Raw genomic sequence first — 125041 nt, 5'->3', positions numbered from 1 at the left:
GACAGTCTGCTCAATGGTAAATGACAACTGAGAATCGATTTTTGTCAACTATAACCGGAAAATGTCAATTTACGGTATTATGAATGTCTACAGATTTGACAATTGAATAAGAATGTCTTGCATATAGAGTAAGTTTGCCTATTTGTTATAACTACAGAAGTCAAATTGCAATAATCTTAATGGATAGTCTTTCAAATCAAAATCTGGAAAATTCATATTGAGTAAATAATTGAAAGTCGATAGGCACTTTTGAAGAAGATAACTTGCAAAAGCCCTATATGTTTGGCATTAGTGTCATAAGTTCTAGTTCTATTTGCTAGCGCAAGTTATAATAAAATTTTCAATTCTCTTGTAAACCACTGCATTATTTTATAAAAACAATTTTTCCAAATAAGAGCTTTATATTGACATGATCGATATGATTGATGTGATCGTCAGACTTATGACCTTTTGGGATATTTTCTCATTATGAGGTTTTAGAACTAATTTGCGTGTTTTAGAAAACATTCTAATGATTGCTTTACGGTTTTGTCATATCTCTTTCCTACGTTTGTATATTAGATTATTTTACAAACTCTGCATACATAGATATGTATGTATATATATATATATGTAAATGATTACGTTAAAAGTACAGACACAAAAATATTTAAAAAAATGAAATACGAAAAAAACAAAAAATTCTTTAAAAAAATTTCTAAATAGAAAAAAAAATTGGAAAACTAAAAATCGATATGAAGTTTTTTCTTGTCTATATGTATTATAATACCGTATATATAACGTGTTATATACCAGAATATAAAGTATATGTAAGGCAGGAGAAGAAAAAAGAGGACATATTGTAACATTTAATAAAACGTTAGTATATTTTTTTGCGTTTCTTTAGCATAAATAAAGAAATTTATTATATTTATTTAAGCTAAATAAGTGAAAGTCGTTTATATACCTCATTTCATATATATATATATATATATATATATATATATATATATATAAATAACGAAATACCTTATATAATATACAGAGGGCACTTATACATAAGTATTAAAAGCATTATGACATGGGTAACGAAATGGAAAAATTTTTATTTTTATAATTTCTGTATATGTCAGAATAATGTCATAATGTTTACAAAAAAAATGTATATTTAATTAGGACAATGTAACTAAGAGGTCTGTATATATATATATATATATATATTTACATAGCAGTGCATTGTATATATACAATATCGTACCTTTGAATGAAAATTGCCACATGCAAGCAACTACTATATTAAAAATTTATATTTGTATAAGATTTTAAAGTTCAAAGCTATTATTTTTACGATATTTTAAGAAAGTTGCTGTTTTTTACGAAAATTTTTAGAAACGATATCTTATGAAAATTAGAGACAAAGAATGGAATTATTCAAAATAAGTCATTGTGTTCTCTTTTTATAATTATAGTTTTCATTTAAATTATAAACTAATATATAAAATTTTTTATAAAAAGTTTTATCGTAAAATTACCAATATTATTGAAAATCGTAAATATTATCGTAAAATCACATATGATATCGTAAAATTATTCCGAATAGTTGGTTAAGATTTTAAGAAGACGGAAATTGTTCGTTTGTTGTATTTTTATATTTTTCTTTCAATCTTATGTCTTATACGTATGCGATACTCTAGCTCGATCAACATATTAAGCAATATAATTTCATCAATTTTTAAGTAGTTTTTGTCTCCTGCAATTAGTTAATTAAAATACAGGACTTACGAACGAATCGTAACAAATTAAAGTTCATCCCCGAATTCTTTGTGTAAAATTAAAGTTAATATTTAAAATTATTCTATATTGACCCAAAATAATAATAAAATTGAAAAATCTATATAACAGATTTAGGATTTATTTATTTACATCATTAAACTCAAATTCTTGTATAAATTCAATTTAATTAAGTACCAATTTATAAATATATGCAATATAAATATAAAAAAAATAATAATAGAAAACAATTACACCAATAAAATTCTATTTATTTTTATTAAATTAAAATACGAATTATTTTGGATCGTATAAAAACATTATTGTAATTATCAAAGTAATTATTATTAAACCGAATTTCAGAATGTTCTTAAATTTACACTATATATATAAAAGTCATATATATCTATATATATAATTATATAATTTTATGTATTAAAAAGCATTTCTATACATTAACCTAGATTATAGAGGAAGAAAACAAAACATGTTAATAGGCAATAAAATAATTAATTAAATTAATTTCAATTTGGCTATTTAACACACACAATCAATAATTTATGAATATTGTGTATATATTTACATATATGCAGTACATAATAACAAATTACTGTATATATTATATTTATATAAATCGAAAACTTAAAAATTTTTCCAAAAAAAAAATCCAAATTTCTAAATCTTGTCAGACGATTCCTTAGTACAAGCATTTAGAATAGCAACAAAAAATAATCTTCCTCATTTATAGATAAAATCGGGAAAGGGAAAGAGAAAATAATATTAGTATTAAAAAAACGTGCAAATATAAGTTGATTTTGGGTAATATACGCGTTATTATGTGCGGTAATTCATCCCGTAGTCCATAGTAATATTGAAAATCTCGAACGATCTTAAGTAATTGGGATTTTCCCTATTATAGAAATTCGATCCAATATACAACCTTAAATTTAAGCTGTAAAACTAATAAATTACAAAAATATTTTTATAATACAAATTTATAATATATATATATATATATATAAATTATTGTGCGAATATTACAGATTTTATATTTTATTTTACAAATAATCATAATTAATAAATGAAAAAATGATAATCTTCTAATTAAAATATTCTATACTAAGTATATTTCATTAATATAGTCTTGATATAAATTTAATAAATTTGTATGTTAACACACATATCTGATATATATACATAACTTTAACAAAAATACGAAATATTATTGATTATTTTATTAATATATCAGTTTACAAATTCTATTTTATATATGTATGTCTAAATATACAAAAGATGAACTACATATAAATAACGTAAGATTAATTTTTCATTTAATATCATAAAAATGAAAAATGAATTTTTAATAATTTTAGTTTTTCGTGTTAGATTCTTAAAATAATATTCTTAATATTATATATATATCACATTCATTGGAAATTTTAAATTAAATATATGTATAGATTTCAATAAAAAAAATTCAAAAGAAAACCTACATATATACCAAGAAGGAAGTATGGTACAAAAATAGATTTTTTTTTCGAAATTCATTAAATTCAGCCATAATTTCTATAATACAAAAAGTAACTTAATTTAATATGCTTATAATGTATGTATATATACATATACATATATTATATATATCATATAATATATGTATATATATTACATATATATACATATATTATATAGTTTATATATATATATATGTATATATATAAATATATATATATATATATATTCATATGTAAATTTAAATTAAAATCGAAAATACTGAAATTATAATTAAACCCATTTAAAAGGTTTCATTACTAGTAATTCATTTTTTTTAAATTTATAGAGAAAAAAAAAATTTCGCTTCATCCAGTTATTCTTCGAAATTCACTGAAATTAGCAAATTAATTAGCAAAGACTCATATATTATTCTATAAATACATATTATATGTGTCTTTGCTAATAGTAATAAATTTTTTTTTCATTTAATTTCTCTTGTTTAATATGAAATTCGTTCGGATTCGAATGTTCGAAATTATTCACTCGGATTAAATAATATCGTATATATATGGGGAAAATTAAATTTTATAATATATGAAAGATTTAAAAATTATTATTAAAATTCTAGCACGGAATTTGTTTTTTTGTTTCCATATCTTTGCTTTTTCAATAGAACAAAATAAATTTTTTTAATTTTTCAATTATTTTTTCATATAAATTTCTCGTTGGCCTCACTTGAGTCTTATTTGTTTGTCTATTATAGGATTTGTAGAGATTTTTCTTACATTTACATTGAAATACGGAACTGTTAAATTTTTTTTATTATTTTTTTTTTTAATTTATTACAAAATTTAGCATTTTATTTAAAAATATTATTTGAATAAAATTTATAAATTTATAAAAAAAGTTTAATTAATAAAAAAAATAATTTTTTTTTTTTGTCTTTAATCTCTTTCTCTTTTAAACTTACCTTCGCCATTATCCAATTTGTGAATTAATCCTTTATTTTTTTCTCTTGAATTGTTGTTGTTCCTTTCTTTATTTTTCGACGGTTGTATTAATTTTTTTTGGTTGTTTTTTAAATATTATTAAAATAAAATATTTAAATTTTAAAAATTAAGGAAGGCAAAAAAAAATTTTTTTTTCGTATTTTCAAATTCACAAATTTAACTTTTTTTTTTTTTTAATTTCTATGTTTAATTAATTAATTTTTTTTCTCGATTTTAAGGTAAGTAGTACAACACTTTTAATATTGTGGGAATCGAAGAAATGAAATTATTTTTTTTTTTTGGTTTTCAATTCTTTAAGGATAATGAAAAATGAACCATGACAAAAAAACATGAAAATTTATTTTTAATATCCTTTTTTAGCCAGGTTTTTTGTTTTCCTTGTCGTTGTTTTTGTTTTCTTATTTTGTTCTAAGAAAATTTTTATCGAAATTTTAATATCGTTTCAATCGTATGATTTTTATTATTATAAATATTTTTTTTTTTGCTTCGTTTTTCTTAATTATCTAGTTTTTCATTCGTTTATTATAAGCTTCTGCTCGCACTTCCCTACTCTATCAATTTTCAAGATATTCTTTTTAAAATGTCGTGGCAATATTAAAAGGAATAATGAAAAAAAGAAATTAAGAAATATGAATTAAATTAAAATTATTAAAAACAAACTGAAGAAGTTAAGGAATTTAAAGATTTTTATTGAAGTGAGGAAGTATAAAATGTGAGTCTCATATACAATTTTCTTTTATAATATTAAAAATAATTTTATTAAAATTTCTCGTTTATTATTTTTTATTATTTTATTTAAAAATTAAATTAATATTTTATATTTAAACTAAATAATCGATAATGAAATGAAAATTTCATATAAAATATTTTTAATATTTTAATTTTACTCTTAATTTATTTTTTTTTTTATTTTATTATAATTCCACATATTTTCACATATTTTTATTTTCTTTTACAATTTGTTGAATATTCAATTGAATACTTTTAATAATTTTATAAATTATGTAGTTTTTTTTTAAAATTAATTAAAATTATTCAAAATTAATTATTTAATTTTGAATAATTCAAATTTTTAAAATATTTATTAAATTTAATTAAATAAAAATTAATTACAAATTTAAGAAATAGGTGAAATAATAAAAATAATTTTGTTAAAATAAAATTATTAAAGAAAATAAAATATTATTAGAAATAGTAAAAAAAAATTTAAATATATATATATATATATATATATGTATGTATAGGAACGCATAAAATAAATTTCTTCCTCCTATTATCCTTAATAATAATTTTTCATTCAATAAATTTATATTCTTCTGAAATTTTTACTTTTATTATATATTGTTATTATTTTTTATATTTCTTTATATATATTTAAAAATATATATATATATAGACGTAATATATATATGTATATATGTATGTATAAGCTAAATTCTAAAACATATATATATATATATATATATATATATATATATTATAATATTCAATTAAATATATAAAAATGTAAATATATAGAACGCGCACCGACTATAATTTATCAAAGAACTCAATATATATATATATAACAATGTATATTCATAATTGTATACGGTATATATATATATATATATATATATAATGTTATATGTACATATTTATGATTATTAATTTATTATAATTATTTTATTAATATTTTTAAAATTTAATAATTTGTTTTTTTTTTTCATATTTTCAATAAAATAATTTTAATTTGGTAATAAATTTCTTTTTTAATAAATATATATTTTAAAATATTTTATTATTAATTTTTTTTTAATTATTATTTTTATTTTCATATAAGTTTTAATTAAATGATGTTTTATTATACATATATTGTACATAATATTTATTATATTAAATGTACACATACTCTCTTTCCCTTATATTATATAATATAAATGTATATATGCCTATATATATACATATATAATGTAAATAATATAATTAGCTATAATATTATTTTGCAAACAAACAAAAAAAAAAATTCCGAATAACGGTACCTTCTACTTTCATCAAATTCCGATACTCAACTAAAAAATATATTATAAGAAATTTGACAACAAAAAAGTAAAAGAAGAAAAAAGGAAAAAGTTAAACGAAACCGAAATGCAAGAAATAAAAAACAAAATTATACTTAAAAAAAGAATTCGATTTGAGAGGATTTCATTTTTATAAGCGCTAGCGCATAACCATACCAGCCACCGCACCGCACCTTTTCTGTACATTTTTCTATAATATTATAAGCAAAAGAGAGAAACAAACAATAATCATGACAAAGGAATAAAAACCGTATATAATAAAAATATAAAGGAAAGGAAAAAGGAAAAAAGGAATGAAAAATTTAAACGGTACTTTTTTTTATCGTTTTTTTTTTTTTCTTTTTGTATAACAAAACAGGAAACAATTTTATTTTGACTTATTTTTTTTTTGTTGTTGAATTTATTTTGTTTTCGTTTTTTTTTTATCGATATAATTTGAAATTTTACTTTGTGCGTGATTCATGGAGAAAAACAGAAACGATAAATGAAAATTTTTGAAAGGGAAGCTTTTAAAACGGTAAAATAATGAGCTTTTTCTTTATTGAATCTTAGGAAAAAAATTTTCCCTTGTTCTTTTCACTTTACTGAAATTTGGTGAAAATTTAGAATTCATCCTTTTTTCCGGAACAATATTTCTTATTAGAAGATTTTCAAAAAATTTTTATAAAACTGATTATTTTTTTTGAGCTCAATGTAAAACTTATCAAATAAGAATTATTTCCTGCAAAATAAAGAGTAGGAAGGTATACTGGTTGAAGTAGAATTTGACCCAAAGAGCAAAATATTTTAATTACCAATATGAGAATGAAATTTTCAGTTCCAGAATGATATTTTATGAAAGTATATAAGAGATAACTAAAGTTGTAGTTTCTGTGCGAATAAAAATGGTACCTTTTCAATTTTACAATTTTATTTTAAAGTTTTTTACATAAATGTTAGCTCTTTCGTAGTATATTCAACTAAATAATAGTTTTTACAGGAAATGCTAGAATAAGATGTACATTGGTTTATAAGCTCCTTTTGTTTTGTATTTTTATTTATTTACTTAGATATTTTAAGATATATATATATATATATATATTAATAAATAAGAACTTGGCTAATGAAATTTTTTATTCCATTTATTTTCATTTTCCATTTTAACTACTTAATATAGCTATTTTTCAACAATTTATTTATAGTATGATGGTGAACAAATTTTTTTGTGAAAATATACATTTATTTATAATTAATTTTTTATTTAACGAATTGGAGCCCATTGATGAAGAACATCGGCGAATTTTTTTCTTTCTAAAATAAAAAATACATATTATATATTAAATAATTTCATGCAAACCATAATATTCATCAGTTAAATTGAAACATCAATTGAGTTAATAGAATATTATTTCAAAATTTTATAATTTCTAAAATGAAATTTAATTGGAAATTTCAGATTTCATATCGAAAATGTTAATAATTTTGAATAATAACATTCAATCACTTCAAATGATGCTTCTTACAGAATACGGGTGTATATTTTTTGATAATGTTAAAATATAATAAAATTACCGGGAGTTGGAAAATCTTCTGGATGTAATTGAACATAATGGCGTAATACAGCATCTCTTTCTGCTAGATAATCATTTCTTTTACCATCAAAATATTTTCCTAGAAGACCTCCAATCAGAGCAAAACTAACATGCCGTTGTATACCTTCATATAACAATAATAAATGTTAATAGTTATTGATTACATACATACATACATTTATGTATAAGAGGTTAATGTTACGTCATAATTTACCTGAGAATACTGGTACTCTTAAAGCAAAATTCATATAGCATGCAGCACCAAATCTTAAAATTAAATTGGTTTTTTTTTTTATTATATATTATTCAGTTTTTTTGTTATATTTGAAAATAAAAAAGTAAATAATAAGAAATATTGCTTACCCCATAGCAAGACCCAACATAGGATTCCATTTATCGTTCAAAAATGTTGGAATTCTATCATTTTTATTCTCGAGTAGTTCGAGTGGTGAAGTCATTTTGCTAATATTTTATGCTAAAATTTCAAATTTAATCAATATTATAAATAATTAAAATTTATTAAATTTGTTTAACCTGCAAATGAAAATAACGAAAGAATGAAAACAGATGACTTTGACATTTGACGTTTTGTACATATAAAATAGAGTGAGTAATAAAAACGATGCTTTGAAAAAAGCAAAAATATTGCGCGATCTACCGTTGAGTAGCGAAACCATAAAATTAAAATCTTGTTTTAATTTTCAAATATTAAAAATACGAAATTTATTTTGAAATTAATGAGAAAGTATTTCCAAGAAAAAGAATTTACGCGCAATAATAAAAATATTAATATGTAAAAAATCAAACAAGATATATTTTTATTTTCAAACTATTCCATTTATTTGTAATTCTTTAAAGTAAAATTTCATTTTGAATAAAACATAGGCACACAATCGACACTTTGCAACAAAATTTAAAAAAAAAAAAAACAAATTTGCATTTTTTATTTTTCAATATTACATTTATATTTTATCAGTAGAGTACTTAATTATTATATAATATTATTATATAATAATTTATGTTTGTTACCGTAAATAGAAACTCTTCTTTCTTTTATTTAAATAAGGCATATGCATTTTGTTATTTAATTTTTCGTTTAAAAAAGTCTGCTTTTTGTTTTTTGATATTCAAATAATATCAAACTGCAAAAATTTTTTAAAAAATTGCACTTAACAATTTTTTATTTTTTAGCTAAAATAAGGCATTATTTCTTATATTTTTTTTACACCTTTTTATTTAATAATTTTAAAATAAAGGCATTTTTGTATATTTAAGGCATCAAATGTTTTTAAAATTAAAAAAATTTATAAAAAGCAACACTCAATATTTTGTAACGATTGAGTTTTTAGTTTTGTTTTTCGTTTTTCTTATTATATTACAGTTACAATAAGGATATTTGAACTTACGTCTGCACAATAATTTTCAGGAAGCTTTGTAATATTATTATGAAATCAAAAATCTTAAAATCATGTATAAACCCTAACAGTTGTAGGCTACTATAGCATAATATAATTAAAATTTTTCGTTTCATTTCATAGTCTTATTTTACATGTGTGCAACAAAAATAATATCCTTTCTTCTCATTTGAAATATACAACAATCGACAAATATCCTTTTTGTTTTTATCTTTTAAAATTTTAAATTACAATATCAATTAAGTTTTAAATAGTATTCACTCATATTAATTCTAAATATATATATATATATGTATGTATATAATGTATATATTCATTTTTTAAATAGTTTTTAAATAATTTTTTATATTCAAATTTTTAACCGAATGTGTACATTTTTTTTTACAATATTTATAATATACCAAATATTTTATTTTTTCAGGTAAAGTTTTCATCAATAAATTGTAGTTATTATGTAATAACTTACGGTTTTTTTCTTAATTTGCAATAGTTTTACCTATTGTTTTAATAAAATTTTCTTATACAAGTAAATTATTTATTTTTATACATAAATTATTTAAATGTTCAAATGTAAAAAGGATTTCAATAAAAGAACTTCTAAAATATTAGTAGTTGCCAGATTAATTCAAAATGCCAGTAAAAGGACTCGGGTAATTTTCAAAATATTATTCGATAATATATATTAAATAATTAATTATTTGATTTTCGTATTCGAAAAGATGGTAAGGTAGTATCAATCAATTTGTATGGTCTCTACTTATACATTTCTGAATTGAAAATCGAATTACATAGTAAGGTCCGGGTTCTTAAAGTTAGAACTGCAAAGTTTCAAAGCTTTATGTAAAAATTAAATGAGCTTTTAAAGATTTGCAGTTCTTACTTTAAGACAGCATTTTCAGAAATTTCCAAAATTACGAATTCATTAAAATGTTAATGTGAATCCGCTTTATAAAATATGGTCTCATTAATACCATATTGAATTGTCGCAGGAAAATCGACCATATTTCTACTATTTATTAATATTAGGAAAACTTAATATAGAATTTTATATATTTATTATTTTATTTGAAAATTTTTGACTTTGTTTTATGATTATTTGGTCAATTAATTTTGTATTTTAAGAAAATTGAATATTTTAAATTTTATTGAAATTGTCATGGAATTAGGAAAACAGAACGTATTAATTAAACACCCTCATTCATTCTAATTATGGAACACATAACTTATTGTTTTTTAAATTATTTGTGAAAAAAAAAAATCCGAATTTTCATATCCCAATCTAAATCCACTATAAAATAATATCAAAAACAAAAAAAAAACAAATAATTAAAATAAAACAAAATTTTTTTATAATTTTTCTTTGAAATTTTTGTAAATTTTTTAAAATTTTCAAAATATATTCATACATGGCAAAAAAAAAATAATAATAATAATAATAATGTTAAAAATTAAAAATGTACAATAAGAAAGTAAAAGAATTTTTTTTTATTTTGTTTTCTAACTTAAAAATCCTTAAAAATTAATGAAAAATTAATTGTGTATAATTATAATAAAAAGTCAACTATTAAATTTTGTCTAAATAAAACTCATAAAAATAAATTCATTATTCAAAATTCAATTTATTAAAAAAAAAAAAAAAAAAAAAAGAGAATTAAAATATTTAATTAAAGCAGTAACTCAAATTTTAAAAATTATATTTAATATAAAATGTAATTATATTTTTATAACAAAAATAATTAAAAACAAAAAAGGTAAATGGAAGAACATAAAATTATTATTTTTTTTTTTTTTTAATTATTAATATTAATGGGAAGATTTTGTTTTCTCCTTTTTTTAAATGGGAAGCTTAACTTTGTAGAAAGTTGGTATACAATTAAATTTATTATAAATTTTTTTTTTAAACAAAATTAAGAGAAAAAATATAATAATAGAAAATATTGTAATTTTGTTTTGTATATAAACTTAGTAAAACATAAAATCACTAAGAAGTAATTATTAAATCTAGGAAAAAAAAATTTAAAACAAATAAAAATCCCTGAGCTTCATTATTTCTTTTTGATTTTTTTTATGATTTTGTCTACTTAAGAGTTAGGAATTTCTTCTTTTTTTTTTTGAATCGATGTCTTAAAATTATATTTTTTGTTTATTTTTTTTCTTTTAGTATATTTTTTTAGTTTTATAGCTGGGGCAAGGCACAGGTTATTTAAAAATAGATTTTCTTTCTTTTTTATACAACATACAAATAAAATTTTAATTAAAATATAAAGTGTCCCTTTATTTTCATCGTTTAGAGATTTTGACCATTAATACCAATTACTGGCATTAGTTCTAATATAATTTGTAATATAATGAATTAAATAATTTTCTAATTTGGAATTGAAAAATTATAATAAAATTTTCGTATTATAAGAGTATTCATTATTTAATTTTTATTGTATTTATATAATAAATAATAATTAAATTACAAATATTGAAAAAATGTGGTATAAAAAAACTAAGAAAACGGAAAATAAAATTTTGAAAATTTAAATTTTATTTTGTTATTAATTACGAATATAGTATAAAAATAAATTATAAGTGGAAATAATTGAATAACATCAAATAAAAATTATTAAACTTGGTCCGTTTGAAACTATTATAATATTCAAATAATATATTTTTTTGGAGAGCTCATATATTTTAATAATTAAATACATTTATAGTTCATAAACATTTTTAAAATTACTAGATTTAGTTGTTAAGAATTCTTTTATAATATTAAACTTAAAAATTTAATTTTCAAGAATAGAATATAAATGTGACTGAGCTTTAAACTAATTCAAAATGTCTTTTTATAGTTTTTAGATTTCATTAATTTCATTGAAGTTTTATATAAATAATATGTACATAATTTAATAGTAAAAAAAAAAAATTATTAATAAAAATCGAAAGTATTAGAATAATCTTACAGAACTATTTTACCACCTTTCTTCAATATCGTTAATTTAATAGAACAATTATAGGGATTATTTTTATTGTACTATTAAGTTAATAATATAATTTTAAAACAAAAATATTATTGACTTATTTAATAAATAAATTGATATTATATTATTTTTTATATTTATTAAGTTAATTTTAATAATAATCTGCTTGAGACATGAAAAAAGAAAAATATTATGATTGTTAAAGTCATTACTCTTTTTAAGTTTCAATTGAAATGAATACTCTTTATAAAAACTAAAAAAAAAAAAACAATTAAATAAAAATTACCTATTTTTTAGTTGTTTTTTCTTCGAACCATAAATTTTGAATAAGTCTTATTTTTCTATTTTTATATTATTTGTCGTTTTTACTGAATTTAAGGATAATTTTAAATGAATTAAATTTTTTCTTAAATAAAAATTTTTTAGTAATTTTTCATTTTATTTGCATTTATAGAAATGTATAAGCAATATTTTGTAATTTAATTCTGGAACATAATAATTGAGTCTTAAAATCAAAATAAATTGTTTTATTGTTTAAAACGCAATAAATATATTATGTTTATTATTTAATATATATTTAAAATCAAAAAAAATTAAATATAATTTTATAGCATTTTGTTATATAACATAAATGAAAAAAAAAAAATAAATTGAAATTTAATGGTTATTACAATTGTTGAGTAAATTATTTAGTTATGATTTGATTATAAAATATAATCAACATTTTTTATTTAAAGAAAAAAAAAATAAATAGGAAAAATTATATTAGGAAGATTTAATTTTCTTTTTCAATATTTACTTTATTTTTGCATTTTTCAATTTAGATAAATTAATTACTTATTTAAATAATTAATTTTAATATTAATTTTTGATTTTTTTTTATTGTTTTCCACTATAAATTTTTCTGTCGTACAATGCTATAATTTTTCTTATATTTTATGTATTCACTTATTTTTTTTTTATTTTGGTGATTACATTTTGTCAAATTAAATTTATTATTAATATTATTATCAAATTATGTTTACTTGCTTAAAACTAAACGTTAATCTCTAAAACATTCTAATTTTAATTAATATAAATTATTTGCATATGATTTGAAAGAAAAATTTGATTTTAAAATGTATATTTTTCAAAATGGGACATTAGTAAAAGAGACAAAATGAATTTATTAATACAATTTTTGAAAACAGTATTTTTTTTTACAAATTCTGTAAAATTCGTCATATTAGTAGTTTGCAATTAGGAGATTAGTAGTTTCGTTTCCACGCTAGTTCATTTCTTGCATGGTATACAAGAGATAACAAGGAAAAGACGGTAACTTGTCATATTTATAAATTTTGAAGGGAAGCTTTTATTGTGTGGTAAGTGGTTTAATTAATTCTACATTTAAATTTTTTAAATTAAATTAATTGTAAAAATTTAAAATGATTAATTTTTAACGTTTAGTTAGAACAATGTAAACATAATTTAAATATCATTTAAATTAATAACTTCTTTTCCAAAACAAAAAAAGATTTTATATTTATTCTGTGAAACTTAAAATTATTTATTTTCAGTATTTATATTAATCATCATGTTTATTTTATTTTTTTTTTTTGACTTTTTCTTTTGCTTTTTCAATTAATCCTTATTTTATATTTTATTTTGACATCTTATTTTTCTAAAAATTTTATAATCTTTTTTTATATTTGTTTTTTTTTTTTTCTTTTTATAATCTTTAATTTATTTTATTTATTTATTTAATTTTTTTTTCTCCCTTTTTCATTTAATTCTTAAGAGTTTTAAAATTTTTTTTTTTAATTTATATTTATTTTATATATTTATATATAGATATATATATATTTATATAATATATTTGTATATATACATGTATATATTATATATTATTTTAAGATACTGAACTTATAGCATTATGTGGTGAACCCATTTGAGTTAAAACTTTATCTAACCATTGTAATGGACCATGTAAATGAATTTCTATCCAACATGGTGTTGATGTTACATCCTGCCGATGATATTCAGCTCCCCATCCTTTAACAAAACTCATACGAATTGTGCACATTTTTGTTAATTCATAAACAGCTTCAAAACCATGATTAACTGATTGTGATAATAATTGAGCAAATTCTTGATTATTAAATATTTTTAATGAACATCCAGGAGGAATTTTACATACGGTACTTGGATGAAAACCATGATGATGATTACAATTACGAGATTGTACAAATATTGCTGAATCTGATAAACATTCAGCATAAACTTCACCAGCAACATAATATAAATGAACACCTTAAATATAAAAAAAGAGAAATTTAAAATTTTATTATTATTATTATTGAAAATAAGTAAAAATAAAAGAAATAAATTTCATGAAATATGAAATATTTTCTTAAATTTTTGCTAAAATTTACATAATTATATTTTTTTATTTTTTTTTCGTAATTTTAAACAATAGAGGTGATTTAAAAAATCATGTGGACTGTAGCGCCGCATAGTAAAATGATAAGATTTTTATTATCTTTGTATTTTATTAAGCTTAATTACAGATTATTATTTTTTTTTTGTTAATGAAAGGAAAACGTTTCAAAGTCTACACATAAAATGTAGAAAATTAAAAAAAAAAAATTGCAACACTTGAAATTATCTAGGCAACACTTTTAATATTTGCTTCTCATTGTTTAATCCAAAATAAATAAAACAAAAGCATATTAATTGTGTAAACAATTTTGTTGGAATTTTACTTTTGTCTTCAAATTATTTCAAGTAGACTATACAATAGTATATACGTGTGTGCTTATTATATGTTTACATTTGAATTGATAACAAGAGATAGTTTGAAACATTGTATCTTGGGACAACACGGGTATCTTCTTACGACATTTTTGATTAATTTTTACGTAGATGAAAGCCTAGAATTTCGTTTATTTATTTATTTGTTTGTATATTTGTATACGATGGACTTTATCTTAAAAATAATTGTTTTCTTGTTTTGTTTTTATCAATTTACGTAAATCTAGTATGTGTGTGTACAGGCAATAGGGGTTGTGTATTTTGTGTTTTCTTAATAATTGTATAATGTTTTCATTTCTATAGAATTTTAAATTGACGTCACATCATATTTGAACAGACATTAATGCGCTGTTTTTTTGTGTTTTTCGAATTTTTTATCATTTTTTTTTTCACTTATTTGAGCTAATATCATTCATGTATGTTTGTTAGAGTTCTGTTAATAGGTGGTTATAGTTTTGTATATCGTAACTGAGTCATTGTATGTTTTTCTAAGATAAGGGAAATTATTGACGTCGATATGATTTTTACCATAGAAAAAAATATTTTTTTTTTTATCTACTTATTATTTAGTATATTTGTTATCTATACAGTTAAGTAAATTTTTAAATAATTAGGTCACAATATTTTATAATTATTGAAAAAAATATTTGAATCGTAAGAAAATTTTATGGGGTATTTAATTTGTTCTTTCTATTTCTTGTAATTCAATTATAAATTTCATATTTGCATTTAAACAAATGATTTTATTTTTCAAATTTACCTTTGCCAATATGCCGTCTTGTATTTTCAATCGTACTATTTCGATTTACATTACTTAATTGTCCCAAACAGAAACGATCTGAATTATTTGATGGATTCGTAAAACCATCAACAATAACTGAATTATTACTGCAATGGAATACTTCACCAACACGACAATTTAATTCATAATATGCAATACTAGCCCAAAATAATGGTTCTGAATAACTAACTTGAGCTACCTCACCCATTTGTCCAACATCCATTTGACTTGCATCTGGTGGATTACCATTACCTGTTTGATTATTAGCATTACCATCTTCAGATGGACTATATGCTGGTGGTGGTGTTTCAGCTAAACTACCATATGGTGATGTTGGATTTGAACTAACAACTGAACCAGGACTACCAATACCAGATGATGTCATTGCACCAGGACTATTTGGTGATAAATGTGAATTAAAACCAGCTGTTGAATAGCTAACATTATGTGGCATATTTGGTTCTGATATTTGATTAAATTGTAATAATGAATGACCAGGAGCAAATTCTGAATGACGTGGAACTAAAACTGGTGGTAAAACTGGACTTTCAACACGTTTATAATGGTAGGGATTTATGCAAACTTCTTTTTGTTTTGAACTAAATGGAAATTGACATGTATCCAATGGCTTTAGTTCATGATGTGATTGTAAATCTGGCCATCTCCATACACGACAATATATAACATGAGGTAAACCTTTACGATGAGATACCTAAAAAAAAAATTCATAATATTATTTTAAGTTTTAATATTGAACAAAATAATATTTATATAATATTTACTTGTAAACGACCATCTAATGATCGTGGAATTGTAACACATTTTGATGGTTGACCAGGACAAGATAATGCACGTTCTAATTCTTCTATTGCACCTTTACGCTTTTTCAATTTTTTCACCAAACTATCAACGGCTTTTTCTGCCCATTTTTCTTCTTCATCACCCTGTTTCCATCCGAGTAATTTTTTTACAGCTGGACTTGTAAATGAAAATAATGTACCAAGTGTTGACATTGTGCTTGTACTTGATGATTCAACGTCATCTGTATCCATTTTATGAAAATTTTGTGAATGAAGGTGATTTGTTGTGGGATGTGATGAGGGAGGATTTACCCTAAATTTATGGGATTGTGGTGGGTAATCTGTAATTAAAAATTTTATTTTATTTGAAAATTGAATTAAAATTACTTTTATTTTTAAATTTGTTATTTACAATAAAAAACATTTAAATAACAGTGGACAAACTATAAAAAGTATGTAATAAAGAATTAATAACTAAAACAAAAATTATGTTATAAACGATTTTTTGGAATAACAATCACAGTTTTAATACTAGAGGACAATTTAAAAAAATTTTTAATTTAGAACAAATTGGGGTGTAAAAACCATATTAATAACCATTGTTAAAATTCATACTTTTGAAACTTGATTCACCATCTATTATACCTACATATAATTCATAGTCTTTTTAAAAACTGTATGACCCTGGTTAATTAAATTTGCGTTTGTGGAGGCAAAGCACTTCCACTTAACATGTGGATTTTCAATCACTAATTGCGCATTCGTTAAAATCAATATGAGAAGAGAGAGAAAGAAATTCTTTATGAATTTTAATGTGACATTTTTACGTTCCCTCTTCTCTTGCAATAATTTCCTTTTAAGTTTTTGATATTTTCTAATTACTTCCGAATAGATATTTCAGTATATTATAACAGAATATGGCATATAATAAAATTTTATACTTATATATGCGTATATAGAAATATATTTAAATAGTAAGCAATTGAATTTTATAAAAAATGCTTTTATTTTTATTTTTTCTTATCATTTATATTCAAATCACGATAAGATTGAAATTCTTGTTTTAAAAATTCTCCTCATTTAATTCATTTTTCTCTTACCATTCTTTATTTATAAGAATTTTATTATCTCTTCTCTTCTAATTTTTAATTTTTATAGTGCATGTTCAACCATTGTAAAATTTTACATGTTAATGAAATTTTGTAAAAGAATGTGAAGAGTTACCATCGAACAACAAAGTTCAAACACAATATCATGAAAAGGTAAATAATAAGAAAGAAAAAAGAAAAAAGGCAGAAAGTTGTTAAATACGAGTACGATGTAATCGTTATCAGTTTAAAATATTCCCAAACGACCACATGATTAAAATTTTAATTTTTTTTAAATTTTTTTTTTTTTTAATATTTAGCTTTTTATATCAGAATTTTTTGTGATCCGAGTCAATATTTTAACTTGACTTCTTTTTCTGTTTTTGTATTAAAAAAATGTTTGAGTGGTTAGCAAAATTATGAGAAAGGAATAACTTAAGTTACATATTTTATACAATGGTGTCTTGCTTGAAAGAACTAGTCGGTTTAGGATATTGAGTACCTAAGAATACTTAAAGTAGAAATATGAAAATATATACGTACAAAAAAAAAGTTACCAGATAGAATATCTGAGATCCAAGACCACCCGTTTTTTTTAATTTCAATTTAAATTCCGAAAATTCGACTTTGAAATGTAATCGGTAAGTTAATTTTGAAAAAAAAATTGATATGCCGATTACAGAATTCAAACTTACCGAATACTGGATGTAAATTTTATTTTTAGCTTTAAATAATTAAAATTTTTTATTTTTCCTTGGAATGTTTGAAAAATATTGCTGATAATTAAAATACACTAGACTAGCCCATTGAAATTGGGAATAAATTAATTACGAAGAGCTTTATAAAAAAAGTATGGATGGTTTATACTATGTCCAAGCAAGTAAATCAAGAATAAATTTATAATTTTTGATTTCAAAATTGAAAGTTCATTAGAGCTCAATTTTGCTTCTTCTAATTTTAGATATAAATAATAAAACTTATAAACGTATTACTTAATTATTATAAACATAAATTATTACCCATTTACTGACAAATGAGCAACAATACACACAAGCTTATAAATAAAACATTTTATTAAAAGATTTTATGACATTAATCATTATAATAAAAAATAAAATTTTTTGTTTTTGAATTTAATACTTCATTAATTTTATATAAGTAAGTGCATCAAGAATAATGCAACACAAACTAAATAACGTGTACTACGTTAAAGACAATTCTAAATGCTTGTGGAGACTTTTTATATATATACTTGTATACATTTGTATACAACAATGATAACAATAAATTAAACGTATAATATGAATGATGAATGAAAACGCATTATAATAGATTCAATGGGCATTTATTATATTTTTATATAATAAATAAAAATATAATTTCATCACAATATAAATCCTAAAACTATGTAGACATCATAGGACAACATTTATTTTTTGATAACTTTATTATTGTAATTTTTTTTCAACAATATTTTAAAAATTAACCCATTTGTAGTCACAATGATTAAAAGTCTAATCAATACTTATAGAATGCGTCATTTTGAATTAATGGCGTATTGCTGATATCGTAATTCTTTTGTAAATTGAAGTTTTTGTGATTTCCATAAAAATTGTTGTAATATGAACATTCTTATAAAAAATTAAAATTATTATATTAATGAATTCAAAATTTTATAAAATTTTTTACTCGTATGTGTATTATGTCATTGTGTATTATTAAATAATCGGTGGTAAGCAAAGTGTTAAAAAATATATTTATGTATGAAAATGTAAGTTTTAATTTGTTTTCGTTTTATTTTCTTTGCGTTTTTTAGTTGTTCACTTGTTATAAAATTAATAAATGTCGATTTTATAACAATTTTAAATTTATTAGTCTAAAAGTATTAAGAATTTTTATTTATTGCTTATATTAGAATTTTGAAATTATTTAATGCATTTTACAATTTATAAGAAATAAATATTATGTGAAATACAATTATGTGCGTATGTATGTATATTATAATCGTTGAAAGGTTTTAGCTCGTATTATTCCAATAATATAAGTAATAATTAGAAATTTTATATGACAGTGATGACAAATACAATAATAACATAGTTTGGAGAAATTTTAGCTAGATTAAAATGACGTTTAATAAATTGTGGTTGATTTAGAGATTTTCACAACTAACAAGCAAGACGAAGAAGACAATACAGAATGCGAGTATTAAATTAGTCCTAAACGTATAGATTGCCACGGCAAGACATAATTTCTCCATTTTATCAATTACTGACATTGCTATTAAAAATAAAAGAGTAAATGGCAAATGAATTCATAGATCACTTTCAAAATAAGCTATCCAATTACAATCGCAAACAAGCATGGATAGATCGAATTACATTCGTAAGAATGGAATCGAAGTTAAAAGAGAAATATTTCATATTTTTTACATAACGATAAATAGAGAGAGAGGGAGAGAAGCGAGAAAACGAACATTATTTCGACATATTGGTGGCGAGAGAATTCAAATGTCACTCAATATAAGGGTTATTATATTAATAAATATAAAAACAAAATAATAAATAAAAATAATAATTAATAATTACACATTTTAAAATCATCAGTTGAATTTAAATTAATATTAAATTCATTCCACATTTGTATAAAAGTTTTCTTGAATTTCTTCTTCTTATTTATAATTTATCAATATAAAAATTACATGAGCAAAAAATATTGAAGAAATGTCAAATAAAATTATGTAATTTTACTTTTTATAAATGTCAAATTTTGACTCTTTTTTTTCTTTAAAATCATCAAATCCAATAAACACAATATAAATTAAAACACTATTAAAAAAGAAAACACAACATTTAAAAAAAATTAATTTTTACAATTATAACTGAGTTAGGTACTACACTTTAATCCTTCTGCTCTAAGGTACATAACATATAAAAAGAGAGGATTACATTTATTTTCTTTTTTTTTTCTATTTTGTTCTTAATTTCTTCTTCTTGATTATATTATTATACTTAACATTTATAACACAAGAATAATAATAATATTGTATTATAGAAAATTGTGTATTATGCAGTGTTTAAGTATGATTAAGTATTAAGAGATTAGATCAAGTATTATTTTGTTAATACAAGCAATACACACACACACACAAGCTCAAATAACGGATAATTTTTAAGCTATGTATAACACTTAATTTAATTTTTTCTTTATTTTATTTTCCTTTTTTTTGCTTTATTTATAAAATTTTTATTATACTATTTTATTTTGGAGGCATGAACACAATATTATTATATTTTTGTATATTTTCATATGTGTGCGTACATATATATATTCAATTATAAGTATTTATTTTTTATCACTTATAAGAAATTTATAATAATCTTTTTTAAACACACACAAACTATATATTAATCAGTTTAAGAAAAGTGTTATACTTTAATAGTTTTTCGCTTTTAAAAATTTATTATTGAAATTTTTTATTTTATGCTTATTTTGGGCAGAATTTTCAAAATCTAGCAAAATTGACTAAACTAAATTAGTGTTTACAAATTCAATTTGATTTGATCAAATTTTAGTGCTCGCTATTTTTAATAGTTGTCAAAAAATTTGTTGGAAAATAAAACAAAATTTTATTTTTTCATACGATTTAGTTTGATCGGGTTGGTTATTTACAAATCAAATTGGTTTCAAATTTTAATCGTTTCAAACTTAATCGTAGAATTTTGCTTGATTTGTAAATTTGTCTTAATTTTATTTCTTTTACATTTTACATATGGAAGTCTGCGTTTTTGTCATCAATTTTATAATTTTTTTTTATTTTTGTACATATGCATTTAAGATGATCTATACTTCTATACAACAATAATTGACATATGTCAATATTATAATATAAAAGTTATACAAACACAAAGGTACTAAATATGAAAAACTAAAGAAATTTTTTTATCAAAGAAAATTTGAAAAAAAATTATAAAAACCACAAAAAAAAATTGTATGTAAAACAACCAATTTTACAAGCTTGTTCTATTCCTGTAAATTAATTAAAATTCACACCCCCAAAACATAAAAATAATGGAAAATATATAAAAACATTGCAGCAATAACAAAAAAAAAAGAAAATTTTCAAAAAGTTGTTTTTAATATGAACATGGAAAACAAGAAAATATAAAAAATAAAATGAAAATTAAAAGAGGTTAGGTTAAAAATTTTAATAAAAACAATAATAATAAAACAAAAACAAAAAATGCAAGTAAAGTTTTAAGCCAGTAAAACTTGTATAAGAATAAAAAAAACAACAAAAATAAAGCCAATTAAAAATTGACTTTTTCATTATTCTTAAATCGATTGGATTTTAACTTGGTTTTATTATGCATACATACATATTTAAAAAAAAAAAACAAAAACAAAATAATAATAAAAAATTAAAAAAAAAATTGCACAAGTAAATTAGTTTTTTTTTAATGCAACAGTAACACCAACCCATATGTCTTTTAAATTATGCATATACATAATTGCATATACATGGCATTAATTATTTGCATATACATGGGTATAAATTTTGTACATATACAAACATTTTAATTATATTTGGGAATTTCCATGAAAAATGCAAATATGTAATTAAAAATAATTACTTGAATTTTTTTTAGTTTGAACCAAAATTGAAAATACCTACTATTTTTCAAATTGTTAATAAAATTTATAAAAGAATAAAATGCCAGTTTTAAATAAAATATGTAGGAGATTAGAAATGAAATTTGAAAGATTTTTGTTTCAATTCCCTAAAAGGGAATTGTTATTTCTCATTTCATTCTGATATGAGTAGAAGAGGTACATCGCTCATTTGCTGCTACATAACTTCGTATATTTGAGAGAATTTTCGCTCGCATCTTCGCATATTTGAGAATAACATATTTGAGAAAAAAACAAATTCCAGTTTGAACAATTTTCGAACTAGAGGGCTAAGGGGGTGTTTTTATTTAAAAATGAAATGTTTTAAGCACTTAGGAATCGTATTGTTGGAGTTATGTCACTGTTTCAGCAAAATGTTAATTATATGTAATTTAAATTATTAAAAAAAAAAAAAACAATTGTGCAAGGGAGGTCGAACTTAAAACAACAATATTACAAAAAAATGTGAAAATTTTCATAGAATTTCCCAAATATTTTCCAATTTGTTTAGATTTGTAGATTGTATATGTTCATGTATATACAAATGTAATTCATGTATTGTGTATACAAAATTATAAGTTTGACATTTTTTTCAAAGTAAATTTTGTAAAATGTATAGCAAGCACAAGATTGTATATGTTGAAGTGAAAAGAAAATGTAACAAGCACAAAGTTCGGTTTTTTTCGGATTTTTTTAATTTTTCAATTTTTTATTTTAAAACTTTATTTTGAAGTAGAAACTACTTTATTATTTTTGCCTTCTTATTTTCATTATAATACTCAAATGTACATATGTACTTGTATGTATATACCTATTGCATGGGTAAACAAGTGCAAATATATTTTTATGTACAATATTTTTTGTATTACTGTACCTATGTACAGACTCAATTATGTTGTTCTTATACAAAATATTTAAATATTTTTCAAATAATTTATAAGCTTTATTTTGTATGCACTTTTCTTATAATGCAAATTATGCATATGGATATGTATATCTAATCCGTATGTATATATGTATGTACAGGGTATTAATTATATTTGTGGGTAATACTAAACAAAAAAAAAAACACATGTTTTTTTCACAATTATTTACACTTCTTTTTTTTTCTTTCTTCACTTTGCTGCTTTTATATTTTTTCTTTTTATAATAATTTTCTGTATATATGTATATTTCACTAAAAATAATTAAAAATACTAGTTATATTTTATATAGGTACTCGTATATATTTTTTATATTTTTCTTAACTTTTTTTTAATTGCTATTTTCTGATATTATTCAAGTATAAAATATGCCTTAAGGATTATAGCACTATATTTATAACAATTATTCAATTTATGTTGTGATTAAAAATTGATATGAATAATATACGTATATATAACATACATATATGATAAGTGATATACAAAATAATTGTTATACATATGATGTAAAGTGTAGTACAGTTTTAAATTAAGAATTAAGAACAAAATTGTAATATTAATAATAGTATACTTTTGCTGTATAACAAAATCATTAATATCAAAATTGTTATAATATTTAAAAAAAAAAAAATAGAAGATTTATGATAATTAAACAATAATCTATTAAAGAAAATTTAACATAGACAATATTAAATATAAAAAAAAAACACAATAATTTTTAAAGAAAAAACAACCGTTGCCTTTGAATGGCAAGAACAATCTATTTTTATTTTTATAAGAAGAAATCAAAATATGAAAAATGAAGTATAAAAAATCAAAATTATAATAATAAAAAAAAAAAAGAGTAAAAATAAATCAAAATGCATTCTATATGTGCTCAGTGTTCACCGCACCACATTGCTTTAAAGTGTGTATTTTTGATTTTCTTTTTTCCCCTTATTTTTTTTTTTTTTTGTTGTTAATATTATTTACCACAAGGCCCTCCTCAATCAAAAGAAAAGAAGTGAGTATAATAACAAAAAAAAAAAAAAGAAAAGAAAATCAAAAAGACTAGCCAAGACTAGACTTGGCTAGATCAACAAGCAATATTAATATACATAGCAGTATACCGCACATACGTATATATACACAATAAATAATTTTTTTGTATATACAGTGATTCAATTGATATTATGTGCGTAATTAGCTATACATATTTTAAAATTTATATTAATTGCCGCAAATATTAACACGCAAGAATTTTATTTCTGTATTAAGAGAATATTCTACTATTTTAATTTTCATTTCATTCAGCTATTAAAATTCATAGCTATTAAATGCTTAAAGATTAAATATTGAGATTCGAAAATTTTGTATTAAAGTACTAAAAATTTAATTCAGTCGAAAGTGTAGTTTGCAATTTATTCGCTTAATCCGAAAAATTAATTCATTATATAAAAAATTATTAATAACCTAAATATGCTATTTTATAAAATTATAAAATATTACAATAAAAAATTTGCAATTCAAGAGAAATGATAATCAACTAATTCATCAAGTGAAGCTTTCAATTATAAGTACATATACGCAAAAATATGATTGCAAATAAAAATATTGAATTGAAAGTCTCACTGTATATACATAAACACAGATTTTCGTGTACGCATATACATAGAACTAAAAAAATTTTAATCATTCTCAAAGCAAAAAAAAATTTAACTACAACTCACACATTAAAAAAAAATTAAATTAAAAATTAAAAGCAAGAAATAAAAGTAATCTTACTTTATCAATTTAGAATGACATTTAAATAAAATATATTTTATTAAATTAAAATATTGAACTTAAATAAAATACGATTTTGTGATATATAATTTCGTCCTTCTTTATAATCAAGAGATTAACAACTAAATTAAATAAGTAATTATGAATTAATAAAAAGAATATTAAATATATACAAAAAATTTTAAATGAATAGATTAAGAACTCACAGATTTAATTTGTGTCATAATGATCACTAAAAAAAGAGTCCCAGTTATTGCAGTTTACAAAAATTGCAATATATTTAAAAATTTATAAGATATTTCAATTTTTAATTTATATACAAAAATTTAATTTGAAATCAAATAAAAAATAAATTAACAAAATTGCATATTTTAAGGCGTGTTCAATTGTAGTTCACAAAACCATATTCGAATTTTTTATGATTTTGTATATAAAATAAGATTTATTATAGCTATATGCAATATTGTTATACAAAATATGCTATATAAAATATTTTTATTGCTGTTAATTAAATACGCTAAAATTATGGTTGGTTTTATACAAGTTCCCATATTTATGAACTTTACATATAATTTGGTTTAAGAATTCTAATTTTAATGAAAAAAATAACTTAAATCCTACATGATCATAGCTAAAAAATAAAAAAAAAATATTAAGTAAATTAAATTTTATATGAGGTAATAAAACTCATTACAACTATTATATTCTATTATATTCTATATATTATGTACAATGTATAGCGTATATATAAATATATATGTGCATATATTTGCAAACTGTATATACAATGTTGATGTAAGAAAGAAAACTAAGCGCATAAATAAATCACTATTTGCCCATATACTCAAATAACAAAAAACACATTTAACAAGCATTGCCTCTCTATCAACAGATTTGATTTTATAGGGATTATGAGAAAAATAAATAACACCAGAGATAAATAAAAAAAAAACATAACAACAATACAATAGAGGGGAAAATACTAATAAAATATGGCGGCAGGTCAGTTTTTTTTTTATAAATATTTAATTATGTTTCATTTTATTTTTAAAATAATTTGTTTTATTTTAAATTTTTAATCATAATAAATTAATATATCAAATAATTAAAATTTATTAATCTTAAAAAGTATAATTATTAATTAATACAATTAGAAACAGAATTACCAATTACAATTTTAAAAAAAAATGCAGAAGAGGGGAAAAGAAAGAGAGAGGATTTCATATTAAAAGAAAAAGAACCTTTTATAGAGAGAAATTCTTTTATTACCTAAACCTGAATTGTTATTATGTATTCTCTGCTGTACATATTTAGAATTTTAATTTTAAATGAATTAAACAAAACAGGAAGGACATTTTTTTTCTTCTGCTGTTTTTTTTTTTTATTAAATGAAGGAAATTATTTTTATTTTGACTTAATTCGTAATTTATTATTAATTATGACAGATAGAGAGATAGCGGCACATTAATAAAAATAAAACATACTTAGAATTTACGAGAGAAAGTAAACAAAACAAAAAAAAACAACAACGGAAATGATCAAAAATGCCTAGGTAGGTAGGTACATACATTATGTGTACATACATACATATGTAATATAATGTAAAATAATTATTATGATTAAAGAAAATTAAATTTAATTATGGAGGAATTTTTATTTTTAATTTGAAAAAAAAAATTATGAATATATTAAATAATAATTGAAATTTCATCAAGTGTTGACAATATAATAAATGCGTTGGTTTGGTATTGGACAATGCATAATTTAAATAATTAATAAAGAATTTTATTTTACTTGTTCTTTAATAATAATTACTTAATTCATATGCATACACATATGTATGTAAGAATTGTAAAAAACTTTCCAAATCTATGTTACTCATTAGTTATAAATTATAATACTTATATATGAATATGTATGTATAAACATATGAATAATTACTTTGTAAAATGAAGGGGTCACTTAAAACTTAACATTATATATGTATGTATCTATAAATATACATATAGGTAGTGTTATATTCAGTAGTATTTATTAATACTTATTTTTTTTTTAATTAAAATAATGAAATTTTATAAAATATTTTAACACCTTAACTTCATTATTGTCCGGCGTTGGTGAACTCCAGGCGGAGGTTTCTTGGGTCCCACTTTTTTGAGCGGGCTACGGACCTAGCGAATGTAAATGCTAGGAATCTTGGCCGGTTTCTGAGGAACTCGGGCTGGTTCTAGTAAGGGAGAGAGAGGGGATCGAACGGCATCACAACGGGCCTTAGTGGCCTAGGTGTACCCTTTGGGGGGCCGTGCAACATAACCTAACCTAACTTCATTATTAAAATATAACTGCGTGACATTATTATTGAAAATATATTCCTGTTAACATTTTAATAAGAAAATTCAAAATACTGAAACGAGAAACTGCAATTTTAGGAAAGATGTTTGATCATACACGTTCGATTCAAACCATATAAGAAAAATATCCAAACTATCTATATTTTATAACAGAATTTATTATATGAAAACCTGTGACATGTTAATAACATTTATTTTCAAATAAATATATAGATATTATTTTAATATACTCGTATTTTCAGGTTAAAATAAAATATTGAAGTTGAAACACTTAAAACGCATATTGGTATTATGAGTATATCATATACTTTTTTTCGTTTTGGAGGTAGGCTTTCAAATAATTTTGTTTCGGTTTCTTTCGATAAATTTTATACAAGTGTATCGGCATTTTCAATAGTAGAAAATACGATATACTTGTAAAAATATTTCATTCATTTGGCATACAACATCACAACACCATGAACAAGGCAAATAATTTTGAAATATATTCAAATTAATTGTAACAAGTAATTTTTATATTAAAATTGTTTTTTGTATTGTGCAACATTGTATGATATGAAAAATATTTCAAATTTTATTTTTATTTGACCTCAGAACACATACATACAAACATATGTAATTTGGTATAATTTTATTGATATTTAAAACATTTGTAAAAAAAAATTTTTAAATAATTTTCATCATACCAAATGTAAATTAAGTAAAATTCAATCAGTCATAAATTCAATAAAATCATTTTGATTTTATTTTTGATTTGGTATTATAATTTTATGTTTTTATTAAATAATTTATTGTTATTTTTAAATTTATACGAAAAAAAACGTCTATTTATATGAGAAATTTTGAAAAGTTTCTATCTTATTTCATTTAATCTAGTATTAAAGCAAAATAAGAACCATTTTATCATTTGTATATATGAGAAATAATATTTTATAAAAGAATATAAAAACAATAATGTAAAATAATTGAAAAAATATGAAAGTGATGGAAAAATAACATTTAAAAATATTAAAATGAAAGTGAGCCAGTATAGATCCCAAATTTATATGTATAGTAGTAGTAGTAGTAAGAGAGGGGCCCCATCCGGACATTCACGTGAAGCTCATACACCAGGCAAAAAAAAAAGGCCCATTGGCAACACCCTCACCAGTATGCTGAGATGAGCCCTCATACATCTTCGTTCTCTGCTCGTCTCTTCTAGATCAATTTATTTTGGTCACCCTATACGTGTGAGAGTGACCAGAGTAATGTGATCTAGTATAATATGGTCCAGAATAATGTGACACATGACCTCGCTCTTCCTTTTAGTCTCCTTACCTATAATGCCACCAGGAACGTCCCCAGCAGCAGACATACCGACCCGTCTACAAGGTCAGTACCTTTTTATAATTTCTTCATTATTTTAGATCAACAAGAAAATAATTCAATTACTTTCATATTTCATTAAAAAAAATATATCTTACAATTTTGAAAATAGCAACCGAAGACAGATATAAATGATTCATTCCTACATAATATGACTGCAATTTTTCATTAAACTTACCATCACCGATTAAAATCTCTTTAAATATGAAAAAAGAAAGTAAAAAAAAATTGAGAAAAATTTCCCATTTTTAATACTGCAATTATTGATAATAATCAAGAAAAAAAAATATCATTATAAATAAAATCAAAAATACTGATATGTAATTGATAATCAATTACTTTTAATGTTCACTTCATTAATATTGTTATAACAGCAATCGTGATATTAATACTACTGCAAAAAAAAATCAATGTACCTACTAACTACTGCTATCACACAAAAATAGAATTGCACCTAATAAAAGAATGATATGAAAACCTGCATATATGTAGATGGTATCAAAAGTTTAAAACATAACATTAAATGTTGTAATGGAAGAGGTAATATCTAATGATTATTATTATGAGAGTATATTTGAAATATTTCATTTCCTTTTTATATCACATACATAAATCATACATATATTTAAATACATATCATATATACTTTGAAATAGAACGAAACAACCTGATCTTCATGTAGGTATTTTTCAATAAAATGACATAAAATGTTGTATGATGGGATATTTTCTTGTATATATTACACTTATAAACTTGACTAAAATATACATGTATATACATAGGTATACATAATATCAATATTATACCAAATTACTAACTTGGTATGAGATACTTCTATTTTTTTTTAATTTATTTTTGTTCACTTTACAATTTCAAAAATCGCCGCTTCTATATAAAACCTTGTCTAATCTACTTACATGATAATGAAAAAAAAAACAAGAGAGAAAACAAAAAAAAAATATATAAAAAGAGTAAATTGTTTCGTATTTCTCTTTTAATCGATTTTAATGTTCATCTTCATCGTATCGTAAAACTAGTAATACATTTTCAATTACAATTTTACATTCTTGTTAATTTTATCTTCAAGTGTTTATCATGCAAGTTAAAAAAAAAAAGATCTACAAATTTAAGACAAAATAAACACATATAAAGATTAATTGAAAAAATATCGCGTGTAATTGCACATAAACTGCATAAAATAATTAAAATAATAAAAAAATTATTCTCTTGTAAAGTCATCAATTAGGCAAAATGTTAAACAGCGTATTAGTGAGATCAGCAAATTAATAACAGCAAAATGTTTAAATTCTAAAAAAAAAATGAAATAATTTTGCCAATAAGCAAATTTTAATTATTAGCTCAAATATACTGAAGAATTGAATAAAAATGAGAAAATTCCTAATGTCACAACTTACAATCACACGACAGTGACAGAAATTTTATTCATTAGGAAAGCGTAATGATGGGTTATTTAGTAGGATATTAATTTACAATTTGGAGATCATACAAGAAATTAGTTTTTCTCTCCCTCTCTTTGTAACATGGTATGGTAAAGAGTATGGTATGGTAAATAAGCAAAAAGGAAATTTTTTCAAAATTTTAACAGTAAAATTAATTGTTATTACTGGAGTAGCGCTTATAACTTTTGATAAAACTTCAGAGCATAATTTAGTCGATAAAGCGAAATTATAAATTTACGAACACAAACGAAAGAAATACGAACAAATTAATGAAGTAATTCAATCAATTTCTGTATCGGTTATTAAAAAAATAATTATTAATATTAAGGTAGAATATTATAAAATAAAAAATTGTTTTAAATTTAAATGTTCTACAATTTTTTTTATAACTATATTTAACTAGACTATTTTCATATTTCTATAAATTTATATAATTATTTTGGAGAGTTAAGATAAAATAATATTCTTGAAAAAATTAAAAAGGAGCAAAGTAATAAACAAAGTTGATGAACAAAGCAACATGAAAACAACTAAGAAATTTTAAAGTAATACCTACATATAAAGCGAGTAAAATAAAGTAATAACTATATTAACATAATAACAATAACAATAAAAATAATGAATACATATTATTAAATACGAGTAAAGTATTAAAAAGAGTAAAAAAAAAATAAAGAAAAGAAAAAAATCAAGAAAAAATTAAACAAGACCAGTAGCAAGAATAATAATAGTTTAATAACAATACGGTGATATTTAACGCGCATACAAGAAGGTATCAAACTGTGCGCGAGTAAATTGAAAAGAAAAACTTTATATAAATAATAAAAAAGAAATTCAACTGAACACAAAAACGAGGGAAGAAAAATAAGAAAATAGAATATTGAAAAATAGAAAGAAAAGAAGAAAAATATTACAGTAGTAATGGCGACTTCCCATATTCAACAAAAAAAAATAAGAAGAAGAACATTACTATAATAGTAAGTTATGCTGCAACAGTAGTAATAATAGTAAATATTATGTTTGTTATACATTTATGTGTTCACCTATGGAAATATCATAAGATATGGTGAATAAAAAAGATAATTTTATCACGTTCAATGTTAACAAAAAAGTGGTAAGCAAAGAAAATTTTATTATGTTAAAACAAAAAGCAAGAGGATAAACGATTGAAACGAAAAGGATTGATTCTTCTACTCTTTTAAACTTGTTTTCCTCTCCTTATTATTAAGATGATTATTAGCTTCTGTTATAATAATACTTGTAATACAATGTAATAGAATAACTAGTATACTATACGATATACTAACATTTCAAACTCAATAGTAAAATGTTATTATAACAAAAGAAAAAGGAAATAACGAAAATTATACAGTTTGTATACAAATTGTGGTCAAAAGATAGTTAAAAAAAAATGATGAAAAACAGAAATAATCACAAGATTTTATACAAGATTAAAAAATATTATTTTATTTTATATTCTGTTGCTACATAACTAAATCACTTATAATCAATTTTATGATTATTGTGAATAGGTTTTTTTTTTTTATGTAAATTCGCATGGTTTTGTGTTTTTATTGTAGATCAAAGTTTGACATTAAATAACAGTGTACTATATGTAGTACAATTGCCTGTGTGAAAATATATGCATGTATTTCATGTTTAAAAGTGAAATATGAAATTGGGATATTGGAACAATTTTTGGGAGATAGAGAGAATATTGTTTTCCTGTTTTATTTGAGAGATATATGTATGCATAAGTACTTATTATTGTTGGGAAATTTTTTAAAATGTATTTTACATTTGATTTTAAATATATAATAGAAAATAATATGAAGCTGTATTAATATATATAATATACTATAATATATATAGAATATATACTATAATATATATATAGAATATATACTATTATATATATATATAGAATATATACTATAATATACATAGAATATATACTATAATATATATATAGAATATATACTATAATATATATATAGAATATATACTATTATATATATATAATATATACTATAATATATATATAGAATATATACTATTATATATATATAAAATATATACTATAATATATATATAGAATATATACTATAATATATATAGAATATATACTATAATATATATAGAATATATACTATTATATATATATAGAATATATACTATAATATATATATAGAATATATACTATTATATATATATAAAATATATACTATAATATATATATAGAATATATACTATAATATATATAGAATATATACTATTATATATATATAGAATATATACTATAATATATATAGAATATATACTATTATATATATATAGAATATATACTATAATATATATATAGAATATATACTATTATATATATATAGAATATATACTATAATATATATAGAATATATACTATAATATATATATAGAATATATACTATAATATATATATAGAATATATACTATAATATACATATAGAATATATACTATTATATATATATAGAATATATACTATAATATATATAGAATATATATGAAAATATATGAGTAGCCAAGCAAGAGGAAAAATGTGTGGATGAGCATAATTATAATTATTTATATATAAGTTATATATATGTATTTAATTATTTATATTTAAAAGTAATAATTACAGAGCAACATAATAGAAAATTGAAAGATATATACATATAAATAATTAAATTTTCTATGTATATCTACAGAAATTTATAAGTATACATTTATATACATAAATAGAACACTTTTCTTAAAAAGAAATAAATTCGGCTCAATGACAGTAGGTATATCGTATAGCTACATGTTGTAAAATTCAATATATGAAACTATTTTCCACATAATTACATACATATACCCAGATGTACTTATTGTGTTTGTGAAAATATTCAAGAAATCAATAATATTTACGAATATAATAACATAATTGTATCCACATAAATAAATACATACTTATATATATCACTTAATAATAATATTTATGCGTAGATCAAAAATACAATATTATGTTATCTATTTCTTATAACGACGACTGGAGTTAGTTAAAAATACATACATACATATGTATATATATATAAAAACAAAAATGCAAGAAAATTTGCAATATACCATTAATTTTTATAAATTTTATAGTTCTATAATCGATTTTAGATTTAATAATTTAAACCTCCTGTGGTTGTTTGCAATTTATATATAAATGAATATATAATAGTATAGGTATATGTATAAGAGATAGTAGTATAACAATTTTATTTTATTAAAGAAAAAATATTGCACTTAAAAATATTGCAGACAACAAACTCTATTGGGAATTTAAAGTAACAAGAAAAAAATAAATTCTCTACATATTAGTATGTATACTTATGTTATCAGAGTAAGAGTAAATTACCTACATTTTATATTTATAATATTTTACATTTTATACATATTTTTACACATATCTACTTAAAAGTATAAAAAATTATGTTGACGTTTTATGATTTGATAATTATGTTTTACTATTTTATGTTATGACATTTTGTATACATAATTAAAAAAGAGTTAATTTAATGATTATTATGAAAAAAAAAAATTAGTAAATATTTTATGAAAAGCACGAAAAAACTCTTTTTTTTTTTTTAGCCCGCACCCAAGCCGGTGGTATACTGTCTGTTTTTAATAATTTTTGACGCGTCTGACTAGACTTTTTCAAGGAATTTAATTAAAAAATTTTAAATTGATTTGTCTATAAAGCCCCGTTAATATTATACATATGTACTTAAAATTACAAATATGTACATTGTACATACATAAGTATGTAGACACATAGCGAATATAAGACAAAATATTGATATTAAATATCAAAGATAAAAAGTGCGCATTAAATATCTTTTACTATTCTAAATATTAAGTATTCATATAACAGTTAGAAGGACTAGATTTTAAATGAAATAGTTGAACTGTATATCAGTAAGTAAGTTTGTATATGGTAGCTTGTTTTATACTTTGTTTCTATTTTTGGATTACTGTTAAAATTGTTAAACATTTAACAACAATTGATGTAGACGTACATATGTTACGCACAGAATATAACGATGTACATGTGTAGGTATTTAGTATTAAATTTGAATAATTTTTGTAAAAATAATTATAATACATAATGAAATACTCCATTTAGATTTAGAGGTAAAAAAATATAATAATGCGTACATAGAAAATTAAATATAAGTATATAGAAAGAAGTGTACCGCTTCTTATAACATGTTTTTCTGTTTTTATACAATTTACAGTTTAAAGTAGTTGTGACTGTAGTCTATATAGGACATATAACGGTACATAAGCTGTGGCTATAATACAAAGTATACCTATATGTGCATTAAGTTTTAAAAGAATTTAATTTGTAAAAAACTTATTAAAAAAATAAAAAAAAAAATTAAAAATTCTAGTTTTCTGGCTTGACCATAATGTAATTTATGTATATCGAAGCTATGAAGCTATTTTCTGACATAATTTTAAAAGTTACGAGTACTACACCACCCAATTCTTCACTCAATGCTCACCTTAAATTTTCTGAGTAAATAAAATATAATTTTAAATATACTCACAATATAGTACTTTAACTTTATTTTTTGCTTTTTTTCTCAAATTATCGGCTGAACGTCTTCACTTTCAATAACAAAGTAAAAAAATTTTGTATATACGATATACATTTTAGAAAAAAACGGGATATGCAATACCGAATAATTATTCGGTTCACTCGAAAATTACATTATACAAATATTATGATAGTTACTCATTTTCTTCTCACTTTCCGACATTCCGATAACGAGATAGACGATCAGACCTTAAATGTAAAATGCGGCTCATTAAAATTAGTTGTTCGCTGGAGCAGACTTCTACTGTATTTATTTTTAGCAATATGAGTGGTTTAAAAATAACTTTTAATTCTTATTCGTCCCGTTATTACAAAGAAATAAAAAATATAATATAAAAATAAAAAATTTTTAAGATAATCTAATTTCAATGAAAACTAAGTTGAAAGAACCCTTTTATTTTAATTTTTATATTGAAAAATATTGTTCTTTATATTAATATTAATATATATACTATACGATACGATATAAAAATGCAAGTAAATACTCATTAAAACTAATAAAAAATTCAAAACTTATAATTATTAAAATTATATATTCAATAATAGAATAGTAGAAAAATGTGTATAATTCTGGAGTGAAACGCGAAATATTTGAAATAATCATAGAATTTTTTGCTAAAATTTAAATATCTTATCTTAAAAAATCTATATAACGTAATTGTACACATAATGTACATGCTTAGCTTAAGTAATAATAACAGTAGAGTTACTGTACGTTAAGTTCGTTGTTAGTACTATATTTGATTAGTGTTTGTATTTTTATTAGTTCGAAACCCTTTGGAAATTTTTAAAATTTTATTCTATTCACTTTTAATACCTACATTTTTAATGTTTTGTTGATTAAAATTCAAATAATGCTTTGAAAATCATTAAATAGATTTGCATATATTTAAATTTATTTTATTTATTTTTCATTTCTTCTCATTTTTATACTTTAACATAATAATCAACTTTAATTTTATATAAAAGTGAACTTGAGTTTTTTTTTTTTTAATTTTCCTCTAAGTATATTGTAAAATTGTAAAAGCAAACCATAATAATTGTATATAAAAGGTCTGTAATTAAATTTTGTACAAAAAAAATTATTATACGTATAATATGTACGTACATAATAAGTTTCGTGCAAAAATCGGAATTTCTTTTAAGCATGTAAATATGTAGAACTATTGTAATTTGAATATTTTAAACAGTAGTAGTAGAAATTAGAATATTATTGCAAAAAAACACAAAATAAAATCAAATGGTCACCCTTTTAATTTGTTTATGACAGAATAGAATGAGTAAAAAAAAAAATCTTACTGTCGTGCAAAACGTTTTTGTTTTTCATCAATTTCTCATTCTCCAAAAAAAATTTCCTCTCCAAAAAATACTACGTACATATGTAAAGTACATTTGTATTTCTTTCAGTAACAATGTAGAATAGGTATAGGAAAGAAATATTAAGCTGAATTCTGTTAGGGAAATTTTAAATTTGTATCAAAAATGATTTTTACTTTTTCAAGAAAATATTGTTGGAGAAATAAAGGTGTTAAAAGGGGTAAATATGATGAAAATCTTAACAATTTTTTGGAAATTTTTGAAAAGTAAATGTGACAACACCCATATAACATACAATATAAATTATTATCCTCTCTTTTTCAGTGTCAACATAGGCAGAATGTGTACTGTGCAGCGTAAATATCAACTCTATAGTGTTAAATAAAAACAGTTTTATAAGTTTCATTTTTAAATATGTCTAACGTATTCGTAGAATCAAAACAGTACCCAGCTTTCTATCTAATAATTTAAGAAATTTTAAAGATTTTCTTTTTGTTTTTGCTTTAAATTTCAAAAATTTTATACATAGAATTTAAATTACAACTAGATAGGCAATTATATAACAACTACAACATATTGAAAATATTGACATTTTAATAAAATTTGTATATGTACATAAATTAACGTAACAAAAACGTAACGTAAGAAAAGAAAAAAAGAAACACAATTATGATTGACTATGACTATTCATGACCACCGTGCATTACTCTTCTTTTCTTCATATTTATTCTTTATTTAATTCTTTGTTTCATTCTAATTATTGTTGTTTAGTCTATTATTGGAAATTGAAACATGAAAGCATTGTATAAGAAAAATTCTTGTTTGTTTTGTTCTTTTCTCTATATAGCTTTATATTTATTGGTCTTGAACATATTTTTTACTCTACATGGTGAAAAAAAAAAACTAAAGAACATTTCGCGTATAGTTAAAAAACAAAAGAAAATAGAAAATAGAAAAATTAAAAAACAGTTAAAGGCGCCTTTATCTTTCTTTAGAAATCACCATTAAATTCCATTTTATAATACGCACGCATTTCTCCATTAATTATTATTTTCATCAGATGCACAATTATTATTTTCGGTTTGGTTATACATATTGTATGTATGTATAGTAAGAATGTGACTTGTAATATGTGCATGTATGTGCATTGCATATACAAGTTGATTATATAATAAGCGTTTATTAAGCAAATATCATAATTGAATAAGATTTTTGAGGGAATTCCAGAAAAATATCCAAGTACTCGTACATATTACACTATAAGTTAGATAAAAATAAGAGATTGGAATTAAGAATACAAGGAATCATAAAAATTATTTTGGATTTGGTTTGATTCGAAAATAGAATAAGAGAGAAAATTGATCTTAGATATTTAAAATAAATATTTATTTTTAATATATTAATTATTTGGAATTTTAACTTTGTGAAATGGTTCTACATAATTTATCTACACTAAAGTAGAATAACATATCGTGCTTATAATTTAATTACATTTTATATAAATTAATTTTCAACGTTACCAAAGTGTGGTGAAGTTGAATAAATGTTATTCTTTTGCTGTCCGTCGTTGTTGTATTTTAAACATAGAGGTAAAGTAAGTAAGTAAGTAAGAGAGGGGGGCTCCACCCGTACACTCGCGCAAAGCCCATGCACTAGGCCAACAGAAAAGGCCCATCGGCAACCCCCAAAAAAGCATAGAGGTAACTGATAGTGTTAATAAACAAAGTTTTTGTTTTACAGAAATGGTTATGGTAGACAGGTAGATCATACTCGTCTGTTCCAAAGTGTACCTATTTTTAATAGTTTTTAAGTTCTGTAAAATTTTTTTTTATTCAATCACAAGTCTCAACTTTATTTCGAGAACATATCAAGAACCTTAAGCATGTATAACATATAACATCAAATTCAAAGGATAGCCATACATGTACGTATATGTATATGTAAGTACATAATTGCATATAATTTTTAAATATTTGCAATTTCGAAAACATGAGTACTCTAGTACATAAGAATTGCGCGTTTCTTTCGTTTTTTTTCTATTATTTATTCTAGTATTTTTTATTTTAGTTCTCTGGTGGTCTGTTGTTGCATGGCGTTAACTTTTAAATAATTTAAAATTCCCGTTTCATTTCAATACCTTTTTTTTCCTTTTAATTTTTTACTCGTGCCCATAATAAGAAAATCCCCTTTTAAAGTAAATAAAAATAACTCATGGGGATTAAGATTTCTAGGAAATATGATTGAAAAATAAGAAAGAAACAAAAAACAAAAATGAATTTTCAGTTTTATTAAAATATTTTTAATATTTGCGATTTTCTATTTACTTATATAAATTTATTAAAATTCAAAACCATATAGAATTCAAAATTTAAGTTTAATAACCAACTTACACTTGCATACCTTATATATTAACTTACAAACATGTTTATTATCGTACACACTCTAGAATTACAAATCCAATAAAGGCTAATTTTATTATGCAATTAAATAACCTGTGGGACTTTTATGTATCTCAAAGGATTTTCATTTTTACTTTTTAATTGCAATTAGTATAATACTAGAATATACATACATTATATTATGTAAATATATGAAAATATTAAATTGTAGATGCATACATATATGTATATGTAAAACAAGATATGTACATAATATGTATTTTAAAAATAGGGTTTATAGGTACTACGGGAGCGCTCGAAAAAACCCAATAACCCCCAAAATTGAAATTTTTTCAATTTGCATGATTTGGCCCTGAATATTAAAGGGCTAGTTTAATTTTGTTTCAAGCCTTAAAAATTTTATATATATTATTAAAATTGACTCGGAATTGTCGAATTTTGGCAAATTTCGGCAAATTTACATTTAATTTTAAATAATTGTATGCGATTATTAAAATTTTTTTTTACCAAAATAAAAATATGCATTAGAAAAGAAAATGTATTTTTGATTTTTTATTGGTTTGAACCTTTACTTGTTATTTGTGTTGTCAACAAGCAATATGTATAGTACATTGAATATCAATGGTTTGAGTCTAAAATTAATTCATGTTCTAATAATTTAATTAAATATTTATTTTAAATTTAAGTAACAATAAAACTGGTCACGCGGGACAGAGCAAATATGGCGGAGTCTTGAGAAAACCGGATGGCTTAGATAGGCCACATGTAATCGTACGCTCAATGACGGCCTGGTGATCACAGGGTAAGGTGTCGAAAAATGGTCCATTTATAATAGTTATGGGTGCTATTGACCTGCTGGTGCAACGACCACTTCAACCAACCAAGTAATTATAAAATGGAATTTGAAATATTCAACATTTTTAGTTCAACAATTTAAAACTGGTAACTGATAATTATATGCGTTACTGAAAATTGTTATATACGCACTCTTTAAACTCCAATTATTTACAAGTTCTCCTAGCAATTAAATATAAGTATTATATTAAAGAATAATTTATTATTATTAAAATTAAATCTACAAAATTTAATGAAATGCAGTTGAATAGTGCTAACGCATAATTTTTCCAACGAAATTCTATAAAATTATAGTAATACAAGCAATATTTAAGAGACACTCAATAATATTGGTAATTTTTATTTCATAATAATATGTATAATTTTAATTTTAATTAATCTTAATTTTAATAATTAAAAAAAAATAAATAAAAATTTAAATATGTGTATGTAGTAAGTATAAAATTATAAAGTGGCAACAATGTTATAATAGTTCAGTATAGTAATATAATATGTTGAATTCTGTGGTGTCAAGAAAAAATTTACAATATCGAAAAAAATTTATTTTCAAGTTAATTGAATTCAACGTTTGAATTTAATTTCTAAAAGAAGGTGAAACACATGTTTTAAGTTTTTGCCCAGTAATTTTGGAGTCAAGTGAAAATACATCAATAAAATTTGAGCAGGTTAAATAAAAAATCAATAAGAAAGCTTAATTTAAGTTGATCTTCTATTTAAACTTAGTTTTGCAAAATTTAATTAAACTATAAATTTCGTAGCCAATTAAATAAATAAGTAGATTAACAAAATTTCGGTATATGTATATTATGTAAAATACCCTACATATGAATAGAAATTCGAATTTATAATGAAAAATAGAAAAATTACCAAATCCAAGTTATACGGGTTTTTCCAGTAACCACAGGCTTTGAAATTAAAATATTTTTACTGTTTTGTTTTAAATATATTAAAAATAATTCTCTATTAATTGTTATTAAAGAGAAAGTAAGAACAAGACAATTTTTATCGCGTTGCAACCTTTAATTATAACATAAAATTATAATGGAACAACTTTATTTATTACTAGAACAATAAATATAGAGTGCTACTACCTATGTATCAAATTATCATATTTTCTGTTTTATCAATTATATTTCCATATACTTACATAAATTATATATGAAATTTAAAAATTGAATGGCTACCACAAATAATGTACAAAATAATTTCAAAAGTTTCGTCAACGACAACCTTGAAGATAATTAAATTTAATGCCATGTATATACGTAATATGCGATTAGGAATGTTTTAAATATTAGAAATTACTAATTTACTTGCGATTATAATTAGAAATTTGTAATGAAAATCAATTGAATTCTACGAAATTCTAAGTCTAGAAATTTAATTAAAGTGTTAATTAAATATTAGAAATAATATAAAATGTCGATATGAAGGAATTAATTATTAATTTATTGCAATTTAAATACTTTCACCTGCTGCCTACAATTAGACAAATAATATAATAATGGTATATAGAAAATATATTGAAAGTAGCAATTTTAAGTAGACAAATTTCTCTAAGGACGAAAACTTACAATTAATTTAAATGTGGTTTTTTGTTTTTGTAAATTCTTCTATAATTTGAATCGATTCTATTTAATATTTACTTTAAATAAGTCTATGTCTCTGGTATTCAATTAATTACATGTTACAGTTAAAATAAATTATCAAATAATTATATACTTATTTTTGATTAAAGTTTTTAAATTTATATTAATGCAATTTTATTTTTCTAGGAGAGTGGAGTCTTTGTGGCAATTCGATATTAGTATAGAATACTTAAGTTTCTCATACAAAACTTCTATGAAAACAAGTCAGTTTTAAATAAGTAATCATATCACTTTGAAACAGAGTCGATGGATTTCGCTTTTCGTTTCTCTAACTATTTTCTTCTTCTTCCAGATACCTGGTCTATTATCTGCTCATGGTTCCCTGATTGTATAGTATAAAAAACAAATGTCTAAAATCTGAATGGCCGGAATTTCTTGAAATGTTATAATCTTTGTGCAATGAGTCACGCAACTCAATAAATACCCCCTCCTATTCTCTGCCCAATAGTATAAATCTCACAGAATCGTCGTTTTTAAAATATTTATGTACTTGTATTCTTCCATTTCTTCAATTTATTACAAATCTTCAAATGAATTTAAAATTACAAAATAGTTTTTACAGCCTTACAAGAATTGAAATTGTTAACTTAACATATAAATTGAAAACTTCTTCATATTTGATTATAATACAAAAGTTCTTATTGTCTTGCTGAAAATTCATATAGAATTGCAAAATATATATGTAGGAGTAAAACAGAAACAGAAGCATTTAATTTAAAAATTTCCTAAATCTTGATTTTTGCATTAGGAATATGCAAGCTTGCTAAAATTATCACATATTTTATATTGATACTACTGCGAAAACCATTTTTTATGAATTATCAAAAATAATCAAAATTAAAATATATAGATCACAATAATATGATATTTTTTTTAGCAATAAATTTCGTAAGTATATTGAAATTTTATGCAATATTGATTTGATTTTTATTAATCGAATAATTGAGATTTTATTTAGAGCGCATACAATCATTACTATTATTATTATTGCACATTAAAATTAGTTCAATATTTATGTGAATATACAAATAATGTAATGCATATGTGTACGTGTGTAAATATAAATACATAGGTATTATTTAGATAATAATAATAATTTAATTTTAGATTTATGTTCATTTTAAAAATTTTACAGTATTGTTCAAAATTAAATAAATTGTGAAGAAACTAAGTATAATAGTTCAAATTTTAAAAGTGTAGTTATAAATAAAGACTTTACATAAAAATATTCGTTCATTATAGTAGGGGTAAATTTTAGAGAAAAATTATTCTGATATTTCACCAACTAAGCGAAATCTGTTTCAAGACAGTAATTCCGGGAGTATCAATATTACTTACTACTCAACCTTTGATGCAAGACGCAATACACAATAAGAGTAAAGCAATATGTAAATTAAATTATAAATTATAAAAGCATTTTACTTTTGATTTTCTCTATTAATCACAACATATTTTTGCATATATCACGGTATCATTTAAATTCTAGCAAATACTGTTAACAACAGTTAACTTAAAAAAAAAAATCGTAATAACAATAAGTAAGTTATGCCAAATTAAAATCGTAAAATTAAAATATTATTTTAATTTGATTTTGCCTGTTGAGTTCGTTTGCTCACTTAGGTGTTATACATGTATATAAATAACACCTATGAGTCAGTTGACTTTCGGTATATTGTGTAAGCATCAACTAACGTACCAATAAGCAGCAGTTCAAAATATTTCTTGTGACGGAACGTAGTATTATGATCGCTAAAGAACATATTATTAAAATAGTTTTTGTAATAGAATTTATACCATAATTATTTATACAGATGTCTCTGTAGTCGATTTTTGTAATTAACGGAAGGAATATTATCATTTTCATTTATTATACAAAATTTTTATTATCAGAAATTGTGCTTCTTTACAAGCCTCATTATTTATGGTTTAATCTAAAAGCATACATATTTATATGTATATATTTATTTATATTTATATTTAAAGAGAACAATTGTATTTTGTGTGACAGTTTATTTTTTATAAATGTATAAGAAATAATGGTATTAACTTCACATTAACAAAAACTATTTAATTTTTTTCACTTTTGGTTCCGATATTTCTTTGTCTTCGGCTTGGATATCTAAAGTTCAAAAATATATATAAGTTATACAAAAATATTATTCAATTCAAATAAGTTTGGAACAAAATTAAAAATATATTTATTATATATACATATATTTATTATATATACATATATTTATTATATATACATGATTTGTGTGTATATATATCTGAGACTTTTAATAATAAATAATTCAGAATATCCCAACCAATATAATAAAATGTTTATTTAAGAAAAAGAAAAATTATAGCAAAGCTTTTCTTAAGATTATAAGTTTTAAATAGTGAAAAGCCATACATTACAGAGGAGACGCCTACTCTAAAAAAAAAAAAACCAAAATTAAACAAAATAGCAAGAGAAATAGAATAATCCAGCTGTAAGGAATTGAATTTGAATCTGGTTTAAAAAAAATTATAATAGTAATAATAACAGTAAAGGTAATAATCAAACTGGCATCATAATTTAAAATCAAATTGTAAAGTAAAAAAAAAATTACTTTTTTCTTATTTCTCAAGTTGGAAAATTATTAACTTATTAAAAATGTTTGTAAATACACAAAAAAAAAAAAAATTAAATAGGAAAACGTAGCCTTCGCTTATTTTATTGCTCTATATAAGGTTAACAAGTTTTTTTTTCTACTCTTTTTCTACTCTTTTAATTTGATTATTCATTTTAATAAAAAAAATTATGAAGTAAATTTTAAATTTCCATAAATTTTCATAAACTCTAACATATCTATGTATGTATGTATAACAGATATGTGGAGCAGTTCTTTCCTACTTTAAAAAAAATTTTTATTGAAATTTTACAGTTGTAATTTTAATGGGTACTTACACGTGCACGTAATTTTTATATTATTTAATTCATTCACAAAATAAACTTTTTTTGTTGTAATTATATCCGAAAAATGAGTCATAAGCATCTTAATCCCATAAGAAAGAAATTGAAATCGGGGTAATTGTAGAAGAATAGGCTTATTCATTAACGCAGTATATATCGTAACATGGCAGTGATAACTGCTCTACATTTTATGTATATAAACAAAATGTTGGAGAATTTTGGCAATCATCGAAATTATTATGAGTAATGCCTATATTTTAAAATTATTACCAAAATTCCTTAATAAATTGTTTAAAAATAGGAAATCTGAATAGAAATCATTAAGAAAAACAGACTGACATTTCTTTTTGACATAAAATTTGCTACCCTTATTGGTTTGATGTTTTAAGTTATTTTTTGTTTAGAATTGTTCCCACATCTACAATTCATGTTTGTTAATTTTATATTAATTCCTAAATAATTAAAAAAAAATGTGTGATTTAATATTGTATAGACACCAAAAATAACAAAAAAACAAAAATTGTATACTGTTTATGTTATAAAAAGAAAACTGTTCATTTATTTAAGGTGGTAACACTATAATTAAGTAAAATTATCTTGAAATAAAATAAAAAATAAATTTTAGTAACAATAATAATATTTTTATCTCTTTTCTATTATTACTGTTACGCATCTATATATATATATAAATGTACCCATATATATATATACATTCATTCAATTTCAGTGAAAAATGAATGCAGTTTTAGAGGGAGGCTTTTAAGATAATGTTGATATTTTGACTTTTAATGACGTTTATAAAACGAAAATGAATCAAAAATAAAAGTGTAGAATACAATTACACATTCAAACACATACATACAATTGTATGAATAAGTTAAAAGAAATGATCCAGATTTAATTTTGATTCTTCTATGATTTATAATAATGTAATTTTCATAATAAATTATGAAATTATTAAAGATTATTTCTTTTAGATAACATTTAATTTATATTTGCAATTTTTAAAATGGAAAATGTGAAAAAAGAAAAAAAAAAATTATTTTTTTTTTTTTTCAAATACATATGAATTTTTTTAATTTTATTGAATTTAGACGGAATCGATTTTGTAGCCACGCATGAAAATTTATTTTTACACATGAAAAAAAATATAAAAAAGATTATAACAATAAAATGAGAGACAATGTCAAAAAATGACAAATGTCAAAATTAACTACCTATATAGTAAACATTCATAACTTAGAAAATTTAGAATTCATGACTGTTGTTGGAGAAAAAAAAATTTACTTAAAGTACAAATTAATGATCGAACCTCAAAAATCTAATTTAATTGATAATTTCTTCCAAAATGCACTTATACAAAATTGAGCAGAATTGAATGACAAAAACCGAATATATGTATGTAAAAGTGTGTGCCAAAAGTTATATTAAACTTTATTAGCAAAATTACTCAATTTACCCGAAAAAATTACAGTAGATTTCTTGTATGTGCACATTTGACATTGACATTTCCTGTTAACATATTTAATAAAAGTATTTCTCATTTAAATACGTTAGAATTTCTAGAAAATAAAAAAATTAATAAATAATTTCTCGAGAAGAAATTTTCAAAAGAACACCAATAATTTAAAAAAAAAAATCAAATATACCATCATGTCTGCATTTCAATGCTTCAACTCAAAATTAAGATGTTTATGTGTAGACACACAAACACTTGCACAGAAAACTATGTAAATACTGCATTTTAAAATCATTAAGATTTTAAAAATTAATTAAGTATAATCATTTATGCATATATTATAAATTTTTTAATATTTTAGAAGGCAATTCATTTTATAGGGTGATAAAATTATGTTGAATGATTAGAAAAAAAAAATGTCGTAAAAAAATATTTAAATATTAATTTTTTTTTTAAATGAAATTTTATTGTTATAATTTTCTGTTATTATTTTAATGAGATTTTGACACGTTTCACTTCTAATTAAGATTATTTAGTAGATAATTTTTTTCTTTAATTTCAAAATTTAGAGAATTTAAAAATTTTTTTTTTATTACATACTCATAATTATAATTTTAAAAGATTTTTGACCATTAAATTTTAAATTGACATTTATGTCAATATGACAGTTATGCGTGTATAAGTTTTTAAGTGTTAATTATATAAGTATGTTGTTATCTACAACATAATAATTTTGACATCTTAATTTCGTTAAAAATTCAAATTTTGACAAAATGTCACGGAAATATACAATAATATGTACGTATTTGTATTAAAAATATCAAGGTTAATGCGTTGTGAACTTGGGATTCAAATTAGAAAAACAAAAGATGAAAAATTAATTAAAAAATTGAAAAATATTAAAAAATGAATTGAATTATGAAATAAACTTTAAGTTTATTGTTGCCATAATATTAATTTTATTGTCAGATCCGTATGCAAGTGCTTGCATTAAGATCATTATTTAATTTTTTCATATAGAGCATTTAATTTTTTTGAGATTTAAGAAATAATATTTTTAGATAAATAAAAAATATTATTAAAATATATTTTTTAACACCAGATTTGAATTTGGAAGTAAATATAATGCCAGTTGTTTAGATTTTTATGACAATTTAATTAGCAATTCAAACTTTATCATTAAATAATAAAAGTTTGGATGGTTACCTACGTATTGAATCTACATAAATTAAAACTTAACCAATATAGATACTTATAATTTAAGTGTTATTCATCGTTAAAAATTATATTCAAGTATACTATTTAGTTCTATTTTACGAAAAAAAATTTTTGAGCAAAAAAATAAAAATTAAAGAAGGTTCTTATCTTGGCGCCTATGTTTTATTTTTTTTCTTCATTTTCGTGGCTAAAAGCTGACTAAGACCCCCACAATAAATAAAGGAACAAATATATATAGATATGCAATATGGTTAATTAATAAAAAAAAAAAGTATAAAATTTATAGGAAATCCAAAAACTTTTATGAGTAAGCGTTTATAAATAAGGTGAGTTTCGTTTTATAAGTGTTGAGGAATAAAGTAAAGCAAAGTTTGAGTAAACTGGTAATCATTTTATACGTATTAAGTACATATTTCTAATGTAAATAATAAAATTGTTAAGAGAATGTCATAGAATTTTTGAAATCTTGAAAATTAAAAATTTCCTCCTAGAGGACATTATAGGAAATTTTGACATAATATGGGAAATTTTGGATATAATGTAGACCTTGTTTGAATAGAATAAAATTTCTGATTGTTTTATTATTCAATGCAAGTATTACTGGAATTGCAATTCAAAATGGGGCTTTTTGAAATTCACAATAATAATTAAAATTGACAATTGCAAATAAAAGTACTGTTGAGTTAAAAAAAAATCGAGAAATGATTAATGGGCACTTATAACTTTTATTGGTTGTATGCCTCCTCTAAATCAAATGAAAATCCAATTCAAATAAATTAAGGGTATACTCGTATATACTCGATCACATATACCTACTTAGATATATAGTCCTACTTATCAGATATAATTTAATTTTTATTGCACCGCGGTACCACAGGTATAAATACTCTAAATTCACATTTAATCGTTCTTTACACTTTTATTTTTCTTTTTTTTTTGTTATTTCTTTGATATTTTTCTTTTCTCATCAACAACAAAATAAGTATTGTACTCGTATGTTTGTATTTTGAGCATATCATCAAAACGTGACGCTATTACAGTTTTATTAAAGCAAATATAATAATTATATATAATTATGTATGTACATTTATACATACATATACATACGTATCAATACACTTAGAAAAAAACGTTAAAGTTTAGAAAAATTCCTATTATTAAGGATTTAGATAAAATTCTTTTGTAAATTGTTTAGAATAAAAAAACAAAACGTTTTCCAATATTGATAACAATAATTATATATGTATGTATGTATACTAACAAATCGTTACAAAATACGCGTTGAAAGTGTGTAAATAATAATGCAAACAAGTAAAACAAGTAAAAAGGCGGTAAATTTTAATTCTTTATTAATGTGATAAATTTGCTTTATCGAGTATATTGAAGAACAATATGTTCAATAGAATGCACGTAATAAGCACTCAAACACTGTGGGTTATTATATATTAGGGGTGCTAATATTTTTAATTTTTATTTCAAAGTTAAACTGTTGCATTTTTTACAGTAGTGGTTAGAATCCAGAATAATTTTATAAACTATTTTCTGTTTTGTCACAGATATTTAGAGTTGAGCGTGTCAATAAAAAAATTTGGAATTTATGACCTCATATATCATATGTACTGAAAATCAGCATTCATGGTTCTTATTCGAACTCATCAGTATCACGCTCACGAACATTTACAGCTCAGTCATGATATGATAAAGACTTGAATTTAATTAAAAACTAAACCTTTTCCGCAATACATATATGTAATTCTTCTGTCACATTTGACTTTGGGGACAATATCCCTCACAGGGCTTTTTCAAAAATTTCGGAATAAATTTTGATACATCGTAAATTTTAGTCGATTTGAAATCTAGTTGATTTTAAAATGAAAAATATTTTTCCAAATGTCGCAATAAATGTAATTTTAATTTGCAATATTTACATATTAAAATCAGCTTTTTGAATTTCCCATTTCGAATAATTGAATTAATTATACTTATATATTTGTATATATCAAAATTTTTCAACAATTATTTAACATATGTTCTGTTTAAATGCACATCTACAAATGAATTTTGTACATCAATATATTTATTATATTTAAGTATACGCTTATCAATATACCAGCACATATTTTAGTACATAAATTCAATCATACTCATACTCTCATACACTTATAATGTCAATCATAAAATATAATACATACATTGCTCTAACATATATAGGAAATCATCGAACTTTGTACCATCTTATAAATGTCTTATCAATGATACCGAATGAACAAGAATGAATGAATTTTGTGACAGTAAAAAAAAAAAATTCCCTATCAATTATGTTAAAAAATGGTGGGGGGGCAAAAATTACTAAAAAGTTCACTTATCCTTTGCACGGTTAAAAAAAAAAGCAATTTTTTGTAATTTTCGAAAAAAATAAAATGTTTCATAAGAAAATCACTGGTTTGATATCAAGTAAATAAGATATTGTTGTTCATACAAAATGTTTTATATACAAAATTTTTTAAATTTTGTAATTTCCAAAAATTAGTTGTTGTTGAAATATCAACTACATTAATTTTTACTCTTAATTCTAAAGAACTATTTTTAAAGTATTAAATACTATATTTAAAGTTTCAAACATGTTTGTGTAATTTTTGTTCCCTATAAACCGTTTCAAACATGTTTTGTAGCAACTATATCAAAATTCAAACTGCAAATAATAAGCTTCTCTATTTTATCAATAAAAACAAAAATTATTTTGAAATGATAATACAAAAAAAACAGAAACACTTGAACAAATATTGATCAAAACCAGTACCAGTTACTTCTAGATTTTTTGTTTTAATCATAACTAGCATACTCGTATATACATATTATACATACTTATATTATGTATATATGCTTAATATATGCATGTAAAAAAACGTTTAGTGTTTGCTAAGCATTCATATTGATATATATAAATTACTGTTATATTTTTTTCAATATATTAAAATACAAATTGAGTGTATGATTTAAATACTACACGAATCAAACTTGTATGATTTGTATCATACAAGTTTTACTAAATACAATTTACGAAAAATAACAAATTATTATAATTAAAACGAAATTAATTGCTTAAATACAATATTAATTACAGTTAACGCGTTCAAGGCGACAATTTAAGCGTCTATAGCGACAATACGAAAATATTATTATTGATATTTCAACATAATGTTCAATATTTTCAAAAGAAAAATAAAAAAACAAAGAAAGATTTTAAATATTGACAATATTAATGGAAATTTACATAAAATTTTCTATAACATCTGGACAAATTTTATTGAATGTACACTTTTTATTTATTGAAAATTTATTAAAAAATATTTAGTGAAAAATGAGAATTTATTAAAGTTTCAAATTGTTATTTTAGATTTTTTTCTTTCTAAATTTAGATATTTATTTTATTTTATTTTTTTTTTTATAATATTTACACAGTTTATTTATTTTTATTTATATCATGGGATAAACAATTATTGTGAAAAATAATTAATTTTTTTTTAATAATAAATTTGGTAAAAAAAACCTTAAAGCTACCATACAGGTGCTATTTTAATTTATATATTTAAGGAGTGAATAAATTAAAAACGTTTCAGTCGAAATTATATACCCTAAACTTTAAAAATCTGATTATAAAAATTTGTTTTAGAAATATTTAAAATTAGATTTTAAAGTTGCCTGGTAACTCAAACTAGTCCGGCCAATCCACAGAAACATCAAAAATATATTATAGAAAAGTGTAAGAATCCGAACTCTTAACTTTCATGCAATTCTTTTAAAAAATTAAAATTAGTTTTTCCAATGATATAAGAACTAATAGGAACCAGTGCATCAATTTCGTTATAACTTTCAAATTATATATAACATGTAATTTGACATAGGTTTGCAAAATTTCATAATAAAATCTTAATCGCATTTTCAAATATATAAAAAATTTTGAATTAGGTCTCGGGTAGCTACCCGAATTTGTTCCTTGAATTGGCCTAATTATAACAGCTGCCGTAATTGGCAAAACAAAACTTCTGAAAGTTTGATGGTGTTTGTTTTATTTATTTTTAAGTTACCATGTCATGCGATCGGGCAGAAAGTGGGCAAGAATATTATATAAATATATCTTTATATTGCAGACAAATTCTGCAAGTTGTTCCAAATTTCATACCAAAATAACAATTAAATTTATTTAACTATAAATAATTAACATTTCTCATATAAAACCGATTAAAAAGCAAAATATATTTATAATAAAAAAAAATGTTTGCTTTACCCAAACACAAGTCATCATGTAAACACTCAATATGTAAGTACTTGAAATCCAAAAACAAAATATATGGTTAATCAAATATAACTGTTTTCTTTGTCAAATTTCGTTAAGGTTATTTTAATTAATTTTCTATTATTAAAATTTCTTTTCAATATTTTTTATTTATAAATTTAATTGTAATTTTAAAATTTTTTAAAAATAAAATTTATTTAATAATTTTTGAAAATCACTTTAAAAAAAAATTTTTTTTATTGAAATAATAAAATCCCAGTAAAATGTCAATGTGAGTTACTTAATTTTTAATTAAAAATTAATAAAATTTATTACTAATATTTTTAATATATTAAAACTTTCAAAATTTATTCGAAAATTTTTGAATAACACTTTTAATTTTTCATATTTAAATATTTACAATTAATTATGCATTTATTAAAATTTTTTTTAATTTAAATTAAATTTTACAAATAAATCTTTTTATTCAAAATCCCCGCTTTATATTTTATTTTGTATTTTATTAATTAAATAATTAATTTATTTATTTATTAAAATTATTATAATTGAGTACTTATACATAAACAAAATAGTGTGAATAAACTTTTTATATAACATTAACATAAAATTTATTTTATTTTTTTAATTTTATTCTAGGTATACAACACTAAATAGAGAGGGTCTTTTTTACTATTAAGTATAGGTACGTTTCAGTTCACGTTCAAATTAAGATTACTTTATCATTCAATTTTTTTGATATTGTTATACGTATTAGAAAAATAAAAAATGTAAAAAAAAAACATAAAAATAAAAACAGATTGTAAAATATACAGGTGAAATATATAAGTAGGTAGGTACCGTTATATATATATATATATATATATATATATATATATATATATATATATATATATATATTTTTTGTAATCTATATATTTTTGAACAAATTATTTATTAAAAGAAAATGGTGCAAAACATAGTAATTTTTTTATAAGCGATCATATTAGAAAATTGAATTAAAAAAAAATTATTTTATTAGTCATTGATATTTCCCTATACATACATACATATACACTGATAATATTTTTTTTTGCCTTTAATATTAAATAGATATAAAGGCGTTAAAAAAGAAATTGTTAATGATTCATCAAAATTTAAATCGTCATTTCGAATACTTTAGATAAAAAGAAGAAGACGAAATATGTTACACATACATACATACATAAATATACAAACACTCCTTATCAAATTAAATGTTTTTTATGATTTTTTTTTTGCAAGTTTTAATTAAAAATAAATAATAAATAATATAGCTAAATTTTATAAGTATGTATATAAAATGTTTTATGTAAAAAATCTGAATACAGATTGACATTCTGATTCGGGCTCGGACTTCGGCTTCTAACTTGCATTTCGATTCAAGTATGCGGATTAGAGTTGGGACTTGATTTCGGATTTGAGTTCGAACTCAGGCTTAGACTTAGGATGCGGATTTGGACTCGAATTCGGGTTTGGATTTGGATCCCGATTTTAGTCCTAATTCGAATACGGAATTGAATTTGCATGCGGATGGTATTTTATTTGAGTAAATTTGAATTCGAATTCGAATTTGAAATTTTATATGAATATTCAAGTATAACAAATTTGTACATTATTATTATATATTATCTGCTATTTAACAAACTTTTAACTCAACATTCTGATTCGATTTGAAATGAAAACAAAGATATGTAGAGTCGGATTTCATAATTTTGTAACAAAATTAAGTTGTGTTCATGACACTGTAAATATTTACTTTCAATTTTCAAAAAAACATCATAATTAATTTGAAAGATCAAGAACACACTTCAAAAATAAAATAATTAAATATTTTTCAATTGAAATTGCACGTATATACGTGTGAAATTGAAATATACGGTACGGATTGAAATTTAATACAAGTGTGGTAATAAAAAAGATTAAATTTTAAAATTTCCGTGGTTTAACTGATACAAAATACTTAATTTTATTAATAATTTTTATTCGATTTATCAATTTATTTTATTAATCATAGAATTATCTAACATCCGAAATGAAATAAATAATAATTTGTTAATATTATTATGTCCTTACAGTAGAATCCAGAAATTTTTGATGGACACTGACGAATGTAAATTATTCTTACAAGATATTAAGATGAACATACAAACAAATAATGGACGATTATCATTATAATATCTAGTTAAACCTGTCCATTTGAATAAGAATACTAAATTTTATTTAAATATAACAAAAATATAAATGTACTTCATTCGAACTTTTAATGCTATTCAATTAGGATAACATTCAACAATCATATTTACTTTTTATTTTAAATTATAAATCTAATATTATTGTTATAACAATCGATATTTTACTGTAATTCATTTGTATTTTATAATCATATCAATTAATTTTTGAATGTCATCCTCTCAACCATAATTCAATTTATAATTTCTAATATAAGTACATATAATAATATTTTTGGATTTGATTTTATAATTGCTTGAAATATTATGGAATATTTGGGGAAAGAACCTTAAATATATTAATTTCTTTAATAATTTCATATTAACAATTAAAATTCACAAGTAGAAATTAAAAAACTCACACAAAAATACAAAATACAAGTATATAGATACTTCAATAAATCTAATACGATTTTTTTAATCTAAGATAAGTTAAATTTTAAATGTGACTCATGATTATAATGATTTCTTTAATAATTTAGTAATTTGTTAGTAAATTTAATTATTTTCTTTCAAATTTCAATATGGCAATTCTACTGACAAATTATTAAAGTACTTCAATAACACATTCACATATACTTTAATAATTTAAGTGATAAACGATGGCTTATTCTTATTTAATATTAAAATTCTAATGCAAATTTGAAAATTTAAAGGACATTGATTAAATAATTATTAGTAAAGTAAATTAAAATCAATACTATTAAAATTTTGTAAATTTTTTGTTAAATGAGATTTGAAATGTAAAAAAAAAATTGAAAATTTATGTTAGAATTTAATTAGGACACAATTTGTTTTGTTCTTCTTATTTTAATTTAATTTTTCACAAGGACACAAAAATAATTTTTGCTTTCTTTCTTTTTGGTTTTAGACAATGAAATTAAACACACTCACTAAAAAAAAAAATCTTTTTTTTTCTTCCAACTTACCCGTGTTTCCATCGCCATGATGGAAAATATTTCTATACAAATTATTCCAAATGTTTGTAACTTTTATTTAAAAATTTATTCAAAGAAAAATTATACGTCGATTTTTTTTTTTAAAGAAAAATTTCACACAAATTTTATTGAAATTTGTGCAAAAATTATCAAATTTTGTTTTTTAAATGTAGAACGAACACACTTTTCAAATTTATAAACTTGATGTTGAAATTTCGATTTTATTTTTAAACGAAATAAAATTTCTTAAACGAAATAAAAATGAAAAAAATAAAAAAGTTAATTAAAATTTTTTGGAAATTAAATTTTTTTTTTTTGTATTTGGAACCCTAACAATGCTACTATGAATCAAGAATTATACTTTTGTGGCTACAAGTATGAAATGTTTGAGCTCGAATCTTGTACTTCAAAATACATATTATTTAAAATTAAGATTCTATCTTAGTGTTAGAGTATAGAAATTATTAAAATTTAGTTAGCACATCTACATTAGTTCTGTAGTTATGCAGAAAATTATAATTATTTTTTAAAATTAAATTTAAATTTATGAAAGTAATTTACTTGGCTTCACTTTGGCAATTTTTTAATATAAGAATGTAAAATATACTGTGTTGAGTTATATACTGAGTTAAAAATAAAATATGCAAGACCCCAAAAAATTAATTTATTAAAAAATAAAATACAAAATGCTTAAATTACTTCTAATTAATATAAAATAGAATAATGATAAAAACATTATGTGTACTAATAATAAGAAAATCAATGTAATTTACTTGTAATTAATTAAATACTAATACTCCTAAACTTATTTTACAAGTTCATATGTTTGTAATTCTAATATATTTAATAATATTTTAATGATTTCAAGAAAATATAAGTATACCTATATTTCTATAAGAAAGAAAAATAAGCTCCCATATACTGTAAGATCTCATTTTACGTGGTGGATACGTTCTAGGTGGATAAGTATAATAGCGACTTATTGGTGGTAAGTATACATTTATGTATAGTGTACAAGCGAAATCCCTGTATTGCAAAAGAAAACTATAAAATTATATCAATAATGACATTTATATGTAAAGAGCTAAAGTAGATCTATGTAGCTGTTTTTTTTTAATCCATCAAAGTATGTGAAATTTTGAGTGCTTCAGATGTTTTTTTGAAGTTTCTATACGAAAATTGTCAAAAAGAAGCCTATAGGTATGGTTGATTAAATACAAACCGTATAAATTTTAAAAATTGCATAAAAATATGAGACCGCATAAAAAGAGACCTTACTGTGCACTAAAAATAAATGAAGAATATTTATTATAGGTACATAGCAAAAGTAATTTTTTTTTAATATTTATGTGGGTATTTTTTAAATTAGAATATTTTTATACTTAAATTCCTTTCTAGCATAAAAAATTTTTACAAAATCTCTAATTTTTTTCTAGCTTTTACTTAAGTACCTACTTATAGATAATAATTAAAAATTTTCTAATTCTTTATTTTTTCATAAAAGTTATTCATTAAATTTCATAAGAAATCTTTAACTAATCATAATATTTATAGAATGCATTTCTAATGCTTAAACAAATATACATACGTGTATACTAATAAATAAAAAAAAAAATAATAAAAGCAATAATTTTATAATCAAGCATTTCCTGTTGTTATTTTTTTTTTTTTTTCATTTTCATGTTTTTTCCTATTTTTTATGCTTTTTCTTTTGTAAATTTTGATTTCGATATCAAGAGTTTTAATCAAATATTTTATATTAAATTCTATAGCTATTTTTTACCTACATACATATTTAAAAAAAAATAATATTTTCTAAATGTGTACATATAAATTTACCTAATTCTATTTATTTATTATTTTTATTATTGCGATTATTGTTGTTGTTTATGAATATTTTGTAGTATTTGGTGTCCTTATCAAAAATAACAAAAAAAAAATTTATTTTATTTTCTATTTTTTTTTTATTTTTTCTCATATTAGCTACCTATATGTTTTACAAATTAATATATAAGTACTTAACTATAATTATATTATTTATTTATATAATTAGTTATTTAATTATGTATATATATATATAGGTATGTTTTATATAAAAAAAATATGAGTACAGATTATGTACAACGTTCAAGATAATTATGAAGAGTTGCAATTCAATTAGGAATTTGTTCTATACGTAGGTAAATTGGTAGGTACATAGGTAAATTGGTAAATTAATTATTATTTTTTAATAAAAATTTATAATTTTTAAATTAAATTTTGAATCTTAAAAATTATTTAAATTTTTAGGAACACTATCTTTAATTGGATTATTAAATTGTAGGTAATTTGGTAGATACTTGTACCAAATCACCTACAAAGATTTATTTTCAAATGAATTTCTGTAATATTTTCATAATGAATTCAAAGAAGATTTAAACCAGAAAATAACAACTAATTAAATAATCAAAATCATAACTTAAATAATTACAATAAATCGAGAAAATAAATATAATAAGTATTTAATTTGAATGAATCATAATTTTATTTTTTGCAGATAGGCACCTAATTTACTTTTAGAAAAAAATACATTTAATAACATGTATTTAACTATGTAGCTCTACCTACATAGAATATAATATTTAACTAGGTTTACATTTTTATTGTTCTCTTACAAAAAATATAAAAATATGTTCTTAAATATTTAAAAAGAGTAAAGAGGAAAGGGGCCCGGAATGACAACGAAATGAAAATTTTTTGCGCAAAGTCAGAAATAAATTCACAGAATGATTACTAACTTGCTACCGTGAATTAATTCAAAGTTTTTTTTTTTTTTTGGTTTTATTGGCCCTTTAAGAAACAAACCTACAATGTAGGCTTGAAATATATTGATGAATATTTGAATAAAATCAATTAAAAATACTAATTTTAATTTTAATTTTTTGAAAAAAAAAAATCCGAAATATTTTCAATATTATGTGATTTATGTACTATGAATAACTAAAATTTCCATTAAAAAATTATGTTAAAACTATTGGAAGAGATTTCTTGTATTCTTCCCTCTATTTCATAAATAAATGTAAGAACACAACAGATAATATATTCTATAATCTTAAAAATTCTTCCTTCCGCCTAATTTCGGAAATCAAGAAAAAAAATTTTATTTGGTAGGTAAAATTTACCTTTCTCCTTACTCTATTTTCTTCTGATTATTTTTATTTTACTTTAAAAATAATAAATGATTTCTTCTTTTTCATTTCAAATTAAATTTAAATTGAGAAAATAAACTTTTTTTTGTAGAAATTTGAATTTTTTTTTCTTTACTTTTTATACATGGGTTTACAACTTCTGGCTGGCAGCCATTGTACTAATACAAATATGCACTAAAAAATTTTTTTTTGGCGACTAAAAGTCTGCGTTAAGAAAATTGTTAAGTAAAAATTTTCTATTAAACAAATTTATTACTTACATCTTATATTAATAAATTAATGTATATATCCCTTAAAATTAATTAAATAAATTTTTTTCCAATTATATTTTTAATTTCATGAATTTTTCTTTTGTTTATAAAATTTTTTCGATCACAATCAACACTTCAAAAAAAAAATCTCTTTTTTTTTTCTTCTTTTTTACGAAACCAAAGCAGCAGTAGACAAGTACAACAACCACAAAACTGTCAAAATACCATTAATACCAACGTGAAGTTAAGGGGAAATTTTTCAAATTTCCTTTAAAAGAAATATCAGAAGTACATTTTTCAACATATTTAAATTGAGACTAGGGACATCTAGGATTAAATATTTACAATTTAATAAGTTTTTAAAATATATTTTGTGAAAATAATTGATATTGAAATATTTTCCTAGTGAATTTATAAGTAAATTTTTAATTTTTTCCTTTATACATTCACTTTTATATCATTATTCAGTTTTTGCTCAGATTTTTTTATTAAAGTTTTATGACTATGATAAATATACATGAATTTACAGGATTAAAAATAGCAACAATACTTTTTAAAAATCAACACAAGACCATTGAAATTTAATAAGGATTTGTTAGAATTACGCTTTTTTCTTTTAAATTCTGAAAGCCAAATATTTTAACATTTGTAATGGTCTATATACTCAGTCCGAAAAACGAGCTGTTTGGCAATATATCAATCATATTTGAATATCAAAATAAAAATAAAACTAGTAAAATATATTAAAAAAAGTTACTAAAATAAGTGAATGTTATTAGTAGCTCTTAAAATAACTGAAAGTTATTTCAATCTAAATATTGCAAGACTTAATTCAGACAAAAACAGTATTTTGACTCATTTATACCCTATTTAGACAACAACGAATAACATGTCATTCTCGGATAATATATTAAATGAAAACAGTTTATGTAGCGTGAATCCAATTTTCTGTAACATTTTAATCGAAAAGTATAACATTTTATTCTCCTGTAGTGTGAATAGGTTATTAACATCAAAAGAAGTAAAAAAATTGTGAATTCATATTGTGAATTCATTATGTTTAGTTTTCGATACATTTTGATTACAACTTTTAATATCGACCACAATAGAAAATATAGCGCGGCATATGACATTTGCTTTTTGACATTGATAAACTGTCAAGCAGTATACGTTTGGATTTTCATAAACGTTTAAAAGAGAGGTTAATAAAAAGTCAATAAAATTAATCATAGAGTCGCAAAATAAATTTTTACAAAAAAAAAAAACCTAATTAATAACCCAAAAAATGGGTTCTAGTACTAAAAAACATAAAAAGGATTCCAAAAAGCATAAACATAAAGTTAAATCAAGATCTCGTTCTCAAGAACGGATCGTTAGAAGAGTTATTGTATCTGATGACACAGTTCAGACAATTCGCCATCGATCTGATAATGCATTGGCTTATGAAACTCACAGTAGAAGCCGTAAAATTCAAAGAGAATCAAGTGAATCTGATTCGGATTCATCGATAATTATTGTATCTGAAAATAATAGTAGGTCTAGATCTACGGATAAAGAAAGAGATCGGGGTCGCGAAAGAGAACGAGAAAGATATAAAGAACGAGAAGTTGAACGGGATCGTGAACGTGAGAAAGCACGAGAACTTGAACGAATTCGTGATCGTGAAAAAGAACGTGAACGTGAAAGAGATAGAGCAAGGGAAAGGGAAAGGGAAAGAGAATATGAAAAGAGAAGACTTCATAAAAAGCACAAAGAACATCGTCATCATCACGATCATCGCAGGCATCGGGATCGTAGTAGATCTAAAACAGATGAATACAGGGATAGATCTAAATTGGTTGACGATTATGAAAGTGACAGTAAGTAAAAACTTTATAGAGTATGAAACAATTTTTTTTTAAACAAAGTTGCGCAGATTTTCCTGGAATAGTGTTTTGATGTTAAAGCGATCAAAAAGAAGAATAAACCAATTCACTTTTCTAATCTGTGCTTTAATTTGAATTGTTTAAACCATCCATTGTATTTTTCTTTTGCAGATGTTTGGATTTTTTATTCGATAAAAGTGAATATTGTAAGTATTCACTGTAAACACAGAAAACACAATAGATACACATAGAAAATATAATGGAAAGGCCCTTCCTCGTTTGATCAAAACAAAATTCGTGATTTCCGAGAAATTGCAAGAAAATTTTCCCTAAATAATTGAATTTTTTTTTTCTTTTCTGTTTCAGGTTCCGATTGTGTGGAAGTTCCTTTAGAGGCACCACCTGCTCCAGTAATAACGCAAAGTAATGGAAGTGAAAAAAGACGACATAGCGAAACTCCTCCAGCACCGTCTCCTCCTTTAGTTCGTTCACCACCTCCACCACCAAAAGTATCTATGGATTCGCGTTCCCCTTCACCTATACCAGAGAATGGGGCTGGTGATTGTCTTTCAATTGAAGAAACAAATAAACTAAGAGCGAAATTGGGTCTAAAACCACTTGAAGTAAATTCCGGTCCCGTGCTTAAAAAAAAGCCAGAAGCTTCAGCAGAAGATGATAATGAAAGTGAAGCAACCGATGAAATCGCTTATAAAGATGACTGGGGAGAATTCGTTCATAAACCTGCTAATAATTTATCGGACAAAATCGAAACCGAAAAATTGAGGGAAAAGATCAAGGCAGCGAAGGAACGTAGAGCACTTGAGCATAAATTAAAAAAGGTAATGTATTGCCTTTATAAGACTTAATGCTTAATATTTACTATGAATTGTTTTTAGGTTAAAACTTTGGGAGATTCAGATGATGAGGTGGATGATATACACAATTGGCTTGAGCGTTCTAAGAAAAGAGAAACAGAAAAGGTTGAAGCGAAAAAGCGGGCTAGAACACTGGCAGAAGTTGATGATGATTTTGGTATATCGGATATTATGCAAGAGCAAAATCAAAAACGGAAAGCAAGAGCCTATAAAGATAAAGATTTGAAAGGGTTACGCGTTGATCATGATCTTGATGATTTCCAAGAAGGTAAAACTGTAATTTTAACTCTTAAAGATCAGGACGTTTTAAATGAAGAAGGAGACGCTTTGGTAAACGTTAACATGGTCGATAATGAACACTATCGAAAAAATGTTAAAAATAAGGCCCTTAATCCATTATCGTATGGGTATGATGTTTATGAAGAACAATACGATGAATGGGGTAATCCAATTGACAAAGGTATTTTGAGTAAATATGATGAAGAAATTGACAAGGATATTAGGAAAAAAACTTTTACTATTGGTGAGAACGTTGAAGAGGAAATTCAGAACAGAAGACGGCTCTTAGAGATAAAAACAAAATTATCTGGGAAAAAATTGGAAAGCTTACAAGATACTGCATTACAGCTTGCAAGGGACACTTATACAGAAACTGAGTTGGCTAAATTCAAAAAGCCAAAAAAGAAAGTGAAAAAATTAAGGCAAAAACTAAAAGCTGATGATTTGTTACCACTTGCAGATCAACATCCTACTGGACGTGACTTTGGATCAAGAAGAGGTAGACAACAAGATTTACTAATTACGGATGATACACCTAAAGTACATGAAGATTTATCAAAAATCAAAGTTGAAGTTGATGATGAAGATGATTTGGCTAGATGTCTTTCAAAAGCCAGAAAGTTAAAGCAGCAGGAAGCACTTATTAAAAAACCCTTGCCTATAGATCCAAATCTCCTTAAACCAGAAATTAAAGAAGAAACTCCTGAAGATGACCAAATGACTGGAACTAAAGAAAGTGGTTTCATTACATTGAATGCTACAGCTGAATTTTGCAGAACACTTGGTGACATTCCAACATATGGTATGTCTGGAAATAGAGATGAGGATTCGAATGATATGATGGTTTGTACCAAAATCAAACGAATTTTACAATATGTAATAAAGTTATTATAAATTTTTAGGATTTTGAAATGGAACGCGAAAATGATGATATGAAATATGCAGAAAGTACTTCTGCAGGTATTACTGGAACGTGGAATTCGGTAAATCCAGATTTGAATACACGAGGAATGGATCTAGAAGAAGATGAAAATTCAAATGATATCAAAGATGTGGCAATTTTAGATGAAGAACCTGATGTCGGATCTGGAGTTGCAGCTGCTTTACGGTTAGCTTTGTCAAAAGGTTATTTAGAAAAGGAAGAGCGTAATCGCCCTAGCAATGCTAAAATGGCACATTTACAAGCTAAAAACTACACAATTGATGATAAATCATATAAGTAAGCTTTAAATTTTATATTAGCGAAAATACATATTCTAATAATATAGTAACGTTTATGTTTTTAACTTTTAGTGAAGACGATAAAGGATACAGCCGTCGTGACAGATATCATGGTCCTATATCAGATTTTAAGGATAAAGATAATTTTAAACCAAATGTAAAATTAGAGTATATTGACGATAATGGCAGAATTTTAAATGCAAAAGAAGCATTCCGTTATTTATCACATAAATTTCATGGAAAAGGTCCTGGTAAAAATAAAATTGAAAAAAGGCTAAAGAAAATGGAACAAGATGGCGTGAGTCTGTAGCTTTAATTAATTTCCTAATAAATTTTTTTAAGTGAAATTAAGAAAGAGTCACCATTAAACATATTAAAAATTTATTTTTTAGTTAATGAAAACCATGAGTTCAACCGATACTCCTCTCGGTACTTTAACTATGTTGCAACAAAAACAGAAAGAAACGCAACAACCTTTCGTTGTTTTGAGCGGTGGGAAACAAATTCATCAACATATCACACCAACATCTATCTCGAAACACAAATAAATTATGAATATTTAAAAAGTCTAGGTTTATCGTCGAGTTATTACTAATTTTTTTAATCGTATATTTTTTAGACCTTTTTTTTTTTGATTGTCGTTATTTATATTATTTTCAATGCATAATTTAGAATTTAGGCAAAGTTTTTTGGGAATATTTGAGATAACATCAAGAAAGTACATTTTATTATGTTGTATTTGTTGAAAATTACATTCTGAGACATTAAATATGTAAATATAAGAAATTCAAAAACAAATAGTCTTTAACTGAATTAAATTGGAATTTATAAAATTATTTCAGGTATGTACATCCAAGTTTAAATAGTTATTTAGTTTTTAATTATAAATATTGTAATTTTCGTTGAATATTTTCATTTAATGAAAATTTCAATTTTTATAGAATCTTGAGTCCATTGTGACAAATAAAGTTGCAATGCAAAATTTAATTTTCACAAAGTGGCAAAATTTTTTATTCAACCTTATAATGAAATTAAATTTGCCGGAGCTCGTTTTTATTTTAGATCCTATATAAAAATTATTATACTTCCACAATTTATAATACGCTACAATGTCAAAAAATAGGAATACATCATGAGATTCACTTTGTTTGAGTAAAATCGCAAATATATCTTTCTATGTGTATGAACACTTAGGTATAGAAACAATCTGAGGCATCGAATTCGCTATTTTACTAAAAATAAATTTTATTTTTAACAATTTTAATACAAGTTTGTGATAAAAAACAAAAATCATTTTAAAATTTTAAAAAAGTGAATCAATAATTTTTCATTTAAAATCTATTTTAATCTAAAAGGCATTATTTAATTTATCTCCAATCTCTGAAATTACTTCTAGTTGATTTAATCATAATTTTTGGCACTTTAAAGTAATCTGAAAATAAAATGATTATTTTAATCATTAAGAATTTCTAATTTATGAACTATTGATAATATATGGAGTAAAAAATTTGGAAATTTTATTTTCAATTCAATTAATATACGAGCAAATCATTTAATACTTACAAATAAAATTTTTTGTTATTTGATAAACATTAAGATCCATTTCATTTAATACTAATGGATGACTAGGATTAACAGAAGTACATTGAATTAACGATTCATTTGATGTCACAGTAATTTTGAATGTTGATCCAAGATACTTAATACCTAAAATAAATATATACAATTATGTATTTATAAATGTGAGATATAATTTTTGAATTTTGTGTTACTATAATAATTGAAAGCCTTTATTTGTAAACAAGTAAATTAAAATTATCTCCGAATTTTTAAATACAAATTAATTTAATAAGTTCGCTACTGTTTACATCGGCATATTTATATAGGTCTAATTATATAGAATTAGAACTTAACCCCCGAGTTAATTTTGCAAAGAACTTATTCTATTGGGAGAATTTTTCTTTTTGAGCTTACTTTAAAATTAAAATATTTTTTGAAAAATTTTTTGTTTGTAAACTATCTCAGTGGTGGAATAAATATACACCATAGGGCACAATTTTTTAAAATGGAACTAACTTAAATTTACATAAACAAGTAGGCTATATTTATGCAGATTTGCAAATTACGAGTACCATATTGGTTCGAAGATAAAACGTTATGTTCTATTCAAAAATATTCACAAAATTCCTAAAATTTATACATCACTTTTAGAAATGTTATGAGGGAAAGTAATAAATTGGCTAATTTAATTAGAAAATTGGATACTAAACCTAGCAAAATCTATCAACATTTCTTATATAATATTAATTTAAAAGAAATAGTTATGCATGTAAATTTAATAAGATCTACCCATCATGTATGTAGTTTTAAAATTATGCATTAAAATATCTTTGTGAGAAACTTTAATAGTTTTAATAGAACTCATACATTTTAAGTACCAACCAACAACCATCACTCAAATTCTTTTTTACTCAATATTAAAATTTAGATATATACAATATTAATATGTAAACCTTTTAAAATTTTATTACACAGGTATTATGTATTTTTACATAATTTTGTAGCTAGAAGAAAATATAAAAAAATATATTTTTACCTGCAATTGAAAATTTTGTTGAACCAGGTGGTAAATGTGGCATTTTAATTTCCATACGATCTAAATAAATACGTACACCAGCATAACCATTTATAACTGATTGTAGAAAACCACCAGAACCAGTAAGAAAATTAACAGCACCATTCCGTTCTGGTATTACTTCACTCCATACCTTTTAAATTTTTTTTTTTTTTAAATAAGATTAAAAACTAATATAAAATTTATGTATAGATAAAATATAAAGAAAAGATGGAATAAATTAATTATGTATTCATCAAATGAAGTCTAAATATTGCATATTTGAAGTCATTATAGAAATTTTAGAAAATATTTATAGTGAACTAACCTGAAAAGGACCCCTAACATAATTTTTATAACTTTTATTAAATAATTCTGCTGCTTTATCATAATTTCCTATATCAATATGATTGATGGTATGCATAACCCATGTCATTGCTGGTCCACTTTTACGTGTTACTTCTTCATAAATTCTTAAATCATTATGACGTGTTGAACTACAAAGAAAATATAATTATTTAATAAAAGTAAAATGGCAACATTATATAGATAGATATATTTACTCCTTCATTGGAAACATTAAAGGATATCCTAATAAAACAGTATCAGCTTGTTTTATTGGTTCACCAATTTCGTAACCTTCAAATTGTGGATGATAATCAATTGTACTATTATATAAAATTTTCATATTTTGTGCAATTCTTAACCATTCTGATTGTGTTATACGTTTTGAATTTGAACATAAATTTTTGGCAAAACTACAATTTGAATTAAAATTATATTTAACGTAATAATAAAAATTTTTAAATTAATTTAAAATTAATTAAATAATTTGTCAATTAATAAAATTATAAATACAATTTGTATTATTAACTTACTCAGCAAATTTTAAGGCATAACTTACAATAACATTTGTATAAACATTATTTGTAATATTTGGATGATCTTCATCTGGTCCCATGACATCTATCAAAATTAATGAAATTTATTTTATTAAATATTTCAATTAATTTGCATTTTTCAATATTTTTTTTTGATGTTTTTAATTATTTCTATGTGTTTATGTTCCAATTAAGGGTATACTCGTTTAATATGATTACTGTATAACATTTCAGATGCATGTATAGCAAAATATTTCAAGAGGACATTCATTCCAGCTGCTTAATCGCAGTTATTAAAAGTGTTCTGTATCTATACTCTTAAATGCAACATAAAATATACAAAATATCAAAATTTCTTACTTCTAATATCATATAATCCAGTTGAATCATCTCTTTTAACACGACTTTTCCAAAAATTTGCAATATTTTCAGCTAAAACTAAACCTTCATTATGTAACCATTCAATATCATATGTAATTGAAAAATAATTTTGCATTCCCCATGCAATATCAGCAGTAATATGATGTTGAAATTCAGCTACTTCCATACAACAAGGATTCGTTGTTTCTGTTCCAGTGAATGCACTTTCCCACGGGAATCTAGATAGGTATAAATATTTTTTTTTTAATTTAAAATTCAAATTATTTTTATGAATACATAAATTTTTTAATATTATTTTAGTAATAAAATAAGAAGGTAAATAAAAGTTAACTAACAAATATAAAACTTAATATTTTAACATGAAAGTATTCTAAATAAAACAAGATAATGGTATAGAATAAGAAAAAAAGAACAAAACAACAACAAAAATTTACTTTGCACCCTCATATCCTTCTTTTCTTGCATTATCCTTTGCAATATCCAACATTCTAAAACGATAATTTAATAGTTGTCGTGTCCATCTTGTATCAAATTGTGTTACGGTTGGTAGCATCCATACTTCAGTATCCCAAAAATTATGTCCTTGATAGTCAATTGCTCTGTTATCACCGCCACGACCAACACCAGTTGGACTTAAACCATAATATGGATTATTTTGTTGATTGCTTTCAAATGATGGCAATGAACTTGCTAAATAAAATATGCTACCATAAATTGTTTTTGCCTATTGATGATTGTTTGTGATGGTAGTGATAATGATGATGTGTTCATTCAGGGTATTGTTGTTTTCACACACATTCATTATATTTTAAAATGTGGGAAAATTTTTATGAAAAAAATATAAAATAGAAAATTATTTTTGTTTTTCTTTAAAAAATAATTTTGAATTACCAATTCTTGATTTCCAGTTATTGATATACTAAATTTATCCCAAAATGATTTCCATTGTTCGGCATTTGATTCTATAAGCGATTTTGATGTATACTGGAATGCTATTAATTTAAAAATTAGAATAATATTAGTTTGTTACTTTAATGGAATATAATCAAAAATATTTAAAGAAATAACGTAAAATTGTAATTTTAAACAATTATCGTTTTCAGGACAACATAAAATAGTCTTTGATTCATTATCCAAATCATATGTTATTGAACTTTCAAAAATTAGAAAAACCTAATTAAAATAATGCTTCAATTATTAAAAAATAAAAATCGAGAAGGAAGAAACTCGCAGAAAGTGTATGTCAGCTTCTCATTACGAGATGGCTCTCCTTAAAAATTTTGTTTACAGAGTGAGAAGAAAGCAAAAAATTGGGCGAAAATATTAAGCGAGTTTATATGACTCTTACAGTGTTTAGTCAAGAATTTCGTTTGATATTAAATTTTCAACAACTCTAAGCTGTCGAAGAATTAATTTGAGTATCAAAACGCATTGATTTTCAGATTTAAGCCATTTTTACACTAAGTAATATCCAAAACAAATAATTTTTCTCAAATAATAAGGTCCCTATTTTTCAATATATTTTTGAAATTTTAAGGGTCCTTTTAATGAGGATATACAAGATATTCATATTTTATAAATTTTATAGATCAAATCAAAGCAATACTTAATAATATACAAGATAACAATAAAAAACGAAAAAAAAAAAAATGTAATTTTAATTATTACGCGAGAAATTTTTTATATTATTAAAATTATTATTAAATACATGTATATAGAATGACTTACCATCTTTCATTTCCTGCTTGGCTACACTACAAAGTTCATCGACAGCCATTTGAAATCTGTAAGAAACATAGTGTTCTTCTTCATTTAATGTTATCTCTTCTGGAACATGATTCCATATACAACAGATATGCTTCTTTGATTTTTGATAATTTTCATCTTCTAATTCTTTTGTATAACCGCGTATTAAATGAAGTACTGTTGTGGCATCATTACTATTACCATTATTATTATTATTATTATTATTTGTAGCAGCACCGTTAATACCATCAAAATGTAATGTTTCTGCACATTAAAAATTCAATATATGTAATGAGTTTTATATAAGACGTTAAAAAGAAAAAAAAATAGTTGAACTGAATTTAGAAAATTTTAAAAAATAAAGAAAAATAAAACTTCTCGTACATTATTGTATAACAAAAAAAAAAAAAAAAAATTTAAATCAAGAATTTTAAATTAAGTTAAAAAAACAAAACAAAAAAAAATACAAGAAAATATTTTTATCTGTATGTATGTAGATCACGGTATATGTACAGGTTGTTATAAAAGAACAGTGAGTTTATGAAAAAAAAAAGAAAATGATAAAAATCAGTAGAGAAGCTACTGACAAACAGAACATAAAAATCACCTTAAAGGAGGTGATTTATGATTTTACATTTTTCATGTTTTTAAATTATTATTTTTGCTTTTAATAATGCCGTGTTATAAAATACTAACAATAAATTTTTTTCTTATAGTTTCGCTTTGATTCGGTCTATCTGACTTTATGTTTAACAACACCATTTGAATTCAATTTAAGAAATTTCTATGTACATGGCATTATAAATAGCATCAAACGTTTTAAATAATAGTCAGTAATTATTGAAGGGATTAACAAATAGCAAATAGGGGGTAAATATTAAATTTTTTGCCAAAAATTGACCTTTCGAATTATTTTAATTAGGATAAAAATTCTTTCTCTCATGAGCGAGTATCACACAGTAAATATAATTGAGAAAGAGAGAATTTAAATACAATATTTTTCTCATTCGGCGTTTAAAGAATGATTAAATGTTTGGAACTCTTTGAAAAGCAAAAAATATTAAAAGATAGCCGAATTAGTTAATTCGGCAATTAACTATGTATGTACATGAATTATGATGTCATTGTTTGTTTTTCTTTTCGTTTTTCTATATTGTATTCTTAAAATAAGACTAATTACTTATTACTTCCATTAAAAAAGCTAATAAGCTATTAAATACCTCTCTTACTAAAATATGTTATTATAGGTAAGTTGTTTATGTACAAATTTTAATAACATGTTAAGTATATGTATGTTTTGCGATATACATATACTGAAAACACTAAATATTAATAACTTTTTTATTGTTTTGTTTAATTTTTATTAATGTTATTGTATCTACTTACCTTCATTATTATTATAATCATCATTATTGTTGTTACCATTGTAATAAGTATTATCTTCAATAGGATCTTGTCCAATGACGCCTTCTTGAGATTTCATAAAATTATAGATGTCATGATGACGTCTCAAAAAATAATTATTGTTGTTAATACTGCCATAATTACGTTTATTGGATGATGAAGATGATGATTGTCCAATACTAATATCATCATTATTACTTTGATCAATTTTACGTTTTGTTCTTGTTATTGTTAAATTTTGTATTGGTTCAAAATCAATATCATCAGTATTTTGACCAGGTTGTTGTTGAATTTTTATTCTAAGTTTACCTATGGTTTTTTTTTTAATAAAATAATAAATTATTTAATTGATATTATTCAAAAAAAAAAGGATAAGAGGATTTGTTTATATTAAAAGAGAAATTAAGAGATCATGGACTAAAACAGGTAGCAGCCAAAATAAAAAGAGAAATCGTCACCAAGAGGGAAATTCCAATAAATATGTTATTCCAGTAGGTACGAATGCTTTACACAATGAATGTAGTAATTTTGTGTCTAAATTTATTTAGGGATAAATATTGCAGAATTTCTTATAAATAAGAAAGGGAAAGAATAAGTTAGAAGAGAAATAAGTAAGAGATATTCACAAATCGGTAAACAAGAAGCGGCAAAAGATTCGACAATGTTGGTAAAGTCGTTAAAGCTTAAATAACCCTCTTTCGGGCGAGTTTAATATAGAAGAAGCAGAACAACAGAGTGCTGCAATAGAAAACACAATTCAAGAGATTATCGTGCTAGAGAGTGTGAATAAATGGAATTTAACAGTAAATTGATGACCAGTACATTTTTGATATTGTAGTGTCACACCATAGGTTGTTCCTCAATTTCTAAATGACCGATTTATTTGCATATCATTTTTCTACAGAATTTCAATTTTTACTGCTATAATATTTGAGTATCTATTGCATATAATTATATAACTATTGAGTATGTAGCGAATAATGAGCTCGAAGGGTTTTATTTTGATAGAAAAGTTTAAATAGACCAAGGTCATGTTATAGTTTAGGACTCCATTTCTAATGATAGCCTTCACAAAGTGAAGCAGAACGGAAAAATTAATGAGTTAAGTATTTGGGATAATTCATGGAATCATACAGGATTTATGATACAGGGTCATCCAAAGAACAACGACGACTTTGCGAGCGAGCAGTTTTGTTAGCAAGACTTGGAACATTAGTATTAGTGGCGCTCATTTGGGTGTTTTGGCACGGCGGGCACAAGTTTTCCTCATGGCTGCTTGGGATGGATCGAAATCGTACTATTACTGACTTCTTTATTGGGCATTGTTTGGTGAAATATCACTTGCACAAACTGAGAAAATTGGACTTCCTTTTGTTCTGGAGCGAAGAGTAGACTGTCATACTTATTTTGTGTGACTATTTTGTTTTGGCTGTGAAAAGGGGTAGATTGTTTAGACGGGGGTTTCGCAGTGTCGGAGAGCTTACGTTCTACTCGCTGAGTTATATATTCGGTTATTTACTTGGAAGCGGGGTAGATTAAGTGGGATATGGAAAGGCTACAATAAGCTATGTCTGGCCGCGGTGGTTGGAGGAGAGAAGTTCTTTTGTTCATATTTCTTCAGCAATCTACAAATTGTGCAGTGACTATTGTTGTAGTCATTTAATAATAAACTTGGCATGTTCCACAGTAATTAAAGTATGAGCACATATATATGCATGTATGTATACGTATTAACTTTTATGTTCTCTTTATAATAATTATATGTAAGGTGCTGTAATTATGTTAATGTAAAATAGTTGAGATCATCTTATATATATTTGTTTTCTTTGTTTTTAGTTTAATGTTTTTTAAAGTTCCATTAATTCAACTATTTAAACCGCATATTACAGGTTGTTGATTCAATGTAAAGTTGTACAGAATAGGAAATGGGTAATAATGGATGGGGTAAAAAAAATATAATAATATGAACATACATATATGTAAGTAACAGAGGGCTATCGTAAGTCAAAAACTCTAAAGAAAAACTGTACTATTTTTTTTGTGTTTTAAAAGGGGGAAATTTTTCAGACGGAAGTTAAAACATGAAAATTTTTTTAATTTAATTTTTTGTTCTCTAGTTTTCTCCTTTAATTTAAGAAGAAATAATAAATGTGTAAAATAACGAATTGCTCAAAGTCTTTGGATTTTATCTAATTTTATTTTTTCAAAATTAAAATCAGATCAACTTTACTTTTAAAAGAGTTAATGTGGACAACACTACTTGAACGAGACAATATTTTCTGAAATGTTATTTAAAATTTTAGTAATTCTACTCGTGTTGTTTTCTATATAGTTTTATTTTAAATTGCCCCAAGATATTATCAGAAAATATTCCATTAGAACAGGGGCAATTTTTCAACGTCTTCTAAAATTGAACCAATTTTCATTTCATTTCAATTAAATACATGGTTTTTCTTTAACAAATTTAAATCAGGAACCATTGAGTAATGTAGGGCTAAATAAATGAAATATATATATATTTTATTCAAAAAGTTTTAATTCATACCGTATTGCATGATTTTAGAAGTAAAATGTAAGTAGGAACGGGGACGGAGGATACTGCCTAAAAATTTTTAACGCTCTTTCACTGCGTAAATCTTTACTGCATAAAAATTTATAGCACTATTTCAGTACCCAATAAATAGAAAAGTTTGATTAATTCGTTACTTTCGTGTAGGGAATTAAGATATAGGATTTTCATGAAAATAAACTCAGTTTTCCAAAACAAAAAGTGAACTAGTACCGAGACACACCAACAGACTTTTTTTATTGGAAATAGTTTCTTTAAATTTCTTAACCTTCTAAAGCAAAAAAATATATATACATATGTAATTATATTTTGAAAATTATGTATGACACATGATATTTATACGAATGCCATAATGAAATTTGATGCGAGCACAATACTCTCCTTATTATCTACAATAAATTCGGTAAACCAAAACTAAGTGTATATAGAATTTTTTTTTGAATGTATATATAGTTAGATAGTTTTATAAAAATTTTATGATAATAAACACATTTATATATAAGAAGCTTAGCAGAACAACCATATAATTTAGGTTGATTTCTATCAAAATTTTGAGTATATTAAAATATTATTTTTTTCTTTTTTTTGGCTTTATGAATTTTTAATATCCATTAGAAAATTATAGAAAAGTGATACTTAAAAGTTAATTTTATTACTGACATTTACGTGTACATACACACTCTAACAAAAGAAACAATCATTAAGTACTTTTATTCATAATTTTCTTGATGAAAACTCAAAAATCAAATTACTACTTTCTTTGTTATTTACAAAAAAAAAACCATTGTTTTAAAAATTTTGTGTACATTAACTTTAAAATAAAGAGAACGTGCATATTATCGCAATAATTTGCGTATTAAAACTGAAATAAAACAAAAACAGCTTCATTCCACCATTATTTTAGTTTTGACTTTTTTAAATTACAGGGTTTGTAACAAGTTGTTCCTTTTTTTATTAAAAAACAAAGGAAAAACCTTTAATTTTAAAAAGTCAAATTTTGAGCAAATTGTTTTTGTGCGTTCTCTTTTTTTTTCGTACATTAAGTAAAAATATTTTAGGTTGCCAAACTAACTACATACTTGACTTCAATTAATATTTTTTTTTTTTCTGTACAGCAATACCAAAGATAATGAAATTAAAGTGATTGTAAAAATTTTAATTGAACCTATAGTAGAATTGTATAATACGTGAGTACAATTCATTTTGTAATATTTTAACTAATAATAAATTTATGTCAGAACAATAGTTTTGAACCTTCACAAATATAATATATAGTATTCCTAACACAAAGTTACAATTTTAAGTTAATGCGACGTAAAGCTCAAGTTAACCAACTTAAGTGTTACGTTCCTTTTTTTGAGCGTAAAAACATATACAAAACGATGATCAACCAATCGTGAGTCAAGAGTGGGAGAGAATAGAAAATATTACGACAAATACAGCACGACCCGTATTAGGAAATAAACCACTAGTAAGAAATGCAGAATAGTTTGACAAAGAATGCGAATCTGGAATAAAAACGATACAAAGAAATACGAGAACAAGTCAAGAAGCATACAAATCGAAAAGAATAACTGCAACGAAACTTTGTCGAAAGAAGAAGAAGAAGTAAGGAAGTTTTACAAAAATAAAAAGTATTAAAATAGCACTTTCCAACCAAAATTGCACATTTGCAAAAAAAAAATACTTGAGAGATTTTAGATTACGACGCAGATGTTATGGAAAGATGTGCTGAATACTTTAAAGAGCTGCTGAATAAACAAGACTCTGGGCAGCCTGAGTTTGAGCCCCTCACACTGCCGCCTTCCTATTAAAAACTTATAGAAGAATGTGAAGTACCATTATGAAGATGTGTGAGACATCGAAAAGAAGAATGTGAAGGCGCCTGGAGAGGATAAATTAACAGCTGAGCTGTTTAAAGCAGGATGAAGAGATTTGCACCAAACAATACACAAGCTAATATGTAGAGTCTGGGAGCAAAAAGAAATGAATGGCAGTGGGACCTTGAAATAATATGTCCCGTACATAAAAAAGGTGACAACTGTAGTGCCACAAGATGATGATATATATTGTGTTGATTCTTAAATTTTAAATAATAACATTAACAATAACCTAAATACGCTCAATATTTCGAATGTTATTTTTATACCCGTACCATACGGTCGTACGGGTATACTAAATTTTCCTTACCGTTTGTAACACTAAGAAATAACGGTCTTAGATATAGACTCAAGTGTATGTTTTTGATCAGCGTCAAAATCCGAGTTGATTTAGCTTTGTGTGTCCGTCCGTCCGTCCAAACGATAACTCAAAAACTAATTGAGCTAAGTTCACCAAATTTAATCACAAATGATTTATTGTAATAAGTGACAGAACCATATTTAAATTGGACATGATCGGGGTACCGGTTTGGGTAGCTGCCGTACAACTTAAAAATTTATTTGGCTATATCTCAGAAACTGTGGTATTGAAACTCCACACAAACGAATATTTCAGTAGGGCCAATGTGTTTGATAAAATTCGTTAAAATTTCTTGACTCTTTCTGGTAGCTGCCATACAACTTCAATAGAAGTTTGGCACACACAGTATTTTGAAAAACACATAGTACTGAAATTTTGCATAAATTAATATGGTAATACGGCAACTTAAAGTCATAGTTTGTCCCATAGTTAGTTATGACAACTTTATTCGCACATAGGATAGCAAATTCATACGGATATCACAGAGTCGACAAGGTCAACTCTATTTTTTTTCTCGTTTTCTTTCAAATTTCAATAAAATTCTCTTAAAATAAATAATATAGGTACCAGCTTTTCTTTCTTTGCTTAATGTATATACATACATACAAGTAATTTTTAAATATAAGTATATGCTAGAGAGTTGGGTTGAGGTTAATTAACAAAATGTAGCCATAATGACGTTCACATTTCAAAAATAAAAATGTTTATAATTCTAATTATATTTTATTAAAACAATTATTTCACATAATATTTTAAGTAAATATAAAAATACTTTGGTTCCATATATTTTGTTTACTCAATTTTCAATATTGAGCTATTTAAATTGAGTAATTTATTAAATAATAATTTGCCAAGTTTAAGAAATATAAAAGGCAAATAAACAAATGTGTGCCGATTATACTATATTTTTCGTTAATTATTTTTTGCAAAATTGGGTAAAAATTCGCGAAAAACTTTCGATATCTAAATTTATGGCAGATTTTCGGAAGGAAATGTACATTTATTTTATTTATTTTAAAATACTTCAATAATTTTGTTTATATTGGAAAAACATCTGTGTCATTGGTGGGTGTGTTTTGACAGTTCTTTAAAAAAAAATTATTTAATAATTTCTATAACTGTAATATAACAGTTTCAAATTATTTTATTAATTCGCATTTAGAACGTATTGAATTTTATTTAAATTTCATGAATATTTTTTTTTAAACAAATTGAATATATATGTATATGTTATATATGTATAAATTATAATATTAAAATATTGAAATTTAAATTGAAATTCAATATACCAGTTTTTTTCATTTATTTATAAAACAAAATATCGATCAATATTTGTTCCAGAGAACAGTTTGTTTATTTATTTTTTTCATTAGGATAAAAAAGCATATGTACATCAGTTATTTGCTCATTATTTTACTATAAATAACTGTAAATAGCCATATGACGTCAATATCCTATTGTTAATATTAAAATGTAATATTTCTGTTTTGTTTTTCTTATTACAGTACTCTCAATTAATTGTTATCATTTTCGTTTTTATAAAATTCTATACATACAGTTAAAGAACAATATTTTCTGAGAACTTATACATAATATATTTCGAAAGTCTTTAACTAATTTAAAAGTCCCGAAAGAAATTTAGTTACATGAAACTATAAGATTATACTCGTAATTAAATTTGAGTATATTTAGTGAGTATATGACTTATGTACTCTTATACTAATTGCAATGTTTAAATGAAAATCTCTGATTATATTTACTAATTAATAATGATTATAACACTTTTTAGTATTATATTTTTAAAGAGTCATTTAAAGTTGTTTAAAAAATTTTTTATTCATTAATAATAATAAGTTGTCAAATAATTTTATTTGTTTATAGGTTTATCATTAAATTTATTTTAAATTAATATTCTTTTCGCCTCTTGTATATTGGGTGAAACAAAAAAAAATGGAATCATAGAAAAGGTCAAATAAAAAGGCATATTTTATTATCACAGAATCTCAAAAAATTATAAATTATAGGTACTTTTATTGTTTATATAATATTTAAATCAAAATTTTATAAAAATTTTTTTAGACATGATATTTTTGCAAAACTTATAATTAATTTTTGTTTTTTTTTTTTAGGTATTTGTGCAATATAGTTTGTGTCCGCCTGCATTATCGATTTTAATCGATAATGAGGTACCGAAGTAAATTTATTTTTGTTATTCACGAAATTTGCTCTAACATAGAAGGCATACACACTTAGATGCGCTAATTCATTGTACTAATGGATGCACTTACACGTTACAACATACATTTTTGTAAAATATTTTAGATGGATTTTATGTAACAATATTTCAGAATAAAAAATCATAATTATCCAGGAAAATATTCCAATTCCAATTAATATGTTATAAAAATAATATAATTTTTATAATACTTTAAAGTTTCTTTTTTATATATATAAGTATATCAAATAAAAATAAAACAAAAAGTTCAATATTCTAATAAAAGATATTCTTTAAATTTTATATTTTTACATTTTATATACAAAAATTATTTATAAATAATGAATATAGATTGAGAACATATAAATGTACCAATATATATAACAGACGGTTAATTGATTACGGCACACTTCTTCTCATCTCATATATTAAAATAATGTATTAATAAATTTTTCTTATTTGAAACAAAAAAAAAAAAATAATAATAATAAAAAGTATAAGAAACATTATAAATAAAAAAAAAATATAAAAAGCTTATAATTTTATTATTACCCGAATCTAGGTCAAATTTACAATTTCATTAAAAAGTATTATTGACATTGAACTTTCATTAAAAGAAGAATCATCAGAATCATCATGAGAAAAAAACAAAAAACATTATTTTTTGCTTATTTTTTAATTTAAAATTTTGAATATGATTGTGTATTATGCAATAATTTTATGTATATAAAGGATTCATAATGGGGAAATAACAAAAATAAAAAATTGTTTAATGTTTGTATTTTATAGGGAAAATATAGGATTATTAAATATACAAAGAATATTTGAATTTACGGTTGATTATCACCATATTCTATGTTAAATCGGAATATTTTTTATTGATTTGAAGTTGAATTTGAAAATATACTACTATTTGAAGAATACTACATAGTATGTAAATTAAATTTTAATTGCAATAATGCTGTATTATAACTTGTTAAACAAAAAATAAAGTAAAACTTTGTTTTACAATAAATTATTATTGAATTCTCTAATTTAAATATTTGCTCCATTTTCAAAATTTACTGAAAATTATTTTATATTTTAGAAATTATATAACTGCCCGTAATTATAAGATAATGTTTATTGTATATACTTCAATTTGCAATCATTTAATTGTTCTTAATTATTCTTAAAAACTATTTTAGAGAAATGGTAACATGGGTACAATTGTTTATAATTATCTCAAATCCCTTATACTTATTTATTTAGTATTTAAATAAATTATTATAAAATATATTAAAATTAATATAAAATATTAAAAATTTTATTTTATATATACCTTTTGCATTTAATCGATGAATATAAATTTGATTTATAATTAAACGATTAAAATAACGATGTGGATAAATTAATTGTATTATTTTTATATCAGAATTTTCATATTTTATTTCAAATATACCATTATGTACATTCATACTATATGATTTTTTTAATGGTATATTATTATTATTATTATTATAATTGTTATCATATGTAATAGTTAAATTTGAATAATTTGGTATTCTAGCACGATGACTTAAACCATGTATACCATTATATGCACCATTCATAAATATTGAATTACCAAATATTGTAAAACCAATATGACCATTTGATAATGTTGGCATAAATTTCATATTTGTTGGTAAAGTTTCAGTATAAAATATATACGGTAATTCATTAGTTGTATCATTATAATTAGATGAATAATATGATTCACTAATTTTAATAATTAATAAAAATTTAATTAATATAAATTGTATTTGAATTTTCATTTCAAAAAGCAAAATCAAAGAACAAAAAAAAGAAAAAACAAATTGAACTAATTTTTTTTTATATTATTAATTCTTTTAGTATATATGCAATATTCAAAGAATTTAATTATAAATTTCTCCACTCTATTTAACAAAAAAATTAATTTTTTTTTTATATTTCACACTTTTTCGTTAATTTCACTTCAAATTTTTGTATTTAATTAATTAAAAATGAATTAATAATAAAAGAAATTTTTTTTTATATAATATAACGGTATAAGAGCGGAAAATATAATTCACATTTTTATATATACATAATATTACACGTATTTATATTTTAAAAGAATCGTGAATTTAACCGGGAAAATGCTAAAAACCAACTGAATTTAAAATTGTCAATACATTATCAATTTATATTTTTTAAATTATAATGTAGAAAATATTAATATTGTCGATGATATGGAGAAGAAGAGGCATCATAATAATATTTCAAGGGAAGAAACATAAAAAAAAAAACACAAAAAATAAAACAACTAACTTGGAGAGTCGTGAGTATTTTATAAAATAATCACATGGTGGCATAATCTACATCTCCACTATCTTAATAATATAAAAATTAAATTTTTCATATTTTTATTTTTATTTTTTTTTTTTGATAACACTATCTATATAGAGCAGAGAATAAATTCTCAATAAAAAAAAAAAAAAACAATTTTGAGACTCAAATCTTTTGGAGTGTAATATAATTAAAAGAGAATTTTTTTTATTTTTAGTTTTTATTTTGGGAGGTAAAGAATAAGGATATAACAGTACCTCTCTAGTTAACGTAGTATATAGAGCTACCAAAAATGAAAATTTATCTTTAAATTGAAGATTTTTTTGGTCACACTTAAAATTTTACTTATAAGAATATTTTGTTATTACAAAAATTAAGATTTTTAAATGCTACTGAAATTTTTCAGAATCACACTTTTATTTTTAACAGTTTACAAAAAAAAAAAAATTTACCAAACAGCCACAAAATATTTCAGTTTTTCCGCTGCAATTAATTCTGTATTAAATGATTTGGTGTATTAACGAAATGCACATACGTCATTATGCAGGTCGTTAATTTTGTTCTTTGGTGTCTCATTTGGTTTGAACTAAAATTGTGATATTTTTGGTTTCCATTTTGCAATTGAATTTCAATTGAATATCACCGAGGTTCTTAAAGATTGTTTTTTTTTTATTAAGTATATTCAAAATTTAGATTTTATTAAAAAAAAAATTAAGATATTTGGGCTAATCTATTTGGCAGCACTGTTACTTTATAATTTTTAGATAGTTTCATAATTGAGATTGTTTGAGAGTGTAACAATATTATTCTATATTCAGCAGGTTTCAATTCTCAATCTCATATAAAAAAAACTCTAAGCGACATACATATTAAATGTCTGATTCTTCAATTGAATTGAATTGAGTGTGAGTCAATAATTTAATTGATTATCTTATCATATGTCTGCAAAATATTATGAAAGTGAAAATAAATTAATATTATTTCTCTCTTTAAATTATTTTAGTGTTACGTTATTATTAATTGTTTTAAATTGATTAATAATATTTTTTTATGTTTGCGATTATTTTGTGTTTATGAGTAAAAAATATTAAAATATTTAGTTTCTGTTAATAATTTATATATAATAAAAATAATTTAATTAAATTATAATTTATTTGACATTTTGAACTAATTATGAATTAGAAGAATAATTTAGTATATTGTAGATTATGAAGAATTGCTTGTTACATTTATTATTTGTTTTTTTTTTATGCAAATACAATGTAAATAAGATTATGATTAGGAGAAATAGTGATGGGTAATACTTTGATTTTTACAATAAAAATATGAAAATATGTGTTAATATTATATTTTGATTTATGAGTTATTTGTTGCATTGAAATAATTAAAGTGATGAAAATAATTAAATTACCTATAAAGTTTCACTAAGTATTATGCTCAGAAATATTGTTATACTATTAACATGCTCCAATTTGAAAGACTCTAAACCACAGATTAAAATGGACTCAAAAATTTTAGTTAAAAAATAAGTGACAGTAACAGAGGGGCCAGAATAATGTAATAATTATGAGTAGTATGAATTATGAGTATTGTTTCCGAATATTCCGTAACAAAATTACCTACCATGAGTACATATTCAGAATTCACCTTCAAAACAATAAGTGGGTTATTTTAAAAAAACTACTATTACTTAAAAAAACTTTCATTGCCTTGTAATATTATGTAAGAATATTTAAAGATATTTTTTTTTAGAAATTTTATCCCTTTTACCCACATTTTTCTCAATGTTAATTGTTAATAATTGTTTTAATTATAAATTAATATTTTTTAACCCACATCTGTACAACTAATTTATTTTTAATCTCAAATTTCACCTCATTGAGTCATAAAATAGACAAATAAATAGAAAAGAAACTCAAAAATGTTAACTCTTAAATTATTAATTATTAATTATAATAAAATTTAATTTAAATATGCATGGAATATACTTACATAATATATATATACTCATATATCAGAAAGTTATAATAATGACAATGAGGGTATCAGTTACTCTGACATAATAATATGTGTTTTTTTTTATGTTTTTATCAAGGAAGTCAATATTTTTATTGTAAATTTCATTAAAACATATACAAAATAATATAATTATCAATTTATTTTCCACTTTCATACTCCAGTTGCTGCATGAATTATTATTCCCTTAAAAGATAAGCTCAATAATACTATAAATATTATGTGTATATATATATAATTATATTTATAAAAAAAACGATTTTAATAAAAATCTTATAATTCTTATATTAAAAATATGCCCTCTTCTTGAATGAAGTTCTTATCAATTCTATTGAAAAATGCAATATGATTGAGATTATAAGAAGTACAACAAGATTATCGAGAAATTTGAATAAAACATTTCACTTTTTAATTTATAATATTGTATTTAGAGATTTAATATTCTAGTTCTATGGTACAGAGTAATTTTAGTTTTAAATAAATATGGTGAATATTTTGAAAGAATACTGACATTATAGTAATTTTTAACGGAATGTAATTTTTTTCTTTCATAATATGAGTGATGTGTATATACTTATTCATGCATATAAGGTCAAATATTTATAATGATTATATTGCTATTATAGAATCAAAGGTTAGATTTTAATTGGAAAGATGCGGGTCAACATTTTTTATTTAAAAAAATTTGATATTCTTATATAATATTTAAACTTTATGTAAAACCATTTTGGTTGTTACATGGTACAATGTGATGCAGACAATTACATATGTATGTATATACGTATAGCTTTGAAGAATTTTTTTTATTTTAATATTGTTGCATTAGAAATAACGGAAAGCATTTAATAAAATTTGAAATATTTCTCAAATAAAGTTTTGACATGTTACACTAAACGTTGGCGGTACTTAAAATACACGAACTAGGGAAACTAGAATTTGCACACCGACTATATACCGACTAGGAAGGCATCGTCTCGATAAGTAGTACCGTGATAGGCATAATAATGTGTATAGATTTAAAATTGAAAAAACTTAATGATGTCGTTCTGCCTCATTCGTCGGAGATTTCAATACTAAAGCGGTAGATTGAGGGTATGTTCTATAATGACAGAAAAGAGAAAGAAAAATTGCAGATGTCTACTGCAAGAAACTTTATATTATTTTGAAGGCGTAAAATACGATAACTTGTAGATACTTAGGATACCCAAATTTTAAAAGATATGTGAAATACAGTTACATGTGAATTACAGCACTGTAATCAGGAACTGATCATTAATATGTAAGTGAATCGCTTTTTGAAGTTCGAATACATGAAAGAAAGAGAAAATCAAATAGAATGATGCTCCCTGAAAGAAATTCGTATTAAATCCAGCAGCTACAGAAGGAGAAACTTTAGCAGAATCAATTGAAATATTCACAAATGTATGTCATAAATCAGTGCAACGAAGAATAGAAATTTATTGAATGCAAGCAGTGATTTTTTCTCTCCGACAAAAAAATCGAAATTTTGTGGAAATAATTTCATGCAGGGGAAATAAATGAAGTCTGCTAGATTTTCTATTGAAAATACTGAGACATAGATGGAGTTTAAGAAAATCCTAAAAACTGTTTATGATATTTAACATTAGATGCCGTAAAAACCTTTAGCTATAAAATCGCTATAAAAAGTTCACAATAAAAATAAGATGAAAAAGTGATTACATATTGGAGTAACACAGTAAATCAATTTATTTCTTAAGAAATTAGAATTTTATTATCATATAAAATCTTTATGATAGCCTTCTAGATATTTGTAAATGGTAAATAAAAAGCTTTGTTCACTTAATAATTACTTCCTAAAATCAATAAAAGAAATCCCATTTAAAGAAAAATTGAGAATGAAAAATCATTCATTCAATAATTTTATGCATTAAACAAGAGGAACTAAAATATTATGTGATTTTCTTTTAATCGAAAAATTTAATTCATTTCGAAAAACAGGTGTCTATTTTAATTCAAAGTAGAAAGAAAAACATTAAAAATTCTAATTTAAATTGAAAAACAATTGTAATTGTGATTGAAAGACACGTGCAAACATTCTCTGTTAGCTCGCATTTTTGTTCTTCTCTATGTATTTAACTCGGGGAAAAACATTTCCCATATTATTTAAAATTACACATATGAGATAGAACGCAACTAATTCTCGTAAAATCTATTAAGAAGTAATGAAGAGAAAATATTGATTAGAATGAGATTATTGTGAAATATTAATTAATAATAGGAGTAAATGGTAAGGAAGCGGCAAATACTTTTGCAAGATACGAGCGACGATAATTTTCATTGGGCTGGAGTCTTTTTGTGGGCTGTCGAGTTGTCACAGGAAAATGTGTGGAGAGGAACGAATTACACGCCAACAGAACATTCTAGCAGTAACCATTTAATACAAAAGAATTTGAATACGCCAAATTAATCCTTACACAAACGGATAAAAGCAAGTCGTATTTAGGAAAGACACTGCTTCAGATATGACAATCAAATTTTTTTTATCAATAAACAAACACTTAAAGAAAATTGCTTGAACATGAAATATTTCCTTAATTTGAGAATGTTACAAAAAACAAAAATTAGAACAGAAGAAGAAATTTAATTTAAAGGAACGAAGTTTTCAATAATGTGTCAAATGTATAAATATAAAACTAGAGTAGTGATTCAATGGATGTTATGGTTGAACATCAAAATTTACATTCATCATTTTTGACTTTAATATCAAATAATTTACATTAAAATTTAAATAAATTTCAATTTTTGTATTTGAAAAGACTTATCTTGTTTTGCTTCAAGTCAGTGTCAGTATGAAAACGATTATAGAAACGTAGCAATAATATTGACGAGAGACGGAAAAAAGAAACGCATCTAGTAATTCTAAGAAAAGTAATTCGCAACGCCTTGAAACGTTAAGGAATTTTTTTTAAAGTAAAAGACCCTTTATTACTTTTTCTTTTTTTGTAGTGTACGACTACAAAGAAAAGAAAACCTGAAGGAATGTAATGTTACAAAATAACTGCAACAATAACAAAAAAGTATTTTCCTAGTATCTCTGTTATTACTGAATTTTTTTTTTAGTATTATTACCATTATTACAATATTATTGTGGTGTTTTCGGTCACCTTTTAAGCATTTTAAAATATTTTTTTTTCTATTTTTGTTTTATTTTTCATTTTATTTTTACTTAAGAAAAATTTCCACTTTTTATACTAGAAATTCTAGAATGAAAATACAAAAAAAATATAAAAAAATTAAAAAATCATTGTACCTGAAAAATAATAACGCGATAAAAGAACAACAAAAATTGAATGAAAAAAAAAAAATTATGTCGATCTATGGTTATGTAGAAAATAAAAAAAAACGAACAAGAGAAAAATTTTACTAAAATTTTCACCGTTAATTGAATAACAGTAGTTTTAATGAAATTTCATTAAAATTTATAATGAGTACATTTCTACTGATTTCCTATTCCTGCCAACGTTTTGACTGTTTTCCTATAGTTTTCATTCTATAGCTGATGATATTAAGGGTTCACACATGAAAATTTTATAAAAATGTGCAAGTGTCTTTGGAGTTTGCTTAATGGAAATAAGAGACAGCAATTCATTTCTCATCAAATGAAATCCATGAACAGTATTTGATGTGCAAACGTTGAATAAGAATATATGACCATAATATGTTAGAGGTCGAAAAATCGAATATACAAGTAAGGTGTTAGATTCTATTGATTGATTGATTAGCATGTTGGTTATATCCACAACTTTTACGTTCTTCACTATATTGTCTGCTCATTCGTCTTGAATTTCGAAATTCGGTTCAGTGTTTTTTTTCTAGGGGAAATTTATTATACTTTACCCTTCTTCAATTAACCGAATATTTGTTCTTTCTTTTATATTTTTTTGTGATTTTTTTTAATGCATATGCGATCGTAATTTGTTCTAATTCAAATGCTTCTGACAGAAAACTATGAAATGAAGCCCTGACTTTTGCTTTTTTAATTCTTTCGCAAAGATGAGTATATATGTACCCAAAATTTATTTTCTTATCATTAATTATATTCTAGACAGTCGGACAAAATTAGAAATCATAGTGAATTTTCATGATAAACATTCAATTATTGCAACTATACATATAATAATATACATATATCATGCATATACTTACATTTGTATTTAATAAAAAAAAACTTCAATCACATTTTGTACATATTATTACGATAATGATGTTGATAATGATTAAAATGAAAATTGGAAATTATTGTGGTGTTGTGGTGTCAATGGACGTTGTAATTTAATTGATTTTTTCCGGTTATTTTCTATCTATATATATATCTGGTAATACAATTTTTATTTGATCGGAGCTCCAAATAGTATAGTGTTTAACTATATTCTCATTGCTATTCTTATTTTTGTTATTTGTGTTTTATTTATAATCATTTTTTGTGTTAATCTATAAATTTAGTTTAAAATTTAAATTAAATCTAATAAATTTTAGACTTGGTTAATGGTAAAACTATGGTTAATTCTACTATGATAATGTAAAATAAGTATACGATGAAAATGTTTGAGAAAATTTTGAGAATTTTTGCTTTTCTCAAAATAATTTGTGTATAATTCAAATTTTATTCGATCTAGATTTCATATAGTTAACTATTTAACTAATTTTTAGTTTCAGGCATTCAAAGATTATAAGCATTATGGAGAAAATTTTTTACAGTTCATGGTTTATTGTCTTTTTATGTTTCACAAAATCATTCGGTCGACAAAAACAAATGTCCTAAATACTAAGATAATTTGATTTAATTTTGTATAGTGTTTTCTTCCCTATACATTTTTTTCCTGTTATCGTAATCTAATGGTTTTTTCCTCTTTACAATTTTCATTCTTAATGTTAATTTAGTTGATTTTTCTTAAGTTTATTGTCAAATCTTATATTTTGTTACAATTATCTTTAGTAAACTTTTTTTTTTTTCAAAATTTTGTGAGATTTTTCAAGAATTTTTTGTTTTACTAAAATGGCACGAATTTCTTTTTAGCATTTTTAATGCCTCACAAATATTTTTTCAATTGCCGTATTTATGAATGAAATTTGCATTTATGTGGAACATAATAATAGTAGAGTTAGTTAATTTGAGTTCACAAATAGTGAAATTTTATAAAATCTTGGTTTTTAATCATTAATCAAATTAAATTTGCATGTAAACTTCAATATTTGAAATCTTCTTTGATTTTATTTGTTTTTTTTTTGTATTTTAATGGAAAATTTTATGTAAGTATATAAGAGGTTAATTACCTTAATAATTATTATTCATTTGTTCTCATCTTATATAAAAGTTTGTATTTAAATATGAAGGCATTTAAATTACAATGCAATAACAATTTTTTTTAAGAAAATTGCAATAAAAATTCTCTTTTTATATGAAGTCTGTGAACTTATCGTATGCAAAATTAAATATTTAAATGTAAAATTACTGTGTTATTAATGGTGAAAATAGTCCTGCGTTAGAAGAACGTAGAATTGATCTTTGATAAATCATTTGTTTCCATGTGTGAGTGTTAGTATATGAAATATCGAAAAATTAGATTTCGCCGTTCCGTTATTAGTCTGGGTTAACAGAGGAAATCGTCCGTCATTGCTGTTTACAGATTTAGTTTTGTTTTTAAACTAAGTCATAGATTTTGTCGTATATATGCATCAGATTTAGATTAGATCGTAAATTTTGTCGTCTATATATAAAATGTATTAAATTATGTCATTTTACGTATACCGTAGATAGTATGGGTTTTAAAATATATTGCCCTACCATACAGTATTTATATTTCAAGGCTAAAATATATTAAGATTTCCGGAAAAAGAGATTGTTTTAGTAAGTATATTCAATTTTGAAAGAATTTGTTGGAGTTTTAAATTTCTTTGAGTTTCATTTTGAGGAAAAAATTTATATCAAAAACTTAAATATAACTTTGATTTTTCCTTACATCATTTTTAAAAACTTAGGTTTATAATAATTTCTGTTATTGTTTTTTGCCAGGAGTGAATGGACCGGACGGATAATTTAGTAATACACATTTTCTTTTATATTATTGAGTTAAGATATACATATATCACGGCAATGCCTGGTGAGTAAACCAATTTTTAATAAAATTGTAATTTCAGACTAGTTCTTATCGTTTAGTTATCGGTATAAAAGTGTTTTTTTAAATGCTTACTATATTTTACAATTCAAAATCATAATATTTACAAATCCCAATACTAATTACAATTACAATTAACGTTAATGATATATATTTTCCTTTTACAAATTTTTGTACTTTGTAAACGCTTATACATACAGTGTATGATGACAAATTAAACCTTAAAATTTGAATTTCATTAGAAAAGCACAGAAAAAAAAACTAAGTAAAATGAAAATCTTTTTAAATTTTTTTTTCTATTTAAATTACAATAATTTTGTTGAGATTAGCTAATTTTTCGAAATATAAAATAAAAAAAGAAAAAATTCATCACGATATATTTTTTTTATAATGATTTTATTGTACTGTGGCTGTGACATAACCTCGGTCATTAAGACGACAACTATATAAAATTGATAATAAAATAATAACTACGATGAAAATTATAAAATCATGACGATTGTTTTAGAAAATATTTGTGTATTTTGTGTATTTCTGTTCGTCAGTAATAAGTTTCGGGAAAAATTTTGAAATTTACGGGAATAAAATTTTTCTTTTCTTCATATTTTTATTGTTTCATATTTTAATATTTTTTATTTACTTAAACTAATCATACAAATCTGGAAATTTCACTTTACTTATGAAAAGATTGATATCCACTTTTATTTTGATTCATTTCTCATGCAATCATTATTTATCATTATAATTTTATTACTAAGTATATTTTAAGTATAGGGTTAATGGACATTGTGGGAAATTTTTTTTTGAATTGTTAAAGGAAAAACAAATAAAATAAAAACGTGAGGAAATAGAAAAGAAAATTTAGATTATATTTATCATTATATGTACATCTAATATCATTGAACTCATTTGGGTATATACGAGTTAGATTATTTTGCATTTCCAAATATAATATTGTGTTAAAACTATAGGGGTCCAAGAAAAAATGAATGTCACTTTAATTTGTGCATTTTATATTGCTCAATTTTTTATTATTTTCAAGTAGGTTGATTTTCCAGTATCAAAGGAAAGTACAATTGCATTCATTCGCTGATATAGTCATGGCAGTAGGCAATGATAACGATGAATTAAATGAAAAACTGCAAGGGCCAACTAAATAAAGTTCAAGTTTGGATGAAAATGTGGCGACTGCAGCTGAATGAATCAAAATCAGTACATGTTGATTTCACGGCAGCAGAAAGTGGAATCATAGTGAAAAGTGAAATTACAAAAACTTGCACGAAGACACGAAACAAGGCAAAATGTTAATGTTGAAGTAATTCGGCTATTTGACATCACTGACATGGTCAGAAGATTGAATCGAACTAAACCTCACGAACTAGTAGTGTATAATTAAAGAACTCAAATGCATTTGTGGCACAATATATCTGGTGTTAAAATAAATATTTTTTAGATTAGAAATAATTGGGTAAATGTAAATGTACATCTTACATAACTTTTTGAAAATTCCATAGTAAATTAGTGCCAAAATAAAATTTTTTGTTAGTCATAAGTGACTAGATTATAATGTTATAAATGCTCAAAATAAAGTATTTTATTTAAAAAAAAAACGAAGTGCAGTGATTACCAAAATAAGTTCCTTATTTTAACCCAAAGGGCTAAAACAAAAGGAAAAGTTATTTATTAAAAGTAAAAATAGCAGGGAATGGAGAATCAAGTCTTGCAGAGCTCTAAACACCGTGAGGACAACTGAGAAGCACTCTAACCAAAGTGAAAAAAACTGGAACCGTCCGGGAAGGATTCGAACAAAATCCGAGACCTGATTATGTCCTAGCCTCTCAAAGGCGTTAACGCAATCCCAAAAAGTATTAGTGTTCCTACCCAACTCGAATTGATCGTCGTAGTAACGCAACTTAACCCTTCAAACATGAAAAGTTATCTGTAGAATCCCGTAGAATTGATTAAAATTTCAATTTTCCTGTTTTCGCCAGTTGAATTAGTTGTGAAGTAAATATTTAAAGAATTTGAATTCAAAATACGTGCAAAATAATAGATTTCTTCTCTAAATTTTTTAAAAGAAGTTATTATACACTTGTACCTTTGGTTTATCAAACCTTCTATTCTTTTCGCAATAAAATAAATAAAAAAGCATTGAGAACTAAAATAATATGGAGAAATGATTAAAATAAAAGCCTATGGGGTGGCAAAACTTTTTTACTCTTTTGTTAGATACACTTTTAACAATATCACGTATAGTTTAGTGATTAATTTAAAAGTAAAATGGCGTTGTCAATTTCATGATAATAAAAATTGTTTTCAATTACTTTACATTACATAGGTACCAGATAAAAATTCCTTTATTGTTCACAAGTATAAATGAATACCAAATAAGCCCGCATAATCGGCCGGAAAAAAACACGTTATAGTTTCAAGTATAAAAATAAAAATTATCATTGGATGACTACTGATTAAAAAAATATAAAATTTAAAAGTGTTGTATGTGATGGAGGACTTTAAGCATTCAGTTGAACTTATAAATTTAAATTTATTATATATGTATATACCTGTACACAGGTAAATTGTCTGCTACTTTTTTTTTGTGATTAAATATAAAAAAAATTATTATTTTCAAAGTAATTTTTAAATTAGTTGTTATGCTTTATAATTTTTCACCTTGAATTCCGTTTCGCTTAATGAACACCATGTATACGTATAATAAAATAATATGGAAAATATTTTTCATTTTTTTTCTAGAAAAGGAACGCAATAGCTTAAAAATATAGTATTTTTCATTGTTATACAAGTGTTACCATAGTCGTTAATATTTGTCAATATATTTTATTTTGCAAAAATGATTGGGGAAATGGTGATGAGTTTAATAATATTATATAAATGAATTTTAATTCAGCTTTAAACGAGGAATTGTAAATTGGTTAAAAAATCAAAAATATTATGAATTGGAGGACTTTATCCTTTTATTTGTATAAACAGGGTAAATTATATACTTAATGAAGATGTAATGAATGATAACGGCGAATGACTCAGCTCTATGCATAAAATGATTTAAGAATAAGGAACATTTTTTTGATCACAAATCGTAATACAAATACACATTCGAAAATTTATGATGCTGCAAATCTACTGTAGAACACATAGTCAAAGTTATATCACCTAACAAATAACGGATCATCACCTGATTTTAATGAAAATTCGTGCAAAACGTTCAAATAGGTTACGAGAGACCTGACAAATAACTGAGAAGAACCACATAGAATCGTTTGTAAATTCATCTTCCAAAATCCTATATCAAAGCCGGCTCGCAGCAAAAATTTAAAAAAATAAAATTAATGAGCAAGATGAGGTGAATATCACATGAAATAATCTTTTGGTAGATGTTCTATTAACATAAATAATAAAAAGATAAATTAAAAACCGTAGTTCTGTGAGGGCGTAAAATATCTAGCGTCCTAAAAACGTAAAGCTTAAAAGTTTAGACGTCACCAAGTAACATACGACGAATATAAAATAGTGCGTAACAGAATAATAATTGCAATAGGCAACAAGAGATGGAACGTGACCTCTATGCTGGTCAGAAAAAAGTGTTAAATATTCTGAGAATCAAAAAAAAACAATCAACGAATATTCGTCATTTTTCAACATACAAATCAAAACATTAAAAGAATATTTTTGCGGTTTGTACCACAATGTAACTATAGAAAACGTCAATATTCTTATATCCAGGGGAGACGATGTTCTTGTTTGCAACTGCTATAGGAAAACTAATGGTTATATTCCCGGCTAAAGAACAAATTTCACATGAAATGACAAAATACGATGGAGAGTAACTTCAAAAAGAGATAACGAATCTGTTTAACCAAAATTAGTGTCGCTTCTGTGCGTCAAGTTCCATAAGATTGAAAGAATTACTACCTATATACATAAAAAAAGGAGTGGAAAACTCAATTGAAGGAAAATGGAGAGCAGTTTTAAAGGTTGCTTTCCGAAAACTTTTATTTCTTTCTATGAAAACTTTCTATGTTTATATGAAAATTTCATTGAAAAAATTAACGAAAACAACAAAAAATTTATTCTCGCCTTTAACATTTAACCGTACACCAAAAAAAAGGTGATGATAAAAAAGAAAAACAATTATTAAATCCTAAAAGTTTCAATTTTACTTATGTACAATTTTAAATACTTAAAAATTTTAAAGTAAATTTGCAAGCTCATGTATTTTAGTCCGTATAGCATCTTCTCTTTAAATAATATTATCAGATTAGATCATCATCATGTTGAAATTTTCTCATGTTGAAATTACAAAAATTTTTGATTTACCTACTAAATTTTAAAGATCAAACTAGCCTAACTACGCACGAAAATTAAAAATAATGAAAAAAACGTTTTTATAGTCGTACGAAGACACCGATATGTTGACAACCGATACTAATTTTGCTACCTTTTTGGGAGGTCTATTTTTAGTTTAAAAATTTTGTACATTATGTTATTATATGTGCATATTATATATAGGACGGCGTTTGTAGATTACATTGAAAATTTTTTTTTCTCGCGGGAACTTTATATTTTAAGAAATTTTAGATCCAAGTGTTCAGATTAAAATAATTATTGTATAGCACTTTTATTACTTTATATGACATGTCTGTTTTAATTAAAAAGGTTGAGGTTTTTTTTTTTTGCAGAAGAAGTAAATTAATATTATTTGTTCTGATATTAGTACAAAATTTTAACACGTGGTGGTATACTGAAATGATATTACGAGTAAAGGAATGAAATAAGAGATGAATACAATTTAAAAGTATTTTTAAACTTCTTGTATTCAAATACTAAAATCTACAGTAGTCAATCCAACAGTAGTTGGTTAACGTCGCCTGTACGGCGGGTTAAACGCACCACAATTAGGTCGAATTTGTCATTTTGTTACCATAACCCCGTGATCACCAAGTAGTCATTGAACGATTATTACAGGTAGCTTATCTAAGCACTTTTTCATTCATAGAATTGATTCAGAGCCGGTTTTCGATATTTAAACTGAATAATGATGTCATTATTCATAATATAATACTTGAACACTCAAATAAAATGCAGAATTTCAACATTATCAGCATAATATACATATATATTCTCTACTATGAGCATTTAATTCCAAATAAATTTAATAAAAATTTCTTAGTGGAACTCAAAAATCATTGGTTGCAAAGAAATTTAAGAAAAAATTTTTGTTTAAGTAGTTAAAGTTCATGAATAAATACTTATACACTTAGATTTTCGGAAAGATCAAAAAAACTAAAAGAAATTTTTCAAAAAAAAAATTTTTTTTAATGTGGTTTTAAGTTTTTTTTTCTTTATTAGAAGCTTCTAATGATTACTTAAAATTACCGTACTTCCGAAAGCGTAATCATGGTATATATATTATCAGATATTAGCGTTATCATCATTACCATGGGTAATCTTTAATACATTTACAGTTTTTTATTACACACTGTTATATAATAAGTAAATTTTTGGGGAGGTTTGATTTTCGAAATTTTCATTTTTTTAAATCTATTAAATTGAAATTTTTAAATGCTCATCATTTTACTATATAATATGTGGATAGTTTCTAGAACTCTCAAGTTTTATGAATTTTATTTTTTAATTTTTTTTATATTATTTCAAGTGTTCTATAAGAAGTAATCACAGGCGTGTTGTAAATTTTAATGCGTAAAAATTTCCCAGCGTGAAATGAATATGGATTCTCTACAGATGAATTGATGGGAGAGATTTAGATTTTCTTTTCCTCTTTTTTCTTGTTTCTGCTTTAACATATCTGTAATTTTTTTTCCGAAATTTCATTATGTGAAAATGATTTTTTTCAATTAACTTAAGAATTTTCATTACTGTTTTCTCTTTATATTAAGCTATTTGCCATTGCCGCCGCCGTGCTTAAATTCAAAAAACAATTTGATTGGAAGTTATTAGTGCTTGGTATGTTTTTTTTTTTTAATTTAAAATAAAAAGATTAAAAGTTTTGATAGGAATTTAATTATAGATTTTTAGGAAAAAAAGCTAAGTAAATATTATAAAAGAAAATACAAGATTTTTTTTTGTAATGAAAAGCTTTTAAATTAAAATCACATGGGTACATCTTATACATTTAAGAATTAAAAATTTAATTCAATATTTTATATTAAAGTAACTATGTGGATCTAAAAATAAAAATTTCGTACAAAAAAGTTAAAAAATCCTGGTATAGAAATTACACCACAATAAGTAAGTATTTTCATGGTACCCAACACAATTAGAAATTTTTGTAATTAAGAAGTTTTCAATATAACCAGCTGAAGGCACCTTATGCATAGGTAGTTAACATAAATATTGTGAGATTTTTTTTAAAAATCTACCGTAAGGGATGAAAAATAGTTCGGTTTTTTTAAATTGAAAACCCCTGTCGAGCACTACTTTTTGTAATTAACATATCAATCCTTAAATACAATACTTGCATACGTAAAGACAATAAATAAACTTTCAATAAAACCATAGGGAATCTCATCAAAATTAGATTACATGAATCCGAAAACAAAAACCTAAAACTAATTAAGTGGTTCATGCTGATTCTCATATTATTTTTTAAGAAAAATTTTAATGTGTGAGAATTCACAGTCCTAATATAAAATATGTACATACATATATATGTGCGAGTATTTTTTTTTAAGTTTTTACGAAAATATAAATGTAATTATATGTAAATTTACATTTAATATATTATTTAACTAGATTTTTAAAGTAAATTTTGAAATTGTGATTAATCATACAAAAAACTTATTCAATCCCGCGACAATCAAGAGTTTTCGTTACAATTTGTTAACTTTCATTATTAAAATCTTTTGGATGCAGCAACAGTGATGAGTCCAACATTTACAATATTTTGCCCAAAGATCACTGAATTAAAGTATAATTGCTTAAATTATTTTGATATTCTTATAACTTATTCTGCTTACAAACTTTCTTTATTAAAAATACCAATTTTTTCTAGGACTAGAAGTAAAAGAATCTTTTGATTTTACGTCTTGTAATAATTTTAAAATTTCTTCCAAATTATAAAATTTTTATTACACTTACCTTCGTTTAAAATTATTTCCAATGATTTTTTAATTTAATATTTAATATTAGATCTTTATAAGTTATTATTTATAATTTATAACAATAATAATTCCCGTACGACAATGGCATCTCAAAACTGACATCTCAAAATAGTTACTCACATTTTTGAATTTTGTTTAATAAGTGTTACCAACTTGTTACAGTTAGTTTTAATAAAATTCATAAGAGTGTTTCAATGTTTTCTAATTTAATTTTTTTTAAATTTACCTTAAAACATGAGCTTCTGATTTCTGATTACTGTCAAATGTGAGCTTTAGAAAAGTATAAAACAAAAACTTGATAAGCTGCATCTGAAACCAAGAAGTAACTTCCTTTTTTAATAAAATTTTAAAAAATTTGATACTTTTCTTTGAAAGTTTGGCAGTGTTATATATAAAATATTATAATATTATAATATGAAATTCAAATTTATTCATATGAAAAGTTATTGCAACAAAATTTAAAATCAATAAAATGGAAAAACAAATAAATATAGCTGCAGAAAATATGAAATAATTAATATAAAAGTCAACACCATATTTGATTTCATTTACAATATTAATTTTTTTTTTTGTTAATACGCTCAAGGCGTAATATATAATAAATGTTGCGCCATTAGCAAAATTTATAATTAAAACATTTATTAAACGTGTACTAATAAATGTAAAAATGTTAATGTTTGCCATCGCTAACAACAATGAATTCAAAATAAAATATTAAAATATAACAAGAGAAAACTAGTTTGACCCGACCTTTCTTCCGTCAAACGGAAGGATAGAATTTTTTATTGTTAAATTCTGCTTTTTATGTTTAGAAAAAAAAAACAGAAACATACAGACAATTTCCCTTCATTTAACATTTATCATCTCATCATTATAACTAGAATATTTTCACAGGTTCAATGTTCCTTATTTATTTATTTTTTATTTTATTTCTGTTATACGTATAGTAATTTATATAAAGAGAAATAATTTATACTTTAACTTTTATATATCTAAAGAGTCCCCAATGTTTAAATATTTCCTTAACGATGTTTTTTTTATAATCGTATTATAGAAATTTGTCGAATGTATCCCAAGGGTATAATGAAGTTTTTGTTCTGTTTGTAACGGTGTAAAATATGTGCTTTTATAAATATTACTAAATTGATCGTTTATGTAGTACCGTTTGAATTCCTCTTAAGTATATATTATTACACTGTTAATGTCAAGTTGTATAAGAGTTTTAACATTTTAAATTTTTGCGTCTCTGTTGATTTTTCAGGAAATCGCTGAAAAACGTAAATTGTCTTGGTGAAAATAAATAAATTCAAAATTCATAAATATAAAGTAAAGTTTTAAAAAATAAAATTAAAAAATGTACCTGGTTTAAATCATTTCGGTAAAGACGGTAACATTGGAAGAAAGAAGTTGTAAATGGACACTTATTTGGTATCCATTCTTTACTCGAAAAAATTATTCAAATACATTTCTTATTCGAAAATTAGACTTTTCGGAATATTTATCCATGACTAGGAAAATAATGAAATGCCTCAAAAAACAAAAAGAAAAACTTACCATTAAAAAAAGTATTGCCGGTTCTGATAATCGTTGACGATCATTTTGATAAAGGTCATAATTGTGAACATTTGTAGTGGCACAGTTGCAACGTCGAACACCTGGTAATTGTCAAATGAAAATCATTTAAACGATGCCGAAAGTACTGTCATACTATTCCCATTCTAGTTTTGTACAATTTTTTTGGTTTACTAAATTTTGAAAGTATGTAAACTGGCAATATCTTATAGTTAAATATTCTGGATGTACTTGAGCACCTGTATTTATTTTTATATGTGCAAAAAACGGAAAAAAATAAAGTCTTTTTTTATTTAAATTATTTTTGAACCAATGCAAGAATTATTTAAATATTTTATGCTATACAATTAATTATTATTGTATTAAAATAATCACCACAAAATTTTCAGCTACTTTTACATAATATAAAATAATCCAGTATAAAGAACGGTTTTGTATTGGCAAATAATGCATATTAAATTAGCTAGTGTGGTCCAAAAATTATAGAATTTTTAATTTTTCGTTTTTTAATTTTGATTACAATCATCTTCATTATCATTATTACGGCTTAATAATATTTTATATACAAAAATATTTATTTAATAAATATATAAAATAAAAATGCTACCATGCGTGACAACCGGGAGCATCGACGCGGCACCGATATATTTCCGTTTTTTTTTGTGTATAATAATTAAGCGCGTCTATCAGTATAGACCAACATATTATACGCTAGTTATATACAACTATTATCATAATGATGAATATTAAAATATAGATTGTAGTCTGCAAAAAAAAATTTAAAATCTTTGTATAAAATAATTTCTTTTATTAAAAAAATTATTAAAAATTCATAAAAATTTGTCATTAATTTTAAAATAATAATGAAAATAAAAAATTTCAGTATATGTGGGAATTTAATGGTGAAAATTAATAATAGTGGTGAAAATGTCGCGTCATATTTTAATTAAGAGAAGACAATTTTTAATATTTTGGAGTTATTCAAATTAATTACTTTTTCGTGATTTTTTTCCTAGCTCTGTAGCTCAATTTGTATTTGCATTATATGGCGTACAGTTTTTACCATTTGGAAATTCGTGAATTTAAATTTTTATATGAAATCACTTTTCCAATTTGATTTGTAATTGCTTGTATAATTGAAAATATTATTTTATGTACTATTTTAGGTTATATGTACATATCTGACATAAACCTGTATAGCCTATTGGCTTAATGACAGTTTTTCGAAAATAAGAATAAATAATTTTTTTTAAAAAAGTATTGTGATTAAAGTTCGTGGAAAAATGTGAATACGATTAATCGCAGAAAGAGAGAAATTAAAATAGAGTCGTTTATTTACATATACATACATTTAAGAACAGATGTCTGTTTTTTTTACAATTTTATAAACACATATGGACGGATGTTATTTGGTTTGACGAGAGAATATTCGGTTTATAACATGCGCAAGGTTGGTGTTTGCTTGGGAATCGAAACGTATGTAACTTAAATTTACTTAAAAAACAATTATCACCATTTTTCTTCCTTCTGGTGATGTTTAAAAATTTTTTAAAGAAGAAAGATATCTAGCTTCCATTGGCAGGACCGTTTTAGTTGGGATAGTTTTGAAAACAATTTGATTGAGAAAGATGTTCTGGAAAATTTTCTAGTTACAGTGGAACTACAAAATGTTGCTTTCGCATTTTTTTAATATTTGTCATTTACTTGTGATTTTGTTTACACATGCCATTGCGAAAGTCTTGGCTCTCGAAAAAACAAAGTTATACAATCTAAGTATTTCATTTATTTTGCTTTATTAAATTTAAAAAAAATTATGTTTCAAAGTTCGTGCACTAAATTTCGTAATCAGTAATCAAAAACAAATATACTCTTGCAAACTTGGGTTATAACAAGTAAAATGATTTGCTGAGCAAGAGTAAAACTATTCTGGTAGCCAAATTCTGCTGCAAAGCTTCTGCAATCCACATTTTAAAGAATTAATAAACGCCTTCTGAATGTACATCAAATGTGTGATGTTCTCAGTGATCTTCATGACTAGAAAGGAAAATTAAAATTAATTCGACATAATCTAATTTTAGGTATTATTAATTATTGATTTGCACCATATGAAAAAGTGAAACTTATGTAATTAAATTTGCATAGAGCTGATGAACAATGCGTTATATGTTTTGTACCAGTTTAATCTAGTTTTTGTTTGTTTATTTGGATGGTGTTTGTTATTTGTTCAAGAAAATTCATGAGCATTGTTCAATATAGATGGTGAATAGGAAATGGTGAAAACAGCTTTAATGTTGAATTAGGAAATGCCAAAGACTAATACTGAAAATCCAGTAAGTATTCTGTATGGTCATATACTCGTATTAAGCAAATATTTAATAACTAACTAAATTTGTGTACTAAGAATAATGTATAGGTATCTAAATTATAATTAAAGTACAAAGATTGAATTTTATTGTTGCTAACATACAAAAAATTTTTTAACATTAAATTATTTCGGTAGCTAAAAAGCTACTTCAATATTTACTTTTAAAAATATAACCAGTTTTATTTTTCATATTTTTATAAGAATAATAAAATACAAAATGTTGTACTTTATTACAAAATTATTTTTAATATAGCTAGGTATTTGATTTTCTAAATTAAAACTTATCATAAAATTGTGAGTAAACGCACAAGATTTTTAACCCCAAAAAATTTTCACCTTGAATTAAAAAAATTACGTAATTTTTAAGTTTAATTAAAAAAACAAAAAAAAACTGGTTGGAAAAAAAAAAACTTTTGACTTTTTCATTTAATTTTCGGCAATTTATGAAAAAAAAAATTAAAAAAAGGAAAGAGTCATTGAGAAAAAAGTTAATTTTTAAGTTTCACATTTGATGCCATAATTTTTATGTTCCATTATTTTTATTGTATGCCTATTTAGTTTTTGTTTAACTAATCGTGGTTTTTATATTTTTATATACCTGCCTATTCGTACCCTCTCATTAAATGTATCTAAATCGTACCTTCTCGTTAAATTTTGTAAATATTTTCAATGTTCCAGCTTTAGTGGTATGGTGAATTGTCGTAAATTTTTGTGTCGCCGAATGTGTCGTAATTATGTAGCACTTTCGTTGCAATATGGGTGTACTATATTCTTTAAATTATTTTGAACATCAACTTACCACCTTTTAAATATTTTGAAAATCATATTCAAGGGCTTGTGTCAGACAAAAATATTAAAAAATAAAATATAAATGAATTGAATTAACAGAAATGACTCGAAATTAGTTTAATAACCAAAAATTCGAAAGCATCAAAATTTTCGAAATTACCTGCAGTTATTCTAATCCGAAAACTGGCGGTTATTGTTAATTTCTCAATATGAGAATATTTTTTAAATAATTCACAATTATTTAAAAATTTATTGTTGAAAAATGATTTTCAAAATAGAATTTAGATTGAATAATTTAAAAGCATTCTTAGAGGAATCTATTATTTTATAACTAATAGGAACCATATTGAGTTTTTGAATGGTTTTTGCGAAATTTCCTCTTATTTTATTGTATGGATTTTTTTTTATTTTTCATATTATTATTATTACTTGTGTTCTACTTAGTTAAATATTTTGCAATATAACTTCAGAAAACGATGATAAAATACGGAAGGAAGTAATAAAAGACATGACATATAACACAATATCATTCACATATTACATAAATATTGTGTCCTTTTTTAACTATTAGTTCAATATCTAACGTATTATCTTTTTTTTAAACACATTTACCTTTCAAATCTGCTTCTATGGTGTGTACTTCATTTAATATATATAATTAAAATATGTTAAATTTTACTTGTATTTTGCAGAAAGTCATAAAAAACATAAATTAATTTTCTCTTGAAAGAAAAAAAAAGAGACATGTGTACAGCGGAAATTTATTTCCCGTTCTCAATACAAGAACAAAAAAAAAGGAAAGAGAATGGAACACAAACAGAATTCCCAAAAAAGGTGAATGGAAAAATCTAATCAATTCGAAACTGATAAAGAGTCATTATCAACGTTTTTTTTTGTTCATATATAAAACCTCAATTGCTGTATAATATGATTAGCTATCATTCCATATCTTAAATTGGTACATGAGTTTGTATATGTGTACAATTAGAGTAGTATGAGATGAGATTTCATTTTAAAATGAAACTCTTTAGTAAAAAAAGAAAGTTTAAGTACCTATGTTTGTATACTGGGTATTAAAATAATTACTATAATCATTCAAAAATATAATTGGTGAGGTATTATAAATTTATCATTTCATTTAAATTACATCATTTAAAATTGTTGTTAAGTGTGTATTTGTAAAAAAAATTTTACGATATTTTCTTAATCTATAAACTGTTATGTATATTGCTCATTTGCAACTATCATTAAAATAGTAGCGTGAGTTTCGTTTATACATATTGTATAAATGAAACATAAATCTTATTGTAAATTAAATTTGTAACAAAATTGACCGTAAGTGAGTCAATATCGAATTTTTGAACATAATTTAATTTTGCGTTTCCAAATATTTATGAGGTAAACTATTTAGTCATTCATTTTTTATATAACATAAATTTTTTTCAGTAATGATCAACACATTTAAAAAATATCATAAAGTTCAAATTAACGGGATATTTAGACACTAAACCTATAACAACATTGGTGTATAACACTTTGAACTAAACTAATCTATATAGAATATTTGTTAACACGTTTACTCAGATAAATGTCTACACATTTTGACAAGAAATCCAAATAAATGTCAAATTCTTAACATTTAATCTTTAGTTTTAACCCTTGTATAACAGTATAAAATGGAGACATTATATTGAAGTATACCTGAAAAATGCTGCACCCATACTGTAGCACATAGTCACAGTAAGTAGAAAAATTATTTTCTTTTTTTTCAAAATTTTATTAAATTCTTTCGAAAATCCGAGACCGAGATTGATGATTAAAACTACTAAGTAATCACTTTAACCCTATAGTTGTGCCCAATAATAACCACCTCTATCAAAAGATTTTATCATTTTTATTTTTATATTTGTATTTATTTTTTTATTCTGTTATATTTTAAATTTAATTTTAAATAATTTTTGTTACCATTAATAGAAATAAACTACTTTGGGAGCACATCAAATCAATTATAAGCATTTAAATTTTTTATTTCACTCTTTCGGTTTGCTTTTTTTTCTTACCTTTGTATGCATTCAATTAAAATTAATTAAAATTTAAAATCTTTAATCGAATGAGTTTGTTTTTTTTTTGTCTCTTTTTAATATTAAAATACAGCAACTAGGTAAATATAGGAGAATGACAGTGCAACAGAACAGTGAATTGAATTCGTTAGAGAGCACAATAATAAATAAAATAAAACAACAACAAAAAGTAAAATGTATAATAGTAAAAATTGAAAACTGTTAAAAAAAAATAGAAAAATCAGCAACACATGCTCTCTCTCTGTAAATTCAGGAAAGTTTAATTTTAATGACAACTTTTTCTATTAAAAACTTACTAGTTTTTATTTAAATATATTTTTAACTGTTTAAAAATGACATTAACATTTAATATGTTATATATGTAACTATACATATATGTACATATATACATAAACCTTCTATACATAAACGTATATAAAATGTTAATTATTATAGAGATGTTATTTTATCTGTATAACAAGTTTTATTTAATTTCAGTCCTTTGTTGTTGCTTTGCTTTTTTATTGTTTCTCTTCTATAATTTATTATTATTTTGCTTGTTAAAAAGAATACTTGTACATTTTAATGTCAGAAGAAGTCATAAAAACTTGTAAAAGGTTTTTTTTTTTTAAATTTAATTCAATTTAATTTTAATTTAATAAGAAAAAAGTTTATAAATATGTTCATATATGTATGTTCTTTTGTGTGTGTACAAAATTGTACTTATGTAAAAAAAAAAGGTTAAGTTGAAAATTGATCGCAAGTTTTTTTTTTCAAATTTTTTAATTTAAAAATTAAATTAATTGGATTTGGAAATGCGAAATCCGGTAGCTTTTGTTTATTTTATACAATTAAATATTATTATAATGTTGCTTAAAATGATGAGAGCCAGAAAATTTCTCAGAGCAGAGACAAATTACATGCAAATATGTATTTAAGCTACGTCCATTCAATTTTTGAAACCCTTATTAAATAGCAGTTCTTTACTGTTTAAAAATTAAAGCAAAATAATTTTTGCACTAAAATCTGTTAAGAACAATATATACAAGAAAAATGTTCGGTTTCACGCACAGAAGGACAGTTTTGTATATGTGTTAGTAAAATTAAACATTTTGATGGTTTAAAAATATTGTACGAACGACGTTCGTCAACTGAAACCAAACAAACCTTTACACTTCGAAATACTTCTTTCTGTCAAGTTAATTGTTTCCTTCAATCATTCTCATTATTACACCATGACATAATAATGTGCTGGTTCTAATCTCACCACTATAATTTATTGTTCGTATCAATTATTTCTAACTGATTCATCTACTAATATCTTCATTATATTAGAGCTGCATGGAGTTTCCAAATAATTATTCCTTAAATAAATTACTGTTAATTTTAATTTTAATTTAGATATTTTATAATTTTAATTATAATTTTAGTATTTTAAAATTTTATGTAAATTATTATAAAAATACACTTTAATTTTGTTGGTATTCCCATTACACTAGCGATGCCACTAAGAGAACACGGGGAATAACAATTATAAAACCCCGTGAATTCTTCCAGTGCCATTATTTGTGCTGGGAAATGATGATTTGTTTTGTTTTTTAATTTAAATAAATATTTTTTAAATTAATAAAAATATTGTTAAACTTACCTGTTAAATATTTTAATAATAATAAATTTCCACGTTGATCATCAATTAAATTGAATTGTATTGCATGTTCTGAATCAATTCACACCATTTTGTGTAGTTCTTTCTAAAATAATTATTTAAGAAAAAAAATTTGTAAATAATTGGTTTAATTTATATTAAAATTTTTTTGAAATTAAGGATTTATTTAAATGGTGGGAAAATAACAAAGATACTGAATTAATAATAAAATATTTTTAATAAATGAATGGAAATTTTTTTCTTGGGAAATATTCAACTTTTATTTAACGATACAAATAAGATAATTAAGAAATATTTTCAATATTAAACCAATTCAATTATTGTATGAGTATATATGTACATATATATTAATGTGTTTGCAAAAGACTGAATAATGTTCCCATAGGTTTGGTAATAAATAAATGTATATATAGTTAACTTGGTTAACTTAGAAAATCCTCTAATTTAAACTTTAAGTATTAGCAATGGAATTCAAATTTCATAAAACATTTAATTAAAATAATATAATTTGTTATCCATTTTTAATTTTGATACGAGAAAAACTAAATCACTCCGAATAAATACAGCAAACTCTTTCCACTTCCATGTAAATATAAGCCCAATACAAATTGCAGAATAATTCAATTACCTCGGCAGTATAATATCGACAAGCGGAGGTGTGCAAGAAAACGTGGAAAATAAATTGAAACTGCTTAAGCCGTTTTTGACAGAATACGGACCATTTGGAAATTTTCACACTTGCATATGTGTGAATACAGAAATTTGGGTTTTAACACACCGAAAGCCTTTTGTATAGGAGTAATAAGAAAGAAACAATGGAGATGAATAGGTAACAAATTACGATGACCACCCAAAAATCAAGGGAGAAGAAGCACTGGACGACTCAAGAATACATGACAAAGAGCAATAAAGAAAGAAATCATTAAAAAAATATGTGATGTAAAGCAGGAATAAAAAAAAAAACCAATATCTCAACCCCTAAAAATATGCAATATTGTTCGATTAATAAATTCTGATTTTAGTTTAATAAGTAAAGGTAGCCATATTTACGCATAATAAAAACCATAATCAAATTTTATAATTTCTTTAAAACTTCAATATTGTAAGCCTGAACCAACTTTAGAAATCTATGTTAATGTTCTGATACGTAGTAAATTTCTTTCGAAATTAAAGTTCTATATTAGAATATCCGAATTTCTTATAATACCAAATTGAGAACAATATTCTCTATTCAGGTGCTTTTGTCTATATTATGATCTTAAAACCCTGTTATTTTCAATGTATAAACAAGCTCAATTCAAATGAATAATAATAAATTTTTAAGAAGGCTTACTAAACACTAAATTAATCATTATTGATTGTGGGGTAATGTCATTCAAATGTTTAAATTTCAATCTGTTCTACATTTTAAATATACACATAAATCTTAAATTGAATTAAAATTCTAAAAATACTTGATTTTGTTTTTTAAATGAAAAATTTGTCTGTTAACAATTTTGTAACAAATTTTCTTTTCTATTTTTCTCGATTCTTGAAATTTAAATAACGAAAATTCGGAAAATTTTACAAAAAAATCGTGTATTTCAATTTTTATTTTTTTCTCTATACTTTAAATTAAATTTTTAACGACAAACCAATATTGTACATCTATTTATAATTATATACATAATATATATATGTATATATATTTATGTATGTATATATACACATAATTTATATAGAGTGCTTTATATTTTATTTCCATTAATTTTAAACTACTTAAATTACTTATTCACGAAATTTTCATCAACAAGTATAAATACCGAATAGACACATAAATTACCATTTACGGTAAATTTGCGGTTTCATCTTTATGTACAACAAGTAAAGCACGTATTTATATCGAGATATGGTATATAATGTGTACAATATGTGTATTTATGTAAACAATATAAGTATGTGGTATATATATCAATAATAATTGAATAGGTATTTTAATATACATACGTATATAGCAGAAATTTCCAAAAGGTATATAATACTTTTATTTAAAATAAGGATATAATCTATATATTTGCAAATTAAATCTACTTTGGATATGCGAATATTTGATTTTTATTTAATAATAGTTATATAAAATGTTACCTCCATTGAATGGAATACATAATATGGATAATTTAATATGTAGAGGATTCGACATTTTATGTAATTACAATATTTTAGGGTTGGTTTGGAAAGTGCAAGAGAATTACAATTTTAATAAGATTATTTTGTGGTATAAGAGTTTTAAACTTATGAGATTATAAACATTTTAATAATATCCCCTCTGGCAATGACTTGGGCTTGGGCATCGACTCTGTGTCCAATTTTGAATCTGACCCTGTTTCCACCTTTGACTCCGTTTCTGAGTTTGGATTCGATTCCGACTCTGTACACTTCTTTAAGGAGTCATTTTTTTTATTTGCCGGGTGTAAATTCGAAGTAAAGTTATGTTTTGACACAATATTTACGCTTTTCAACACAATAATTTTACCTGCAATTTAAATTCATTAAATTTAAATATCACATTTTTTATATAACTATAGACTTGCGCAGAGTTATTGTGCTCTTACTTTTTGAATAAATCTTGTATTTGTGTATTTCTTGTATAAATAAACGCTTTATAGTGTTGCTTTAATACACAATTTCTCATTTCTATACATACCTGTTCATATGTTTATAATATGTATTTTAAATATAACATCAGAGTATTTAATCATTGAATTTAAAAAATAAAATGAAAATTGTGAAAAAATTTAAATTGAGAAAATTTGCAATCAAAATATCTTCGTCGTTTAAAACCACTAAAAATACAAATTATGCTCCAATTTATCTATTTGACTCTTTATACATATATCTGTTATATTATCTACATATGTATGTATACATGTATTGTATATAGAGCTTTGTGTCCAATTGAAATTCGATTAAGCTGCCAAGTTATTTAAAATTGAAGATATAAATTTCAAGTGGATATTTACCTGTGATATTTGTTGTTGTTGTTTCTTTGTTAATTCGTATAAAAATATTCGCATATTTCCAATGTGTACTTATTTCTCCTTATATAGTCGAAACTACTATTTGTGGAAAAAAATAAAAAAAAATATATATATAAAAAAAATTGTATTTCCTTTAATAAAATTTTGTTTTTTTTTTTCAGAATTATATAAAATAAAAGATGGAAAAACAAAATTGCAATGAAAATGAAAATTTCATTTCGACGTATTATTACATTATTAGTTTTTATTTATTTTGTAGAGCTCATATGGTTTTTTGTTTGAAAATATTAAAAAAAAAAGGTATACAAAATTCTGTTTTCAGTTCATAATTTAATGAACGAGAAGTTTTTTAATTTATTTTAAAACTTGTACCCGTTAATAGTTTAGAGAAATATTTTCCTGTTCTAGGTAGAGATAGAAGACTTTGTTCTCCGCCTTCTCCATCCTCTTCAAATGGACATTAATTTTGTGGATTGAGAATTTTGGATTGCCCGGGCAATTATTTCAATGACTGTCTCTGTTCGTCCCTCTCACCCATTCAGGACATGCAAGACCAAATCTCACTACTATGAAATGCAGAATTCCAAATCATTTATGATTTTCAATTTAATTAAATAATTTCAATTAATTTCTGCAATGAAGTACGAATTCTAATAAGTCTTTTAGATTACAGGTATAACGTTATCAGAAATATTGTTCCTATTTTTGCCCCAACTCTTTAATTTCTTGCTATGAAAAAGAAATGGAGTCTTCATTTCTGCAATTATAATGTACATATATACAAGATTGTAGTACCATACTGTGATAAACATATCGCACATTCTTACTGTTTTATATTATATAACCTTGTATGTATAAATAAATATTCTTGTTGGGTTTTGTTTTTTTTAACATGCATAGTATATATTTTATATGTATAGAGTTTTCGAATTAATAAGATAATAAGAAATCACGAGAATTTTCACGACATTACTGTTTTCTATTTTATTTTCTAATATAGTACTCGATCATGTACGACAAGTAAAAAGGAATTATTTGCAGGAAACGTATAGATATAGGAAGAAAATTGTTATAGTAACAAAAAAAATATTGAAAACATTTCTAAGTACGAAGGTTCATAGAAAGGTTTCTGAACTACATATGATAAGTGAGAATCGAAAGTCAATGAAGCTACATAATTTCAGAGAGCAGATCAATATTTCATGTTTGTCGTCTCAGAATTCAATTCGTTCAATGCATGCTACAGTATAAGGCGTCATTAAGAATATGGCTTGAGAGCCCATATATGAACGAAATGGTTAATTTGCTGACTCATTCTATTCTCCTACAAACGGTAAATTAGATTTGCTGGGATAGAATAGACCGCATATTTCCTAATAAAGACAGTTCATTTCCTGTTGACGGTTGCTGCACAAATACTTTCTAGATCGTTGGTGTATATTTTAGAGGGATGTGAATCTCTTAGCTGTATCATCGTATGATGTGACGATTGAATTTTTTTCTTATATGGCGTTAGACTTCTTCTATTGAGTTTACAATTTTTCTCTAGTTTAAGTTGCTGTGAAAAAAAATTGGAATATTTTACTCACAATATATTGTCAACATTTTACTGCTCTCAAAATATTTCAAATATCAGCAGTTTACTCTTCCAACAACAGTCCGGTCACCTATCAATTATACCGTAGTGATTGATTTGAATGAACTTTTCTATATTTTATCTTATAGTGATCTTTGCTCCAAATATTTCTATTGAATTATTGTATGACTATGCTAGATAATGACATGCTATTTTGTTATTTTAAATTTTTAACTAACCTACGTCGAATAAACTTATTATCATGTCTTGAACAGCATGATTATATGTTAGTTTATTAGTTAAAAAAATAGAAATAAAATGAAAAAAAAAATTTATGAAAAGTTTCATCAACAGCAAACATATAATAAAATAAGAATAATAGTGTATTTAATCGTGACGAACTCAAGAAGTAGCAAAGTACATCAATCTTATTATAAAGACGATATAGAAGGTTGGGAATAAGCTTGAAGATATATAATTTGTATGAAAAAAAAAATTCTCATAAAAATTGTTTCTAAAATTAAGAAAAAAATTAAAATTTATTAATAAAATAGAAAATAAATTAAATGTAGAAAAGTTTTTTTGTGTAATTGTTATTATTTTGATTAATATATTGATATAACAGTTATGAAAAACATTTAGCAAATTAATAAATTGTTAATTTTTTTAGAAAATACACACAGAGCACTCTTCAATATAAAATATTTCTTTAAAAATGTAAAGTGTAATTTAAATTTGAGATCCACTTGAAGTAGTTTGAATGGGTGCCTGTAGAACTCTAATAGAACTATAGAACGAACATAACCGAAATGCGGTCAAAATTAAATTAGGAACAATCTACGTTGTGGAACTTGGCTTTCATCATTGTGATGCATAGATGGAGCATAACAGAGTATAGCATACAATTGGATAATTGTACATTGGGCACACATTGTAGTGTATGGTCTCCTATGATCCCGGACTTATTACCGAATTAAAGCCTTAAAATTCTTCGTGAATGAGAGTACAGGAGGAACCGAATCAATTGTCCCCACCATCTGTCCCTTCGCAAAAATGAAGGAAAACGGTGATTATAAAAAATTGCATTCTATTTCTAAGCTACTGCAAACTATACCCAAGCAATTGGGAGTGTTGTAAATTTTTAAATGCAACGCGAATATTAATATTAACTCAACAAAAAAAAATTTAAATTAACATTAATACACTTTTAAACAATTCATTGAGCAGGTGATATTTTTAATTGTAGATAATTTATCTTAAATATATTTTGTTTTCTCCTTTATATTTCTTTTCCTTTCCCTACTATGTTTTATTCTCTTTTGTATACAATGCAATAAGTCATACAACTTAATATGTCGACATATTGAACTGAGAATTAAAAAAATGTTGTACTGTTAAACATGTTAAATGTTAAAAGTAAAATAAAATCAGAAAAAAAGTCTGAAATATGTATAAGAGTTGGAACATTGTGAACTGGTGATACAAAAAAAGAGAAAAAGTAATTAATGTATTCAAGAGTAATGAATTTAAAATTGAGAATAAATCAAAATTTTTAAAATACTTTTTATTTAAAAATTTGCAATAAAAAAAATATTTTGTGAATTGAATTTCAAAAGGGGTTTATTTGTGGCATACTCTTATCGAAATTCGGAGAAGTAATGTCAATAATCAAATTCAAAGACTTCCAGTTGAAAATCGGACTAATTCCGTACTATAGCCCTATTGAAGTAGTCGAACTGCAATCGTACAGAGTTTTTGAAATTGACATTTTCTTCTAGTTGATTGTTTGTAGAAAAGAACAAACTAATTGTATTTGGATAATCTGAAAGTAGGGAAACAAAACAGTAGATGTGCAGGTAATTTTTTGAAAGAATGAAGGAAAAATACTTAAAGATTTCTTTATTAGTTTTTTGTTCATTACTCATTCGTTTACTTTAATTTATTGATTGACATTATGACCATAACACCTATAGGTAACTCTTTAGTTACCTATAATTGAGTTTATCTTCAATTTGAAGTCCAAAAAATCAGAATAGACTTGTGCTTTTTTCATACCATCAAAATCAATACCAATAATAATTTATTAGTAGTCCACTAATGTGACATAAAAGATCGCATAAACGAATAATTTTTCCATTTTTTTCTTTTCAAAAATAATTTATGAACAATTTAAAGCGTCACTTCAATACAGAATAATAGCAAAAAATTTTCTTAGTTTATTTTATTAAAAATATTATGAATTCAATATCCATTTTACGATAATCTTGATTTAGATCCCCTTAACTATAAAATAAAAATATTTGTTTGCTTCTTCTTCATTGCTATTTTCTTGTTATTTTCTTTAATTAACAAAAGGATTTTTAACGCGCCCATTTAACACATATTGTATACAAAAATATAATTTAAAATGGTTTATTGGCGCGTAAAATTTAATATTAACGTGAGTTGTCAACTATATTAGTTATTTTTAATAATAATAAAATACGAGCATATAATAAGAAAACGGTAAGATGTTGGTTAACGCAAATGTAAGAGGCACTTTTTCTTTAATTTTTTTTCAAATATCTAAGCCTTTTAATCTAAACATTTAAAATGTGGGCATAAATAATGAAATAACAGCGGGTTCTTCAACAGACATGTTCGGCAATATTGTAATAATAATACGCTGAAAGAGTTTCTATTCATTTGTATAAAGGTAAAAATTATTATCAACTTGCAACTTTTTATTTTATTTTATTATTTTCTTTATTTGCTCGGTCATCCAAAATTGAATACTTTTTCTAATTTCATTTTGTCGTTACAATTCCAATAGTATAATTAGGTAATTTGACCGTTATTCCGAATAGAACGATTCGATTGTAATGTCGACAAAAAGAAGTAAACGAGAGGACTGCAAGTTCATTGCGTTTTAATATAATTTTTACAAGAATCTGAATGTATAATTCTATCAACTACACAAAGCAGTATAGAGACAGATGTGCGCGTTTGTTCCGGTAGATGGCTAATATTTTTATATGTATACACATTGGTGATATTGAATGGAGATTTTAAGGCAGCGATAAGAATAACAGTGTCGGCGAAATAGACCTAGAAAACAAATTATTAGAATAATGTGATTTTCGACTTAACTAAAAGAGGTAGAATTTTATTTTAAGACTGTTTAGAGAATTTTAATTTTTCAAACTTTTGATTTGTTGCAAATTCACTTTGTGATTTATCGCAAAACTGGAACAGTTACGGCCTTGTGTGACGATATCAATATATTGTAATAGTCGAATACATAGAGACTGTGTTAAAACAAATTCAAAAATACCAAAATTAGTGATTCAAAAATATGAAGAAACAGTATTAAAAAAACGCCGGAGAAATTAGGATGATAAGAAATATTAAACTTAAAACTGTTTTACTTGCAGATTAATTTTTCCGATGTTACCGATGAATACTATAGCATGCTTGGGTCAACTACTTGTTTTCTCGTATTTTTCATTAATTTGTTTTTGCTCCAGCTTTCATTAGAGAAAATAAAAACATTTTATGTTTTTTTTCTTTAAATAATATTTCAAAATTGTATCGCTGACAAAATATACATTCTCTGTGTATGTATAGAGATAAATTTACATTCTACCTAGGAAATTTCTTTTATATTTCGTTCGTACTCGTATCTCGTAAACATAATATTTTTTTTTTTTGAACAGCTGTAAACCAATTTCTGTCGTCATTACTTATTTTATACCCTTATCACGCATTCATGTAAATGAGTACGCGTTAATTTTGCGTATCCATTTTAAATGTCAAATAGCTGAGAATTAAAAAGAAAAGAGAAAAATAAAACTAAACATGGTACAAATTTATTTATGTGTATTAACATGTACGTATATATAATTTAAAATGCGTAATTGGATTAAAAATGAATAAAAAAAAATTAAATTACGTTACCCGTATGTCAGCTAAAAAGATCTAGATTATATACTTTCTTTATATGCGTATATTTGTAAATACAGTTTGAGGTTTAAGACTGGGGATCGAAAACTAAAAATAAAAGCTAAGATTAATTGAAATTGAATATAAATGTTGTATATTCTGTACATATCCACATATCCATACACACATACTTATGAATATAAAATTTTATCTCATTTTATATGGTATTTGACTTTATATACGTATTTGATGCGATTATGAGTTTCAGAAGCTAAAAGGTTGTCACAATTGTAATATAGATGGCATGTTTGTGAAAATAAAATGAAATCTTTGTAGAATAAAGGTAGAGTGTACTTGTTTTGTGTTTGTTTGTATTTTTCTGTTTTTTGACTACTTTATTTTGTAATTTGAGAATTATTTTGACATGCTAAAGAAAGGATTAATTGCTTGTTATAATCAGATTTAATGTTTTTTAATTTGCTTACTACATTGGTACATATAGGATTAAGTTTTAAAATTTTTAGATAAGATAAAAAAGATAAAATGAGGACGCATTTATTTAATGGTATTTTTTACACAATTTCAGTTTTATTTCTTTTATATATGTGTGAGTACTTACATACTTTTATAATTTGATTAAATTAATTGTAAAAAGATTATGGTAAGATTATGAGAAAAAATATGTACATATATGAATGTAAGTTAAGTGTATAGTTATTTCGGGATGTTGAGAAAACTGAAATTTAAAAGATTGAATGTAATTTTTGACAACAACTGACAATGATATTTTTCTTTTGACAGGTTAAACAACATTTATTATGCAAAAGAATAAGTAAACTGGAGATTATATTATTGAGAAATGCAATATAATAATTATAAAATTTTAATTTAAAGAATACTTTCGTAAAAAGTCATTTAAATGTTTTACAATAAAAAAAATGAAGTGTTTTAATTAGTTACATTTAAACAGATTAAAATTTAATCCATAGATTGGAATGAATCGTTAGAATGTCGTAATTTTTTTTAAAAGATTTAAATACTTTAAAAGAATTTACGTGAATTAAGACAGCCGGAAAAATGTTTTAATAAATGATTTTTAATTTAAGCACATTTAAATTCGGTTCTTAGCTACGTACATATATAAATTCCTAATACTCGGTATATGTGGAAATTGCACAAAAGTAATAGTATAACTATTTTACACCTAATTAAGATGAGATCGTGATGTTAGCACCACTGAACGGAAGTGGTCTCGGTGCGGTTGATGAGTATGGGGCGTTGAACTACAGCAGAAGACAGTCTTTGGATGGTTACGTCCTCGCAGCAAATGCGCGAAACCGATCACTACAAGATATACGAATTTGTCAGAAAGGGCAGAACAGATTTACATCCTTAGCCGCAATGTACTGTTACCCCAATGTAGCGGTACTGATATTGTTACAGTTTTTGCATTCCATTTTATAACATAACACTCTTGTAATATTTTTATATTGAAAGCAAATGTCAAATCAGCAATATTCAAATTAATAGGTTGGTTTTAACTTTTATATAGTGGGGTATCTGTATAAAACTGTTCCATTTCTGTATAGAACGCATAAGTACACAAATTTAGAGTCTAGAAGAAGACTTTCATTCCAACCTGAATTAATAATTTCTTTTTTTGATTTTTAAAAAGATCCCGAACCAATAAATGTTTTGTAATTTAAGAACGTATATAATTATAATTAAAAACATCTTACTATATTACATATAATTTGAAATTCTTTTAAAGTAAGAGCATAATTATTCATTTCGTTGATTTTTATATTCATTTATTATAAAATATTATTAAAATAATTTAAACACGTGCCATAAAATCAAAAAAGGAACAAACAACTGTTGATTTCTTTTACATACATGCAAACATACATGCATAATATAACTATTATCATTGTTATTATAACTTGAATACCAGTTATTTTATTATTTAAAAATACTTTCATGTTGAAAATAATAATAAAAAAAAAAAATTGAACGTATAAGATCAAAATGAAAAATATCTCAGTTCAACACGAATTAATTGTGTCACATGAATTTATGCATTTTATCTTAGAATTGTGGCAACTAAAGAGATAAAAATTTCTAGATTATTGTATAAATACGTGAAGTGAACAATTTCAATATCGTAATCTTGTTTTTGAATTGTTTTTTATTTTTTATTTTTGTATTATAACTTGTTTTATTGTTTAAATGTTTGTTAAGTGAATATTAATTGAAATGTAAGTAAAAATCAGAATATTACAAGGAAACAAAAAAAAAAAAAAAACAAATAAAAAGACGATCATCTTCTTGAATAGACAATGATTTAGTTAGATTAAGATTTTATAAGATTTTTATGATTTTACCATGTAAAAGAGTGTTTAGAAAAAATTTGGAATTTATTATTTAAATTTTTTTCAGTTCACGAAAATACGATCTCATTCCCTTACGTTATTCATGAAGTTTAATAGATTAAAAGATGTGTTTTTAATGTCAGATCCTATAGTTTTGACTCTAAAAATTTTTAAAAGTTAATATTTGAAATTGCTACTACATTAAAGATTTGTTGAGTAATTGGCATTAGGATTTTAAATTAAGAAAAAATTTTGTGCGGAAATTCTGTTATAAAAAGAGTAAAACTGTTATACTAAGTTTGATATCAATGTTTAAACTTTTATTGACAAAACTATTAATTTGGAAATTTGGATTAGTACGTCTTATCTTCAAATTATTCTTGCAGGCCGGTATTGTTTAAATTGTTATACAATCTTATGCACTTCTATGCGTTTGAAATGTTTTCAATTTTACAGTAATATGTAAACATTTAGTGAGAAAAATAATATGCGTAAAGAAATAGTACGTAACTATTCTTTTTAGGTATTTCTCTATACATTCTGATATAGTTAGAGAAGTTTTGTGCCTTAAAAAAATTATACTCAATATTTGTCCTAAAATTTTGGAAAAATTAAATTATTCATTAACTCTGGTTAAATATTCGGTATTTCTCTATACATTCTGATATAGTTAGAGAAGTTTTGTGCCTTAAAAAAATTATACTCAATATTTGTCCTAAAATTTTGGAAAAATTAAATTATTCATTAACTCTGGTTAAATATATAATCACATATTTAAATTAAAATTTTTATTTTCATTTAATTTTACGACATACTGTATTTATTTTTTTTACAACAACTTATTAAAATATTGGAGTAGACATTTCAATGGGAACTTGTAAAAATTGCAATAAAAAGTATAACATTTCATGTAAATGTACTTATTAGTAGGTACATATATAGTGTATAACATAAAGAAAAGATGAAATTAAAAAAAAAAAAAACTTTTTCATCTGAAATGCTTTGATCTGTCATCTGAAGTCTGGAGTTAAGATTCTACCACAAATATGTTTAAAGAAATATTTTTTATACGATTACAATCATTTATATGTACATATGTATTGTTCTTGTAATGTGCTGTAGGTAAATTATAAAAGGAAAAAAAAAATAAAACTCCAGTTATACGTTTCACTACTATTTTGAATTTAATTGCATACTTTTAAAATTATTTCAATTAATTTGTGTATGTGCATTGTATACTCTTAGTAATTTATTTTTATAACTAATAATTGGGGATTACGAAAAAGCGATGAACATGCAAGTATAGTTTTTTATACAATTGTTAAATTTTAATAATGAAAATATTAATAATAGGTAGGTAAAATATTATACAGTTTTTTTTTTCTAAAAGTAAGATATAATGGTTCATTAGTCGTATGTTTATTGTTTTTTATATGGTTAATTAAACATCACGTACATTTAGTACCATGTACCATAATTATTTAGTAATTAGAATAGTTAAATTGTTATAAAAGTAATGTTTTCATGTTGCTATTATATAATTTAATAATATTCAACTATCATTATTTTTTTTTAATTTTTATAATACACCCTATATTATGTTAGAGAAAAGTATACGTGTATAAAAATAGAATATAACACTTTAGGTGTATACTCGTACAACACGTATAACACTTTAGATGTATAAGGCTTTTAACTACCCTAATACAAGCTTTTATAAGGAAAAATGAGGGAATTACTAACGCACATTTATTCCGATAGATGGTTTTATATTTTTATATTTTTCTATATAACAGAATTTTAAATAAAAAACGGTGTTTTACGTGAATTTATAAAATATTCCCAACTACATGCTCTGACTCTAAAGTGATGGCTTTCTTTATTAATTCGGTATTGTTAACATCTTAAATTTTTGCTATGAGTGTAATTTAGAACAGAGCAGGGATGACATACTAGGAACATAAAGATTATATTTTTTATTAGAATCTGAAAACTATTATTATTAGGAACATTTTAGAAAAAAATTTTCATTACTCATAATATTACAGTTTCATTCATAATATTACAGTTTGTAGCATAATTTAATTTGTGCCCTCTTGCCATATAGGGTATGAGTTGATTATACATTTAAATTTATAAAACAAGTTACACACATAGATACATATACGAGTATATCTTTACGTTATTTTTACTGAAATCATTATTTTTATTGATTGTAATATTTTAGATTTGACCCTGAAAATTACTAATATTTAAGTTGAATTTCTTATAATAATTACAGGCTAATTATTTTAAGTTGTTTTCAATTAAAAATTTGTTGCGAGCTACCTTTTTTATTCTTTTCTGTTGTTTTTGTTTTTCTTTTTTATGTAATCGTGGAACTAATAATTCTTGAATTTTTTTTTTTTAATGAGCTGTTCATGAAATTCACTAGTACATTCTCATTTACATACATACACATATACGATTTATTGAGAAGTATTTATTGAGAGCTAATGGTTCAATAAATTGGAATTAAAATTTTAATAAGAGTTTCCAGGTTGTCTTAAATCAAAGTAGTTATACATACATATGAAATTAAAATAAAAATGATTTTATTGTTATAAGCCAATAATAATTATAAGGATTGAAATTGATAATAATAGTGCAGTAATACTAGATAGTTAAAAAAAAATTAATTTCATGGTTATCAACATTATTTTGTATAGTTTTAAATTTGTTCTTTTAATTTTATTATTTGAACGTATACTTAACATGTATAGTAAGTTATTTAAATTAATAATAATGGGAATTAAATTGAAAAGTATATTAAATCACGACTACCTACTTGAAAACTATGAATTTATAATAATGGGTGTTTACCTCATAAAATTTATCTTGATTGTGAATGCCATTTCAATTTCTAATGTTTTCAATTATTATATCAATGAAAATAAAAATATGAATAAAAACTAATAAACTACTAAAAAAATTTTATAAAATTTGTTAATATTAAAATTTATAAATAATAATGGTGTTAATTTTATAATAACCAATTTAAATATCATTATTAACTGCACAGTGAAATGAGAAGTTAATAAGAATTATTGTTATTGCACCCCAGTATATTGCGGAGCTACAAAATGCGGCAGAGGTGATCCTGCCATGGCTGAAAATTATCTACGAATGCTGTATAGACCTAGCTCACATTCCAAAATCGTGGAATGTTGCCAGGGTCGTCTTCATTGCCAAAACTGGGAGGAGCTCTCACAGCTGCCCAAAGGATTTCAGACCAATTAGTCTAACATTGTTTCTACTAAAAATATTAGAAAAATTGATAGACGCATATATAAGGAGCAACCTTAACCCGAGTTGGGTGTCTCCGGCACAACATGCGTATAACGGGAAGGGTAGGTCAACGGAAACGGCCCTACACTCCTTGATACACTACATTGAAGGATACCTTAACTGCGGGGAATTTACACTGGCTGCCTTCCTAGATATTGAAGGCGCTTTCAACAATGTTAGGTCGCGGTCGATGACTCAGGCTCTGTCGGAGCTCTCAGTTCATGGCTCGCTGACTGCCCTGATAGGGAATATGCTGTCGGGCAGATCCATCAGGGCCAGCTTTGGCGGGTCATGCATTGAGCGCTCTGTTGTAAGGGGCACCCCCAAGGGGGTGTGCTTTCTCCTCTTCTCTGGAACCTGGTAATCAATCGGTAACTAGTACTCCTGGAGGAGGAGGGCTATAAGGTTGTCGCCTACGCAGATGATGTGGCAGTGGCCGTGTCTGGGAAGCACCTCCATGCACTAAATGAGCTGATACAAAGGGCTCTTAGTTTAGTTCTGAACTGGGCGACCGACTGTGGGCTATCTATGAACCCTAAAAAGACGGAGCTAGTCATTTTCAGTAGGAGATATAAGATCCCGGGCGTGGCTCCTCCGAAACTTGGCGGAATCGGCCTATCCTTCAGCAGGGAGTCTAGATTCCTGAGGCTTGTTCCGGATTCAAAGCTGAACTGGAGACTTAACATCATGGAGAGAGTAAAGAAAGCAACTATTGCGCTTTACTCGCGCAAAAGGGCCATCGAGAAGAGGTGGGGCCTGAAACCAAACATGTTTTATTGGCTGTACACCGCGGTGGTGAAACCGGTTCTGATTTACGGAATTCTGGTGTGGTGGCCGGCGCTCCATACTTCCTTAAGCCTGAGATTAATAAGCAGGCTTCAGAGGATGGCAATGGTGTGTGTTGGTGGAGCTCTGCGCTCCACCCCTAGACAGGCTCTTGAGATTCTCTTGCATTTGCTGCCATTAGATATACTGGACAGGCAGATGGCTGCGGAGTCTGCAGTGCGCCTTGAGGCCGTATCACAGTGGTCGTGTTGCCCCAAAGGTCACGCTTCGATTCTTGCCGACTGGGGCCACGGGGTGGGGTCAATTGATTTGGTTCCTCCCGTGCTCTCACACGTGAGGAATTTCGGGGCATCAGTTCTGCCGAGGCAAAGCTGGCGGGACGCGGTCAGGAATGGCTACATCCATTTCTACACCGATGGATCCAAACTTGACGGAAAGGTGGGTGAGGGTGTTTACTCTGAGCAATTGGGAGTTGAGCTCTCCTTCCGCCTGTCGGACAACTGCAGGGTCTTTTAGGAAGAGGTGGTCGCAATTGGGGAGGCTCTGCGGACATCTCCACGGACAGCCAGGCCGAAATAAGGGCGCTGGAGTCGGAGACCTCTACGTCCAAAACGGTCCTTGATTGTAGGTCGTCTCTTAACGAGATGGCGAGGCAGTTCGAGTCAAACTTGGTTTGGGTTCCCGGACACAGTGGGATCTCAGGGAATTGCAAGGCGGATGAGCTTGCGAGACACGGAACGACCGTCGGAATTCTACCTGAAAAGGAGAACCTGGGCATGTCTCTAAGCACTCTGCTAATGCTGCTACGCTGTGCAGCGATGGAACGTACCAATCTCAGATGGGCGAATGGAACTACATATAACGCGGCAAGGAAGTTGTTGCCAAAGCTAGACTTGCGTCGCATGAGGGATCTAATATATCTCCGACGGGACGATATTGGCGCGATGATAGGGGTTTTAGCTGGACACTGTCTGATTGGCGATCATGCCAGGAGGATGGGCCGCCCCGCAAACGATCTCTGTAGTGGCTGCTGTGACGAGGAGGGGGAGGAAACGGTGACCCACCTGCTATGCTCGTGTCCGGCGTTGGCGAACTCCAGGCGGAGGTTTCTTGGGTCCCACTTTTTTGAGCGGGCCACGGACCTAGCGAATGTAAATGCTAGGGACCTTGGCCGGTTTTTGAGAAACTCGGGCTGGTTCTAGTGAGGGAGAGAGGGGGAATCCGGCGGCATCACAACGGGCCTTAGTGGCCTAGGTGTATCCTTCGGGGGCCGTGCACCCTAACCTAACCTAACCTTATACCAGTATATTGACTTATTTGCAATTCAAATTTATTTCTTCAAATGGATAATATGCTGACAGGTTGATATTATAGGAAAGATTGAATGATCCCATTAATTTGACAGAAAAAGACATGTTTTTTGACATCAGCTTTTTTCTCGATTTAGATGTTTAGTCAGCACCACTTTTTGTTAATTTATCTAAATTTATAAGTAAATTACTCGTAAATTCTTTTAACATTTAACTGAAAACGATAACAAATTTTTACAGAAATAAAATTAAGTGTTACTAAAAATGTCATTAAGATGATAAAGAGAGTATAGAGATTAAAATAATCTGATGAACTATTAAATGCTTTCTCAGATGAACAACGATTGCTTTGCAAAAATTAAATAAAAACGTAAACGAAATTTGTATAGTAATGTAAATTTTTTTTCTGTATATTATCATATTATATATTACTTTAAATTAAATTATATCTATAAATTCAAGTATTAGTAATAAGTATAATGTAATAAATTATTAAATTTCTACTTAATTTCCAAAGCAATAATTATAGATTTTCATCCATGCTTTTTAATGACACCTATAATACCTTATTATATACGGTGATTTACTTTTTGTTATATTTTTTTCTGATCGATAAATGATCATACTTTTCATCCATAAATTCTGAGTAACTCTTAGCTTTTTAAAACAGGATACTCAATTTGTTATATGTATGAAAAAACACTATATATGAAAACCACTGCATATATATATATATATATATATATATATATATATATATATATATATATACATATATATATATATATATATATATATATATATATATATATATTTTTAATGTACCAATAAAATTCTCATTTTTATTGTAAATCATTAAAATTGTAATCTTTTTTCCCTCCAGTATTTGAAAAATATTAATTTTAAATTATTAGTTAGTTAATATATAGGAAATAAGATATCTATATATATTATACCTGCAATTAAAACATAAGAGATATAGTAATAAATAATAATTTTAATTTAAAAAATGAAATTTTCAAAATGTTTTTTTGTTATTTCTCATAATTTTTTTTATATTTATTATAATTTATGTTCTTTCTTTCACCGTATAGTGGCGCACTATTCTCTATTTTTAAATTGCAATTTAATGAGTGATTTTATCTTAATGTTAAAATAATTCTTAATATTATAAATACATAAAATATAGAGAAATAAAAACAGTTAGCGGTAAATTTAACATCAATAAAGTAAGAAAGGAAGAGCGTGTTAATAAATGAGATGAAAGGACAAAACAAGCTCAGTTGGATTTAAATAAGACTTTTTATTAAAATTTAAATTAATTTTGAGTGTTGTGTAATCTTTTGCATATTCAATGATTTAAAATGTTTCAAATTAAATTTTCAAATTTTTTATTTAAATTTATCTTATATTTTGGAATTACTGTGTACTTATACAACTGTAAAAAATTACTTTAGTTATTTTAAAAATATTATATTTAAAAGGAAAAATATTAAATTTATTAAAATTCTTAGTTTCCATGTTATACTTTTTATACAATGCGTAGGTATAATTTGCTTACCTATTTTAATTAATTACTCAATTAATCAGAATGTATAGGTAATTAATTAAAATTACTATTATTTATATTAAAAATTCCTTATAATAAGAAGTAAAGAGAATGTTAATAATAATTGACGAAGAAATTTACATATAAAAATTGCTTTTATTAGACTATTGTTATATGTATAAGAAAATAAGTCTAATTATTACGGATAACTAACATTATTTAGTTTGCATAATTACTGTAATATACTTCGGTTTAATTCATTATAACAGATTGTCGTTTGTATTATACAGTTGATATAATTTTGAATTTTTTATATATGAATTTTTTTATTTTAATTAAAAAATTGCATACTGACCTTTAGAATTTTTTTCTGAAACTCGATTACAAGCAAGTTTTAAAATCTGAAATGAAAAAAGAATTTTTTTTTTCTTAATTATTTTTGTATATAAATTATAAGTGTTATATATTTGTATAATAATATCTTTTTAAAGTATCGTTTTATTTTTACAAAAAAAATTAACAAATTGAGTAAAATTTTATTTGTATCATGTTATTAAAAATGAATTCATTTATTTCTAAAAAAATTATAACAGTTAATGTGCGTATATGTACTTATGTATCAATGCATTAAATCAGCTTTATTCACATTTTATGTCAAAAGTTCGTGTTAATAATAATTAGTATAATAACTATAAAATTTCAACTCATAACTTTTGAGTAATTTCTCTTCTATTGCTAACAATTTTCTCTCTTATTTTGTCTAACAATTAAATGTTATAAATGTAAATTTATTTAAAAGAGAAATTAGGTGAGAAATGAAGGTTATAACTTTAATGATTAAATTAAATACCAAATTTTAATTGTAACAAAAATGGTAGATTAATTTGTGCGTTTGTATAGGTACCCAAACAATTCATTAAGAAAATTTATTAAAATAATTAGAGTTAATTGAACAAAAAAAAAAAAATAAAACCACAAAAATTTTAATTTAATATGAAAATTTTTTGTTATAATTATTGAGGTTTTAAAATTAAATTAAAAATATTACAATATTCTTGAACTATTTGTGGTTAATTGCTTTTTTTTTGATTTGCAATTAATTTTGTGTTTTTGTGTATGTGAATAAGAGAGAAATTTTCGTTCCATTTTTATATGAGTGTCTATTGATAATTTAACTTCTTTAATTAGCTCAAAATATCGGCTGAAAAATTTATAATTGCTCGAGAAACTTCAAGAAAAGAATATTAAAAGTATAAATGAATTTTAATCATAAATTTTAAGAATCGTATGAATGTGTATTGCTGAACTAAATTGAAATCATTTAAATTTTGAATAATTTTTATTTAATTATTATCCAACGCAAAAATTAAGTGAGTTCCTAAGTATATAATCAATTTTTAATTAAACTCAAAATCATAGGTTATTCAATTTTTATTTTACGATCAAATATTCTTAAAAACAACTCTTTTTCTCTTTATTATGTAATAATTACCAGTTTTGAGTGATAATCAATAAAATCTGTGTTGAATATATCGTAAAAAAAAGTACAAATTAATACCAAATATAGCAATTATAAAATATAGTTTTAGTCCATATATTCACAAATTATTATTAATATTGTTCATTAAAAATTTTTGTAGGTATCATTTGACAAAATTATTAATTATGATTCCAAATAAAATAAGAAAAAAATCATGCCTACATTGTTGCATTTTAAAAAAATTACTTACAATTTTGAATGATTTTTTTAGGAAAACTAATTTTGTACACTGTCAACACTATGGTTAATATATAGTGAACCGAACTATATTAGCAAAAATAAAAGAGTATACCTACTGTCATTAGTACATGATATTCATTATGATTATTTGAAGTAAATCAAAATGGATAACTGAAAAACATTCAAAAAGCGCCCATTTTTTTCTATTTTATAAAAAATTATCATACAAGATGAAATGTTCAAGAAAAAATATATGATTAATTATGGAACAATAAAATTTTAGTAATTTTTGGAAGAAAAAAATTTTTAAACTTTGTTAATCACAAATATGGTAAACAATAGATAATGATTAAAAGAAAAGAAGTTGCAAATAGGGTAACACAAAAAATCGGGAAAAAAAGTTACAGTTAAAGGAAGGCATATCAGATGAAAAGAAATTAAAAATCACGAATTATAAAAAAAAATTCAATGCACGCGCACGCACAAAATATTAAATTACTTAAAAAGTTGATCATGATTACGATAATAATGACATTACACAAATTTTGTACATTACACCAATGGTCATAAATAGAAAATTTAAAAAGGAAATTGTGCGTTAAAAAAGCGCACGCTATTTTTTTTATTCTGTTATACTTTTACGATTTTTCTTAAAAATCTTCATTGTTACTATATAATTAAATAAGATTTATAAATATCATGACTATTGTTGTAACGCGATCTACTTTTAACAAGATTCATTGTAAAATTTTTTTCTATTGAGTCGTGTTTTTTTTATGTAATCTTTATTTAGAAAATAATTGATGAAGTTTTGAACAAATATAAAGAGATTAATAATAATGAATGTGAAATATTCATAGCAATAAATTTATTTTGTTAAAAATTGCATACTTTTAGGCCACTTTTTTCAGTCAGAATATAAATTTTCATACTTACTATTCTTGCATTATAAAATCTACAATAATTATTTTATTTTCACTGACATTATGATTCATTCAGTAAATTTTATAATATAATTTAGATTTCAAAATAAATTTGTGTTAAAAACGCCATTTTATAACAATACCACTTCCAATGTGACCACCTTTTTTACCCACCAAAATTCCTTCCTTATTATTAATAACAACATATAAATGCCATTCATACGATTGTATTTCTTTAACATATGTACAGTACATGGTACATGTCTATGTGGTAATTAAAAAACATCGCTATATAAGTTACAGTTATCTAAAAATTTAGTAAAAAGAAATGTAAAAGAAAAACAATGAATAATAAAAAATAAAAGGAAATGCAATAACAAGAACGTAACAACAATAATATAGCAACGCCATCATTGAGAGCTTAAAGAAATACCTATGTCAAGTACAGTTACAGATCAATTACCGTAAAACATTTTTTTTTGTTGCCTTTATTTCTTTACTTTTGTTTTTATGACGCAATGGTATGAAAAGTCAGCCGCAGTTAATATCGTAGTGTTGATTTTAAATATAGAAAATGGAAATGATGAGATCTAAAGCGAAGAGATGTGATACAGAGAGTAGGTAGAGAAAATCATGTTTGAATTGGTTCAAATTAACTGTGTGGAGAGAAAATAATCAGAAAAAAAGTATTAAAATTTTAGAATCGGGTACTTTTTTTTTTTGGTTTCTTTTTTGTCTACTTCTTCAATTTTGAGAAATAGTTAAGGGAATTTCTAAATAGTTGAAAGACAGTAATAAAACAAAAACAAAAAACCGAAATGGTTAAATAATGGTTGACTTTGATTGATGTGAAATTTTTAAATTTTTTATGTTTTCTTGTTCTTTTTAATTTTGGAGATGAAAAATAACAGCAAAAATGTAGAGATTTTTTCGTGGTTTTCTATTAATTTTTTTTTTCTTCGTTTTTGTTCCGCTTTTTTTTCGATTTTCTATGTTACTTAAATTTTATGCCTGTTTTTATTTCAATTCATTCATTCCTTTTCAATTCATTTTGGTGTAAAAGAAAAGAAACAAATAGAAATGAGTATGTAAATGAAATTTTTGTAATTCAATTTTTATTTTTCTTTTTGGTAATTTTTTCGGAATTCGAATTTGAAAGAAAAATTATTATAAATTTTCTTTGTTTAAAATTGTATTGATAGTTAAATTTTTAATATTATTGTGTAACTTATTCGAATTTTGTTTTTTCTTCCAAATACATAATAAAAGAATAAATCATTCTTCTTTTAAATACAATTTTAGAAAATTCATTTATAAAAACTTATTTTTTTTTCTATTTTAACAATTATTTTTGCATTAAAATTAAAAAATGAAATTATTTGAATGGAAAGAAATCGTATTTGTCACGATCGATGTAAATATTTTCAATAATAAATTTGAATGATATTTCGATTTTTGTTTATATTATATTTTCGAAAATCGATAATTTTATAAATTCAAAATCGAGTATCCATCGATCGATCGATCAATTGACGCATAATTTATTTTGAAATTTTGTTTTATAAAAAAAATTCACTATTAATTGTATTATAATCGATTTAAATTTTAATTTGATTGAAATTGAATTAAAATAATCCAAAAAAATAAAAGAAAAAAAATAGAAATAATATAAAAATTAGAAATAAATAGAGAAAACAAATGAATTAGAGTATACAAATATAAATTTATAATTCATATATGAATTGAATGCAGACGAATGAAGTTATTCGAAGTTAAAAAGAAAATATTGAATCAATTGAATTCCTTGAAATTTATCTTTCTTCATTATTATAGTAATACTTGCAATTGCGTATATTATAATTTAATACAATTAAAAATTATAATCGGATTTTCATGAAATTTGTAGAGAATTAAAATTAGTTCGAATAAAATATTGACCAAATTGTAATTTAATTATTTTGAAATTTTTGTTTTTTTAATTATTTAAAAAAGTATTAGGGATTTTGCCAAAATATTTGGAAACTTTAAAGCGTCACAAGTTTAATGACTATACGAGAATATCTTCAGAAGGGAAAAACAATCAACGACGAGTATTATGCAAACTTATTGCAGCGTTTGAGTGAAGAAATCAAAGTAAAACGTCCACATTTGTCGAAGAAAAAAGTGTTGTTTCATCAAGACAATGCATCAGTTCACACATCCGCAATCGCCATGGCAAAAATTAATGAATTGAAGTTTGAACTGCTTCCTCACGCACCCTATTCACCAGATTTAGCCCATTTAGATTACTTTCTATTTCCAAACTTGAAAAAATGGCTTGGTAAAAGAAGATTTTTTACCAATGAAGAGGTAGAGTCTGGCATCTATAACGCGCGTTGATGACTATTTTGCAGAGTTTCCCAGTTCTTACTATAAAAATGGTATCGAAGCAATTCAACACCGCTGGCAAAAGTGTATCGACCTAAAAGGGTACTATGTTGAGAAATAAAAA

General features: G+C 23.7%; 4 protein-coding genes across 8 annotated transcripts; 1 reads left to right on the top strand and 3 right to left on the bottom strand.

Moving 5' to 3' along the window:
- Nucleotides 1-7413: 7413 nt before the first annotated feature.
- LOC129608520 (NADH dehydrogenase [ubiquinone] 1 subunit C2) lies at nt 7414-8466 on the bottom strand. Its single transcript, XM_055520072.1, has 5 exons — nt 8416-8466; nt 8245-8356; nt 8096-8148; nt 7862-8005; nt 7414-7600 (listed from the first exon to the last, which is right to left on the bottom strand). The coding sequence occupies exons 2-5, from the start codon at nt 8337-8339 to the stop codon at nt 7551-7553; spliced, it is 342 nt and encodes a 113-aa protein (XP_055376047.1). The 5' UTR covers nt 8340-8356; nt 8416-8466; the 3' UTR covers nt 7414-7550.
- Nucleotides 8467-14117: 5651 nt separating this feature from the next.
- On the bottom strand, nt 14118-57836 carry LOC129608250 (protein mothers against dpp). Of its 5 annotated transcripts, XM_055519633.1 has the most exons (5): nt 57672-57836; nt 57385-57615; nt 16616-16974; nt 15813-16545; nt 14118-14551 (listed from the first exon to the last, which is right to left on the bottom strand). In XM_055519633.1, the coding sequence occupies exons 3-5, from the start codon at nt 16883-16885 to the stop codon at nt 14151-14153; spliced, it is 1404 nt and encodes a 467-aa protein (XP_055375608.1). In that variant the 5' UTR covers nt 16886-16974; nt 57385-57615; nt 57672-57836; the 3' UTR covers nt 14118-14150. The 5 variants fall into 5 exon arrangements, with proteins under 5 accessions (XP_055375608.1, XP_055375605.1, XP_055375607.1 ...); XM_055519630.1 differs by lacking the exon at nt 57385-57615; XM_055519632.1 differs by lacking the exons at nt 57385-57615; nt 57672-57836 and adding an exon at nt 54215-54418.
- Nucleotides 57837-58842: 1006 nt separating this feature from the next.
- On the top strand, nt 58843-62700 carry LOC129608280 (U4/U6.U5 tri-snRNP-associated protein 1). Its single transcript, XM_055519682.1, has 6 exons — nt 58843-59521; nt 59894-60366; nt 60424-61524; nt 61584-61900; nt 61975-62200; nt 62295-62700. The coding sequence occupies exons 1-6, from the start codon at nt 58948-58950 to the stop codon at nt 62448-62450; spliced, it is 2847 nt and encodes a 948-aa protein (XP_055375657.1). The 5' UTR covers nt 58843-58947; the 3' UTR covers nt 62451-62700.
- Nucleotides 62701-63257: 557 nt separating this feature from the next.
- LOC129608430 (protein-glucosylgalactosylhydroxylysine glucosidase) lies at nt 63258-105102 on the bottom strand. Its single transcript, XM_055519923.1, has 15 exons — nt 105049-105102; nt 104641-104653; nt 104366-104561; nt 77275-77693; nt 68911-69237; nt 67507-67788; nt 66670-66770; nt 66213-66502; nt 65758-65996; nt 65395-65482; nt 65080-65274; nt 64845-65013; nt 64499-64670; nt 63466-63609; nt 63258-63334 (listed from the first exon to the last, which is right to left on the bottom strand). Exons 1-15 carry the CDS (start codon nt 105100-105102, stop codon nt 63270-63272), a joined length of 2754 nt encoding a protein of 917 aa, XP_055375898.1. The 3' UTR covers nt 63258-63269.
- Nucleotides 105103-125041: the final 19939 nt, after the last annotated feature.

This window comes from Condylostylus longicornis, unplaced genomic scaffold (assembly GCF_029603195.1).
Source record: "Condylostylus longicornis isolate FDR11 unplaced genomic scaffold, ASM2960319v2 ptg000031l, whole genome shotgun sequence".
NCBI lineage: Eukaryota > Metazoa > Arthropoda > Insecta > Diptera > Dolichopodidae > Condylostylus > Condylostylus longicornis.
Note: the sequence above shows the minus strand (reverse complement) of the source record. Positions and strands in the feature narration are given on the sequence as shown.

Coding starts and splice junctions, on each gene's coding strand:
- LOC129608520 (XM_055520072.1), bottom strand. CDS start 8,339: ATGACTTCACCACTCGAACTACTCGAGAATAAAAATGATAGAATTCCA. Junction 8,006..8,095: donor AAGAGTACCAGTATTCTCAG/GTAAATTATGAC, acceptor TGTTATATGAAG/GTATACAACGGCATGTTAGT. Junction 7,601..7,861: donor AGAAGATTTTCCAACTCCCG/GTAATTTTATTA, acceptor TTTTTATTTTAG/AAAGAAAAAAATTCGCCGAT.
- LOC129608250 (XM_055519629.1), bottom strand. CDS start 20,358: ATGTGGAATGAATTTAATATTAATTTAAATTCAACTGATGATTTTAAA. Junction 16,975..20,306: donor AACTGATGATTTTAAAATGT/GTAATTATTAAT, acceptor TTTTAATTACAG/ATTACCCACCACAATCCCAT. Junction 16,546..16,615: donor CATTAGATGGTCGTTTACAA/GTAAATATTATA, acceptor TTTTTTTTTTAG/GTATCTCATCGTAAAGGTTT.
- LOC129608280 (XM_055519682.1), top strand. CDS start 58,948: ATGGGTTCTAGTACTAAAAAACATAAAAAGGATTCCAAAAAGCATAAA. Junction 60,367..60,423: donor TTGAGCATAAATTAAAAAAG/GTAATGTATTGC, acceptor AATTGTTTTTAG/GTTAAAACTTTGGGAGATTC. Junction 62,201..62,294: donor AGAAAATGGAACAAGATGGC/GTGAGTCTGTAG, acceptor TTTATTTTTTAG/TTAATGAAAACCATGAGTTC.
- LOC129608430 (XM_055519923.1), bottom strand. CDS start 105,102: ATGCGAATATTTTTATACGAATTAACAAAGAAACAACAACAACAAATA. Junction 66,771..67,506: donor CAAGCAGGAAATGAAAGATG/GTAAGTCATTCT, acceptor TTAAATTAATAG/CATTCCAGTATACATCAAAA. Junction 65,997..66,212: donor GAAGGATATGAGGGTGCAAA/GTAAATTTTTGT, acceptor ATACCTATCTAG/ATTCCCGTGGGAAAGTGCAT.